At 44.0% G+C, this 121,896-nt stretch overlaps 5 protein-coding genes across 10 annotated transcripts in view; 4 read left to right on the top strand and 1 right to left on the bottom strand.

Annotated features, from left to right (window-relative positions):
• Window positions 1-15,916: 15,916 nt before the first annotated feature.
• ZNF613 (zinc finger protein 613) lies at window positions 15,917-25,600 on the top strand (the record flags this gene model as incomplete). Its single annotated transcript, XM_081216279.1, has 4 exons — window positions 15,917-16,051; window positions 18,515-18,641; window positions 18,912-19,007; window positions 23,751-25,600. 4 exons carry the CDS (start codon window positions 15,917-15,919, stop codon window positions 25,313-25,315), a joined length of 1,923 nt encoding a protein of 640 aa, XP_081072405.1. The 3' UTR covers window positions 25,316-25,600.
• Window positions 25,601-32,088: 6,488 nt separating this feature from the next.
• On the top strand, window positions 32,089-58,125 carry LOC308605921 (uncharacterized protein). Of its 5 annotated transcripts, none has more exons than XM_081216280.1 (5): window positions 32,148-32,352; window positions 35,475-35,744; window positions 38,689-38,815; window positions 39,555-39,650; window positions 55,407-58,125. In XM_081216280.1, exons 2-5 carry the CDS (start codon window positions 35,730-35,732, stop codon window positions 57,035-57,037), a joined length of 1,869 nt encoding a protein of 622 aa, XP_081072406.1. In that variant the 5' UTR covers window positions 32,148-32,352; window positions 35,475-35,729; the 3' UTR covers window positions 57,038-58,125. The 5 variants fall into 5 exon arrangements, with proteins under 5 accessions (XP_081072409.1, XP_081072406.1, XP_081072408.1 ...); XM_081216282.1 differs by lacking the exon at window positions 55,407-58,125 and adding an exon at window positions 44,999-49,782 and having other exon boundaries at window positions 32,157-32,352; XM_081216281.1 differs by lacking the exon at window positions 32,148-32,352 and adding an exon at window positions 33,567-33,643.
• Window positions 58,126-69,527: 11,402 nt separating this feature from the next.
• Window positions 69,528-81,282, top strand: LOC308605945 (zinc finger protein 248-like). The gene is made up of 5 exons (XM_081216333.1): window positions 69,528-69,605; window positions 73,097-73,268; window positions 74,658-74,784; window positions 75,077-75,178; window positions 79,200-81,282. The coding sequence occupies exons 2-5, from the start codon at window positions 73,185-73,187 to the stop codon at window positions 79,208-79,210; spliced, it is 324 nt and encodes a 107-aa protein (XP_081072459.1). The 5' UTR covers window positions 69,528-69,605; window positions 73,097-73,184; the 3' UTR covers window positions 79,211-81,282.
• A 17,120-nt stretch (window positions 81,283-98,402) lies between these two features.
• HAS1 (hyaluronan synthase 1) lies at window positions 98,403-108,217 on the top strand (the record flags this gene model as incomplete). Its single annotated transcript, XM_081216370.1, has 5 exons — window positions 98,403-98,458; window positions 101,888-102,592; window positions 104,403-104,628; window positions 105,239-105,371; window positions 107,542-108,217. Exons 1-5 carry the CDS (start codon window positions 98,450-98,452, stop codon window positions 108,215-108,217), a joined length of 1,749 nt encoding a protein of 582 aa, XP_081072496.1. The 5' UTR covers window positions 98,403-98,449.
• Window positions 108,218-112,375: 4,158 nt separating this feature from the next.
• SPACA6 (sperm acrosome associated 6) overlaps window positions 112,376-121,896 on the bottom strand; it is a 9,934-nt gene continuing 413 nt past the window's right edge. Inside the window, exons 1-9 of one of the 2 annotated variants that reach the window (XM_081217418.1) lie at window positions 121,883-121,896; window positions 121,295-121,372; window positions 115,089-115,157; window positions 114,344-114,367; window positions 113,896-113,973; window positions 113,656-113,765; window positions 113,060-113,216; window positions 112,764-112,968; window positions 112,376-112,462 (exon numbers count right to left, since the gene is read on the bottom strand). The exon at window positions 121,883-121,896 is cut by the window's right edge and continues 413 nt beyond it. In XM_081217418.1, the coding sequence (XP_081073544.1) occupies window positions 112,429-112,462; window positions 112,764-112,968; window positions 113,060-113,216; window positions 113,656-113,765; window positions 113,896-113,973; window positions 114,344-114,367; window positions 115,089-115,157; window positions 121,295-121,372; window positions 121,883-121,896 (769 nt within the window). In that variant the 3' untranslated portion in view covers window positions 112,376-112,428. Of the gene's footprint in view, window positions 112,463-112,763; window positions 112,975-113,059; window positions 113,217-113,655; window positions 113,766-113,895; window positions 113,974-114,343; window positions 114,368-115,088; window positions 115,158-121,294; window positions 121,373-121,882 lie in introns of both variants that reach the window. The other variant, XM_081217417.1, reaches the window with a different exon arrangement.

Genomic DNA, 121,896 nt, shown 5'->3' with positions numbered 1-121,896 from the left:
AGCCTGCGCTCTAGAGCCCACAAGCCACAACTACTGAGCCCATGTACCACAACTACTGAAGCCTGCGCGCCTAGAGACCATGCTCCGCAACAAGAGAAGCCACTGTAATGAGAAGCCTGCGCACCTCAACGAAGAGTAGCCCCCGCTCACCCCAACGAGAGAAAGCCTGCACGCAGCAACAAAGACCCAACTCAGCCAAAAATAAAAAGTAAAAAAATCTTAAACCTGAATATCTCACCACCTCTACCACGCCCCACTGTATGCTGGTATTAATAAGTGGGCCTGGAAATTTTTGAGTCTCTCTTGAGTGAAACTTTTTTCATCGATTCTAAGATGGAAAATTTTCCCCACGTATTAATAACTCTGAAGTTAAAATACAGCATACAGTTGAAGGCTTGACATATTTATTTATTTATTTATTTTGGAAGTTAACATTTTTAATTTTACTGCTGCTTTTTCCATTATAAACTACATCAAAGTGTGAATGGGGCTGAGGCCGCAACATTGATTTTTTTTTTTACAATTACATTATTTTATTTAGGTTTCTTTTTTTTGTTTGTTTTTTTTTTGTTTTTTTTTTTGCGGTACGCAGGCCTCTCACTGCTGTGGCCTCTCCCGTTGCAGAGCACAGGCTCCGGACGTGCAGGCTCAGCGGCCATGGCTCACGGGCCCAGCCGCTCCGCGGCATGTGGGATCCTCCCGGACCGGGGCATGAACCCCCATCCCCTGCATCGGCAGGCGGACTCTCAACCACTGCGCCACCAGGGAAGCCCTATTTAGGTTTCTTTAAGGAATTTTTGTATTAATATTTTACACATCTTAAATTTTATAGTATATATATAGGAACATATTTATAGAAATATATAGAAATAGAAAATATGTAACCTGGAGGGACAATTCTGAAACACCAGATCCTAAATGATACAAGGCCATTTGTGGACAAAAGTCTCACCTGCTATTTTTCTGGTTACCAATTCTGATGTGTTGCAGAGCGGGAGGGGGTTTCCCTATGCCACTAAGAAATTGTTAGACCCCAGCTGTCCTACAATTCAAATCAATTCTGACCTATCTCCCCAGAGATAGCATCAGATTCCATAGGTTAAGGGCTCAGTCTTATATGGCTGTCCTCCTCTCCACTTCAGAGGATAGCAAGTCCTGTGCTCCTCACCAACAGGTTACAAATTGGAGGTTTCGATGACTCCCTCCACAGATTCAATAATTTGCTAGAGAGGCTCACAGAACCCACAGAAACATTTCACTTACTGGATTATTGGTCTATTATAAAAGGGTATAACTCAGGAACAGCTAGATACAAGAGAGGCATAGGACAAAGTATGGGGAAAGGGTGCAGAGCTTCCATGCTCTGCCTAAAATGTGACGCTTCCTAAACCTCCACATGATCACCAACCCAGAAGCTCTCCAAATCCCATTCACTTGGAGGCTTTGTTACATAGGCATGACTGATTAAATCATTGGCCACTGGCTATTTTTTTTTTACAGTGTGATGTCAACATGTTTATCTGAAAAATAAATATACATATAATATATAAATTCATACAATCTGAGTAACTACTGCAGAATATTTTTGTCATTGCAGTTGAACCATCAGAAGATACTCCTATGAAAAACTTTAACTCCAAACCATATTTTTGACAGTGTAATGATCCAGTTTTGTACATTTTAGAGTTCACTATGTTTGATGGCAACTAAGCTGAAAAAATATGCTAATTTTTCCTTCTTATCACCATCATGTGCAAATTACACATATTCTTGATGAACGCAAATGTTACTAAATTCTGCATGTAAATGATATTTAAGTTTTGATGGTTTCACTGATTCTTTTGCCAGTATACCTCCACAAATTACATACTGCATACCCAGAACCCACAAAATAAAATTCAAAATTTCTAGAATCCAATCAAAGATTACCAAGCCTACAAAAAACAGGAAACTATGATCTAAACTGAGGAGAAAAATCTATCAGAGTTGACACAAATGTTAGCATTAATAGACAAGGACATTAAAAGAGTTACAACTGTAATCCATAAATTTAAAAAGTTAAGTAGAAACATAGAAGATATTTTTAAAAACCCAAACTGAATCTTTTTTTTTCTCCACAACTCACACACACACTGTATTTTATTTTTACAAGAGATAAATAAACTGACACCAAGCATTGCAAATGGATGACCACAACAAAAGCAACAATGATTGCAATTACCAAACACGAAACACACTCATACTATGTCATAATATTGACATTCAGTCCAGGAATCCTCCACTGTAACAGCTCCTTTACTTTGCAGTGAAAATTGATTTGTATATTTTTTGCCTCTGAGTCCTTGTGGGATTTTTTAAAAATTTTTATTCAAACAGAAAGTCACAAAAATTATAATCATCCTCATCAGTTCACTCAGTCCCATGAAATTAATTTTTTCTTCATCTTGATCTTTTGTTAGCACTTTTATGAATTCATCAGTTTTCCATTAGAGTTCTGAAAATGCTTATTCATTCAGTTCAGCAGTATAGTCAGTTACCAGAAACCTGTACTTGTCAGAGTCTTTTCCATGAATTCCTTGAAGATGAAACCCCTTTATAGGAACATTTTTGCAAAAGCATCAGAGTACACCCAGAACTGTCTGTAAATGACAAAAGACTTAAAAATGACCATGGTTAAAGATTTGATGAAAGTTCATAATAATGCAATTGACAAGGAAATTTAGTTATTTCTGAGATATACATTTTAAAGTAATAACTAGAATTATGACTTATAACATTATACCAGAACATATAAGATTTTTAGAAATTTCATGTAATGTCTGAAACATTTATATTAACATATTTCCATACAAATAACCCAAAGAAAGCTTAGTATTAGTTGTTTTTCTTTTTTGTTGTTTGTTTTTTTATACTGCAGGTTCTTATTAGTCAACATTTTTTTTTTTTTTTTTTTTTTTTTTGCGGTACACGGGCCTCTCACTGTTGTGGCCTCTCCCGTTGCGGAGCACAGGCTCCGGATGCGCAGGCTCAGCGGCCATGGCTCACGGGCCCAGCCGCTCTGCGGCATGTGGGATCTTCGCGGACCAGGGCACGAACCCGTGTCCCCTGAATCGGCAGGTGGACTCTCAACCACTGCGCCACCAGGGAAGCCCAGTCGTCAATTTTATACACATTAGTGTATACATGGGCTTGACATATTTAAATGGAGAACTTGGCACATAAAATAGTAGTGTATCATACAACCGAAGTTATCTTAGATTGGATGAAATACAGTAGAAGTCATCATCTTTATAATTTTCTTTCTTCTAAACCAGCCACATATTTAGGGTTTGAAGATGATGACTGTTCACAGGTTTTATACCCCCTTTGAGTTCTAAACAGTTTGAGAGAAAGTCCTCGGTATCAGAAGATAAAATTAAATATTAGCTTGAGTCCTGGTATTGCTCGATTGGATAATGTGTTTTGTTCCTATGGTCAAATAAAATGGTCTCCTACTTCCCCCATACTGCACAAGTGTACTTCCTTTTGAAAGAGCATAAGCCAAACTTTAGATATGTTTTTATTAATCCCTTTCTAGAATGTAACTGCAAAGTCTCAAATTCTTTTCTGAAATGGGGATTAAACTCAAGTTAAAACGAGCTTGATTTTAACTTTACAAGATTTGGTTTCCTTTTCAAGCATAACATTTTACATTAAAATAAAACACAGACATCAACAACAGTAAGAACAAGCTGCAGACTGGAAGCATATATCGCAACACTTAACTGAAAAAGACGAAAACTTAGACTGTAGAAAGAGCTCTTATGAATCTGGGGATGCAGAAAAATTAGGATCACTAAGACAAAGAGTCTCAACATCCAGTTTGACAAGGGTTAAGTTGTAATCCACTGCAGTTGCTGATCAATAGTGCACTCTGAGAGGAATTTAAATAGAAAACAGAATGAGGCACTCTGGGCTTAGAATGTACATGAATAGGCAAGCCCCATAGGTAGTTAGATGAATATCTCAGGAAGAATTTTAATGACACTGGATTCTCACATCTTCCCATACAGAGATAAGCCCTAAAAAGATTAACGTGAGACATTTTTTTCTTTATGATTAGCAGTAAATCTTTTACCAAGATGTATGCCTGACTGCATGTAGTTCCTAGCCAAAAATCATATATAAAAGGGCTTCTCCCCTACCTCTTCAGAGCGATTTCCTCAGAGCTAATGTCACCACAAAACTGGGTTCACCTCTTGGTGACTGTCGAGCCAACAGGCACAACCAAGCCAAAGATGGGGAGAAGGAAGGATTTATTACTTGCAGTAAGTAAGAAGAACACCAGGGATCTTTTCCAAAGCAGTGTCTCCCAGGAACAGCAAAACTGGGGAAGTTTTAAGCTAAGGGTACATGCATATTCAAGAAGGGGCTTGAGCAGAGGAGAATTCAGCATAAAACTGGGGCAAAAGTTGACAGTGTCCAAACTTTAGTTGACTGAAGTCAGGAGAGTCAAGATCATCATTCTCTCCTCTACCTAAGTGAGGGCCTTAGTTCCTGTGCAACTCAAAGATACATTATTATGTATATCCCTTGAGGAGGAACTAGGACTCTGCTTTATCCCTGCACTACTGTTTGACTGCCTTTTCTCTGTTCCTGCATTCCTTTGTTCCCTCAAGATCATTGATTACTGAGACCTGCTCAAGGGCAAGAATTATGGCTAGGCTTAGATGACAAAATGGCTTAGGCCAAAACGGGTCCTCTCATGTCAAGAAAGCCATTCCTGGTTCTCTGTCCCCAAGGACCCCCTAACCTATATGCTTATACTAACTGAGTGGCTGCCTCCCGGGCTATGATCCTCAGCAAGAACCTTAGAACTCACAACTCTTATGTTGTGTGTCTTTAGGTCAACAAATCAATAAGAAAATGACAACAGAGTAAAAATCAATAGGCAAATATCCATAGAAGAGGTGATTCTGATAGCCAATTAACATGAAAAGACACTAAACTTCACTTTTAATTGGAAGCAGGCCAATTTGTGAAGGGCTGGTTCTCAGATTTTATTTCTTTCAACTTAAAAAAAAATTATAGCAATTCTTTCCTGATAGGATAGTTTTAATAGCTTTTGGGGACATAGCTGTAAAGTTACCGTTGACCGACTTATATGTCTTAAAAGTTTGTAAGGAATAGTTGATTTGTCTCTGCCTTAGTGAAACAGGAAGGAAGCGGGTAGGGCACAGCCACTGAAAGAATGACACCGCCATTGAGGATACGATATAAACTGGTTAGAACTTGCTAGGCCCAAGGTTTGACTTCCCATAGACCTTGAGCCTCATTATACACTCACTGTAATACATTAACATGCTAAATGACACACCCACCGGTGCCATGACAGTTCCAAGCCTGACCAAGAAGAGCAAAAGATTCCTGGACACCGCCCTGTTATCTCACCACCAATCAGGAGAAAGTCACACATCCTGCAGCCCTCACCCCAAATTTTGCCTTTAAAAACCCTGCCCCCAAAACCATCAGGGAGCTCGGGTTTTTTGAGCACGAGCCACGCATTCTCCGTCCTTGGCCCTGCAATAAACCTCTCTCTGCTCCAAAGTCCAACATTTTGGTTTGCTGAGCACACGAACTTGTGTTCAACAACGATTTCTTCAAACAATGCGGGCACTGCACTGCTGATGCCCTGGCAGCACCACAGTAGCTTTCGTACCCACTTATCTCACAGACCACAAGGTCACATTTCAACGCTTGGTGTTCTCCGAACTGGCCTGAAGCAAAAGACAACCTCGACAAGGAATTCACACTTCGACCCGCACTCACCTGCTAAATCGAACCTCACAAGCTGAGATGCAGGGACTGGTCATGGGCCCTTCTATTACCCAAGCTTGGCGGGCCATCCCCCTGTTCACTCTGGGGGGAGAGGGGTCGTGTTCTCCGCTGTACGGACACCTGAAATTCCTCTGACATGGCCGCGCTCACTGGGCCGTTTCTTTCTTGACCGCTGAGGTGGACGGCGCCCGCGCCATGTTTGCCTTGTATAAGCTTGAGCCTCTGAAACTCTATGCAGCTTGTGCAGTGTCGTTCGCAACTCTTCCAGCCTCGCCGCACAGGGGATGAAGTATCAGGTGAGCGAACAGTTCAGGGGCCTTTTACTGGTCTCGAGCCTTCCGGATTCGTGGCGCAGAAACAGCCATCTCTGTTCTGCATGATAAATACTCAAAGATGGCTGCCCCCAGGGAGGCGAGGCGCAGAGGGCGCGGCGCAGAGGGCGCGGACACATTACCCTCTAAGGAGAAGCTGGAAGTCTAATTGTCCGTGCTGCGTAGAAAAGTTTCAGTCCCTCATCGGCCGCCGTAGTCTGGTGCCGAAGCTGGCTTTAGAGAACTTGAAATGAAAGGATTCACAAGTGTAGCCGCTAGGAGATCGGAGTGGGATCAAGAGGAAATCAGGTCAGTGTGTGACTCTCTCCGTGGGATAGGTTAAGGGGTGAGAGAGGATCTGTGGGCGTCCGTGTAGGTAGGAGCCGCAGAGTCCGCGGGGAGAGCTGGTGGTCTGGCACCCTGGGTCTGAAGTTGGGATGCCTTTGCTGTCGGGCATGGGGGAGCTCTCGTGGTCGTGCATTAAAGGTCCATCGAAATCAAAGACTCAGAGTCCTGAGGTCAGAGTTTGGGGTCTTTGCAGTTCACTTTGTTAGTAGGGCTCAGTAATTGGGAACGGGAGGGGGTTGGTATTTGTCAATGTAAGTGGTGTTTGAATTCATTTGGCGCTCAGTGACGGAGTAGCCAGGGGTGAGATAGACCAGATGAACGCTACAATTCCCTTCAGTCCTTGAAGCCCACTTTCCTCTCCAAGGACAGCTTTAGAAGTCTCCTTAGGGTCCTACATCACCTTCTCCTTTCGTCCCCACAGATACGAAATTTAGAGAGATCAAGCATTAAGCAAATCTAACGTGGTAAACTTCCTATTTAAGATGAGGTTTCTTTCCTCCTTACTGAGAGTTTACTTGGATATTTCTTTTCAGATTCTTTTTGACACCAGTAAAATAAACCTTCTGGTCCCTCAAATTCTGTTTCCCTACTCTTATTCAAATGTTAGTATATTTCAATTTTTGTCTTTTTTTCTCTTAATTTTCATAATTCAGATAAACTATGGAAACACAGATGTAATTTGCCTCTTTTAAAAAAGTTAATTTCATATTCTAAACATTTCCATAATACAAATTCTCTTAGTTATTACTTAGGATTACATTAGGATTTGGTATTTACCCGAGGGTTTGTTTCCGTGACCCACATCTCCTTCCTGTTTTTTTGCCTTTGTTGCAATTGAAACTAGGGTCTTTTTTTTTTCCTTCTAATTTTTATCTCCTTTCAATTTCTTTAACATAGTAAAATAATTTTAAAAAATATTACTACTTTTTTTTGGTTACTACACTGAAATTTTATGATTACTAATAGCTTTTTCCAACTCAACAGTTCATTATGAAATTAAGAACTCAACATCTTATTATGAAAAATTCCAAACATAGCAAAGTTGAATGAATTTTACAGTGCACATGTACTATACCCACCACTTAGATTGTACCATTAACATTTTACTATATTTGCTATGTCAGTTATCTATCCATCCCTCCATTCATTAATTCATCTTGTTTTCTTTCTATTTTTGGATTATTTTTATTTATTTATTTTTCTGGCCGCGCCGGGCGGCAGGCGGGATCTTAGTTCCCCGACCAGGGATGGAACCCGCGCCCCCTGCAGTGGAAGCTCGGAGTCTTACCCACTGAACCACCAGGGAAGTCCCTGTTTCTTTTTTTTAAAAAAATTTGGTGCATTTCAAAGTAAACTGCAGACATCAGTATACTTTCCCCTAAATACTTAAGCATTTCTATCAACTACAGTTCTACCAATAGCTTAATTCCTTTATATTTTCCAAGTGAATGATCTGAGCATTTCCAAATAATATTGTCCCAGTGACAAATGTATGGATTTGCGAATGAAATGAATCTGGCTTTTAAAAATCTGGATTCTTGCTCTTACTGATGACTTGGGTAAATAACTGTGATAGTGTGATTTTCAATAAGAAATATTTGGTCTTTGTCCCGTTTCTGGCACAGAGTTCCTAAAACCTTTGGACTTTTCAAAGTGATTAAGGTGTCTCTTATCTTAATGAAGTGACTTTTGGAATGCATCTAAGGATGGGGCTAGTTGTCTGTACTGCCAACCATGTGATTAGAGGGTTGGAACTTTCAGTCTCACTCCCTGACCTCTTGGGAGGAGAAAGGGCTGGAGATGGAATCAACCACCAATGGACAGCCAGTTACTCAATCATGCCTATATAATGAAGCCTTTGTAAAAACCTAAAAGGAAGGGATTCAGAGAGCTTCCGGTTAGTGAACTCGTGGGGGTACTGGGAGAGTGGCTCTCCTGGAGAGGGCATGGAAGCTCCACACCCTTTCCTCATGCCTTCCCCACTGCATCTCTTCCATCAGGTTGTTCCTGAGTTATATTCTTTTATAATAAACCGGTAATCTAGTATGTAAAATATTTGAGTTCTTGAGCCACTCTAGCAAATTAATTGAACCTGAGGAGAAGATCATGGGAACCTGTGATTTATAGCCAGTTGGTCAGAAGTACAGGCAATAATCTGGACTTGGGAATGGCATCTTATGTGATGGTGGGTGGGTGGCCGGGAGGTGGGAGGGCAGTCTTGTGGGACTGAACCCTTAACCTGTGGGATCTGATGCTGTCTCTGGGCAGACAGTGTCAGAAGTGAACTGAAGTAGGATACCCAGCTGGTGTCAGGAGAATTGCTTCGTGGTATGGGGGGGGACCCCCTTCCCTCCACCACAGTTTGGAATTGGGTCCAGAACACTTATTTAGTTACTGAACCTGAGTCTTGTTCTTCATTTGTGCAAATAAAAGTTTAGTCCCTCTCTCAAGTTTGCTGAGAATTAAGGGAATTAAAATATATAAAATTGTGATGGTTAGTGGCACATACATGGTAGAAATAAACAGCTGATATTTTTCTGTTTGTACTTTCATACTTTGTAAAATTTATCACTCATGTCATTTACTCATTTTTTTGTAATGAAAACTTAAAAGACCATAAACTTACAGTAATAATTAGGCAACAATAATTTTATATTCTATTACACATATTTTACATACTTGTGAAAAGATAATTAAGAAAATAAAATGACCTATCTAATAATATCTAGGTATAACCACCTTAACTTTTTGGTATCGGTATTTTTTGGTATGTCTGTATAAATATATGCATACAAAAATGTCACCTGCCATTCCAGTAAACAAGGAATGTTGCCCGCCATCAGCCACTGCATCAGCACGCCCCCACCCCAACCATGGTGCCCCCAGAGGAGAATTCAGGATGGGGAAAAACAGGATACTGGCCCTAGATTGTTAAGATGCATATCTAAGGAATAATTTCAACGAGCCCAGACTCTTGCATCTTCCCATACGTAGAAAACCACTAAAATCATTAACTTGAGATATGGTTTTTTTGTGATTAGCAGTTATCTTTTCACATTCAACTACATATTTCTTTTTCAGCAAAAACTTAGGTATATGTCCTGGGTCCTTCTTACCTTACCTCAGCAGTTCCTCAGCTACTGAGAGGTTGCTTCCCAGGCTGCAGTCCCCGTAAGGCCCTTGAATAACACATAAGTCTCAACTTTTAGGTTGTGCATTTTTCTTCAGACATATGTTTTACACATTTTGTATTATGGCAGAAAAACATTTATGCTACATATAACTTTGAGTTACATATTTTTTTCACTACATATAGAATGTTTTTAAATAGCTGCACAGTATTCCATTGAAAGTTTATACTAATCAGTTAATCCTCTATCACTGCATCTATATAATACTTTATGTATATGTATATTTATGTATACATACATAAATATAAATATATTATGTATACATTTATGTATATATATACACACATTTATAAGAATATGTATCTTTGCATGCTTATGCCATTATTTCCTTTGCAGAAATTTCTAGAAGTAAAATTTTTGGTTACCAGTGATAACTATTTTGAAATTTTCAGTGTACAGTGTTAAAATATTCCACTAAAATGTTCCGCCATGTAACAGACATTAATTTTCTTTTATATAATTCTATCAATTTCTTTTTGTGGTAAAACACACTTAACATAAGATTTATCATTTTAACCATTTTAAAGTATATAATTCAGTGACATTAAGTACAGTCACAACATTGTACAAACATCACCACTATCTAGTTGTAGAAGTGTTTTATCATCCCAGATGGAAACTATGCATCCATTAAGTACTCACTTCCCATTCCTGTCTCCCTCACCAGTCCCTGGCAACCACTAAATGCCTTTCTGTCTCTATGGATTTGCCTATTCTGGACATTTCATATTAATGGAATCATATAATATGTCGCCTGTTATTTCTGACTTCTTTCAGATAGCATACTGTTTTCAAGGTTCATGTTGTAGCATCTATGAGTACTTTATTCCTCTTTATGGCTAATATTTCACTTTATGGATTTTGTTTATTCATTCATCTGTTGATAGAATTTGGGTTGTTTCCACCTTTTGGCTATCATGAGTAGAGCAGCTCCGAAATTTGAGTACAAGTTTTAATACCTGCTTTCAGTTCTACTGGGCATATACCTAAGAGCAGAATTGCTAAGTCATGTAGTAATTCTGTATTTAACTTTTTGGGTAACTGCCAAACCGTACTCCACAGAGGCTGCACCATTTTACATTGCCTCCAGCAATGTATGAGGATTCTAATTCTCCACATCCTTGCTAACACTTATTATTTTATTTATTTATTTTTATGGCCATGCTGATGGGTATGAAGTGGTAAAGTGGTATCTCATTGTGATTCTGATTTGTTTCCCTAATGACAAATGACAAGGAACTTTTTTTTTTTTTTTTTTTTGCGCGGGCCTCTCACCCTTGTGCCCTCTCCCTCTGCGGAGCACAGGCTCCAGACGCGCAGGCTCAGCGGCCCTGGCTCACAGGCCCAGCCACTCCGCGGCATGTGGGATCTTCCCGAACTGGGGCACGAACCCGCATCCCCTGCATTGGCAGGCGGATTCCCAACCATTGCGCCACCAGGGAAGCCCGAGGAACATCTTTTTATGTGCCATCTTTATACGTTCTTTGGAGAAATGTCTATTCAAGTCTTTTTGTTCACTGTTTACATTGTCTTTCTGTTATTGAACTGTAATTGTTCTTTATATATTCTACTCACTAGACCCTTAATCAGTTATATTATTTGCAAATATTTTCTCCCATTCTGTGGGTTTCCTTTTGACTCTCTTGGTAGCGTCTTATACAGACTACTTTTAAATTTTGATGAAGGCTTCCCTGGTGGTGCAGTGGTTAAGAATCCGCCTGCCAATGCAGGGGACACAGGTTCCAGCCCTGGTCTGGGAAGATCCCACATGCCGCGGAGCAACTCAGCCCGTGCGCCACAACTACTGAGCCTGCGCTCTGAGGCCGCGAGCCACAACCACTGAAGCCCGTGCACCTAGAGCCCGTGCTCCCCAACAAGAGAAGCCACCGCAATGAGAAGCCAGTTCACCACAACAAAGAGTAGCCCCCACTCGCCACAACTAGAGAAAGCCCACATGCAGCAATGAAGACTCAATGCAGCCAAAAATAAATAAATAAAATAAATTTAAAAAATGTTTTCGACAAAGTCTTATTTTGTTTTGTTCTTTGTATTTTTTGGTGTCATATCTAACGCTCTGTTGTCAAATTTGAGGTCAGGTCGATTTATGCCTAGGTTTTCATCTAAGAGTTTAATAGTTTTACCTCCTACGTTTTTCTTTTGGCAGTTTGATTTAAGAAGGCACTGCCTTTTTCTTTTCTTTCTTTTCTTTTTATAAATTTATTTATTTATTTTTGGCTTTCTCTAGTTGGGGTGAGAGGGGGCTACTCTTCGTTGCAGTGTGTGGGCTTCTCATTGCAGTGGCTTCTCTTGTTGTGGAACACAGGCTCTAGGTGTGCGGGCTTCAGTAGTTGTGGCATGCAGGCTCAGTAGTTGTGGCACGTGGGCTCTGGAGGGCAGGCTCAGTAGTTGTGGTGCATGCACTTAGTTGCTCCACGGTATGTGGGATCTTCCCAGATCAGGGCTCAAACCTGTGTCCCCTGCATTGACAAGTGGATTCTTAACCACTTTACCACCAGGGAAGTCCCAGGAAGCCACTGCCTTCTGATCTCTGTGGTTTCTGATAGAAATCAGCTGTTCATCTTATTTCATATCCATTACATATGACAGTTGGTTCTTGCTGCTTTGAAGATTCTCTGTCTTTGGCTTTTGATAGTTTGAACTTTATGTGTCTCACTGTAGAACTCTTTGAGTTTAAAAAAGAAAAGAAAGTGATTTTAAGTTCTTTGCATATTGGCTCTGTTTGGGGCACTCCTTCAAACTTAGCCAGGCCATTTATAACAGTGCCTTAGGCTTCTTTTCCTGCTTCTGCTGAGCCTAAGTACCAGACAGAGGTGAAAGCTCGTGTTCTTCTCCGTGTGTCTACTGTATGCAGGCCTCTTGTGTCAGTCCTTTAGGGAACCCACAAATAGGTCAAAACAATTCCTTGGGGACAAGATTTACTTTGCTCCCTACAGGTCCAGGTATCCATCTACACCAGGAATACAGGCTGCCGCTCTGCCACAATGGCTGTGGGGGCAAGGCTAATTTATTATTATTTTTTATTTATTTTTTTTTTTGTGATACGCGGGCTTCTCACTTTTGTGGCCTCTCCCGTTGCGGAGCCCAGGCTCCGGACGCGCAGGCTCAGCGGCCATGGCTCACGGGCCCAGCCGCTCCGCGGCATGTGGGATCCTCCTGGACCGGGGCACGAACCCGCGTCCCCTGCATCGGCAGGCGGACTCTCAACCACTGCGCCACCAGGGAAGCCCCAAGGCTAATTTAGAATGCCATAAAAAGTCTCCTGTTTCAGTGGCCTTTCTCCTGGTCAGGTGTTCACTTTGTTTCTGTAAACCAGTGACTATCTTCCAGAGTTCCAGTAAGGTTGATTCTGACAGTTTTTGTCAGTTTTTTTAGTGCTCCTGAGGAATCCCTTGGAGGTCTCTACTCCACCATTTTTGCTAATGTCACTCAACGATGCTGTCAATATTTACATATAGATTGTATAACTGGTCAGTTAACTTAATACTCTTATTTTTGGTGTTCATTAAAATTGACCTCCATGGCCTCTCCCATTGGGGAGCACAGGCTCTGGACGTGCAGGCCCAGTGGCCATGGCTCACGGACCCAGCCACCCCGCGGCATGTGAGATCTTCCCGGACTAGGGCACGAAGCCATGTCCCCTGCATCGGCAGGTGGACCCTCAACCACTGCGCCACCAGGGAAGCCCGTAATTCTTTTTTTTAATGTTAGTAATTCTTACTTGATTCTTTTATCAGACTGCATTGGGAGTGTTTCCAGAACAGTGGTGAAAAATAATGGTATTGTTGCACTAGCACGTGCACACGTGTGCACACACGCACACACACACACACAGAAACCTACCCGTCCTCTTAGTGAGTGCTTTTATCTCTGGCTTTCAGCTGGACATATGTGGGATTTATTCAGTTTTGTTTTTTTATTATGGTTCTTTTTCTTTTCTTTTTCTTTTCTTCTTTTTTTTTTTTTTTTTTTTTTTCTTTTTGCGGTATGCGGGCCTCTCACTGTTGTGGCCTCTCCCGTTGCGGAGCACAGGCTCCAGATGCGCAGGCCCAGCGGCCATGGCTCACGGGCCCAGCCGCTCCGCGGCATATGGGATCCTCCCAGACCGGGGCACGAACCCGTATCCCCTGCATCGGCAGGCGGACTCTCAACCACTGCGCCACCAGGGAGGCCCTCTTTTTCTTTTCTTTTTTTTTTTTTTTGTGGTACGCGGGCCTCTCACTGTTGTGGCCTCTCCTGATGCAGAGCACAGGCTCCGGAAGCGCAGGCTCAGCGGCCATGGCTCACGGGCCCAGCCGCTCCGTGGCATGTGGGATCTTCCTGGACTGGGGCACGAACCCGTGTCCCCTGCATCGGCAGGTGGACTCTCAACCACTGTGCCACCAGGGAAGCCCCAGTTCTTTTTCTTTTTGAAAGATATACAGATACAACTTAAGTCACATCATCTTCTATTTCCCCCCTTCTCTTCCCGTGGATAACTGCTATCTTGTTATATATTATGCATATTTTCATACTTTTACTAGATGTGTATGTATCTACAAACAACACATACTCTTGTTTTGTGTTTTAGAAACAGATGAAGATGGTAGTATATGGTATGGGTTTTTTTTTTTTTTTGCGGTACGCAGGCCTCTCACTGTTGTGGCCTCTCCCGTTGCGGAGCACAGGCTCCAGACACGCAGGCTCAGTGGCCATGGCTCACAGGCCTAGCCGCTCCGCGGCATGTGGGATCCTCCTGGACCGGGCATGAACCCACGTCCCCTGCATCGGCAGGTGGACTCTCAACCACTGCGCCACCAGGGAAGCCCTGTATTTTTTTAAAAAACTATAGGTCGTGTTTTGTTTTTTCATGCTAAGGCAATAATGAATTCCTAACCCACCCAGGGCTCAAATTTGAAATAGATGTTGGATTTTTATGAAATATTTTTCTCAGCATTGATTTTGGCGGTCATGTGACTTTTCTAATGTATTAATATATTGTAGCAGACACTCTTGGTTCCTTGCTGTGCAAAGAGTTGACATAGCTGACCTGAGACTGTTCTCCTTGGAAAGGCCTGCTGATAAGATGCCATCCCTGGCATCTGGGAACTTAGATTTTGGGAGGGTTCCCACTCTTCCCTATCAGGAGTGGCTCACTGTGCCAAGACTCTTCTTTCAAACAATATGGTTTGTCTTGAACACCTGTCTTCCTCTGGGATTCTGGAATTTTGGTATGTACTAGGAATAGCCCCCCCATAAAAGCCATGAGCACCGAGTCTCTAATAAGCTAACACATTTCACATGAGTTATCACAACTTGTTGCTGGGGAAGTGAGCATATCCTCTGTGACTTCATGGAGACAGGACTCTTGGAAGCTTGTGCCTCGTTTTCCCCCAGACTTTGCCACACCTTTTCCCTTTGCTGATTTTGCCTTGTATACTTTCATGGTAATGAATCAGTTATGTGCTAAATCTTGGGAGTCCTAAGGAATCACTGAATCTGGGCGTCATCTTAGGGATCTCCAGCATACCTGCAAATGTCCATTCACTTCCTTCTCCTTTTCTGCCAGATTCTCCAGGCATTCCTTGGCTTGTGGCAGCATAACTGATGTCTGCCTCTGTCTTCACATGGTCTCATCTTCCCTGTGTGTTTCTTCTCAGTGTGTCTGGTATAAGGACACTCATTAGATTTTAGGGCCTACCTGGATAATCCTGGATGTTCTCATCTTGAGATCTGTATAATTACATTTGCAAAGACCCTTTTACCAAATCAGATCACATTCACATGTTCATGGGGTTAAGATGTGAACATATCTTTGGGGGGGGCACCATTCAACCCACTACAAAGGAGTATGTGGACACATGTGATTTTAAGGGAAAAAATGTCCAGAGCCTCACCTTCCCAAAACTGATCTGTGTGAGAAGTCTTCTGCCATTCTTCTGCCAGGCTTTGTGCTGTGCTGGTTTTCCTTTCCCATCTTCCCTCTCTCACTCATACTACTTGTACTTCACAGAAGAAAGGCGTACCTCCCCCCATTTAGATTGTTATGTTTTACTGCCTCAGGGGCATCAAATAAGGGGACAGTTAGAAGCACTGGCCTTGACTTAAGGTGGGTGACCAGCAGCAGTGACAGCATCTGGGCCCAGAGGGAATATATCACCCAAATGAACTTACTCTTCACTCCACAGGTCCTGGCTTCGAGGAGCAAGAGAAATCAAGTAAAGGACGAGGAAGAGGTTCCTGGAGTTGCATATGGTCATTTCGTGGGACATCCATTACCTGAGACTGAGATTTTGGAACAGAAATTTAGGGCAGATCCAGAAGAGACTAAAAACAACATCCCAGTTACTTGGCATTGCCCAAAACAAGAAAATGACAAAGGCTCAGGTGACTTTTGGTTTGTTTTATTCTTGATTCCCTCATGGATTTCCAGAAGCCTGAAATAAAAAAGCAGTCCAATTAAATGAAAAGTATAAATTGGGAAAAAATGGGCTCTGGGGAGAAATAAACTACTTTCAAAATCAAGATGAAGTAGAATCAGGTATATATTGTTCGTAGATTTCGTACTACGTGACCAATGTTGGTATATAATGTATGACTCTGCAGGTCCCTCCTGGTTACATAAACCATCAACTTGCATGTAATCTGTCAGCCACTGCAACCAGAGAATCATGGTAAGTTATCTGATATGCATTGAATCTGAGGAGAAGGCAGATCATTTCCTCAGATGTCACTATTTCATGGTACTTAAGTCTTGGGAAATTTCTTTGTTGGTTTCTTTCTAGAGGTGATAACGTTCATTGTGTTCATAGCATTCTTCTAATATTGATAGATATACAAGCAGGTTGTGTATGGCTGTTTCTTATATGATTATTCTGAGTCCTCTGCTGGACTAGACCAAGTAGAATTCAGTGCACACAGTTTTTCAAAAGACCACAGCTTGGTGACTTATATACCCACACTTGTTTTGGGCTGGTTTTATCCTTGAATAAAACCTAGAGTGCCCAGGAAAATGGAAGGTTTGCACAGTTATCAAAGGACATCTTTGAACAGGTTGTAGAACGGGTGCTTCAGTACAGATTTGGCCACAGGGAGTTATAAATTCTTGTTTGGTAATGGCTTGGGGTTTTGAGATCCACAGAGTTTGCTTTAGAACTTTACCTTATCTCAGAAAATACAGAGCCCTTCCCTGTGTTCAAAATCTAGTTATTACTGTACTTTTCATGCCCAAAGAAGTTAAATATTTTGTGTAGATAGGAAAGAGCTAGAAGTTGTTATATTTAATTGGAATAAAATTAGTGAACTATATTGAAAAGAAGAACATCTAAATATTGAAACTAGCAAAATAATCATCAAATTGATGTTTGATCAGTTTAAAGCAATTACATCTAATCCTGGTACTGCTACTGTGCCATTCAACGAGGTACCAGTATTTTTGTGCGTGATGACAGTTATGTATTGACACTAAATTTAAATCCCCAAGTTGATAAAGCTATTAAAAATGAAATAATTGATCAGTAAGGAAAATTTAACCAGAAAAAGTTCAATTGCTTATAAAATTTTGATAAATGAAAGAGAATACCCCCCCAAGAATCTAGTTGTTACCTCCCACCTCCTTATTGCCTTTATTTTTAAACAAGTGACTCGTTGTGGTATAATAATATATATATGTATGTGTGTGTGTGTGTGTATATATATATATATATATATATATATATATATAGTCTTTGTCTCTGGTTCCTGGCACAGAGTTCCTAAAACCTTTGGAATTTCCTGAGAGATAGGAGTGTCTTTTTTTATCCATAACAAGCCCCTTTGAGCCATATGTGAGTTTATGCTAATGAGGTGACTTAGGATGGGCCCCTAGAGAGCTTCAGGATGGGAGCTGATCCCCAGAAAGACCAAGCCTTGATTGGAACTTCTGGCTCTACCCTCTGATCTCAGTAGACAGGAGAGGGGCTGGAGATTGAGCTCTATCACTAGTAGGCAGTGGTTTAATCAGTCATGCCTATGTAATGGAATGTCTGTAAAAACCCCAACGGGGTTCAGAGAGCTTCCAAGTAGGCAAACAGTCCACTTGCTGGGAGGGTGACTCACCCCAACTCGACAGGGACAGAGGCCCTTGCACTCAGGACCCTTTTAGATTTGGCTCTATGAGCCTCTTCATGTGACCATTCATTTATGTCCTTTATAATAAACTGTAAGAGTAAGCATAATAATTTCCTGAGTTCTAGCAAATTATCAAACCGTAGCAGGGAAGTTATGGGGACCCCCAAATTTGTAGATAAGTTGGACACAAGTGCAGGGAACCTGGAATCTGGGACTTTGGACTGGTGGCTGAAGTGAAGGCAGTCTTGTGGGACTGAGCTCTTCAGCCTGTGGAGCCTGATGGTAACTCTGAGTTGTTAGTGTCAGATTAGGATTGAATTCAAAGACCAAATGTTAGAACAAAAGATGCTCCTAGGGCCTCCCTGGTGGCGCAGTGGTTGAGAGTCCGCCTGCCGATGCAGGGGATACGGGTTCGTGCCCCGGTCTGGGAGGATCCCATATGCCGCGGAGCGGCTGGGCCCGTGAGCCATGGCCGCTGGGCCTGCGCATCCGGAGCCTGTGCTCCGCAACGGGAGAGGCCACAAGAGTGAGAGGCCCGCATACCGCAAAAAGAAAAAAAAAAAAAAAAAAAAAAAAAAAAGATGCTCCTAGTGCTTTGATTATTTAGGAGACTACAAGGGTTTTAGGAGCGCTAAGCCGGCAACCAAGGAGAGAGAACATTATATATATTTTCTATTATTTCACACCTTCCATTTCAACAATGAGAGAAACACTCTTATCACATGGACTGTGTTGTTACAGGGATTGCTGACACTGAAGGATGTGGCCATGGACTTCACGTGGGAGGAGTGGCAGCTCCTGGACCCTGATCAGAAGGACCTGTACAGGGACGTGATGCTGGAGAACTATAGCAACCTGGTGTCCGTAGGTGAGGACGGTTCCCGTGTCCCTTGGATGGTGCCTTTTCTTTCTTCAGCTTCTGAAAGAGTTGTTGTGTCTGTGGTGCTCTGAAGTGGGAGATTTTCAGTCCTCCCCCTGGCCCCAGATGAGAAGGTATAATCTCTCCGCGTTTTAGAGACAAGCCTTTAATTTCCAAACATGCAGATCGTGCAGTCCCTAAAGTGTACCATTCTCATAGCATCACATATCCCTAGTGCCATTTGATGAGCCTAAGTCTTCTGTTATTTCCCACGAACAGGGTATCAAGTTAGCAAACCTGATATACTCTCCAAGTTGGAACAAGGAGAACCACCATGGACCTTAGAAGATGAAGTTCACAGTCACCCCCATCCAGGTAAGTGAGAGAGAACCAGCAAGAGGGGGAAGGCTGTGGAAATCACTTTCTAGTCCTTTAGAGAAGGCATCCCAGTGGTGAGGGTGTCTGAGGATACAGAAACAGCCTCCATGTATCCCTTTCCTCATATGAGAGCTCTTTTTCTATGCAAGAACTTGAGGAAAATATACCACTTTATCTCATCTTGGAAGGAATCCCTGTTTATTTCTTCTTAGATGTCAACCTTCCCCCTCCTAGGATTATTCTTGCTTGGTTTTTCGAATCCTCCCATTCTTTACTTGTTAGAGTATGATTTTATGTTCCTTTCACATTTCTTGGTACGAAATTCCTCCTTCCGTGTCTCTCTTCTAAGAGAAAACTTTGAATTCATCATTGTCTTCTGACTCATACACCTTCCTGCTCCATTGGGAAATATTTATTTCCCTTTATGACATCCAACTGCACCTCAGGTGCCTTACTCTTGTAGTAACGTGGTCTCTTAATGTGTATTCATCTGCTTGCTTTTCTTTTTACCCACTCTGAGATTCTTCAAAGGTTCTGTTGTCATCCCTCTGCTCTCACAGGCTATAAAACCTTACTTTATTCAAATGTGTTAAGCTCTTTGTGGAGACTTGCAATTGACATGTCCCTTAACACTGTCTAATATACCTGCTGGTACCATATATTTTAACCTGTCTTCATGGCAATTCCCAATGAGTTCACTCTTTGTGTGAGAAACTAGAACCATCTTCCCTCCCAGAAAATCCCTTTCCAACATCCTTTTTAAAATTGAGATTCTTTTGTACTTCTGTACATCTTAAATCCTGGTATTACCTTGAATCTCCTCTACCCTCTGGGCTCCTGTATTTAATGCCTCTGCTCTTCCTGTTCTTTGTGTAATTAGGAAAGACATTTCTAAAATTTCTCATTCTCATTTCCTAGCCTAAATGAAATCATAAAACCTCATGCCAACCTTACTGTAGTTCCTTTTTATATTTGTTAATTAATCATTCTCTTAGTTAAACTTTAGATTTTGTTGCTGGATTCTTTTCCCTAAAGCTATCCTTTTCCTCCTCATAGTCTGATGGCATTAAGTCCCAGTTGACCATATTGCTGTGACACAGAAATTTCTCTTCTATCAAACACCTAAATCCCCACTCTCGAAGAGGAGGCAGAAATTTAACAAAAATAGAGTTTCAGTTTTATAAGATGAAAAGAGTTAATGGAGAGAGATAGTGATGATGGTTATACACCATTGTGAATCCATTTTAATACACTTAACTGTGCACTCAGAAATGATTAAGATGGTAAATTTTGTGTTATGTGTAATTTATCACAATAAAAGTAAATGGGTAAAAATACACAGATACTATGTCTGGTGGTGAAAATGACTGTAAACACCAAACCATCAGCATGGAAAATGACTGGAGATGAGGTCAATGGGGTCATAACTGGGGGTTTGCAATAGGTCAGTTGGTCACATAGGGCCTTGTCATCCATTTCAAACACTTGATCTTCCTCCTAATGAGAAAACGTTTAGAAGGATTAGGGTATAGCAGTGACGTGATATAATTTATGTTTTAGAGGTATCCCCTTGGCTATCAGTAGAAAATAGACTACAATAGGCAGGTGCTGAAGCAGAAAATCAGATGTGAGACCTGGTTGTTGGTGAGTTCAACCCAGCTTGAAGATAGTGTGAGAAGATTCTGGAACAATAAAGACTGAATTTGCCACTTAAGTAGGTATGGGGTATGTTTTTTCCTAGGTAACAAATTACCACAAACTGGGTGACTTGAAACAACAGAAATGTATTCTCACAGTTTTAGATGCTAGAATTTGAAAATCAAGGTATTGGTAGAGACATGCTCCCTTTCAAACATCTAGGAATGAATCCTTTCTTGTCTATTCCTCGCTTCTGGTAGTGGCCAGAAATCTTTGATGTTCCTTAGATTGTAGACACGTCACTCCAGTCTTTGCCTCTGTTATTACATGACCTTCTTCCTGTATGTCTCTGTGTGTCTGTAGCCAAATCTCCCTCTCCTTAGAAGGACCGCAGTCATTGGACTAGGGTTCACTCTAATCCATTTTGACCTCGTCTTAACTTGATTACATATGCAAAGACCCTGATTCCAAATAGGGTCACATTCATAGCTACTAGGTGTTAGGGTTTAAACATATCTCTTTGGGGGACACATTCAACCCACAGTATGGAGTGTGAGAGGGGAAAAAAACAGATGGAAGATGATGCTAAGGATTTTTGATAGAAGAGACTAAATTTAGCGGGAAACAAAGAAATGTCTTTCAGAGCAAAGATTTTATGAGAAAAGCTAGGAGAAATCTTCATCTAATATTTACAAATTAAGCTTTTGAACGTGTGAAATGTTTCTGCTATCATTGAAGGCTGTACAAAATTCAAGTAAATAATAAATACAGAGACTATTTCAGAAATTCAGAAGAAAAGTAGCCTAAAGTGGTATAGAGAGAATGAAGAGTGATAGTATCATACAGTATCTTAGGTGAGAGAAATAGCTCAGTTTTGAATTAAGATGATAAGGAAACATGGCAAGAAACTGGAAGTGTGCAAGGCCATGTGGGGACTGTCAAAAGATTGGCCTGAAACCAGCCATGTGGAGACCAATATTTGAAGATATTTGTTGGGGAGCTAGTGGAGTGGAAACTTAGATAAACTGGGTACATCATGGTAATGTAAACTTTTATCACCAGACTTACTGTTGTGACTTTTATGTGTTAATAATAAAGGAGGCATGGTGGAGGTTAGGTTTTGTATATTCTAACTCTAGATAGTCTTATTTTTAACCTCAGTGGCAGCATTAGAGAAATAATAAGGTATAGCCAGATGTTCTAAGAAAAACTAAAGATAAAATTGTCACAAGTCTTGATTCAGGAGGAAGGTGGTCCTGTAAGACCCTTTAATTAATGCCAGCAGAGACATTACTATATGATTAAGGAAGAAGACGCTGTTGTTGGCAAGTTGAGAGATTAGTATATCAGGGACAATGAAATGGGAAAAATTCCACCATGACATCCATATAGGTACAGAATAGTTAAGAAGGTGAGCATTCCCATATCTGGTGCAGCAGATCTGCTTCTAAAAAAGACTGTGCCCCACTAGCCTGTTGTGAAAGTCCATCAGGATCATCATGTCCCTCTTTCTGTGGGAACGTATGAGAATGTGTCACAGCTCCATGCAAGGTTAGAATATGAGATTGGTGCTTTGGGAAAGTGAATTTGATGATGGTCTACCTAATGAAGAAGAATGGCATGTTTTAGCAACAGGATGAGCACCCAAGAGTCTGTTAGAATTTTCTTGAAATCATGACCTGTATGTCCAACATTCTGAGTTGCCTCTTTGATGTATATGTTCTAACACCCACGTCTGCTTCTATCTCTACCAGCGTGGTTATGTTAGGGTCTCTTCAGTGGGCTCTAGGAAACCCAAAACTCTATGTTGAATGACTAAAGCTTTCGTCTGTGCCTTCATCTTTTTTCAGTCTTCATGTTTGTCAGAAAATGATCTCATACAATACTCTGACCTTAAATAATATGTATTTTTATGTTTTGGGTTTTTTTTTTTTGGCTGCGCTGTGCAACTTGCGGGATCTTAGTTCCCCAACCAGGATTGAACCTGGGCCCATGGCAGTGAAAGTGCCGAGTCCTAACCACTGGACTGCCAGGGAAGTCCCCTTAAATAATATTTACATACTGATGTTTCCACATTGCTATTTTCAGTCAAGACCTTACTCAAGTCTTATCATCTGACTGGCTTTTCCGTGTCTGTGCTTGGATATTATCTCAAAGATGATATGTTTCAAAATGTACTTGGTTTCCCTCATATTCTGAACTTGGTTCCCCTCACATTCTGAAGTTCAGCGATATTCCTCATCTTGTTAAAAGGCACTACCCAGCTACCCAATGGGTCAAGCCAAATACTTAGGCATACACTTGATTCCCTCTTTTGTTACCTCTCCTCACGTCAACTCCATTAGTGAGTCTTGTTTATTCTTCCTTCCAAATAAATCCTGATATCTTCCACTTCTTATTTCCTTTGCTTCTTCAAACCACTGTCACGCTTGCAACTGCCTACTTTATTCCTTATCTTATTTTACTGTTTCCCTTTCCACCCACAGAATTTGGCTTCAGTGAAAGTAAAGAATTTTTACCCTGATGGCTGTTATCTTTTGGGTTGTTTGGTGTTTTGTATTACTTTGTCTTTAACCATTTCCAACAGACAGGAGTTAGTGTTTAATGGATACAGAGTTTTTCAGTTGGGGAAGATGAAACAGAACTAGAGATGAATGGTCATGATGGTTGTACAACAATATGATTATACTTAATGCCACATAAATATACACTTAAAAATGGTTAAAATGGTAAAATTTATCATATATATTTAACAACAATTGTGAAAATTTTTTTTAAAAAAAAGATAAGGTACTTTTATACTTGGAATTTCTTTTATATTTGATATCATAGGTTTTCCTTTAAAGAGCCAGCTCACCCCCAAGGTATTTTTTTTTAAGTCTTTATTGAATTTGTTACAATATTGCTTCTGTTTTATGTTTTGGTTTTATGGCCATGAGGCATGCGGGATCCCAGCTCCCCAGCAAGGCACCGAACCCGCACCCCCTGCATTGGAAGGCAAAGTCTTAACCACTGGCCCACCAGGGAAGTCCCCCAAGGTATTTCTGAAGTAGTTTTATTCCATATGATACTCATGGAAGGGTTCATTGTTCTCTTTCCTAGAAATTGAGAAAGTGGATGATCATATGCAGCCACACTGGCAAAACCAAAAGATACTGAAGAGGTTGGAACAGTGTTATGAACAGAATGCATTTGAGAATATTATTTATCAGAGCAAAAGTTGTTTTCCTTTAAGGCCAAATCATGATGTATTTGATTTACATGGGAAAACTTTGAAATCATATTTAGATATAATCAACCTGAGTATAAGCTGCAAAGAAATGGAGCCTGCTGAGTTTAATGGAGATGGGAGATCCTTTCTCCATGCTGATCGTGAGCAAACTCATACTGAAATTAAACATCGGGACATACACAAAATAGAGAACACCCACGAATGTACTGAATGTGGGAAAGCCTTCCTCAAGAAGTCTCGGCTCAATGAACATAAGAGAATTCATACAGGAAAGAAACCCCACGGATGTAGTGTGTGTGGGAAAACCTTCTCCAAGAAGTTCAAGCTCACTGAACATCAGCGAACTCACAAAGGAGAGAAACCCCATGAGTGCCGTGAATGTGGAAAAGCCTTCCTCAGGAAATTTCAGCTTACTGAACACCAGAAGACTCATACAGGAAATAAACCCCATGTATGCAGTGTATGTGGGAAAGCATTCTACAGAAAGTTCAAGCTAACTGAACACCAGAGAACTCATACAGGAGAGAAACCCTATGAATGTCCTGAATGTGGCAAAGCCTTCTTTAGGAAGGCAGAGCTCATTATACATCAGAGAAACAAAAGAGGAGAAAAACCCCATGTATGCAATGAGTGTGGGAAAGGTTTCTCCAGAAAATCACAGCTCATTCTGCACCAGAAAATTCATACAGGAGAGAAATCCTATATATGCAGTGAATGTGGAAAAGGTTTCATACAGAAAGGCAATCTTATTATACATCAACGAACTCACACTGGAGAGAAACCCTATGGATGCACTGAATGTGGTAAGGCCTTCAGCCAGAAGGCATGCCTCATAGCACATCAGCGATTTCATACAGGAAAGACTCCCTTTGTATGTACTGACTGTGGAAAATCTTGTTCACAGAAATCAGGACTCATTAAACATCAGAGAATTCACACAGGAGAGAAACCCTATGCATGCAGTGACTGTGGGAAAGCCTTCACTACAAAGACAATGCTCATTGTCCATCAAAGAACTCACACGGGAGAGAGGCCCTATGGATGCAATGAGTGTGGGAAAGCTTTCTCCCACATGTCATGCTTGGTTAAACATAAGAGGACACACACAAGAGAGAAACAAGTAGATTCAGTGAAGGTGGAATATCCTTCTACAGAGGGTCACAGCTTATTAGATACTAGTGAACTCATGCAGGGGGAAAACCCTGTTAATATGGTGACTGTACAGATGCCTTCTGCAACCCCTCAGACATCATTAAACATCAGTGGGCTCCTAGCAGATAGGAATGTAGCCCTTATGGAACAGCCAGATGCCAGAGGTGCACCCTCAGGAGATAACAGAGAGTTTGTGCAGGAGAGAAACTTCATGAATGCAATGAATGTGGTTATGCCTTCAGTGGTCAATTACATCTTATTTTATGTCACAAAAAACACATAGGAAAAAACTGGTACATTCTATTTGGAAAAGCCTTGAGCAATAATGTATAGCTGATTATATGGTTATGTATAAATAGCAAACCTATGAAGGCAGAGGTTAGGAAAGCTCTGTGTTTTGCAAAGTAGACCCTATTATCAGTGATTACCAAAGGTCATCAGCAAGCTTATAGTGTGTAAAAATATGAGAGTGGTAAAGTCCTTCCCTCAGTAGGTGTCATTACATACTGCAGAGAAACTTGGAAGGCAGTGAATGTGGCAGGGTTTTCTGCCCCATCCATTAGCTGATGAAATCATATACAAATAAAACACTGTGAACACACTAATTGTGGAATATCTTACTAAAGTTCTTGTGAAGCAAAGCCTGTGAAAATGAGAAATATTCGAGAGCTTTATGTACCAATTCCCACTTCATAATATATTACACAATATACCTGATGTGAATTTTTGGACAGGAAACCTTGAACCATATTCCTAGTTACTATGCTTATGATTCCATAATTTTAAGGAGAAAGAGAGTCTACCCCACATCACTGGTTAAGGTTATCACGTTATACTCATTTCTCCTAATTGTGGATTCTTTTTCTTTTTTTTAAAAAAAATTATCTTCAATGCCCACCCAATATATGATTAGCTGCCACATTTCTTAGGCTCTAAATTTATTTAAATATTATTTCAGACAACTGAATTCCCTCAACAGAAATGAATATTAAATTCATAAATGTAACTTAATGTCCTTGGATGAGCTTAAGATCAATTTATAAATAAGACTAAGCATTATACCATAAAGGTCACTATAAATGTGATTTTTAAAATTTTCTAGACTTGAAAAGGTAGTGAAATCAGGCTTGCAAAATGAACTGAAAGCCCAAGGACAATTAGTAATTTAAACCTATAAATTAACTAACGAAATACATTCCAACATAACTCTTGGTAATTTTTTTTCTGAAAACATGAAAATAAGATGGGCAATTTGAACACAAATTAAGATGACTCTTCTTGCTTCCATCCTAATTCTTCCCCTTCTCTGATTATCCAAATTATTCTCAGAATCCTGGGAATGTGAAAGTCTAAACTGGATAACTATTCAGCTGCATTCTTCCTTCTGGAGATAGCTCCCTGCCCAACCCTTCCCTTTGCCTCATTGATGGAATGGATATAGATGTCAGGAAGAATGTTGGGGTGGTTCCATTTCCGCTCAACTCAGGGACTCTTGAGTCTTACATGTTTGAGTGTAACATGAGGAAGAGAAAAGTAGATCTTCATAGAATCAACTTTGGCCTGGTATCTCATACTTCACAGAGCTGGATCGACTGAATCAGATTGGGAATAGGTCAAGGAGTTCTGGAAGTGTGGGCTGAATCTGGTTCTAGACTGGAATACTATAGGCCTTTAACCAATCTGGCAAATATTTTCAGAATCTCTATAATTACTGAGCTGTAGCCAGGAGTAATGTCAGTAGGGACTGGCATAAAACTGATGTAGCGTTAAGGTTCAGACCAAGTCTACTGCTGGAAAACTGGGATTTGAGGAAGGGCATGAGGTCAGGTCCCTTAGGGAGAAGCTAGGAGTGGAGGCATGTAAGTAGATGAGGTATCTTAATGGCATTGTAAATGATTTTTAAAAAACACATGATGTAAAAACTTAGAATCACTTGGAGAGAACATCTCAATTATTTTCTTAAGGATTTTAATGTGGAATATATGAGGATTTTAGGTCATGTATAAACATTACTATATCAGTTTCAATACAAAGCACAAATATAACAAATATCAAATAACAAGTATCATCTTCCTGAGTTTGTGCTCAAATATAAGGTCTTGAATGTAAGTTATAGTCTGTAAAATTTAGACTGTAAACTTCATGAAGAAGTAACAAGTACTTCTACTGTTTAGGGACCTTCTGTTAACCCCTATATACCAGATGTCTAGAATGCCTGACATAGAGTAGGCACTCACTGTTAATTGGCTGAGTCTCATCCAATAAGCAATCTGGTCTTGCTCAACTGAGATCTAAAGTAGGATCAGAAAGGACCAAGTAACTTTAATGTTTCCAAGTAACTTTAATGTATCTCAAAACAAACCTCAAGAATATTTATAGGAGTGCAAACACATTAACTAACAATGTTTGTCATCCAAACAAAAATTACCAAGCATGCATAAAAGCCAGAAAGTGTGACCAATATTGAGAAAAACCAATCAGAAGTGACCTGAAACTGACGATGCTAGACTGAGCAAACAAGGACAGTATGATAACTATATCAACAGTTATAACTGTTCCATTGGATCAAAAAGGTAGAGAAGTGATTAACATGTTAATTATAACAATGTGTAATGGGGTTTAAAAAATATTTTATACATTACATGTTCATATTTTATAAGCCCTCCCATAATATTGTTTCTTCATTCACTATCTTGAAAAGAGAGTAGATGGCAGTTTGAGAGATTACCACCTGGCATTCCTCACAATGATACCTCTTACCCCATTGGCTGAGAACTCAAGGCTTTTTTTTCTTTTTTTTTTTTTTTTGCGGTACACGGGCCTCTCACTGTTGTGGCCTCTCCCGTTGCGGAGCACAGGCTCCGGACACATAGGCTCAGCGGCCATGGCTCACGGGCCCAGCCGCTCCGCGGCATGTGGGATCTTCCCAGACCGGGGCACGAACCCATGTCCCCTGCATCGGCAGGCGGACTCTCAACCACTGCGCCACCAGGGAAGCCCCAAGGCTTTTCTCTTTATAATAAAAGCTTTTATTAGCTTTTGTTCTCTTTGTATGTGAGTTTCTTTTGCCTTGTCATCAACTTCACTGGTCTTTTCTTTTGCCTACGCAAATAGGTTAAAAAACTGCTCATGCTTTTTAAGACCCCCCAGCACAGCCCCGTGTATCATTTTGGATAGTTTCTATTGTAGTGTCTTAAAGTTAACTAATCTTTTCTTATGCAGTGTCTAATTGCCATTAATTCCATCAGTGTATGTTTTCTTTCAAATTGTAGTTTTTAATCTCTAGAAATTTGACTTGGGACTTTCTTTTTATATCTTTCATATCTCTATTTAACATGGTTTACTTTTGACCTGTCACTTAATATTTAAAGTGGTTTTCTAGAAGGCATCATATAGTTAGGCCTTGCTTTTTTATCGAGTTGACAATATGTCTTTATTGGGGTGTTTAGATCATTTATGTTAATGTGAGAATGTAGTTAGGTTGAGATTAAAAATGTACAATTTGCTATTCATCCAATCTATCCTTTTTTTTTTTAATTTATATTTTTGCCTTGTGCTGGGTCTTTGTTGCTGTGCGTGGGCTTTCTCTAGTTGCAGCAAGCGGGAGCTACTCTGTTGCGGTGAGTGGGCTTCTCATCGTGGTGGCCTCTCCTGTTGCAGAGCACAGGCTCCAGGCACACGGACCTCAGTAGTTGTGGCACGCAGACTCAGTAGCTGTGGCGCACAGGCTTAGTTGCCCCGCGGCATGTGGGATCTTCCCGGGCCAGGGCTCGAACCCATGTTCCCTGCATTGGCAGGCGGATTCTTAACCACTGCACTACCAGGGAAGCCCCCATCTAAGCTTTGCTCCCCTTTTCCTACCATCTTTTGGAATAACTGAGTATGTCTTATGATTATTTATCTTCTTTATTGGCTTATTAGCATTTATTCATTCATTCATTCATTCATTTATTTATGGCTGCGCCATGCACGGCTTGTGGGATCTTAGTTCCCTGACCAGAGATTGAAACCCCGGGCCCCCAGCAGTGGAAGCACGAAGTCTAACCACTAGACCACCAGGGAATTCCCCATAATTTTGTTATTTAAGTGGTTCCTTTAGTTTACCGCATGTATCATTAACTTGTCAGTATAAGTATTATTATATATACCTCTTTGTGTATAGTAACAGAATCTTATAATAGTATACTTCCATTTTCTGTAGCCAGATTAGCTTCACTGAAGAGACTGTCTTCTGGATACTCCTGGGATATGTATTTAGGGGATGGGTAAGCTGGTTTTACATGACAAATCTACATTAGCTTTCCTAACTCCATATACTTTTGGATACTTTACAGAATGTGGAACAAGGAATTTCTGGCATTTAAACTTTAATATAGTTCACCTTTGAGTCAAGTTTCAGTCAACCAACCAAGCAAACTGTTAGAGCCATTCTCACTGAGCTCACACATCAAAGCCAGAATCAATCCATAGTAAGCCCATATTAAATTTGCTTGATCCAAAAGCATATTCCTTCCACCATGACCCCACAAATGTTTCCCAGGTTTCTACTGAACACATTAAGCAACATTTTAAAAAGATAAATACTTCATGACTACACTGGGTTTATCCAAAGAATGCAAAGTCGGTTAAAAGTTGTCTAATTTTATAAACCACATAATTCACCACTGTATTAGACTGCTCTCCTTGCCATAACAAAATACCAGAGTAGGTGGCTTAAACAACAGAAATTAATTTTCTCATAGTTCCAGAGGCTAGAAGTCCAAGATCTAGGTTCCAGCAGATATAGTTTCTGGTGAGACACTGCTTTCTGGTTTCTCTTCTTATAAATAAGGACACTAAACTTCCTGGAGCCCCACCCTTACAACCTCATTTAACCTTAATTACTTACCTTAGGAGCCCCATCTCTGAATAGAGCCACACTGGGTCTTAGGGCTTCAAAATGTGAATCTGAGGAGACACAAACATTCAGTCCATAATATTCCTACACTGGCCCTGTCCCCTCCATTTCATGTCCCTCTTGCATGCAAAATACATACATTCCATCCCAACAGCCCCAAAAGTCTTAACTCATTCCAACATTAACTCTAAAATCTATATCCAGGCATTCTCTGGTGGTGCAGTGGTTGAAATCCGCCTGCCAGGGCAAGGGACATGGGTTCGATCCCTGGGACGGGAAGATCCCACATGCCGTGGAGCAACTAAGCCCATCAGCGCAACTACTGAAGCCGTGTGCCTAGAGCCCATGCTCCGCAACAAGAGAAGCCACAGCAATGAGAAGCCCACGCACTGCAACAAAGAGTAGCCCCTGCTCACCGCAACTAGAGAAAGCCCACACAGCAACGAAAACCCAGTGCAGCCAAAATAAAATAAAATACAATGTTAAAAAAAAAAAATAAAGTCTATATCCAAAGTCTCATCTAAGTCAGATGGGTAAGACTTGAGGTACAATTCACCCTGAGGCAAAACTCCTCTCCAGCTTTGGACCCCTGAAAACAGGTAAGTTATGTGCTTCCAAAATACAATGGTGGGACAGAGGTGGGATAGATATTCCCATTCTAAGAGAGATAAATCGTAAGGAAAAAGGGGTGACAGGTCCCACGCAAATCCAAAACCTAGAGAAGCAAATTCCATTATATCTTAAGGCTTCAGACTAAAGTCTTTTGTTCAATGCTCTACCCTCCAGGCATTTTAGGCCATAGTTGTAGGTGGGAATCATAACACTCGCTGTAATGAGGAAATAAAACCAAGTAACTTCACTTTTCCATTCTGCACACCAGTAGTGAGACAGGCTGGGATCTGGGACACTTTGCTGCCGTGCTTGCACCTGGACAAAAGTCTCCTCCAGCAACAGAATACAATGAAACTATAATAGAAGGGACTAAAAATAACTGCTGTGCATGCACAGTTGGGGCTAATTATGAACAAGATACAAGAAGACAAAAACCCATCTGCCACTTCTGAGGTACTGAGAGCAAAAGCAGGGTCCTGTGCTTAATCCCTGCACACAGCCCTACAGGGGATGGGCAGACTACCTAAGCCACCCTCCTGCCCCACCCCTGGACCTGCGCCCTACCCTCACCCCATTTAAGGGACCAGCTCCCCACACCCCTACCCCCAGCAATAAAGGGAACCTGTTACTTGTTTCTCTCCCTCCTGCTGCAGCACCAGTCACAATAAAGCCTTGCCCGAGTTTCTTATCTGGCCTGTTACCAATTTCTATTGATTAAAGAGGCCAAGAACCCTGGTCTGTAACAGTACAATGTACAGCTCCACGAAAAAAAAGTGTTATTTTTGTCTGCGTTTATACCTTTCATATTTCCAGCACCCAGACCTGTGTTTGCCACAGAGTACGCATTTTATAAACATCTGCTGGGTCAATAAATGAATGATTAACCCTTCGAAGTTTCTCTGAGCCAGGTTGTACAGTTATTGGGAGTGGGGCTTAATCAGTTGGGCCGCAATACTTAACAGAATCACTTCCCTTTCTCAGAGCTTTTTTAAAAAAAATAAATTTATTTATTTTATTTTTGGTTGCATTGGGTCTTCGTTGCTGTGCGCAGCCCCTGATGGACCGTGTTCCCCGTTTCCCTCCGTACCAGTCAGAACAAGAGCTGTATAATCCTGCGTTTTGCCCAGTCTCAGACCAATACCCTCCTCAGAGGTTCTCAGCCTCAAATGCAGCTTCCTCCAACACCCCCTCCAGCCAGCATTCCACTAGCCAGTTCTCCTTCAATTGTTGCTAGGCTTGGTTTGGGTCCCTTCCCCCCGCCCCCAAATTTCTTTGAGATGGTTGCGCTTGTTAGCTTCTCTTTATCCTTTAAATCAAAGTGCCTTCATGTCCGCGACCATCTCTGCGCTTCCTGCAGAGAGATCCGGGCAGGCTTGACTTTCTGAGAAGCTAAGCTTTTGTGCAGCGCCCCTGGCGAATGTTGCAAAGTCGGGGCCCAACGGGTCAAGTGACCTGGAAAGGGGGTGAAATAGGTCGTTTTCAACAGCTTCTCACCGTTTTTGACCTTTCCGCGGAAGGCAGGAAAAGGAAGCCCTCCCCCGACGTTCGGCAGTACGTGGGAAAATGGCGGCTCCCGGTAAAGAGCCTCGAACCCGGCGCGGAAATATTGCGTCATAGAAGGACCGCGAGGAGCCGGATTCCGGGTCTCTGGAACCGCGGTTTGTGGACCTCGTCGGCCACCATCCTTTCAGCTTCTACGCCTCGTGTCCGCCGCGGGAGTTGGTTGCCGGTTTACAGACATTGAGGTAAAGTGCTTAGAACAGCGGTATCGTGATTTGCCTCCAACGGTGAAGACGGAGTTCATCCATCAGGTCAGTGTCCGGTTCTGGGCGTGTCTCGGGGCCTGGGAGGGCGCGTTGGGGTGTTTTACTGTTTTTGTTCCAAACGACGTAGAGGTCGTTTTTGGGGGGAGGCGAGTGGTGATCCTCGCTGGGGTGTTGTGTGTTAGCGGATCAGTCGGGGAATCCGTGTTGAGAGTTCCCCATGGAAAGGGAGGTCACGGGGTTCCGTGTTGGGACGAGAACTTAGGAGGTTTTTTGGAGAGTAGCGTTTGGGTGGCTGAGGTTGGGGGGAATTGGGAGTCATATCCGCGTTGGGGACAGCGTTTGGGGAGCTTATCGCATTTTTTTTTTTTTTTTTTTTTTTTTTTTTGCGGTACACGGGCCTCTCACTGCCGCGACCTCTCCCGTTGCGGAGCACAGGCTCCGGACGCGCAGGCCTAGCGGCCATGGCTCACGGGCCCAGCCGCTCCGCGGCATGTGGGATCCTCCCGGACCGGGGCACGAACCCGCGACCCCTGCATCGGCAGGCGGACTCTCAACCACTGCGCCACCAGGGAAGCCCATGTCGCATATTTAATTTAGAAATGGTGTTTCTGGTCCTCTTGCGTCCATGTTTACTGTGTATTCTATTGAGAATAGGTTTTCCGGTTCATCCCGACCTAAGTAATGACATTCTCATCCTCCTAAATACGCCTCCAGAAAACAACTCTTGTTTAAATTTAGTATATCTCATTTTTAGCGTTGGGATCAAGTGTGTAGGTATTGGTATGATTTTATATATATTTATCTAACTTCCTGTCATAACCGTTTCCATATTACAAACTCTTTGGAAGTTTTCTTCTTTCTTTTCTTTTTAAAAAAACTGTTCCAGTTATGTTCCATCAAGTGGGTGTTTTGATTGAGGTAGAACTGATGTAGATCTAGGTACTACACTTTCAGGAACACGTGATGGATTTCCTCTAACTCAAGTTTTTTTTTGTTTCTTTGACCAGCTGTGATTTTTTGTGTATGTGTCTTGGACATGTTTTATTATGTTTATTTGTAAATAGTTTACGCTTTTGTTGTAACTGTAAATGATGTCATTTTTTTCCCCATATGACCCCGCTCCCTCTTTTTTGTTTCTTTTATGTAATGCACAAGTGCAAAAATTAAAAAGATATGCTGATTTTGTCACCTCATTCCACTCATGTTATTACTGATAGCTTCAAATTGATTACTTCATCTTTTCTAGCTGAGCATTTTTGTCATCTGCAAATAATGTTGGCCAGGTAGCAAGTGATGGGACTGGAATAAGAAGAACCTGCTTCTGCCTCTGACCTGGGTGGGTTAATCACTGAGTTAAGCTTCATCAGTTGTGAAGAAAGCTGTCATGATTCCCACTTCGTAGCTGTTAGAAAGATTAAATGAGCAAAAGTTCTTTAAGTACAAAGTGTAGTGCCTGGCACATTGTATAGTCTGGATAAATGGTACCTGCACTTTATCAAGTTATTATTCTTTCTCCAGGGCTTCCCCACCCCCAGCTTTATTGAGATGTAATTGACATAAAACATTATGTAAGTTTAAAGGTGTACAACATGTTGATTTGATACACTTATATATTGCAAAACAAACCACCATAAGTTAGCTAACATCTGTATCATGTCACATAATTAGCGTTTCTTTTTTGTGGTGAGAACATTGAAGATCTACTTTTTTTTAACAACTTTCAAGTATATAATACAGTATTATTAACTGTAATCACTATGCTGTATATTAGATTCCCCTCAAAGGCTTTTTAATTTTATTTTCATTCATAATTTCTTTCTCTTTAAAATTTCCTTGGTTTATGTTGCTAGGTTTCCCAATATCTTACATTCGTAGAAGAAACCATACTTGTTCATAATGATTTGTTCTTTTAACATGGGGCTGGATTCTATTTGTTAATATTTTATTTAATATTTTTGCATCTCGAAGTAAAAAGATGTTTTGGATTTGCTTCAAAAATAATCTGCGGGGGGGAAATAATAATCCAGTGGTGGTGGGGAAGTGAGTGGTGGTGTAGATAAAATAAAATTAGATTTGAGTTGATAATTATTGAAGTCATATGATGGATGCATGGAGTTTGATTATACTGTTCTTTGTTGGGTTTTTTTTTGTACAAGACATTTAATTATACTGTTCCATCTTTTGCTTGAAATTTTAAAAAATTTTTGTGAAAATTTATAGGTGAGGGCTTCCCTGGTGGCGCAGTGGTTGAGAGTCCGCCTGCCGATGCAGGGGATACCGGTTCGTGCCCTAGTCCAGGAAGATCCCACATGCCGCGGAGCGGCTGGGCCCATGAGCCATGGCCGCTGAGCCTGCGCGTCCGCAGCCTGTGCTCCACAGCAGGAGAGGCCACAACAGTGAGAGGCCTGCATACCACAAAAAAAAAAAAAGAAAGAAAATTTATAGGTGAAACTGATCTGTACTTTTCTTTAAAAGTTTTTTTCAAGTATAACACTAAAAATTAAAGAATAGAATATTGCAGCACCCTAGAAGCCCCCACCTCATCCTAATCTCCTCCCTTGTGATCTGTTAAGTACCTTGATCTTTAAACTGGGATAATTGCCTCAGTATGGTAAACAGAAAATTTAGATGTATGTGGGCTCAGGTGGTTTTAAGTCAGTTTCCAGAGCCACCTTTTGTTTTTTTTAATTTTTTTTTGAAGTACAGTTGTTTTACAATATTGTGTTAATTTCGGCTGTACAGCAAAGTGATCCAGCCATACATATATATATACATTCCAGCTTTTTTGTATTCTTTTCCAGTATGGTTTATCGTAGGATATTGAATATAGTTCCCTGTGCTATACAGTATAGGACCTTGTTGTTTATAGAGCCACCATTTTTGTACTTTATCTTTTCTGAAATGGATCTATGTGACAAGACCATGAGCTGGTTTTTGTTTCCCATCTCCTCTTCCACATTCACTCTCTTCCAACTTTACCAAAATAAAAGGCATTCCTCTTGCCCATTCCATATCTTCCTGTGAGGCACAGCCCCATGATGTAAAAGCTTTCAGAGGGTTAAAGAGACATGAAATATTGGGGCCTTCTCATAGTGTGAGTCCACATGGCAAGGGAGAGAGAGCTGTGGTCCCAGGCTCAATCATTGAATTTGCTCTTGAATTCACAGGTTCTAGTAATAGAAGAAGAAGAAGGAACATTTCAGTAATAGAAGAAGAAGAAGGTTCCAGGCTTGGGAGATCATCATTTCTGGCAGCAGCCTGACCTGAGATCTCTGACAACAACTTCCGAGCCACTCGGCTTGTGGGATCTTAGTTCCCCGACCAGGGATTGAAGTCACACCCTCGGCAGTGAAAGCACGAGAGTCCTAACCACTGGACTGCCAGGGAATTCCCGACACACCCTTTCTTAAGAACTGGAGAAGATGATCAAGGTCCAGGTGAGGTTTGTTTTATCGATTTTATCCTTTGTTTCCCGGCAGACTTGTGGATGCTTCTAAAAAAGTCTGGTGAAATGAGAACAGTATATGTTGATAAAAATCAGGATCTGTTGGAAAATAAATTTAGCCTGTAATCTTAAAATCAAGGCAAGTTCAGAAGCAAGATATGAGGGCCCTAGGGTTCATACAAAGTTCTTAATGTTGGAGCGTAAGTAGGTGACTGTGTAAGACCCTCGGGTTGCCTTAGTTTCGAACTTGAGTCTACTTTTCTTGGCAGCCATTATAATAGGAAAAATGTGAAACGTTACATGATTTGCATTGTCTGTGAGGAGAAGGCACACCAGTTCTTCAGGGGAAGTACACATTTCACCGCTCTTCAAGCTTTTTTTTTTTTTTAATAAATAAATAAAGTCATTTATTTATTTTTGGCTGCATTGGGTCTTCGTTGCTACGCACGGGGTTTCTCTAGTTGCAGCGAGCGAGGTCTACTCTTCATTGTGGTGCGCGGGCTTCACATTGTGGTGGCTTCTCTTGTTGCAGAGCACGGGCTCTAGGTGCGTGGGTTTCAGTAGTTGTGGCATGCGGGCTCAGTAGTTGGGACTCACGGGCTATAGAGCGCAGGCTCAGTAGTTGTGGTGCACAGGCTTAGTTGCTCCGTGGCATGTGGGATCTTCCCGGACCAGGGATCAAAGATCAAACCCGTGTCCCCTGCATTGGCAGACGGATTCTTAACCACTGCACCACCAGAGAAGTCCGCTCTTCAATCTTAAAAAATTTCTTTTGCTAGCTCTTCAGAGACGTTTTGTGATAGACAGAATTCTCATGATCAGTTTTGTAATACAGGCCTAAGATGTTTCCTCTGGCTTTTTCTTATCGTGTTCCTTGGACTAGGCATGCCAGAGCAGAACTGAACTGGACAAAATTCTTCTAAAGCAATGTGCCTTGACAATAGTCTGACTTTACCCAGGAATAAAGGCCTGAATTATCCAATAGAATGAATGGGCTGCTTGACCTTTGAGTTGTCCTCCATGAAGAAGAATTCTCTCAACCAGATTTTTGTTATTGATTTGGCAGGAGACAGCTGACAGTCCCATTCTTCGCGAGCAGCTTGGTGTAACAGATATTGACGAAAATTCTCCCTTTATATCTTCTTAATCCTAGGTTCAAAAAATGAAGTCAGAGTCAATTATTCTTGGTTTGGTCTTTGTATTTTAATTATTCAAATGATACATAGCTACATCTGCATGCAAGAGATTCAAGCACACAGAGGTATCTGCACCAAAAGAGAATATACCGTTTTACCTTTTTTTGCCAAACTCCCAACCCAAAGGTTAACAAATGTTAATAGTTCGGGTCTCCCACCAGTGTCTTTCTATAATTGATGTGTGGTAAAATATATCTATATTTACATTTACATCAATAGAAGAAGAAGAAGGAACATTTCAGTAATAGAAGAAGAAGAAGGTTCCAGGCTTGGGAGATCATCATTTCTGGCAGCACCCTGAAATGTGTCCTTATACATATATAGCTGAGTATATTATTAAGATTTTTCACATGTCTGGGATCATACTGTATATACTATTTGGGGGCTTGATTTTTTTCATTGAAGGTCATTGATACCAGTATATTTAAAACTACCTCATTGAGGACTTATCTGGTGGCACAGTGGTTAAGACTCCACCCGCCAGTGCAGGGGAGACAGGTTCGATCCCTGGTCCGGGAAGATCCCACATGCTGCAGAGCAGCTAAGCCCGTGTGCCACAACTACTGAGCCCACGTGCCACAACTACTGAAGCCTGCACGCCTAGAGCTCGTGCTCCACAACAAGAGAAGCAACTGCAATGTGAAGCACGTGCACCACAACGAAGAGTAGCCCCCACTCGCCACAACTAGAGAAAGCCCACGTGCAGTAACGAAGGCGCAAACAGCCAAAAATGAATAAATTGAATAAATAAATTAAAAAATAAAAATAAAAAATAAGTCTACCTCATTGCTTTTAATGTTTGCATAGTATTTCATAGCATGGAGGTATAGCATACCCTGTCTGCCTCTAATGGATATCTAAATTATTGATAGATTTTTCATACTTATAAACAAAGACATTCTTACTGCACAGTGTTTTTTATTTCTATGCAAATATTATTTTAGTACTTTTTTACGCTGGGAAGGACTAATTTGTAGAATTCCATGGGGCAGTGGTTTGAATGTTTGTGTTCCCCCCAAAATCGTATGTTGAAATCTTAAACCCCCAAAGATGATGGTATTAGGAGGTGGCACCTTTGGGAGGTGTGTAGGTTATGAGGGTGAGGCCTTCACGAATGGGATTAGTGTCCTTATAAGAGAGAATGCACAGAGATCCCTCGCCCTTCCATGTGAGAACACAGTGAGAAGGTGCCCACTACAAACCAGGAAGCAGGCCCTCACCAGAATGCAGCCATGCATTCACCTTGATCTAGAACTTCCCAGCCTCCATAACTGTGAGAAATAATTTTTTTTAATATTTATTTATTATTTATTTGGCTGAGCCGGGTTTTAGTTGCGGCATGTGGGATCCTCGTTGCCATGTGCAGGATCTTCAGTGCGGCGTGCAGGAGCTGTAGTTGCAGCATGCGGGATCTTTAGGTGCAGCATGCAGGCTCTTAGTTGAGGCATGCAGGGTCTAGTTCCCTGACCAGGGTTCAAACCCAGGCCCCCTGCATTGGGAGCGTGGAGTCTTAACCGCTGGACTACCAGGGAAGTCCCAATAAATTTGTTTTTATAAGCTACCCAGTCTGTGGTATTTTGTTATAGCAACCCAGGTGGACTAAGGCACATGGTCTATGGTATGTGAAATAGTCACAGTGCACATAATTTATCATGGGGAAGATGAGCAGAACGTGCTCCTGTCCCTATTTTCCACATCGTATTATTCCACCTAGGATTGCACTGGAATTTGTTATTACAGGCATCTTTGTCATTTGAGGACGTGGCTGTGGGTTTCACCTGGGAGGAGTGGCAGTTACTGGACCCATCTCAGAAGGACCTGTACAGGAATGTCATGTTGGAAAACTACTACAACCTAGTGTCAGTAGGTAAGGGCAGTGTATGGTCAGGCCGCCCAGGATGGCTGTTCTCTTACTCTCTGTCCATCCCCTGCTTTACCAGTACCTGCTTCGCCTGAACCCTACTCACGTGACTGACCTTCATGCATCCTTGCTCCAGGCCCCAGCTACTGATCGCTCTAGCTTTAGATCAGAACATCTCTACTCTGATAGGCTATCATAGGGGTGGTGAGGAACCTGCCCTTCTGCTGGTTTCCCTGGTAACCAATGAGCCAACCTGACATCAATTTCCCCTATAACTGGTAACACCCCCCCCACCTCCCACCCCCAGCGAAGTCTGCCGCCATGTCTTGTCCGCCATCTACTGCACATGGTGCGGTGTCACTCCAGGACCTTTCTTCAGACACATAAGCTCCCCCATCCATGAAACCATTGATGTCTCTGTCGCTGACTCCAGGCTCTTTCTTCAGTTTTGAAGCTGGGCAAGTACGGCCTTGTAGGCCTGCAGGGTGCAGCCCAACAGGCAGCCTCACAGTCAGTTGCCTTTTCTTTCTCATTTAGTGAAATCTGTAGGGTTCCTGGAATATTTCATGGTTTGGACTAAAGCATCATAGGTTCTAGAATATATTCTGTCCCTTTCCGAGTTAAAGGTTTTTACTTTACCAAAGTATGAAGGGTGTGGTCCTTGAAATAGAACTTTCTCCAGTTTTCGTAGTTTCCCCAGGCTCAAATCCTTGGTGCCAAGCGTTCCGTGATTTCCCATTTACAGGATATCAGACTCCCAAACCAGATTCACTCTTCCAGTTGGAACAAGGAGAACCCCCATGGACGGTAGAGGGAGCAGGCCAGAGTCAAACCTGTCCAGGTGAGTGAGTGACAACCAAGAAGATGGGGAGAAAAGACATGGAAATTCCAGTTGGTCAGTGAAGAGTTGATGCTTCTGAAATGCTGTCTAGAGAACTTTCCTTACACCAGTTGGTGGCCCGTAAGCCTAACACCTTTCTGCATGTTCTTTTTTTATTTGGCCATGCTGCGCAGCATGTGGGATCTTAGTTCCCCTCCCAGGGTTCGAACCCGTGCCCCCTGCAGTGGAAGTGCAGAGTCCCAACCACTGGACCGCCAGGGAAGTCCTGCATGTTCTGTATTAGGGCTGTTCTTCTTTGCCTGCCACTAAAGGATGATGTCTTCCTTTTTTTTCAGTTTTCTGGATCTGACCGCAGTTTGTCTCATCCAGGACCTTGAGGTCTTAACCTGGTTCCATTCCTCCCAGCATGCTCCCTCATGCCTTCTCCTTTTCTTTGTCTGCAGGGGCCTTACTTCCTGTTCTTCACCTTACCTGCTATGAGATACATCTCACTACCTGTTCACATTGCTTTGCACTTAGCGCTGCTCCCTACCTCTGCAATATCCCCATCCCTTTTGAAAGGGCTGATTAATATCCTTCCATGACAATCCACCTCAGCTTCATTCATCTGAAAACCACACACCCCTCGTCTCCCAGGGCACCTCTGTCTACTAACTCACCCTCTGCTTCCCCAGCTTTCAGATTCTGTTGTTTTTTTGTTTTTTTTAATCTTCTGTTAAAAGTTTAATTCATTCTTAAGGCCTAAGCTTTCTGTTCTCTGCTGGAGAGTCCCACATTGACTCCTGCTAATGTATGACCTGCACTCTAATCATCTGTGTGTTGCCAGGCACCAGGGCCTCTGCCCTATGATGTTCTACTTCCTGTATGTGAAACCAGAACCCTCCTTTCTCCCAGATAATGTCTTCACCATCAGAATGTGTATTCGTATATACGGAAGATTTAACCTCTCTGCACCCTAACAGGTATTCCCACCTCTCTTTCTATAGTCTGATCTGCCCTCATTCTATATTTTGCCTGCACCCAAGATATCCGTCCTGTGAAATCCTTTTTCCTTCACCTTCAGGAATGAGATCATTTTTCCTCCTGGTGAATCCTTTTCCTCCATGTGCATTTTATTTAGGTTCTCCTGTACTGCTCTACACCCTGGTGCCCGGTCACCTTTGAGTTGCCTTGAGTCTTTCCTATTTACTCTGTTCTATATTTCTGAAGGTCTCTGCTGTTCCTATTGAATTTTGTTTTCAAAAGGCCTTTTGGAAATTCCACCCTCTCAGGTCCCCTGATGGCCATGATGATATGGACTTGCTTTGTTCCAATTCCTACATATATAGGTTGATTTCAGTTTTTCTTTTAGCTCCTTTTGAAGTTCTGGTTGTATTCCTCTGTGGATAGGGGGCATGAAAGCAGTGGGACTTGATGAGAAAACATGAAGAGTGAGAGCTGGTTGAGAAAACAAGAGGTCCACATTTATTTTTTGAAGTTGAGAAGAACCCAGCCAAATAAAAAGAAAAGCATTGGGCTGTGGTAGAAACAGGGTCAGAAGATGTCCTGGAAACAAGTGACAAAATTACTCCAAAGAGGAGGAAGTGATCTATTTTACTGAATGCCACAGATTATGTCAAAAAACCCAAAGACTGGCATCTATGCCTTTGATCATATTGCATTTTTACATCCAGATGCCGCCTTCTTTCACTCTGAGTTCTCTTTTTCTGTCCATGAAGTTCAAGTGCACACTTGAAACGCCCTCTTTCCTGACTTCCTATCTGTTTTCGTATCTACACCGCACTAACTCAGTCCTGATCGTATATTTTATTGTATTGTTTTACTGGTTGGTATGAGGCTTTTTCCATATAGAGGAAAGGGTCTGTACCTTATTCTTCCTTACTTAGCGTAACCACAGAGTAATTCACTGACAGTATCACTTGCATCCATTTATCACATCTTTCATGAAAGCAGGTTTGGTGGTCCCCCACCCCACCCCTGGGTGCATGGCTTGCCGATCTTAGGTCCCCAACCAAGGATTGAACCTGCCCCCTGGGCAGTGAAAGTGTGGAGTCCTAACCACTGGACCACCAGGGAATCCCCAAAACTGGTTTGGTTTGGTTGCATTTTGGTTTTAATTTTGTTTTTCATCAGGGATGTGTGTGAACTATGTGGGAGCCTTTTCCAACTATAGGCTCTGTCTCTTGAGATTGGGCTTCTGGTTTGCTAGGTGTAGGGGGTGACCGGAGCCTATGAGGTATTTGAAAGGCTTGCCAGGCAATTGTGCTTTGAGCCCTGTCATTGAAGAACCACCACTCTAATGTGCTCTGAGGGAGATGCAGATGAAATAAAAGACAAGTGTAACAATCTCTGTTGGAAAGGGTTGACGTAAGAGCATAAAATTTTAAAATTTTTAGCATTTGATTATGAGGTATAGACAAGGATTGATTTACAAAATCAGAGAAAACTGAGCTTTGATAAAGTGTTACTGAGAGGATAAAGTGTGCTTCTTTTTGAAAGCATAATAAAATAATTTCTGCAGGAAAGAGAGCTGGGTTTTAAGTAAAAGTGTTGACAGAAGGCCTTGTGGGTCAGTAATAATGTAAAAAGAAGACTTTGGAGATGGAAATGAGGAAAACAGTGTGGGAGATTCTTAATAGATTGGCCTATAGGAGACTGCAAGGAAATGGCTGATTACTCTGGGTTTTATGTTAATAATTGGCTTAGAAAGTGTGATTTTGGTTTTGTCTTGTCTTTTTTGGCTAGTTCTAGAGAGTCTTTCTTGATAGCTGGGTGGTAACATTGTAACAATGGGAAAATATAGCTTGGAGTTCTAGGATGAATGGAAGGTAAGGACGATGAATGTTTTCTTCGTCCTGGATGGGAATGATTCTTCAGAATCTCTTCATTGGTGGGTGACAGAGATGATTTAAGAACAGAGATCAAGGAAGAATCTGGCATTAGTGGAAAGTAGAAAATTTGGAGATGAGTATATTAAATATATTATAATGGGAAATACAGGATATGATGGTCTATACCTGTGCTGTCCAGTGTGTTGGGCACTGGCCACATGTGGGCTACTTAAATTGAAATTTAACATTTAATTAAATTTAAATTTAATTAACATTCAGTAAATTTATTACAAATTACAAATTTATTTACAAATTTATTTCTGCAGTCAACTCTAGCCACATTCAAGTGCTCAACAGCCATACGTGGCTAGTGGCTACCATATTGGAAAACACAGATATAGAATATTTCCATCACTGCAGAAATTTTTATGGGGCAGCTCTGTATACAGTTACAATATGATCGAAGAAGGTGGTATTTCCACCAGTCAGTACATGGGATGTGGGTAGACGGCCCAAGGACTTAGTTTTAAATTTCAGATGGTTTTATGTGTGTCTGGATATATTAGATCATGTGAGGTTGTATCATACCTAATAGAAAGTTGGAGTATTAACTACAATATTACTATTAAATAAGTGAGTGGTGTCTTAGAAAAGTTTCATTTTGGTGTGTAGTCAGAATGAGAGGGGAACGACTTAGTAACAAGGCGATTATTGAAAATTTTACCTCAATACTCTTGGAATCACACTCTGTAGATCCTACATTCTGATTTTCCGGTTGTAACCCTTTGTTACTAAAACCCATGTTGCTTATTTGTTTGATCAGCATAGATATCGTTTGATGTCTCTGAATGGACTTTTCATGTTCTCTGCGTATTCCTCTCCCCAAACTCTAAAACTTGGAATGCCCTTGTCCTGGGCCCTCCCCTTTCTCTACTCGTTCTTCTTAAATTATCTCACCTAGTTTCATGCAGTCCAGATATTTAAATAATATTTGTATACTCATGACTTAAAATTATTATCTTACGTCTAAAACTTTCTCCACACTCATATATCCAGCCAGGTACATCATATTTTCTCTTGAGTGTGTATTAGTCATCTCAAACCTGATGTGTACCTCAAAATGGAGCACTTGATATCCCACAGAGGCCAAACCTATGTCTTTATTCTTCCTCGTCTTATTAAATGGCACCAGCTCCTAAACAGATGCTTCAGCTGCATCTTGAGGCCCTGTCCTTGAATCTTCCCTTTTCTACCTCCAGAGTTCATTGTGATGGTGAGTCTTAGCTTTCCTTCCTCTATACTTATCTTTTCCTCTTCCATCATGCATACTTTGTTTTTGTACATTTTTTCATCTCCTTGGTAGTCATCCATGCTGAGGCTACCATTATCTCTTGCTGGAACTCTACCGTAGCCTCCTGTGTGTTTTCTCAACAATTTTATTTCTCCCATTCATTCTTCCTATGAGTCATGTGACCTTTTGGAAATATCAATTCAAAACCTGTTGTACTTCTGTCCGAAATTTTTTGGTGGCTTCCTGCTGTTGTTCTTAGCATAAAATCCAATTTTTAACAGTTTACAAGATCTATACACCCTCAATTCTACAGACCTTTCCAAACTTACCTATTTCTACTTCCCTCAAGCTCAGGATAGGCCAAGTATGTCAGCCTCCCTTATGTTTCTCTATCATGCCTAAGTTTTTTTTGCCTTTGGATTTTTGCATTGCCTGTTCTCCTCTTGGAATAGTCTTCATGTAGTTATTTGCATAACGTTGCTCATTCTAGTCCTGTGATGTCAGCTTCACTTTTTTTTCTCTCGAAGGTGACCACTTTGTCTAAGACTCTGACCGTCCACTAGCCTGTCACCTCCGTCAAGCCATTTTTCGTGTTCTGTAATTTTCCTACTACTTTGATTACCTCTTGATTCTTGCTCTCTTTCTCTCTTCTTATTAGAATGACAGCTCCATGGAGACAGAATATATTAGTCAAACTGTAGTAACATGCTAATTCTAATATTCTAATATATTATTCTAATGTTCTAGTATATTCCCAAACACCGACCCATTCAGTGTTTGTTGGATGGATAGATCCATCCCCTCCATCTTCTTTTTTTGTATTCCAATCAGTGTGGCCCTATTTCTACTTCTGTCCCCATTTTGCGAGGCTCTCTTTGGAAAGCAGCCCACATTATATTTATTCATTGTAGACTGCCCATCATTGTTTCTAAAATAGCTATTGTTCCTTTTACTGTTTTATAATATTGTCTCTTTTTAAAAAATATTTATTTATGTATTTATTTGGTTGCGCCAGGTCTTAGATGCAACAGGCGGGCTCCTTAGTTGCAGCTCACCAGCTCCTTAGTTGCAGCATGCAATATTGTCATTTTTCACAGAGCATAGGATACATTTCCATAGTGGACATTTCTCTTAGACTGGGATCTTAAAAGAGCTAGCCCAAACCATGGCATTTTTGTACCCTTTTTTACCCCCTAAAATTATCATGGATGTTTTCTTTTTCCTAGAAGAAATATGGGAGATTGATCCTATGCAGTGGCACCCAGAAAACCAAAACGGGATTAAAACTTTGGAAAGATGTCAGCAAAATTATGCACTTGGAAATAATTTCGATTTATGCAAAAGTCTTGTTCCTTTAACACAAAGATACAATAATTTTGGCCCACATTGTAAAAGTTTGAAATCACATTTAGGTTTTGTTATTGGGAATAGAAGATATGCAGGAAAGGATTCTGATGAGTTCAGTGGATATGGGAAATCATCTCTCTACCTCCAGCATAATAGAACTCTTACCAGAATTAAATACCATGGCTCTGTGAAACCCAATAGCACTAAATCACAGCTCAATGACCATCAAAAAATTTATCCAGGAAAGAAACCATACACATGCGGTGAGTGCGGGAAAGCCTTCTCCAGGAAGGCACAGCTCATTAGACATCAGAGAACTGAAAGAGGAGAGAAACCCCATGGATGCAATGAATGTGGGAAAACATTCATGAGGAAGATTCAGCTCACTGAACATCAGAGAACTCATACAGGAGAGAAACCCCATGAATGTAATGAATGTGGGAAAGCCTTTTCCAGGAAGTCACAGCTCATGGTCCATCAGCGAACTCATACAGGAGAGAAACCCTACGGATGCAGTGAATGTGGAAAAGCCTTCAGCCGGAAGTGCCGGCTCAACAGACATCAGCGCTCTCATACTGGAGAGAAATCATATGGTTGCAGTGTGTGTGGGAAAGCCTTTTCCCAGAAGGCATATGTCATTGCACATCAGAGACTTCACACAGGAGAGAAGCCTTACGAATGCAGTGAATGTGGAAGAACGTTCTTTTTTAAGTCAGACCTTACCAAGCATCAGAGAATTCATACAGGAGAGAAACCATATGAATGCAGTGATTGTGGAAAAGCCTTCAGAAGCAAGTCAGAGCTCATTCAGCACCAGCGGACTCACACCGGAGAGAGACCATATGCTTGCAGTGAATGTGGCAAAGCCTTTGCCCACATGTCAGTCCTCATCAAACATAAGAAAACTCATACAAGAGAGAAAGCTGTGGATTCCCCAAAGCTGGAGAAACCTTCCTCAGTGAGTCATAGCTCTTTATTCATGAGTGAACTCGTACAGGAACAAAACCCTATGAACACAGTGCCTGTGGAAATGTCTTTTTCGGGAACCCAGCCCTTATTAAACATCAGCGAGTTCCTAGGGGGCAGAAATGTAGTGATTGTGGACCAGCCTTTTCCAAGAACTCAAGCCTCAGTAGAAAATCGGGAATTTACACAGGGACTAAGCCTTGCAAATGCAGTGAATGCGACAACCCCTTCAGTAATCAATTATGTCTTATATGTTACAGATATTGTGTAGGAAAAAAATCCTCAGATACCTGAGATGGGAAAAAGCCTTGAGCAAGAATCCTCCCCACATTCATTATGTGTCAGAGCTTGCTTAGGAGAGAAATGCTGTGGATGGGGTGGTTGTGGAGAACACTTCTGTGAGAAGTTAGGCTTAGTATATATCAGCGAGATCACATTGGGCAGAAATGCAGCTCTTGTGGGGAAGCCTTTTCCTAGAGGTGATATTGCAGTTGATATCAAAGAATTCCCACAGGACCAAAACCTTAGAGTGTGATGGTTTTTAATGATAAATTGTATCTTATCACTTGTCAGAAGAGCATAGAGAGACAACTCTAGAGGCACTGAAGGTGGAAGACATGTTTAGTAAAATGTGGAAGCACTCATAGAGAAGAAAAATCCCCCAAAGGCAATAAAAAATGGAAATTCTATCACCAAACTAAGTCATGTATCACAGTTTTTACCTTGGAAAGTGGGAAGGACTTTTGTAAATAAAGGAAATCTTCTTGGACACCAGGAATTGCATTGTGCAGTGAAAACCTAAGAATATAATGAATGTTGAAGGACAGCTATATTAGTTTCTTATGGCTGCTGTAACCAGTTATCACAAACTCGGCATCTCATAACAGCACAATTTATTATCCTGGATCTCTGAAGTCCAAAATGCATCTCTGGGCCAAAAGCAAGGTTGTTTGCAGGGTTGCATTTCTTCTTGGAGGCTCTAGAGGAGAATCTGTTTCTTTGCTTTTCCAGCTTCTAGAAGCTGCCCAAATTCCATGGCTTGTGGCCCCTTTCCTTCCTCAGAGCCAGCAATGGTTGGTCAACTCTTTGATCCCTCCAACACTCATTTTTCTGTCTCCTCCTTCCACGTTTAAGGACCCTTGTGATTACATTGGGCCCACCCAGATAATCCAGGATAATCTCCTATCTTAAAGTCAGCTAATTAGCAGCTTTAACTCCATCTACTACCTTGTGTCCCCTTTGCCTTATAATATAGCATGTTCACAGGTCCTAGACATAAGGATGTAGACATCTTTGGGAGGCCATCATTCTGCCTACCAGAGGCCACCCTTTGGCACCCAGTGATTTGTGCCTATCCCGCATGCAAATGGATTCATCCTATCCCAGCATCTCCAGATGTCTCAGCCCATTACAGGACCAACTCAGAGTCCAAAACCTAACCTAAAACTGATCAGCTCAGGAGTGCCAAATCTCATCTTCTAAATCTAGTGTTGATAGGCTCTGGGTACAATCCATTCTGAGGTTTCTCTCTGTGAACCTTTAAAACTCTAGAAACAATTTATATGGTCCTAAAATAACTTAATTCCATCTTCTACCTTAATTCCCCTTTACCATGCAAAGTAACATATTTACAGATTCTAGGAATTAGGACATGAACACCTTTGGGATTTGCCATTATTTTGCCTACCACAAAAACATTAGATTTCAGAGAATTTACACTTTGATAAATTCCTACCTAGCCCTTAAGTAAATTTGGAAAAGCATGTTTCCAGAGAAATAATTATCTAAAGTAATTATAATCTAAGTATATTAACATTTTTTCTTTAATCAGAGAATCTTACACTGATTGTTAGATGTGAACACTGTGGAGTGCTCTTGAAATGTATAAATCAAATTCTCAGCACTGGAAAAGAACTCTTAAATGTCCTAAAGGAATATGAGATTTATGCTGCTAGAAATACTACCAAACATACGTTTGTATCTATTTCTGAAGTTGCACAAATTAATATATCCACATATATCATAATGAACCTAAATCCTGACCAGTATTTTTCACAGCCAACTCCAACAACTTCAACAGTATGATGTATATATCGTCCCACCTTAAATAACAACAAGAAAAGACAAAATACGTGAATGGACTTCTTCAGATGTTGGATAATAGGGAGCTCAGAACAGCTATCTCTGAGAGAAGGAAAACAAATGAAGTAAGCCTTATGATTGCCCCCAGCCTACTGCCTGGAGAGAGTTTCCATTCTGCAGCATAGGGAGGAGGAGCCCCAAAAGATCTGTCTCCTTGAATTGAGACAGAGTTTAGAGTTAGTAGAATTCAGTGTGGCTGAAATCAATCCATGGGGCAGATGACAGGAGAGGAGAGAGCTGTGCCCAGAGAGTGGAAGAGTTTCAGAGTTCTAGCAGTCCTGCAAGAGATGCTGTGAAAGCTATAATAATATTTATATATACTAAAGGCACTTGGTAATTATGAATTTAGTCATAATCTAATGAGTCGAAATAATTTGTTTTAAACTAAATACCATATTCAGTTCACTCTAGTCCTTTTTGAGCTCATTCATAGGCCAGGCTAATTGCCAATAATGAGATTAGAAGCACGGGCTGCGGTGAGTATTGTTTTTAGATGATTTGTTTGAGTAGCTCAGGGGAGGGGCAGTAGGAGGGCAATTTCTAGGTCAGAGTTCTAGAGTTCCTCCACAAGTTTTTAAGTTGTAATCAGCACATATACGTGAGGAAACTCCCTAGGCTGGAGAAAGAACCACTGGAAATGAACAGGCCGAACCATCCTTGGAGCTTGCACAAAGTTGGGAATAATTTGTGTTTCCACCAACTGGAATGGAAACACCTCCTTAACATTTGGAGACTCACTGTGGAACTTCAGAAGAGCATTGTCTCAGTAGGTGGCTCAAATTGGATCTAAAGGCTTCTCTGAACTCTCCTACCAAAAAAGCATAATGCAAACCACTAAAAAAATAAACTGTTTCTAAGTAATTTACTGCTTCTCAGGACAAAGCCCAATAGTATTCAAAAGGAATAGGAAGCAGTCCATCAATCAGTAATGTAAAATTCACAAAGTCTGAAATCTGATTAGAGCCTACCCCAGTATGCCAAGAAACAGGAAATAGCACCCATAAACCTGAAGGAAAGTCGATAGAAAGAGACCCAGAAAAAAAAAGGAAAAAAATTTAAAGAAAAAAACCCCAAATTTTAAAACCAATAATAAATGAAAAAATAAAAAATTTAAAAAGAGGAAAAAAGTATAAATAAGAAACAAATAAATGAGACCCAGAAATGACACGGGCGATAGAATTAGCAGGAAATGATGTTAAAACAGCTATTATAAATACTTCATATGCTCAACAAGGTTGCGTCAAGTGGATTATAGAAATTATAATTTACTGTGGGATTCTGCAGGTCTTTTGGTAGTGAATTCTCTCAGATTTTGTTTATTTTAAAATGTCTTTATTTCACAGTCATTTTTAGATAATATTTTCCCTGGAGATAGAATTCTAAATTGACAATGCTTCTCCTCTATCATTTAAAAAGTGTGAATCTAGTATCTTCTGGCCTCCCAGAATTGTTTCTGGTTAGAAGTCAACAATCATTCATATTACTCTTTCCTTGTATCTAATGTGTCTTTTTTTTCCCCTGGCTGTTTTCAAGATTTACTTTTTGTCTTTGGTTTTCAGCAATTTCACTATGATGTGTGTAAATATGCTTTGTCATTAAAAAATAGAAACCAAGTTGTCCTTGTAATGCCTTTAGGAATTGTAGTGTTGATTAGTTTTTCATCACTTTGTTTTAATTTGTCTTCTCTCTTTTTTCTTAATCAGTCTTGCTATGGATGTACCAAATTTAGTAACCTTATATAGCAGTTTAAGTTTTTTTTTCTACTTAAGGTTCAAGTTGTTTTTTTCCCCCTAGCCTTGTAAAGTGAGAATTAGATTCTTGATTTTACACCTTTCTCTTTTTTCTAATACGAGCAATTAAAGTGATAAACTTTGCCTACAGCCAGTGGTAGGCTACATTTATGTTACATAAGATCTTACCAGTATAACTGACAAGCACACACAGAATGATGTTTTTAAAGTGGACCATGGTTGTGAGAATTGGTAAAGATCTGTCTTGCCCGCTAATAACCCAATATTGTCAATATTTCCCTTCCTAGTTAGTGATTTTTGCATCTTGTTTATGAAATCTTTGCATCTCTCGTGATAGTCGTGTGAATTTTCCCCTAGAAATTTAAATATTTTACTATTTATATTTAGATCTGTGATCCATTTTGAATTTATTTTTCCCTGTGTGTGAGGCATGGGATGAAAGTTCCTTCTTTTTCTCTCCATATTGTTATCCAGTTGAACTAGTACAGTTTATTGAAAAGACTGTTCTTTTTCCCCACTGAATTATGTTGGCATTGTGTCATAAAGTGGATGGTAGTGTATACTGAATCTTTTTCCAGGATCTTTGTATTTTGTTCCATTGTTGTATTTACTATCCTTGTACTAATAATACTACACTGTCTAATTACAGTAGGTTTTTGCTGAAATCTGGTAGGGTTATGCCCTCCAGTTTTTTTCTTCTTCAAGGTTGCCCTGGCTATTCAAGTCTTTTGTACATCCATTTAAATTTTAGAACTCACCTCCATTATTTCTTACCCTCTCTTTCATATACTTTATCTCTTTGCATTCTTTATTCGAGTATACTAATTCTTCAGCCGTATCTATATGGCTATTAGTTTGTCAATTGGTCTCTAATTTTAGTTACGGTATCCAGTTGATTCTTGTTATTCACTGTACTTCTATAAAATCACTGTGAACACTGAATTAGCAAATATTGAACATTGCTCATAGGCGGATTATGGACTAGGTTTCTGCGAGCCGCTGGTTACATTTCTGTCAGTCAGTCAGTGGATAACCTTGTTTTATGTGTGTTTCTGCTTAAAGACACCTTATTTAATATGTATCATTCATTTATTAACATTAAACTCACTATAACTCTTGCCTGAACAAAGCTTATCTAACACATATATTTGCTCGATAAGGTACATCACTACCTTCTTGCACTTAAAAACACTAGACAATACTTGAGCACTGTGCTTGGGGGCCATTTTAAACAACAAAATTACCAAAAAAAAAGTTTAAAAATGTGAAAAACGTGACACTAAGTAGACCACGAAAAGGACACTTGTTTTCAATAGCAGAGCTGAAATAAGAAGGCAGAACATCATTTTGCTCAGACTTAGCTGGGAACATACACATTGGGCAACTCAAATGATTCATTGCTCAAACTATTCTATGCATGTCAGCAAATGTTCATGAAAGTGCTGTGATTATTGATTTTGAGTCAGAAAGAAATTTTAGCAGGTAGGTGAATTCACAATAAATCCACGAATAATGAGGATCGACTGTACTTTATTTTTAAATTTTTCTGCTGGTTTATATACATCTAAATGGTCATTTTAATAATATCTTATTCCTTCCCCATATTTTAGATATCTTATTTCTCAATATATTAAAGCTTTACATTAAACATTCATAATATTCTAAGCTGATAATTCCTGCATGTGTAGTCATTTCATATCTGATTCTATTGTTTGTTCTATCTGTTGAAAAGTGTTCAGGATAAAAGCTCCTTGAGGACAGATTTTTGCTGTGTTATATGAGCATTTAGTTCTTTTCCACCTTTTAAATATATGTTAAAAATATTTTACAGAGATTACTGTTTTAGGGGTATTTTACCTGCAGGATATAGTGAATATACCTTTCAAAAACTTCTGATTTACTGGATTAGTTGATACTTAAGTGTTCAGTTGCAAGATAGATAAAATGGCATTTTACTTCTTTCCATAATGACTAGTGAGAACTATGACACAGAGATATAGCCTTTGTAACTTATGGTGAAAACAGCCATAACATATACCGGTAGGTCTTTTTCTCATCAGTAATGGTCACCACACATTGGAAGAAGAATGTGTGATAATTACAGGAATTAGTATCATTTGAGTATATTTCTGTGGACTTTACCTGGGAGGAGTGATAGCCACTAGGTTCTGCTCAGAAGAACCTGTACCAGGATGTGTTGTTGGAGAATTCTAGTAACCTGTGACACTAGTTAAAGATGATTGCCCTATCATTTGGAGCACACAGCCAATAATAGCCTTTCCTTTTTCAGTTGCCCTAGCTTCCAAAGGGCCTCAAGATACTGAATTTGAGTTTATAGACAATAGATTCTCAGACCCTCTTCTGTTCCCAGGTGGAAATTAACATGCTTTCACCTTCATTTGATCTTTAATATGCCAAGGTGAAAGTGTGTCCATTCCTGAAACATTCTGTACTCTTCCTAGACATCCCCCACCAAGTCCAATTGTAAGTGTCCAAGTCTTTGTCATTGCCCATGAACAGGCTATCAGGCTACCAAAGCAGATATAATCCTTAATTTCAAACCTGGAAAAGAGCCATGGAGAGTAGAAGATGAAATGCAGTGTCAGTACTTTTCAAGTGAGTAAACAACTGAGAAGCAGCAAGATGGGAGACCTTGAAAGTAAAGTAGTTAGCCATGAAGTGTTGACCCTTCCATATGTGTTTAACAAGGCTGAAACTCTGAAGGTCATTACAAATACCTAAATCATTGGCAAGGCTCTCTTGCTTGCTGTTTCAAGGAAGATGTGCCTCTTTTTCTCTCTTTTGGTTTGATTCAGTGTTCAGTAGAACATCATTTTCTTTGCAGCATCCAGACTTCCTCCTTTTCTTCTGCTTCCTCTTTGGCAATGTCAGTTCCTGTTTTCTCCACATCTCTTGTTTTCACTTCTTTTACCTGGTCAAATGTAACAATTCTTCCAGTTAATACAGCAGCACCTTTTGTCCTGGGGTAAGGAGATTTGGTCCACTGTGCAGGTGGCTTTCTGTGGGCCATGTGAGAATGTATCAGAGCAAGCTAGAAGGTGGGAATGTTGACCACAGTGGTGGTCTCTAAGTATGATATTGAAGCTTTGGTAAGGTTCATTGGCTATTGCTTTCAGAATTAATTAGAGAAGAAAGAATCAGTAGGATAGGATAACTACACTTAAGGTGAGAAGCTGAGGGTCCTTTATTTATTTATTTATTTACTTTTCTGCGGTACGTGGGCCTCTCACTGTTGTGGCCTCTCCCGTTGCAGAGCACAGGCTCCGGACGTGCAGGCTCAGTGGCCATGGCTCACGGGCCCAGCCGCTCCGTGGCATGTGGGATCTTTCCAAACCGGGGCACCAACCCGCGTCCCCGGCATCGGCAGGCAGACTCTCAACCACTGCACCACCAGGGAAGCCCTGAGGGTTCTTTATTTTAACCTGCTTCCCCCAGATATTTTTTCAAGACTTTAGTTGGCATCTTTCCTTTGTAATCATTGGTTGTGTCTGATGGATGGACTTTCTCCATGCTCTGGGCATCTTCTAAAGTCTTCAGAGTTGGATAGCATAAAGCCTCATCTTTGTCTATTTCTATCATTTGTTAGCAGTGTAAATGCATTCAATTTCATGGCCTTAATACTATTTATATGCTGATGACCCCCAAATTTCTGTCTACAGGCCAAACCTTCCCTTATCCTCATATAGTCACCTGGATACTTCCTTTTTGCACTTGGAGATCTAATACCTATCTCAAATTCACGTCACTTTTCATTCCTCTTTTCACTCACACCACAAAGTTAATCCATTACCAAGTCTGGTCTTCCTGTCTCCTTATTATATCCCGAGGGCCTCCACTCTTTTCTGTAACTATTGTTTTCACTCAAGCCTCAATATCCAGTATTTTTTGCCAAAATTTTTTTAGTTTACTTGAAGATACTCTCACTTCTTTAATCTTATTTCTCTCTATTCTCCACATAATAACCAGATGATTTTTTAAATTTTACTATTGTTATTTATTTATAAATAGTAAGTAAGGAAAGTCAGTGTTTCAAGCTACTCTCCCCCAAAGGTCATGAACATAAACTTCAGAAGCATCTGGATTTTTAAAGACATAAGGTTTTGACAGTTACTTGGAAAGAAAAAAAGGGATATGGGAATATAAACCATCATACAGAAAGAAGAGTCTTCAAGTGGAAGGGTAGAGAGAAAGATCTAAAGTAAAATCTAAGAAAAATGCTATATGACATAGCAGATCATTACCAATTTTCACAACCACAGTCCACAAACCTAAAAAAGTATTTATGTCACAAGATTTAAAACCTTGTGATACAGATACGCAAAGGATGACATTTTTTTAAAAAGGTGAATTTTAATTTTATTTATTTATTTTGGCTGCATTGGGTCTTCGTTGTTGTGTGTGGGCTTCTCATTGTGGTGGCTTCTCTTGTTGTGGAGCACGAGCTCTAGGTGTGCAGGCTTCAGTAGTTGTGGCTCACGGGCTTAGTTGCTCGCCACATGTGGGATCTTCCTGGAGCAGGGATCAAACCTGTGTCCCCTGCATTGGCAGGTAGATTCTTAACCACTGCACCACCAAGGAAGTCCAGGATGACATTTTTAAAGTGAAAACTAGTACATCTGTCTCCTATTATTACCTTGAATGGCATCCTGTTACTATTAGTATAATATCAAAATTCCTTCCAGGGTCCTCCTACACGTGAGCATTTCCTGACTACTGACTACATTTCTGTTTACTTTGTATAAAAATGTTTGAAGTATAACACAGTTAATTTTTACAATCAGCACACTGTATAATGAGCATTTAGATCAAGAATACCAGAGTACTGTGCCGGATGCCATTGTGTGAATATAAAACAATTTATTCATTCTGCATTCAGGCCTTTATGAGTAATCATCCTATATAGTTTTATGTAAGTGTCTTCCTTTATTTTATTTTATTTTTTTGGAAAATATTTATTTCTAAATGGTTTAGACTTAATGTGAAATCCCAAGATTATACACAAATTTTATGCACATTGTTTTTGCAGATTTCCTTAAGTGGTAATTTTACCACATTTGCTTTATCATAGTCTATCTATCTGTCATTACACACACACACACACACACAGAGGTACATATTGTTTTCCTGAACTCTTTACCCCTAAATACTTAAGTGTGTATTTCCTAGAAACAAGGTCATTTTAAAAACATAAACAGAATACAGTTATCAAAATCAGAATATTAATATTGTTACAGAACTATTATCCAATCTACAGAGTTTATTCAGATTCTACTGATTGTCTCACTAATATTTTTTATAGTAAATGAAAAAAAAAAACCCTTCTTTTGCTGTCTTGCTCATTCTTCCGTGGGTACTCTGGCTTTAATCTAGACGTCAGAGCTTGCTAATTATGACTCAACTTCTTTAGGCAAGAAACTATATGGATGCAACAAAAGTGCAGTGAATACTTGTAAACCACTCATGACCATGCCTTGGAGAACTCATGCAGGAAAGAAACCCCATGAATGCTGTGATTGTAAGAGAGCCTTTCCCAGTAAGTTAAAGCTAATCACTCATCAGGAAACTCACACAGGAGAGAAACCATATGGATGTAATCAACATCAGAAAGTCTTCATTACAAAGTCAGTGCTCACCTATCATCAGAAGACCCGTCACAGAGAAGGGAAGTCCTATGGATGCAGCAAATGTGGGAAAACTTTCCCTTGGAAGTCAAAACAGCTCGCTTTACATCAGAGGACTCATTCGGGAGAGAGACCTTTCAGATGCAGAGTATGTGATAAAGCCTTCATGGTTAGGACACATCTCACTGTACATCAGAGAACTCACACAGGAGAGAAACCATATGAATGCTCAGATTGTGAGAAAGCCTTCTCAAAAAAGGCTCAGCTCCTGATTCATCAGCGAATTCACACAGGAGAGAGACCATTTGGATGTAGTCAATGTCAGAAATCCTTCATTACAAAGTCAGCACTAATCTATCATCAGAAAACCCGTCACAGAGAAGGAAAATCCTATGGATGCAACAAATGTGGGAAAGCTTTTCCTTGGAGGTCAAAACTCATTTTACATCAGAGGACTCATTCAGGAGAGAGACCTTTCAGATGCACAGTATGTGATAAAGCCTTCATGGTTAAGACACATCTCACTGTACATCAGAGAACTCACACAGGAGAGAAACCATACGAATGCTCAGATTGTGAGAAAGCCTTTTCAAAAAAGGCTCAGCTCCTGCTTCATCAGCGAATTCACACAGGAGAGAGACCATATGGATGCAGTGAATGTCCACAAGCCTTCATCCAGAAGTCAGATCTCAGTAATCATAAGAAAACTCATCATACAGTAGGGATATCCCATGAATGCAGTGAATGTGGGAAGGCTTTGTCCTCTAAGTCAGCTCTCATTATACATCGGAGAACCCATACAGGTGAGAAACCATTCAAATGTAGTGCATGTGATAAAGCCTTCACAACAAAGGCACATCTCATTGTACATGAGAGAATTCATACAGGAGAGAGACCATATGAATGCTTAAATTGTGAGAAAGCCTTCTCCACTAAGGCACAGCTCATGATTCATCAGCGAATTCACACAGGAGAGAGGACTTATGGATGTAATGAATGTCAACAAGCTTTCATCCAGAAGTCAGGTCTCACTAACCATCTACAAAATTGTCATGCTGGGGCAAAATTGTATGGATGCAGTGAATGTGGGAAGGTTCTGTCCTGTAAGTCAACTCTCATTATACATCAGAGAACCCATACAGGTGAGAAACCATTCAAATGTACTGTATGTGACAAAGCTTTCGCAGCTAAATCCTATCTTACTGTACATCAGAGAATTCATACAGGAGAGAGACCATATGAATGCTGCAATTGTAAGAAAGCGTTTGCTACTTTGTCAACTCTCATTGGTCACCGGAGAACTCACACAGGAGAGAGACCCTACGGGTGCAATGAATGTCAGAAAGCCTTCTTTCGGAAATCAGCTCTTGCTAATCATCAGCAAACTCAGCATAGAGGAAAATCCTCTATGCAATGACTGTAGGAATGTGAGAAATCTCTTTTGATTAATCTTATCTACTCAGAGAACTCATACAGAATAGAAATGCCTATGAAGGCTTTGATTATATAGACCCTTTTGGAACTCTTGTAGGAAAACCTTATATATGGAATGAAAGTTGTACATCTTCCAACTGAAGACATCTCCTCATTATACCTTAGGGAATCTCACCAAAAAAGAAACATTATAAAGGCAGCAATTGTCAAAAGACTTTATTTGAAAGTCACAGCCTATGCATTTAGGAGGTAAAAACCTATGGATGCAGGGAAAGTGGGAAATTATTCTTTTTCAAGTCATATTTGTTAAACATAATGGTATTCATTCAGGAGAGGGACCCTACAGTTGCAGTGAATGCAGCCAAGCTAAGAAAAATTACATCTCATTGTACATAAAAATAGAAATTTCAGGAACGTTGTGATAATGACAGTATTCCCTAGAAACTCAAAACTCTTTGAACATCTTGTACAGGAGAGAGATCCTGTAGGTGCAGTGAATGTGGTAGTCTTAATGCATATCTTCCGATAATGCATATCTTCCTTACATCAACAAACCCAGATAGGAGGAAAGCCTTGTTAATGTAGTACATCCTTCATATAGATGTCAAAGCTCACTAATCATCGACAGATTCATATAATAGATAAATCTTTTTGAAACAAGGAATGTGGAAAGCTTTTGAAAGTGACATATTAAACACCAGTTACTTAATTCAGGAGAGAGTCCAGTAGATATAGTTAAAGTCTGCCTTTGGCCACAAAAGGGTACGAATTGCAGTGATTGTCAAAATGCTTTATTTACAATTCAGAGCTCCTTAATTGCCCGCTAACTCATATAGCAGAAAGACCCCATTCTCAGGGGGATAATTTCTAGATTCAATGAAGTTATAAAATCCTTAAGGAATGATATTTCTGTTCTACTCCAGTAAACTCATACATTACAGAAAAACTGTGATTATAGTCACTGAAAATGCTTCCTATGGAGGATTGGCTATCATTAAGCACCATGAGCTCTTGAAAATAGAAACAATTTGCTCCACACAGAGACTTTATGAATGAATGTGGCAAAAGTATCAGTGATAAATTATATATATATATATATATTTTGTGTGTGTGTGTGGTACGTGGGCCTCTCACTGTTGTGGCCTCTCCCATTGCAGAGCACAGGCTCCAGACGTGCAGGCCCAGTGGCCATGGCTCAAGGGCCCAGCCGCTCCGCGGCATGTGGGATCTTCCCAGACCGGGGCACGAACCCGTGTCCCCTGCATCGGCAGGTGGACTCTCAACCACTGCGCCACCAGGGAAGCCAGATAAATTATATTTTATTTTTGCATTTCATGGTTTTATTTCTTCACATCTGACTGTATCTTAAACTGTGATGCATGTTACAGTTGATGGAATGTCATCATTTCATTGTTAGGGCTTTTCTACATTTGGTGGCATTCTAGATTTGAGTAATTAAGTAAAACCTGGAAACTATAGAATAAAATAATTTTCTAAGGGTTTAATATAATTGTTTTAGAAAGGATTCCAGAGAATATTCTACTACAAATATTAGGTATTTTCACTGCAAATACAATGCTGTTTGAATATAGAAAAAAATCAGAACATAAGGATCAGTTGGATTTCGACCAAGGTTTGTAAGGGTTATGTTGTAGACTATATACTACGTAAAATGGACTTTATGTATTTAATTTTATTTTTATTTTTGGAATTACATGAAGAATGTAATTTTTAGGGTTTAATAAATTTCCAGCATAGGCATAGAATGTTGAGTAATATAATCTAATATAAATAGAAGTGTTCTATTTCCTTATAAATCAAAATTTAATATGTAATTTGACTCATTAATAAGTCTAAAGAATTACACCACAAAAGTTTGTTGTCCTTATTTTTACTGTCTTTTGTAGTAGTTCTGCCAACTGTGATGATACATCACTTCTTGAAGCCTACATTTTTCTAGAGCCTTATTTTTGAAATATCCAAAGATGATAAAAGATGTACATAAAATACTAAAAAACAAGCAGCACATAAGACTGAAGGAGGGAAGAAGACAGGGTTATGTGTGGTGAGTTCAAGTGCATGTATTTCCACTGCTGTGTCAAACAGGAAGTTTGGAATCATTATTATAACATGTCCTTGGGCACTACAAACATTTCCTTTCCTCTTAGCATTTCCTAAAATGCCTGGTATTTTTCTAATATTAAGAATAACATTGCAGAAATTGGAACTCTTGCACATTGCTGGCATATAAAATGGTTCCATTGCTATGTAGAAAAAAGTTGGTGGTCCCTCTAAAAAGTTAAATATAGAATTACTATATGACCCAGGAATTCCACTTTTGGGTATATGCCCAATGAAATTGAAAACAGGTACTTAAATACTTGCATAACGTTATTCATAGCAGCACTATTCACAATAGCCAGAAGGTGGAAACAACCCAGATGCCCAGCAGTGGGTTACTGGAAAACCAAAATGTGGTATGTGTATATACATGTACCTATACACACACATATAAGTGTAATGGAATATTAATCACCTATACAAGTGAAGCATCGATATACATTATAACATGAATAAGCCTCAAAAACAGTACACTGAGTGAAAGAAGCCAGACACAAGAGATCACATATTGTATTCCTATTTATATGAAATGTGAAGAATAGGTAAATCTATAGAGACATAAAGCAAATTGGTGGTTACCAGGACCTGGGGGGAAGGGGAACTTGAATGATTAATGGATATGTAGTTTTCTTTTAGAATGATGAAAATGTTTTGGAACTAGATAGAGGTGGTGGTTGCATAACATTGTCGATAGAGTAAGTGGTCACTGAATTGTATACTTTGAAATGGTTAATTTTATATTTTGTGAATTTTTACATCAATAAAAGTATATTTCAAAAGAATAACATTGCAGGAACCTTGGCACTCAAAATGCAGATAAAAATCAAGTTGCTTACAGAAAAAAAAAACCTCAGCAAAACCGGTGTAAATATATCTTCTTTAACTTAATAGATACTAGCTACCAGAACTTTATAGCTAACATCATATTTAATGATGAACCTTTGAAGCTGTTGCCTAGTTGTTCACCACTGAGGTACAAGTCTGCTGCCTCGATTCCTGCTGAACACTCTGCTGGAGGTCTTAAGCAGCACAGCATGACAGTAATAACTAAAGGGTTTAAAAATTGGGAACAAAATTGTCATTATTTGCAGATGATGTGATTGCCTATGTGGAAAGAGGAGAACCCACAGACAACCACGTAAAATAATGAGAGTCCACCATATAGCACAGGCAACTATATTCAATATCCTGTGATAAACCATAATGGAAAAGAACATAAAAAAAGAATGTGTGTGTATATGTGTGTGTGTGTGTGTGTGTGTGTGTGTATACATGCATATATATATATATATATATAACTGAATCACTGTGCTGTACAGCAGAAATTAACATTGTAAATCAACTATACTTCAAGAAAAAAGAAAAAAAAGGAATCTAGTAGCATTCTCTAGATGCTTGGTCAATATGCAACTTCAGTGGAGTGCTAGGCACTAGCGATAATCAGAACACTTTTGAAAAGTTCTCTATTCACAATAAAAATTACGAGAGAATTTGAAAGATTTATATCACTTTATTGAAAGACCTTTAAGATGACCAAAATAAAGGAAGTAGATTGTCTATTAAATGAGAAGGCTCAGTATAACAAAGGTAATGGTTCGCCTCCAATAAATAAGTCTTTTAAGTACCGAGATGCAAATAAACATTGTTGAACATCCAAGACTATGCATGAACTTCTTAAAAAAATTACTAAAACATGAATTGTATCTGTAAGAGACAAACATAAGCAATGGCAAAAGAACTGCGAATAAGCAACGAATCCATTTAACCATAGATATAAGCCTTTAGTAGATTATGGGAATTTATTTACAGAGCCTAATGTAAGTGCTAAAAACAATGACTATAGAAAATATAAAACTGAATACTAGGGCTTCCCTGGTGGCGCAGTGGTTGAGAGTCCGCCTGCCGATGCAGGGGACACGGGTTCGTGCCCCGGTCCGGGAAGATCCCACATGCCGCAGAGCGGCTGGGCCCGTGAGCCATGGCCACTGAGCCTGCGTGTCTGGAGCCTGTGCTCCACAACGGGAAAGGCCACAACAGTGAGAGGCCCGCGTACCGCAAAAAAAAAAAAAAAAAAAAAAAAAAAACTGAATACTACTCAGCCATTAAAAAAAAATGCCATTTGCAGCAACATGGATGGACCTAGAGATTATCATACTAACTGAAGTAAGTCAGAAAGACAAATACCATATGATATCACTTATATGTGGAATCTAAAATATGACACAAATGAACCTACCTACGAAACAGGAACAGAGTCACAGAGAACAGACTTGTGGTTGCCAAGGGGGAAGGATGGAGTGGGAGGTTGGGGTTAGCAGACGCAAACTATTATATATAGGATGGATAAACTATAAGGTCCTACTGTATAACTCAGGGAAATATATTCAATATCCTGTGATAAAACCATAATGGAAAAGAATATAAAAAATAACGTATATGTATAACTGAATCACTTTGCCGTACATCAGAAATTAACATTGTAAATCAACTATACTTCAATTTAAAAAAAATTATAAAAGTAAAAAAATTGGGAGAGAAATGGGAAAAGAAGGTAAACGGTAATATAGGAACATTGATCTCATCATTTTAGTCTAGGGAGGGAGGTAGATATAATCTAAACTGACTTATAAAGAAATAGAAGACTAAGTACATGTCAACGAAAAATTAGTTGATCTAAGAAAGAAATGGAAGATCTAGGAGTTGTCTTGTTGATGCTCGGAGGATGTTGCTCTTTATGGTTGAGCAGGTATTTCTGCTGATGGGGCAGGTTTGGTCAATGCCTAATGCAGATACACAATGCACAGTGCGGGGAGAGGGGAGGCCACAGGGCAGAGAACATTTTTATATGTTTAAATTTTCTTGGGCATTCCCTGGCAGTCCTGTGGTTAGGACTCTGCACTCTCACTGCCGAGGGCCCAGATTTGATCCCTGGTTGGGGAACTAAAGTCCCATGGGCCGCGTGGCATGGCCAAAAAATAAAAATATAAAATAAATAAATAAAATTTTCTTGTCGTGCCATAAAGTGTGGATTTTATTTCACATACATGTAAAGTATAAAAAGAAACATCAAGTCTGTGGTTAACTCTGGGCAGTGGAAGGAAAAAAAGAGGAGGTGGAGCTCTGTGAATTGTATCATTACCCATAGTAGGGACTCAAGAATTAGGGTAGGGGCTTCCCTGGTGGCGCAGTGGTTGAGAGTCCGCCTGCCGATGCAGGGGACGTGGGTTCGTGCCCCGGTCCGGGAAGATCCCACATGCTGTGGAGCGGCTGGGCCCGTGAGCCATGGCCGCTGAGCCTGCGCGTCCGGAGCCTGTGCTCCACAACGGGAGAGGCCACAACAGTGAGAGGCCCGTGTACAGCAAAAAAAAAAAAAAAAATCCTGCAATGTCTAGTGCTGCAAAATTCACAATTATCATGACTTTGCCAGATGTTGTGTTCATGAGACTCATGAATGGGTCCAGTGTTTACATGGGCCTTCTCCTACATAGACACCACCAGCGAGTGAACCATATTCACACTCTCAGAAACTCTCATAGATTCTAGCCTGAGGCAAAAGCCACTCAAACTGTCCTGCTTCTAGCAATCACCTTCATTCTGTTTTACTTCACCCATTCTATCCTTACAATCTGTAATGGTTTTTTTTCCAAATCTCACCTCTGGGTGCAACACACTGCTACCTTTCTGGCAGCATGTTATCCCACCCTCAGCCCCCTGATATTGTTCCTTCAGGATCTCCAAGCGCCAAGATTCTGCTCTTAAATGGTGAAAAAAAAAATCCCACGTGACTAATGGCCCATTCACAACACTTTCTCTTTTCTTCAAATCTTCTGGTTAATCACTTATTCAAGCAAGGATATATGGATGTCCAGCACATGACAGACATACACCCAAGATACTGATGATGGAAAGATTTGGACAACACTGACTAAGCCGTGTGGAGGCTTCCAGCTTCACTCAGAAGGCAGACAAACAATCAAATAAATACAATAGTGCATAAGTGTTAGTGTTATCTTGATGCTTTGTGATTGTTTTTCCTTTGAAGTCATTGATGGAAGGATGGAAGTGAAGTTGGACAGAAATAATTTTGGGATATATCATAAGTTTAATGGTTTATTAGGGCAATTATTAAATCAGATGCAATATTGTATATTGATAAGCAGTGCTGGCTTTGTGTGCCAACAATAATTATAACTCACGGGAAGCAGCTTATTATAAGACTTAGGGTATTTACCTATAAAATTAATAAATTGTATCCTATTAGATTATTGTGCAGAACTAAATGGTGAGGAGGCAGGACTTCCAAAATAGCAGAGGACCTGTGTAAACCCACTGTTTTATGAAAGCAACATAAATACTGGAAAAATGCAGCTCTATTTACAGTAGCCAGGACATGGAAGCAACCTAAGTGTCCATCGACAGATGAATGGATAAAGAAATGTGGCACATATATACAATGGAATATTACTCAGCCATAAAAAGAAACGAAATTGAGTTATTTGTAGTGAGGTGGATGGACCTAGAGTCTGTCATACAGAGTGAAGTAAGTCAGAAAGAGAAAAACAAATACCGTATGCTAACGCATATATATGAAATCTAAAAAATACGGTACTGATGAACCTAGTGGCAGGGCAGGAATAAAAACACAGACATAGAGAATGGACTCGTGGACACAGAGGGGGAAGGGGAAGCTGGGATGAAGTGAGAAAGTATCATGGACGTATATACACTACCAAATGTAAAATGGATGGCTAGTGGGAAGCAGCTGCATAGCACAGGGAGATGAAGATCAGCTCGATGCTTTGTGACCCAGAGGGGTGGGAGGGATAGGGAGGGTGGGAGGGAGACGCAAGAGGGAGGGGATATGGGGATGTATGTATATGTATAGCTGATTCACTTTGTTGCACAGCAGAAACTAACACAACACTGTAAAGCAATTATACTCCAATAAAGATATTTTAAATTTTTTTTAAATATTGGAAAAATGATTAAAGTCAACTCTTTTACGACTCTAGAAATGAACCAAAGGCGTACAAACAACCTGAAGAGCATTTTTAGTCAAGAAAAAATTTTGAACCTCAGTAAAAACAGTAGGGTTTGTGGAGTTCTAACTTTGTTTACTCCCATCCCCCCTCCCCAGTTCTGCACTAGCTTTAGAAAAACAGCAACCTCACTGCTACAGTAGCCATGAAAACCATTTGTCGAAAACCAGTCTCAATTGTTTAACACTGTGGTAGCTTAAGGCCGCAAAACCAGCTGGGGAAAACATTAGCTCAGCCAAAATTTTAAAAAGGAATGTCTGAAGAATAAGATATTCATAAGGAGCTGTTAAACACTCTGACACATTCCTGAGGCTCTTAAGAGGCCACACACCTACACAGCGATATGTACATGCCCAGAAAAGACCTGACGGTTACTGATAATTCACCTCTGGCTGACCTTGAAATCCTGCAGCAGGAAGAGAAGGCTAGGACAGACTTGTAAACTGCCTAAGCATCGAAGTAGTAGTAGAGGGAGGGGTTGGGGAATACATTAGGAGTATGGGACGAACAGATATACCTGACCACATAGAAAGTAGATAAACACAAGGATTTACTGTAGAGCACAGGGAACTATATTCCACATCTTGTAATAACATAATGGAAAATAATCTGAAGCTGTACACCTGACACTAACACAATATTGTAAATCAACTATAGTTAAATCTTTAAAAATAATAAAAAAGGGCTTCCCTGGTGGCACAGTGGTTGGGAGTCCGCCTGCCGATGCAGGGGACGCGGGTTCGTGCCCCGGTCCGGGAGGATCCCACATGCCGTGGAGCGGCTGGGCCTGTGAGCCATGGCCGCTGAGCCTGCGCATCCGGAGCCTGTGCTCCGCAACGGGAGAGGCCACGACATTGAGAGGCCCGCGTACCGCTAAATAAATAAATAAATAAATAAATTAAAATAATAATAAAAAAGAAAAAATAAGTAGTGGAGCATTAAGGCACAAACTACCCTTGGCAAAAGGTGAAGGCCTCACTGACTCAGGACAACTAAGGAAGCTAACCAGGCAGAGACTTCAGAGACTGCACCCTGCAAGGGAAACAGACCAGGAATGTCACTGAACAAACTGCAACAACAGTAACAGCAATAGCAACGAATTCTGAGGAGAAGGGGCATCTGATACCGAAAGTAACAACATTGTATTTTCTAAAACGTCTCGCTTTGGCAAAAAAGTGATACACAAAGAACAGGAAAGTATGGCCTTCACACAGGAAGAAAAAGGAATCCATAGACGCTATCGGAGGGGTCTCACATGTCATTACTACAGGAAGACGTTAAATCAGCTATTATAAATATGTTTGAGGAACTAAAAAAAACCATCTCTGAAGAACTGAAGGAAGTATGACAATGATGTTTCAGAATCCCCCGATGCCAGAGGCATCCTTGGAGTCCTCCCTGCCAGAGGCTCTTTTCATTGCCCAGGGAATATGTTCTTTGCTGTACAGACCTCAGAACTCCAAAACAGTCAGAACTTCCTTGTGTCCTCAAAAGGGCAATGAGGCTAAGTGAAGACATCAGCAGCAGCTTAGGTCTGGCTAAGGGTGACGTGCAGATAAATGCCGGAGCTTCTGTTGCTGTGGAGATGGAGGGCACCACCCTCCTGGCACTTGGATGTGTTGTTCAGCTACCCAGAAGCTCTTTGTGGTTTATGGATTTTTTTAATGGAGGCTTAATCACATAGGCATGACTAAATTTGATAAAGGGAATTTATAAAAATCTTTGGTGAACATCATACTTAAAGGAGAAACTTTGAAATCAGGAAGAAGGCTAGAATGCTGCATCATCACTTCTTTCAACATTGGACAGAAGTTCTCACCAGTGCAATTGGTAGAAAAATAAAGATTTTAAAATGTGAAATGATGGGGAAAACTCACTATTTAAGGATAATATGACTTTTTTGGGGTTTTTTTGTTGTTGTTGTTTTGTGGTACACGGGCCTCTCACTGTTGTGGCCTCTCCCGTTGCAGAGCACAGGCTCCGGACGCACAGGCTCAGCGGCCATGGCTCACGGGCCCAGCCGCTCCGCGGCATGTGGGATCCTCCCGGACCGGGGCATGAACCCGTGTCCCCTGCATCGGCAGGCGGACTCTCAACCACTGCGCCACGAGGGAAGCCCAAGGATGATATGACTGTTTACATAAAAATCTAGAATAATTGTTTTGTGTTCTTTTAGGTAATGGTCAGTCGGGTGAGACCACAAGAAGGGACTCAGAATAGGTACAGGGAAAAAAAGTTTGTTGGGGCTTCCCTCGTGGCGCAGTGGTTGAGAATCTGCCTACCAATGCAGGGGACACGGGTTCGGGCCCTGGTCTGGGAAGATCCAACATGCCACGGAGCAAATGGGCCCATGAGCCACAACTGCTGAGCCTGCGCGTCTGGAGCCTGTGCTCCGCAGCAGGAGGGGCCACGATGGTGAGAGGCCTGCGCACCGCGGTGAGGAGTGGCCCCCGCTTGCCACAGCTAAAGAAAGCCCTCGCACGGAAATGAAGACCCAACACAGCTAAAAATAAATAAATAAGTAAATTAAAAAAAAAAAAAAAAGTTTGTTATACTCACAGGTCATGAGAGACAAGAGTCACTGCATGCTGAAAGGTCACATCAGAGAGAGCACCAAGGGATCAGGCTCAACCAAGTAGGGGGGTGGGAGCATCCATGGGGAAGAATCCACGGGGAAGTGCTCTTATTGGCGGATCAGGGTGGAGTACACAAGAAAAGACTGGAGGAGATTTCGTTGGTGCATTTGAATGACGCTAGGTCACAGGCACGGGAGGGTAGGAAGAGGAACTTGAGGCAGGGACCAACCTTATTACACTAGTGTACATGGTTGCGTGGTCAGTGTAGTCAGAGCTTGTTTGTGGGGATGTGGAGGCAGAGGGAAAATACAAAGTTTTAAAAATTTAAATACAACGATCTACACAAAAGCTATTAGAACTAGTAAGACAGTTTATCAAGTTTGCTTGGTATAATATCAATATACAAGTTAATTGTATTTCTGTATATGACCAACAAAGGTTAATGAAATTATAAAATACCATTTACAAGAGCATTAAAAATTTCAAGTAGCATGAAATGAATCTAAAAAATGACTTCTATAAGAAACATCAACTTTATTCAGAGACATTAAAGAATAAGTGGAATGATACATGGTGTTCATGAATTTTAAGCGTTCATACTAGAAATATGTCATTACTCAAAAGATTTATAGACTCAGTGCAGCCCCAGTACAAATCCCAGACTTTTTGTGTGTGTGTGTGTGTGGAAGTTGACAAGTTGAGGTAAAATTTTATGTGAAAATATAAAGGGCCAAGAGAACAAAGACACTCTTGCAGAAAAAGAATACAGTAGGCGGCCTTGCTTTATCAGACCTAAGACTTAGAAATGATCCCATAGCTAAAACAGAGTAGTATTGGCCCAGGAATAAACGAGAGAGCAATGGAACAGAACAACGTCCTAAATCAGAGCCATACAGACATGGACGCTTGATTTATGATAGAGGTGGCACTGCCCAACAGTGCAGAAGAGCCTCACTTTAAATAAAGCTGCTGGGACAACTATCTATACAGAGGAAAAAAGAAAGTTGATCCCTGTATCACAGTATTCACAAAAACAAATGACTGGGCGGGTTGTGACTATTCAAGATACACAGAATCCTTCTTGAATGTATTTGTTACTGAGCGCAAGTCCACGTACCCGATGCACAGTGAGGCCAAACAATACCAAAACGTTGGAGTTTGGAGCAGAGAAAGGTTTATTGCAGGGCCATGTAAAGAGACCGGTGGTTCGTGCCATAAAAACCCCGAACTCCCTGAAAGCTTTCAGCAAAGCCCTTTTACAGGAAAGGTGAGGGAGGGGTGTGGTTAGTTGTTGCACACTTCTTGCTATCAGAACCCTTGCTCTTGAGGTCAGGTCACGACGTTCCTGGAAACCTCCACCAAAACAAATGTTATTCTCTGTTCTGACAAGAAAGGGCAAGGTCCCAAGGCTCCCAAGGCTCAGCTTTCAGAAGTCCAAGCCCTGGCTAAGAGGAGGGGCTCCCTGCGCAGGCCGGTTACCTTGCCCAGGAGCGTAGGTCCAGCACCCAGACTAGATGCTCCCACCAGTGCCCAGGCCTGGCTGAAGACGTGGATCTCAGTTGGCGGTGCCCTCAGGGCCAGGTCTCCAGATCCTGCCCAGCTGTCATCACTGAGGGAGCCGGGTGCCCAGGCCCCAGTCAGACTTCAGGCTCCTTTGGCAGCGCAAACAGGGGCAGGGTCCTGCAGACTTCGACCCATGGAGACCGCAGCCGCCATTAGGTCCCAGAGGCAGGGATGGGGGAGAGGTTCCCGTCTACTTCAAGGCCCGGGCCCAGCCAGTGGCGGCAGTGGCGAGGGCTCTCCAGCTTTGCAGGACACAGTCCTCAGACTGTCCCCAGGCCCCCCACCTCACCCGCCAGGCGCAAGGCCAGGGGTCCTCGAGGGCCCCTCGGAGGAGGTCCCCATCTGCCTCTCACGCACTCTCTTCCGGGTGGTCCACTGAGAGAGAGCGGGACCTCTAACCCCTGGAGCTAAGGGCTGCGCGCCCGCTCCGCCTCTATTACAGAGTAACCTTGTACCGTGAGACAGAAGTGATACTCTTTTGGCGGGGATTGTGGTTGCCAGTGTCTGCTCCACAAAACGTATCCGCCCCGGTCCTCACCCCCTCACGGTCTCGCCTCACGAGGTACGTCCAGAGTGCTCTCCTCGTAACACCTCTGCTCCTTCAGCTACAGCTCTAGCCTCCTAATCCCCATTCTCTCCAACGTTTAACCGGCATCCTGTCTGCAAACGCTCCCCATTTCTCTGTCCCGAAGCCCCAACCTTCCCAACACGGCCACGTCTTTTCTGCGGCATAAAAAGGGATCCGAAAGAGAGTGGGCGCGGCCATTCTGCTTAGGCCTGGCCTGTGACTGGTTTAGCTCCCGGGTCAGGTCGGAAGACTGTAGGCGAGAGTGATGAAACGCTACTGAACATGTACCTGAGCAGCTGCAGAGATGGAACAGCCCAGGGTGAAAAATCTTGGAGACAACCGGTTGAATTTCCGCCTCTCCGTACTGGTCGGCAGGACGGTCCAAAATGGCGGCGCACGATCCAATATGGCCGCTCCCACATAATGTAACGCCATGGGCGCGGCCATATTGCACGGCACTAATTCCTCCAGGCATCAGAACCCATCGCTCACTTCCAAAGTGGCCTTGAATGTGAGTGATAACAGGGGCCCGCTACTTACGTCAGCGGAAACGGAAGTAGCGTCCAAAGCTTGGCTTCCCCGAGCGTACTGTCACAGAATTGGCATTTGAGGCTACGTGAGATTTCTGCGAGTGGATTTAAGAATCCCGCGTGGTGGGAATTCTGACTTGAGATGTGGTTTGTGGTGGGTACTTGTAGAGGATTGTTGTTGAAGGCGGCCTCGGAGTTTTGGGGGCGTTGTGGGTGGCTTGGGCCAGCATCAGTGTTGAGGAGTGGGTTGAGGAAGTAACGAGAGACCATTGCTGTTGACAATGACAGGTCGGCGCCGGATCGCCGCCCCCGCCCCCCGCCCCCGCCCCAGGCGGTGGAAAGAGGAGGTGGAAGAGCCAATGGTCAAAGGGGTCCATCTAGATAGGTTGGTGAAGATAGGGCTTGGGGGTTAGTCACCTGGGATTCCTGTGGTTGGAATTTGAGCTTCGGAGGGGCCAATGAGTGAAAAATAGATGTCTGGGGAGCTGTGAATGGGTGCGACAGCGAAGTGCAGGTTGGGGAGCTCTGTGGGTATCCTTAGGAGAGGTTGAGGGGGTTTGGGACATAAAGAGGCCTCAGGTGGACAGACATTTGGGTGTGTGCTGAGCACTGGGGTATTATATTTCCCAACGTTTTATACTGGAGAATTTCAAGCATACAGAAAAGTCGAAAGAATAGCCAAATGTTCTGCTGTGTACCTGCCATCTAGATCCATGAATTGTTAAAATCGTGCCCATGAATACTTAAGAGCTTACGTGTGCTTGTACGCGCTTGAAATCAAGTTAATCCTAGCTTTTTATGTCAATTCTGCCACTTGTTTCTGTGACTTTGGATAAAGTACCAAGTTCTATAAGTCTGTTTTCCCATTCAAACAAATTGATTTCCACCTCACCGGTTCTCATGAAGGCCCTGTCTTCATGACCTCATCTAACGCTAATTACCTCCCAAAGACCCCATTCACAAATACCATCACATTGAAGCTTCAGCGTATGAATTTGAGGGACACAAATATTAAGTCTATATAACAAGTAGGTATTTGACAGAAGGTAGCTATTATTATTCAAATGTATACCTTTCTAATGGGATTTCTTTCTACTCAAAACAATACTTTCAACTTATTTTTATTGTTAGAATAATTAAAAAATCCTCCTCCTATGTGACTTTATATATGATATTAAATGGAGCTCTCTGAGTTTTTTTAATCAGAATATCATTGTATGTTTATTATCAGTAAAAAACAGGAAATAAAAATCACCCTTGGAGAATTCCCTGGCCCTGGGTTTGATCCCTGGTCAGGGAAATAAGATCCCACAAGCCCCAGAGAGTGGTAAAAAAAAAAAAAAATTAACCCCTAATTTACTATCTGTAAACTACCTGTAATGTTTTGAAATGTATTTTTAAACTGAATTATATATTATGGATATTTTTCTGTTTTTAATTTATAAAAGTAGGTCAAATTAAACGCATATTTCAGAGGCTTCTGATTTAGTTTTACCAAATTTCCCTAATAACTTTCTATTCCATAATGCTTCTACACACAGTGTGCCAGATTTTTCTACATCTTTAGCAACAATGGGCATATCATCCTTCTTTTCTCATATGATAGCCCAATTTAGAAATTTGATTACCTTGGCTTTTCTTTATAATTTTGTTTAATGAATGTCATGTTTGATCATTGGAAAATGGGAAAGTCCTCCATCCTTGTTCCCACCTAACTATCCCAAGCTTTGGAATCACTATTCACAAATTAGAATGTGTTATTCCCTTGACTTTTTTTTTTTTTTTTTTTTTTTTTTTTTTTTGCGGTACGCGGGCCTCTCACTGTTGTGGCCTCTCCCATTGCAGAGCACAGGCTCGGGACGCGCAGGCTCAGCGGCCGTGGCTCACGGGCCCAGCTGCTCCGCGGCATGTGGGATCTTCCCGGACCGGGGCATGAACCCGTGTCCCCTGCATCGGCAGGCGGACTCTCAACCACTGTGCCACCAGGGAAGCCCAAAGCAACTTTTCATATGCTTATTTGCCATCTCTCTTTTTTTTTTTTTTTTTTTGTGATGAAGTGTCTGTTTGAAACTTCTGTTCCTTTTTATTGGATTGTCTCTTCTTTTATTAAGTTGGAAAAGTTCTTCATATTTTTAAAATAGAAGTCTTTTAGTCAGGTATATGCTTTGTTAATATTTTCCTCTAGCCTGTGGCTTGATCCTTCTTCATTTTTTAGCAGTGTCTTTTGAATATCACAAATTTTTAGTAGTGAAGAAGTCCAATTTATCAACTTTTTCTTTTATCATGCATTTTGTGCCCTGATTAAGAAATCTTTGCCTCACTTAAAATTTTTCTATGCTTTCTTCCAGAAGTTTTATAGTTTTAACCCTTACATTTATAATCCATTTTGAGTTAATTTTGGTTTGAGGCAAACATGAATATCCTATTTGTTTCAACTGCACTTGTTAAATAATTTATTATTATTTTTCTCATCATGCTCATGCTTTTCTCTTGTGGAATATGTGGAATATATACATATTCCATATTATATATGTGTGTGTGTGTGTGTGTTTGTGTGTGTGTGTATAATTTTAAAGAAATGTACTAGTCCGCCCATTCTATCCCTTTTGTCATTTTGGTCTGTCTCTCTAGCTTGAATTTTCCCTTGGCTTTGGGTCTTATTTTTTTTGCTTCTTTGCATGTCTGGTAATTTTCGATTGGATGTCAGATATTGTCAGTTTGATGTTGTTTACAGGATTTTCTTTTATTCCTTTAACTACTTTTGAGGTTTGCTCTGGCATGTAGTCACGTTACTTTGAAAAGGTTTGATTCTTCCGAGGCTTTCTTTTCAACTTTCTTAGGTGGAGCCAAAGCAGTCTTTTGTCTGTGATTACTCTGTACCTATTACTGAGGCAGTACTCTTCTGAGGCCTCTGTTTGAAGTCCTGGTGGAAGGTCTTTCTACCCTGGCTAGTGGGAATGCTGAGTATTCCTGATCTTGTTTGAGCTCCAGGAATTGTTCCACCTCCTCCTTTCCAGGGGCCTTGGTAATTTCCTCAGTTCACCAGTCCTTAGCCAGAGACTCAGAGGAACCCTCTGCATATCTACAGAGTGACTTTTTTCTCTTTTTTCTGAGGTACTACCTGGCAAACTCTAGCCACCTTTGCTTCTCAGACTTGAAATTCTGTATCATTAACTCAGCAAGACTGCTGGACGGTTTTGGGGTTCCTTCTCCCTGTGCTCTGGACTGGAAAGTCTCTCCAGGCAGTGAGCTGCAGCACAGAGTTCTCACCTTGTTTGTTTTCCTTTTTCTCTGACTTCTGGGTCTTTAAGTAGTTGTTCTAGATATTTTTCCTACTTTTTGTGTTGGTTGGCTAAGATGAAAGGATAATTCTGCTAGTTCTCCTTAGACTCAGGGGATTTATTGATTCTGGGGGTTTGTGTTTTAGTCCTTTCTCTGCCAGTTACTAGCTGTTGGGTTTTAGCTAGGTGCTTAACCTTTCCTCTGTTAGTTTTCTCTAAAATGGAATAATTATCATCTGTACATTATAGGGTTGTCATGAGGGTTAAGTGAGAAAAGAACATACCTGAAACAGTTCCTTGCATGTATTGGAACTTGCTTTTATCATTACTTCCATACTAAACAAATCTTTTCTTGAATCCATAGATGCCAGCTTCCTAGAATAAGGCCACTCCTATAAAGGAAAAAAGTAGGTCTCAAGCCCGGAAATTCATCCTTGCTAAGGATACCCTTGATGAGACAACATTACCAGGATTTCAGGACAGATCCTAAATGTGGTGGCCACTTCCTAAAGATGTTAAAAATGACCAAGTCCCAGGTGAGCTGTTTGGTTTTTTTCCCAGTTTGTTTTGCATTTTGATCTTTGGAGTTTTATTAAAATGTATCCAATTAAAGAGAACAATATATATAGATACATTGTGGCTAGGAGGGACGTGCTTAGATTGGGAGATAGAATAAATGATCCAGAACAGCTAATCAGGAAGGGAAACTCATCTGCATGTCATAGGGTCCTGCAAGGTGCTGATAATTAGAACATTGCCACATAAGCAGCAGGATCCAGAAGTGGGTTGCCTACATTTCTCTGTTAATACTGGAAACCATCACAAAAGATAAAAATGTGTTGCAAGATTTACTTTGTATTTAAGAAGGAAGCACATGAATTCAGTAAAGATTTCCTGGACATTTAAGTGTGAAGATGGGTCTTCCTGTTACTTTTTTTTCTCATCCAGACAGTGGACCCAGTGAAAAGTCATCTTCCTAAGGAAATGTGGGAGGTATAACAGGCACAGATACAAAATTTTAAAAATCCCTTACCTATTAAAAAAAAGATAATAGTAGTGCTTACATAAAGGTTACTGTGTAGATCATTGTGTTACTGTGCGTAAGATGCTTAGAACGATACATAACACACAGTGACAGCTTTGTGTTTGCTTTTTTTTGAGTATTGTGATTTAATACGTAGTCCAATTTCTAATAGGCAGTTCTGAGCATAGCATACTTTTGTATATGAAAAACACTGCAGTGGCTACCAAGTGTCTGCAGGACATGTGCATTCTTGCTCCAAGACGTGTTCCTGCCTGTCACCTGGGCATCTGTCCCTTTCAGCCTCTTCTCCTGTCCCTTTGAACTATATGCAGTTCTTTGGACTCAAATAGATCAGAAGGCATTTGACGGCAGGACCATGCTCTATTTCCTTTTTTAATGCAAAATATATATATAGTAAGTAACATTAAATGCTTGTAAGGTGGGTTGCAGATTGTCTTTAAGTAGTTTAAAGTTTCAGTGACATTTTACATTGGGTAAGTGAATGAGTGAAGAAGTGAATGAAGAATGCACAAAGAAAGGAGAGCTTTAATGAATTTAGCCCACAGAATGTCAATCAAAACTAGGTACAGGACTTCCCTGGTGGTGCAGTGGCTGAGAGTCCGCCTGCCGATGCAGGGGACATGGGTCCGTGCCCTGGTCCGGGAAGATCCCACATACCACGGAGCGGCTGGGCCTGTGAGCCATGTGCAACGGGAGAGGCCACAACAGTGAGAGGCCCCCGTACTGCAAAAAAACAAACAAACAAACAAACAAAAAAACTAGGTACAGAATGATATATGTTTATAAAATTTCATAGTAAAAATAGAATAATATCCTATAGATCGTTACTATTTTATTCCATTATATTAACTCCAGATTAAAAAGGATTATGTTACAACAGGGCTTATTGTCATTCAATGATGTGGCTGTGGATTTCACCTGGGAAGAGTGGCAGCTGCTAGACATTGTTCAGAAAAACCTCTACCGGGATGTGATGTTGGAAAATTATAGCAACCTAATGTCATTGGGTAAAGACAACTTTCCTAAATATCTCAGCGTAAGCCCATTTATTGCCTGTCTTTTTTCCATTGCTACAATTTATGCATACTCTGATATCGTCAATGATTTTGGACTTGGACTAGTATAGGTAGGTAACAGAGCTTATTTTATTTAGTATCATACAGTGACTGTACTTAATTTCATTTTCCAAGTGAAAAGTTTCAATTTTGCTGAGATTTAAACTATACATTCCCTGAAACAGAACTTTTCCTCACAGGGCCCAATACTGCTCAGATTCTCTGTGATTACCCCCCTTGTCAGGTTATCAAGTTACCAAGCCAGAACCAGTGATGCACTTGGAGAAAGGAAAAGAAAAAGAAAAAGCAGTAGTAGAGAGGGAATTCCCAAGTCACTGTGGTCCAGGTGAGTGAAACCAATGCAGTGGGAGTTCGTGGAAGCAAAGTAACAGTTGGTCATTGTTGGGTTGGGAACTTTGTTATTTTAATATATTTTTTAATTGAAGTATATTTAATTTACAATGTTATGTTAGTTTCAGATGTACAGCAGAGTGATTCAGTTATACGTATATATATATATATATATATATATATATATATATATATATGTTCTTTTTCAGATTCTTTTCCATTATAGGTTATTACAAGATATTGAATATAGATCCCTGTGCTATATAGTAGGTCCTTGTTGTTTGTGTATTTTATATATAGTAGTGTGTATCTGTTAATCCCAAACTCCTAATTTATCCCTCCCCCCATTTTAATATTTTTTTCTCATAGTCTCTGAACCTTTAGAGGTGACTTTGAATGAAAAGAAGTCTTCAGTATGAATGTTGCCTGCTTCTCTTACTACCCTTCCATATATGACTCTCTTTTGCTAGCCACCTAGGAGGAGACTTACCTCTTTGTATCTACCCTGGGTCAGATCTTTGCCTAGTTCATTTGGTCTTTTCTTTTTTGCTTAGTTGTTCTTTTACCGTAGTTCATTAGACACAACCAACCTCTTTTACCTTTTATCCATATTCATATACCTCTTCTATTTTTCTTTCAAATATTCATAGATTTGTTCCAATGTTTGATGACACCCATGTCCTTCAGTTCATTACTTATTACTGTTTCTTTTATTGGGTGCCTCAGGCTTACATTGTGCACCTGCTGTATCGCTTTCTCCATCTCTTTGGATATTGACTTGAGATTTCATCCCTCTCCATTTCATGATAATGGTAGTATTCATTGATTTGTTTTTTCTAGAAGTAATGTGGCAAGTTCATGATTGGCATCGGGAAGATAACGGGAAGGGTGGACCTGTGGAGAGAGATCATGAAAACAATGCATTGGGAAAAATATTTCCTTTGAGCAAAAACTTTGTTTCATTTACAGAAAGACCCCATAAATATGTCTCAAGAGGAATAAGTTTGAAACAGTATTCAGACCCAAGTTTTCAGAGTAAAAGCTATGCAGAAATGAACTCTGATGAGTTAAATGGTTATGAGAAGTCATTTTTCCATACTCTACCTGAAACCTCCCATCCTCGAGCCCTGTACTATGAACATAATTTATGTGTGAGGTCTTTCAGTCCAGTAACAAATCTTAAAAGACATCACAGAATTCACACAGAAGGGAAACCTTACGAATGCAGTGAATGTCCCAGATCCTTCAGGTATAAGTCAAAGCTCATAATACATCAGAGAACCCATACAGGAGAGAAACCATACAGATGCAGTGAATGTCAGAAAGGTTTCAGTACAAAATATCATCTCACTCTGCACCAGAGAACTCATACAGGAGAGAAACCGTATGAATGTATCGAGTGTCAGAAATCCTTTAGAACAAAATATCATCTCATTCTACACCATAGGACTCATACAGGAGAGAAACCCTATGAATGCAAAGAATGTGGAAAAGCTTACAGGGAAAAGACGAAGCTCAGATTACATTACAGAACACATACAGGAGAGAAACCTTTTGAGTGTAGTGATTGTGGGAAAGGTTTTATGCAAAAGTCAAACCTGATTATCCATCAAAGAATCCATACAGGAGAGAAACCCCATGGATGTAAAGAATGTGGAAAGGCCTTCTGTAGTAAGTCTGAGCTTGTTGTTCACCAGCGAAATCATACAGGAGAAAAATCCTATGACTGCAGGGAATGTGGGAAAGCCTTCAATAAAAACTTGCACCTCATAACACATCAGAAAATTCATATCAGAGAGAAACCTTGTGAATGCAGTGATTGTGGAAAAGCTTTTGTACACATATCACAGCTCATTCTACATCAGAGAAATCATACAGCAAGGACACCTTATGAATGCGAGGGATGCGGGAAAGCCTTTAATAAAAAGTCACACTTCATAACCCATCAGAGAATTCATACGGGAGAGAAACCTTATGAATGCAGTGAATGTGGGAAGGCTTTTATAGACAAGTCACAGCTTATTGTTCATAGAAGAACTCATACGGGAGAGAAACCTTATGAATGCAAGGAATGTGGGAAAGCCTTTAATAAAAAGTCATCCCTCATAACACATCAGAGAATTCATACGGGAGAGAAACCTTATGAATGCAGTGAATGTGGAAAAGCTTTTATAGACAAGTCCCATCTCATTGTCCATCAGAGAACTCATACAGGAGAGAGACCCTATGAATGCAGTGAATGTGGAAAAGCTTTCATACGAAAGGCAATGCTCATTGTCCATCAGAGGACACATACAGGAGAGAAACCCTTCGTATGCCTTGAATGCCAGAAAGCCTTTAGCAGTATGGCAATGCTCAGTAGACATCAGTTGATTCATACAGGAGAGAAACCCCATGGATGCAGTGAATGTGGGAAGGCTTTCCGCCAAAAAAGCCATCTTATTATCCATCAACGATGCCATACTGGAGAGAAACCCTATGGATGCATTCCATGCGGTCAAATCTTCAACCAGAAGTCACAGCTCATTAGACATCAGAGACATCACACAGGAGAGAAACCATATCAGTGCACTCAATGTGGGAAAGACTTTTTTGAGAAATCATACCTCAGTGTCCATCAGAGAAATCATGCAGGGCAGAAACCTTATCAGTGTGGTGAGTGTGGGAAAACTTACTCTGTCAAGTTCTTTCTCACTTCACATGAGGAAATTCATACATGAAAACAATCCCAGGAACACAGCACTGGGAAGACTTTAGTGAGACGCCACATCTCCCTGAATATAAGAAAATTCACACGAGAGTCACCCTATGAATGCAGGGAAAGTTAGGGTACTTTTCCATTAATTTTGGCCTTTGTAAGTTTCAAAACTTACCCAGAAGAGAAATCTTTTAAATGCAGTGAATATAGGAAAATTATCTACTACCAATGTAGCCTCATATTTCATGAGAAAAAAGGCAGTATGAATGAAAAGTTGAAATCTCTTGAGAAGAGATCCCATTATACATCGCACAAAATGAAACCTTTGGGTACAACAAATGTTTTTGATAGTCTATCATAAAGTAGTCAGTTTTCACTGTGGAAAAATATCTCACAAATATTGTGAATTCTTGAGTAGCTTCCAAACAAATGAGTTTTCATACCAAGGAATACAGATGGCTGAAGACTTGTGATAAGGGATGCCTCTGGCATAAAGTCCAAACTTATCATGCATCAGATAATATTTTTTAAGGAGAATTAGTAGAGTGTAATGGTGGGAAAGTTTATTTACATATAAACAACTTTATAATAAAAATTTTGATCATCACATTACCATGTATTTATAGAAAATGTAACACAAAGTAGTCAGTTAGGAAGAGCAGATAACTTTAGCATGCCAAAGGACACTTTGTTTCATGTTTGAATATATTGTATAGTCAAAGAAGTAAATTAAGAAAGGTCCCAGATGTATGTATTTGCTTTGTGTCTGAGTATTTTTGTAGAACATGTATATGATGATTTTCAAATTTCACAAGGTAATGAAAGTCGTGTGCCACGAAATTCTTGTTCCAGTTTGTATGTCTAATATCTACCAAAAATGCCAACATAGTGAAATAAATAAATCACAAGGAAAGTATTTCAGCTTAACATTAAACAATACTATAACACCATTTACACCTTTTTGGTTTTTGTTTTACTGTTACTGGTATTGTAAATGAACCTGGTACTTTTCAGCCCTTAGGAATGATAAATTTTTTAAAACAAATTATCTTCTGGTTGTCACTCAGAAAACAAAAAACAAAACCTCAAAAAAGCCCCATTACAAATATTGAGGTTTAAGAGTGATAAGTAATCACAACTCTTCTGTCCCCAGATGAGTTCTGAAAAACTGGAAGCAGCTGCTGTTTTCAAAGAAATGAAGATTAAAATGTCACTTGTCTTGGTGGTTGTGCTGAAATGGGGAATGAATATGGCTTAGACTTATAGCCAGATGTGCTTGCCACGGCTTTCCTCCATGAAAACCTAGTTTGTTTCCTAGAGCTGCTGTAACAAAGTATACTATTAACTGAACGGGTTAAAACAGCAGAAATGTACCACTGTCTCAGTTCTGGAGGCCAGAAGTCCAACGTCAAGGTGTCATCAGGGCCATGCTCCCTCTGAAACCTGTTGAAGATTCCTTCCTTGCCTCTTCCTAGCTCCTGGAGATTTATGGGCAACTATTGGCTTTCCTTAGTCTGCAGCTGTATAACTCCAACCTCTGTCTTTGTCATCACATGGCATGCTCCCTGTGTGCCTCTGTGTCTCCACATGGCCAACTTCTAAGAACACCAGTTATTGGATTTGGAGCCTACCCTACTCCAGGATGAGCTCATCTCAACTAAACTCCATCTATAACAACTCAATTTTCTGAGGTACTGGAGGTTAGGACTTCATACTTCTTTTCGGTTAGGGGGAGTGGATACACGATTCATCCGAAACTCCTAGTACAAGTGACCCTTGAACATTGCAGGGGTTAGGGGCGCTGTCCCCCTATGCAGTTGGGAATCGTTATATAACTTTTGACTCCCCCAAGACTTAACTACTAATAGCTTTCTATTGATTGGAAGCCTTACCAATAACAAACAGTCGATTAACACATATTTTATATGTTATATGTATTATATACTGTATTCTTACAATGAAGCTAGAGAAACGAAAATGTTATTAAGAAAGTCATATAAGGGGGAATTCCCTGGCGGTCCAGTGGTTAGGACTTGGTGCTTTCATTGCCGTGGGCCCAGGTTCAGTCCCTGGTCAGGGAACTAAGATCCTGCAAGCCACACGGCGCGGCCAGAAAGAAAAGTCATAGGGAAGAGAACATATGTTTAAAGTACTGCACTGTATTTATCAATACCATAAGTTTACATCATCTGTTTACAAGCTGAATCATCTGTCAGTATCTACATCAATATTATATGATACAAAACACTGTAGATGTTATATGTATTACTAACACTAAGCATCAAAAATGAAAAAGTAATTGAAAAAATTCATTTATTTTTCAGGTATAACAACTCATACATTGATAATGAAGAAGCAGCAATAATATTTTATCGTCTTGGGCACACTCTGTTGTTCAACTGTGTTTTTCCCTCACCTGTTATTTATCCTAGTGTTCATAGGCACACTTTTTTTTTTCTTTTTTATTTTTGGTGGGGCATATATCTAGGAGTGGATTTGTTGGGCCATAGAGTGATTTTTAAGACTTTAAAGTGGAAAATGTAAAAATATGCAAGGTAGAAAGCTTCAAAAATTTTAAACATTTTGTTGATTTCACTGATTGCCTTTCCCCCCGCCCCGGGAATATTTTTAATCAAATGTCATATAGTATAATTTCCTCCTTAAATACTTTAATATGTATCTGTAACAGATAAGGATTTTAAAAAGACTATAGTCACCATTATACTCAACAAAATAGACAGTATTTCTTGAATATATTCGGGTTCTCCAGTAGTGTGTGTGTGTGTGATTTATTATAAGGTATTGGCTCACATGATTATGGAAGCTGAGAATTTGGAGGTGGAAAGGGTGGGGAAGACTTCTTTCTGAGAGATTAGTAATTCTGTTAACTGTTCCTGAGAAACTCACCTCATCAAAAGAACAAAATATTGACAGCTTAACTTGCCCACATCTGCCAATTCAAGACCAGAGTAGCCCCAGAGGGCCTTGAACAAGATATTGGGGACAACAGCCTTTCTGTCAAAGTTTATTTTGCTTGAAGAAGACCATTTGTTCTTGGATGTGGGCTATAAAGATGTTTCTGTGTTTGCGAGATCTACCATTAATTCTTATTCTATTGTAAAGAGAACATTTATTCAACTGCTAATAATCGGAGGAATCTTGTTGCATATTACGATTACCAGGGAGTTTTGTGAATAAATACAGGTTCCTGGGACTTCCTTGGTGGCGCAGTGGTTAAGAATCCGCCTGCCAATGCAGGGGACACAGGTTCGAGCCCTGGTCTGGGAAGATCCCACATGCTGCGGAGCAACTAAGCCCGTGAGCCACAACTACTGAGCCTGTGCTCTAGAGCCCACGAGCCACAACTACTGAGCCCGTGTGCAACAACTACTGAAGCCCGCACGCCAAGAGCTCGTGCTCCACAACAAGAGAAGCCACCGCAATGAGAAGCCCGTGCACCACAACGAAGAGTAGCCCCTGCTCACCACAACTAGAGAAAGCCCGCCTACAGCAATGAAGATCCAACACAGCCAAAAATAAAATAAATTTAAAAGAAAAATACAGGACTTCCCTGGTGGCGCAGTGGTTAAAAATCCTCCTGCCAATGCAGGGGACACAGGTTCAAGACCTGGTCTGGGAAGATCCCACATGCCGTGGAGCATCTAAGCCTGTGTGCCACAACTACTGGGCCTGCACTCTAAAGCCCGCAAGGCACAACTATTGAAGCCTGTGCACCTAGAGCCCGTGCTCCACAACAAGAGAAGCCACCGCAATGAGCCTGCTCACCGCAGCGAAGAGTAACCCCCGCTCGCCTCAACTAGAGAAAAAGCCCTCGCGCAGCAACGAAGACCCAACGCAGCCAAAAATAAATAAATTTATTTTAAAAAAAAAGGTGCCTGCATGAAGCACCAGACTTTATTAATCAGATGCCTTGATGCTGCAGTGACCTAACCCATATTTTATTTTATTTTTAGTTGTTTAATTTTTTTTATTGGAGGATAGTTGATTTACAATATTGTGGTCTAATCCATATTTTAAAAAAATACCTCCCCAAGCGATTCTGTTGGAACAGTATCAGTTGTAGATCCAACATTTGGGAAACAGTTATCTAGATGGTATTTGGAGCTGGGAGAGGCATGAGATGGGAATGTGAGGGGAAAAACACAGTTGAGCAATCCACAGCGTCCCAAGATTATGAAACATTTACACAGATTTTCTTTTATCTTGTAGCAGTGGTAACTCTTAGGGTGGGGTGAAATACAGGAGAGATCTCCAGTCTCTGGAATGTACGTTGTGTAATGAAGGGGACTTCCTGGATTCAAAACAAAACAAAAAACAAAAAGGTTCCTTGGATAAAAACACCAAGGTCCTACTGGGACACACAGGGAACTGTATTCAATATCCTGTGACTAAACCATAAAGGAAAAGAAAAAAAAGTTCCTCATTCAGATGGTCTTAGAAAGTCGCTCTAGAAGCTCCCAGGGAAAATCCTCTAACTCTCCCAAAAGTCCTCTCCCAAGGAAGGTCAGAGAGCTGAGGATGAGGCGACTCCCATTTCCTTTCTGTTTTAGGCAGCCGCGAGGTGGAGCTCGATTTCATTAGTTCTTCATGAGCAGTTGGGACAAACTGAACGTTACCAAAGCCAGTCATGCCAGGATTGTTTACTGCTGCTGTTTTTTGACCCGTCAGCTCGGTCCTAAGTATGTACTGATGCGATACAACCAGTTGCCTCTCATTGCTTAGAATTTACTCGCATCTAGCTGGAAGGATGGCTGCCAAAAGCATTGTTTTAGGCGGATGAATTTCCACTCACTTCTGGCCATGAAGGAGAGGGGTGGATATCGAGTAGGAAGCTGGCAGTTTCTACCACATCCTACTCATCTGTCTACACAACATCCCTGTATACTCTTCTCCCCAAACAGAAGCAGCCCCATCCTTCCCAAGGGAGACAGCTCCAAAGTTTTATTTTGGAGTTTTAGACTCAATCACGTCTAGAAATATTTGTGGTGAGCAGTCCATAAACTTTAAAAGCATCCTCAGAGACCCAGTATACAATAGTGCAATGAGAAAGAGCATCCACAATGAAAACTCCCAGTGAAGAACAGAAAACTGGGGAGGGTGTAGCAGGCACTATTCTATTGCAACCAAGGCCAATGGGCAGGAATAGTAAGAGTTCCCTGTCCTGGCGGTCAATTTGGAAGCCCTCGTTCTCCCATCTAGAGGATGTACACCATCCTTCATGACTCCTGGCTTTGCCCTCTTGTCTTTATTAGTTGTCCCTTATTTTCTATGGTCACATCTTAGTTGGGCATTGAAGAGTATACATTTCTTGGGAATTAAAAAGCATTTCTAGGAGTCAAGAATGCAAATGAGATGGGTAAAGTTCTTTGCATTAAAAATGCAAAAACTTTAGGGGTGACATGAGGGGAAGGGAGAAAAAAGGATGACTGAGTAAAAACAGTGGAGTGGGTGAAGGACTTTTGATAACAAGACTAGCTGATATTCATTTTGAGTTCTTTCTTTTGCCAACTCATCAGGAGTGTGTTATATGATGAAGGGCAATTTGTGAGTGATTATTTGCAGAAAGCAAGGGAAAGGCTGAGTGCTATTGTAAACTGATTTATTTCAAAACAAAGTCATCAGGCAACAAGGGTACTGTACTTGAAGCCGAGGTTTAAAACCAGAGGTGTTCATAAAAAGGTAAAGCACGTGGAAATTTGTATTTTGCTTTTTAAAACCTTTTTATTTTATTATATTTTTATTTTTGGCCGCACCACACAGCATGTGAGATCTTAGTTCCTGGGCCAGGGACCAGACCTGCAATGGAAGTGCAGAGTCTTAACCACTGGATTGCCAGGGAGGTCCCTGAGAATTTGTTAAAATTGGTTGCCAAGGGGAGGGGTTTGGGGCGGGGGAGGGAAGGTTTGGGAGCTTGGGGTTAGCAGATGCAAACTAGTATATATAGAATGGATAAGCAACAAGGTCCTACTGTATAGCACAGGGAACTATATTCAATATCCTGTGATAAACCAGAATGGAAAAGAATATGAAAAAGAATGTATATGTATAACTGAGTCACTTTTGTGTACGGCAGAAATCAACACAACATTGTAAATCAACTATACTTTAATAAAAAAATAAAATAAATATGGTTTTGATGATATTATTCAGACATTATTTAGACTAACCTAGTACTAACCTAACCCATCTCCAAAATGCTTGTCAAGTAAACCATAAATGCTGTCTTGGTTTAAGCCATTGTTAGGTGTAATTGTAAATTGCAAATGACTGATAATTGAAAGCATCCTAATTGATACAAGACCTTGGGAGTAATGCTTCCACGTGCCACCATGGCGAGCCCCAAACTCCACGGGTACTGTTAAAAAGGAAACAGCTGGGGCTTCCCTGGTGGCACAGTGGTTAAGAATCCGCCTGCCAATGCAGGGGACACGGGTTCGAGCCCTGGTCAGGGAAGATCCCACATGCCGCAGAGCAACTAAGCCCGTGCGCCACAACTACTGAGTCCGCGTGCCACAACTACTGAAGCCCATGAGCCTAGAGCCTGTGCTCCACAACAAGAGAAGCCACCGCAATGAGAAGCCCACGCACCCCAACGAAGAGTAGCCCCTGCTCGCCGCAAGTAGAGAAGGCCCGTGCACAGCAACGAAGACCCAACACAGCCAAAATAAATAAATAAAATAAATAAATTTAGTAAAGAAAAACAAAAGGAGACAGCTAGCCCCAAATGGAGTCACTTGTGCCAGCAAACCAAGACTTAATACCTAACCTAACTGCAGTTTCAACCCTCCCCCAACCCCACCTTCCCCTCTCCCACCCCCCTTCCCCGCAGAAATGTGACCTTTAGCCAGCCAACCTGGAATTTCCTGCCTAGTACCAGGAGGTAATCCACTGATAGACCCCTTTCTTTCCCCTTATGGGGGCTGACCTTGCCTGAAACAATGCATTCGCTGTTAATAATCCCCACCTTCCACCCCTACCTCTACCTTTACAAACCTTTCCTTTTCTTCGGCTCAGTGAAGTTTCTTCCCATTTGCTCGGTAGGATGCTGCCTGGTTCATGAAGTGTTCAATAAAGCCAATTTGATCTTTAAATTACTCAGTTGAATTTTTGTTGTTTAACAGGACAGAATATCCTTTGTTCAGGACCTCGCCCTATGTGTCTCTGGCTGTTGATTCATAGCCTTTAATATCCTTTGTAATAACCCAGTAATGCAGTGAGTAAATGGGTTTCCTGAGTTCTGTGAGCCACTCTAGCAAATTAATCACACCCAAAAAGGGGATGTCACAGGAACCTCTGATTTATAGTTGGTCAGTCAGAAGCCCAGATGACAACCTGAACTTGTGATTGGCATCTGAGTTGGAGAGACCAGTCTTGTGGGACTGACCCTTAACCTGTGGCATCTGATGTGATCTCTGGGTAGAGTGTCAGAATTGAATTGCAGTGATGCCCAAAACTTGGCCTCTGTGCACGGGTGCCGAATTGAATCTTGGAGACAAAGTTTTGGGTGAAGTAGAAAAGGATAGCTTGGGACTTCCTTGGTGGTGCAGTGGTTAAGACTCCACACTTCCAGTGCAGGGGGCACAGGTCTGATCCTTGGTCGGGGAAGTTCTGCATGCCACGGGGTGTGGCCAAAAAAAAAAACTATTAAAAAAAAAAAAAAAGAACAGGGGCTTCCCTGGTGGCGCAGTGGTTGAGAGTCCGCCTGCCATTGCAGGGGACAGGGGTTCGTGCCCCAGTCCGGGGGGATCCCACATGCTGAGGAGCGCCTGGGCCCGGGAGCCATGGCCGCTGAGCCTGCACGTCCAGAGCCTGTGCTCCACAACGGGAGAGGCCGCAGGAGTGAGAGGCCCGCGTACCGCAAAAAAAAAAAAAAAAAGAACAGCTTTATTGCTTTGCCAGGCAAAGGGGGACACAGTGGGCTTGTGCCCTGAAAAACTGTGGGACCCAACCTGGGGGTATTTGGGGAGGAGTTTTATAGCCATGGTTCAAGGGCAGGGTTGCTGATAAGGATCAGGCCTGCACTCCTTTAATCTGGCCTCAGGAACACAGGGAAGGTCACGGAGGCTGGAATCTATTCCCTACAAACAAGAAACGGGGTACACAGAAAGGCTTCCATGTCCAGGAGCCCCACAAGGTCCTGCTTGGCTTCACTAGGACACCCAGCTGGTGTTGGAGAATTGCTTGCTTTGGGAAGAAATCCATATATTGGAATTAGGGTCAGAATCAGACCATCACACCTCCCAAAAGCCCCTTCCCACTTTCTTCCTCGTTGACCAAACTCTTTTTCATGGCAGCCATGCATCCCTCCCAGAGTCTAAATCTCCAGTGGAGGAACTAGATTATACATTTAATTTAATCCATTTACATCTAATAGCTGCATGTAGCTAGTGGCCACAGGCTTGGCCAGTGTGACTGAGGGCTGCCCGCTCTCCTCTCCCATCACATCTGAGCTGATTAAGGCTGCTCTGGGTCCAGTTTGCCTGTGTGTTCTGGCCAGAGAGCTGGCTCACAGGCCCCAGGGAACATGAAGGGATAAGCATCCTCACACTCTCCTGTTTGTCTTCGTATTCCCAGTTTTCTCTCTGCTTTCAACAACTGTTTGTGATATAGCCATTAACATTTCCTGGTCACCTTTAAAACCTCCAAGAGGGACATCCCTGGTGGTCCAGTGGTTAGGACTCCTAGCTTCCACTGCAGGGGGTGCAGGTTTGATCCCTGGTCGGGGAAGTAAGGTCCCGCATTCTGTGTGGTGTGGCCAAAAAAAAAAAACAACCAGGGGTCAGCAATTAAAAAAAAAAAAAAACCTCCACGAGACCTGTATGTCCTCAGCCCAGATGTGCAGAGGGTCACAGGACATCAGGAGCATGGAGGTCAGTGAATTGGATATTTAGATTCCAAGGAGGTTCCAGCGCACCCCCAAAAGGCACTAACACAGGCATTGCGGCAGCATATCCTTGGCTGTTTGGAAACCAGGGGTGATCCCCCCAGTTCCTGTTACTCAGGCAGCCCCAGATCTACCTCCCCTTCTGGTCCCACAGCTGTGCCCCTTGGGAAGTCGCTAAAGCTTGGGAAACGTTGCCCAGGTCAGAAAATAATCCATGAGGGGTAAAGAACTGAGAACTTCAGCTCTCAGGTGACTAAGAGGGAGTCCGGGGGACCCAGACTCCCAGCACTGAGGGCTTCCTCTCTTTGAGCCTCTGTCTTCTCACTTGTAAGTTGGGTCTATTAACAGTACTTCCTGTGCAAGATTGTCCGCACAACGAAAAGAGACACTGTGTATTCGCACCACGAAATGCTCCTCTATGGGAATGAGAAGGAGCAAATCCTAACATGCACAGCTGTGGCTGAATCTCACAGACATAACATAGAGGGAAGGAAGCCGGGCACAAAAGACGATGCACTGTCCGATTCCATTTACGTGATGTAGAGTGAGGACGCTGTTTATCCCCGAGTGTGTGTGTAGGATGTCTGGAAGGGGGCATGGGGACATTCTGCTTCTTGATCTGGGTACCTGTTATTCAGGTGTCTTAACATTGTGCATATTGATTGATGGGACATTTATGATATGTGCAATGGTTTGGGTGTATATTACATTCCAGTGAAAATTTTACTGAGAGAGAAAAAGGAGGGAGGGATAGAGAGAGGTGAGCGATGGAGAGACAAGAGAAGGAGGGAGGGAGAGGAGATGGAGGGAAGGAGAAAGGAAGAGAGAGGAAAAAAGGGAGGGAAAGATCAGAGGGATGGAGAAACAAGGAAGGCAGGGAGGAGCACTTCCCTGGAACAGCAAAGGTAAAGAAAGGGCGAGTCTTAGAATCTTCTGCAGCTGAACGGATGACGTGGGGTGAGTTGATACAGGGTTCAGTAGAGTCAGTGGAAATCATTTCTTATCCTTCTCCTCCACCCCCATCCACACATCTGGAGGCTGCGAGAAACACCAGCACCACAGACAGAAATAGCCGGGTTCCAAGCACAGTCCTCAGTGACCTGAAGCAGCTGGACAGTGCCTGAGCCAGAGAGGCCGCCATTGACAAGTGCCCTCTGTTGTCAATACTATTTCCATGGGCTGGAGCTGGCCTCGGTCTCCCAAGCCTCAGAGTAACCAGGGCCCATGATTCCTGGGACCCTGACATGATGGAGGCCCCACGTCTGTCCCACGCACCCCCAACCCGTATATCAGAGGGTGTTGAGACAGCTCGTGCTAACTCACAGACACTTGTTAACATTGCAGGATTTTTTTGTTTATTGAAGGATAGTTGATTTACTATCCTTCAATAAAAAGTGTGTTAATATCTGCCGTACAGCAAAGTGAGTCAGTTATACACATATATACATAACTGTTTATTTTTTATTTTTTTTAGTTGCAGCTTGGGGGTTTCTTCGTTGTGGCATGCCTGTGGGATCTAGTTCCCTGACCAGAGATTGAACCCGGGCCCCCTGCATTGGGAGCACAGATTCTTACCCACTGGACCACCAGGGAAGTTCCTATACATACTTTTAAAAAATATTCTTTTCCACTATGGTTTATCACAGGATACTGCACATAGTTCTCTCTGCTACAGAGTAGGACCCTGTTGTTTATCCATACTGTATATAAAAGCTTACATCTGGGCCTCCCTGGTGGCGCAGTGGTTGAGAGTCCGCCTGCTGATGCAGGGGATACGGGTTCGTGCCCCGGTCTGGGAGGATCCCATATGCCGCGGAGCGGCTGGGCCCATGAGCCATGGCCGCTGGGCCTGCGCATCCGGAGCCTGTGCTCCGCAACGGGAGAGGCCACAACAGTGAGAGGCCCACATACCGCAAAAAGAAAAAAAAAAAAAAAAAAAAAAAAAAGCTTACATCTGCTCACCCCAACCTCCTACTGCATCCCTCCCCTAATCCCCTCCCCCTTGGCAACCACCAGTCTGTTCTCTATGTCTGTAGGTCTGTTTCTGTTTCATAGATAAGTTCATTCATGTCATATTTCACATTCCACATATAAGTGATATCATATGGTATTTGCCTTTCTTTCTGACTTACTTCACTTAGTATGGTAATCTCTAAGTTCATACATGTTGCTGCAAATGGCATTATTTCATTCTTTTTTATGGCTGAGTAGTATCCCATTGTGTGTGTGTGTGTGTGTGTGTATACACACACACACACATACATAGCACATCTTCTTTATACATTCATCTGTCGATAGACATTTAGGTTTTTTCCATGTATTGGCTATTGTGAATAGTGCTGCTATGAACATAGGGGTGCATATATCTTTTTGAATTATAGTTTTTTCTGGCTATATGCCTAGGAGTGGGATTGCTGGATCATATGGTAATTTTATTTTTAGTTTTCTGAGGAACCTCCATACTGTTCTCCACAGTAGGTACATCAACTTATGTTCCCACCAACAGTGTAGGAGGGTTCCCTTTTCTCCACACCCTCTCCAGCATTTGTTATTTGTAGACCTTTTAATGATGGCCATTCTGACCGGTGTGAGGTGATGCCTCATTATAGTTTTGATTTGCATTTCTCTAGTAATTAGTGATCTTGAGCATCTTTTCATGTGCCTATTGGCCATCTGTATTTCTTCTTTGGAGAAATGTCTATTTAGGTCTTATGCCCATTTTTCAGTTAGGTTATGTTTTTTTTTGTTTGTTTGTTAACATTTCAGGAATTTTATGAGCCATTATTAGAAATCAGTCATATAAAATTACAATGAAATAAGTGATATTCAAAACAAAGGTAACAAATTCTCAAATTCAGCCCTTCCTAATTACTTTGGTGCATTTTGATGAACCAATGAAGTTCCAACATCCGTCTTCCCTCTTTTATGTTTGTCTCTCATTAACATAAACAAAAATATCAGGTGACACTCATGTAGGAACCACGGTTGTTGCATCCATAACAGGAGCTACTTCTTTGCTGGACTGGAGAGTAATCAGATATTTATTGGTAGTCTGATTTTGTGACATTCCTGTTCGAGACAGAATGATGAAAACTGGTACTGGATTTTGTAAGAAATAGCAAGTCGCCCTGAAACTATAGTGGTATGAAATTTACAACTAAGAGTATCGCGTATTATGATTTGTAAACTGCTACATATCATTTATAATCAGTAAAATTTATCATAAACATATGTATTTATACACAGATGTACTTTTTTTTCCCCTCTAGAGCTGGCGGTTAAATGTTTACCAGCATACCACAGTGCTGAAAATACCTGTGCTTGGGATTCTGTAAGAACCGTGTTCAAATCCCGGCTCTGTCACTACTTGTGTGACCTTAGAGACATCATTCCCCTTTTTTGAACTTCAGTTTTCTCTTCTTTAATACAGAAGCTATAATAACTGAGGGTGATCTTTTGGCTGGAGCTAATAAGTATGAAGTGGGTAGCTCAAGGCTTGGTATATATCACAGCCACCATTAACATTATGGCTATTTCCACTTGCTGGAGACAAGCCTGCTCTCCCTCTGCTTTCTCTGTCCTCTGAGATCCAGACCACAGTGATGTGGCCCTTCCCTTTCATCCTCACAATCCTCCTTCCTCATGGGACCTCCCTTTCCCAATCAACACATTGGGAAATCCTTCAGCAGACTTTCCTGTGAATCCTTGGACCTGGGGAGAGATGGGAGGGGACACATTCTGGTCCCATGTACCTTAGAAGAAGAAGGTCCCTGTGAGCTTCTCCAGGGCAAAAACCAGTTCCTGGTTTATTGTATGCCAGGCACTGTGCTGATGCATTAATTTGTTAGGGCTGCTATAACTCATTACCACAAACTAGGTGGCTTAAAACCACAGAAATGTATTCTCTCACAGTTCTGGAGCCTAGAAGTCTGAAATCAAGGTGTCAGGAGGGCTGGTTCCTTCTGAAGGTTGTTAGGGAGATCGGTTTTATGCTTCCTCCTGCTTTCTGGTGGTTGCCAGCAGTCCTTGGTGTGATGGATTAAACTGTAACCTCCCGCCTTTTCCCAAATTGAAGTCCTAACCCTCCAGTACCTCTAAATGTGACTTTATTTGGATACTAGGTTGTTGCATATGTCGTTACTTAAGTTAAGATGAGGTCATACTGAAGTAGGGTGGGCCCCAACCTAATAGGACTGGGTGTCCGTATGAAGAGGGGAAATTGGGACACAGACATGCATGCAGGGCGAACGTCATGTGAAGATGAGATGGGGGTGATGCTTCTACAAAAGAAGGGACGCCGAAGATTGTCAGCAAACCACTAGAAGCTAGAGAAGAAGGCTAAGACAGATTCAGAGCCTTCAGGTTCACAGCCCTGTCAAAACCTTGACCTCAGGCTTCCAGCCTGAAGATCTGTGGGACAATACATTTCTGTTGTTTAAGCCACAAAGCTTGTGATACTCTGTACAGAAGTCCTATAAAACGAATACACTTGGCTTACAGATGCAGCCCTCCAGTTTCTGCTTCTGTCTTCATATCACCTTGTCCTCTGTGACTGCTGTTGACTGATCTCCCTCTGCCTCACTCTTATAAGGGCTCTGTCATTGGGTTTAGGTAGGGGTGATCTCATCTCAAAATCCTTAACTTCATCACATCTGCAAAGACCCTCTTCCCAAATAAGGTCACATTCACAGGTACAAGGGGTCAGGACTTGGGCCTATCTTGGGGGCCACCAGTCAACCCACTATATCTGGGGATTCATATAACGTACATCCTCTCATGAAATCTTCACTCCAAAAGAGAGTCAGAGGAGGGAAACCGAGGCTATGAGGGAAAAGTCACTTTTCCAAAGTCACACTGTTAGGTCAGAGGTGGGATTATAATACAGGGCCCTCCAACCTGCTGCTATTTCAAGCTCTGTCCCAGAGGAGGCCTCAGTAACAGTGTTTGATGAATGAATGCATGAATGAGTGAATGAATGAAGCAACTCAGAAACGGGCATGGAAAGCAATCTTGTGCAAATATTTCCTAGAAATAGCAAATTATCAGCAAGTTTGGGAGTTCACTTATTTTTCTTTCTTTCTTTCTTTCTTGGCCGCACTGCGTGGCTTGTGGGATCTTAATTCCCCGACCAGGGATCGAACCCAGGCCCTTCACAGTGAGAGTGTGGAGTCCTAACCACTGGACAGCCAGGGAATTCCCTGGGAGTTCATTTAAACCAGGTTCCATGCCTGGTATTTCCAGCTCTCTGCATGACATTGAATATATCAAGACCTTAGTTTCTTTATCTGTAAAATGGGGATTATAATACTTGCCTCAAATGGTTTTCAAGGCAGTTAAATAAGAGTAGGCATAAAATAGGAGCCTGGGAGGGAAAATGTCACTTCAGAACCATTGGGGGCTTTTTTTTTTGGCCATGCCATATGGGGCTTGTGGGATCTCAGTTCCCTAACCAGGCATTGAACCCAGGCCAAGGCAGTGAAAGCTGGAATCCTAACCATTAGGTCACCAGGGAACTCCGTGGGGCATATGTTTATGTCATTTGTGGGGTCCTGAGCTCACTGAGTCAGAATATATGGGAGTGGGACCCAGAAATCTCTATTTTTAGCAAATGCACACAACTGATTCGGATGCTCTGGTGCCCTCAGACCCTTTTGTAGGAGGCTTGGATAGGTGATAAGAGCAGATGGTGGGGGAGGTTTCTGGCTGTGTGCCCTTGGGCACCTTCCCTCAACTGGTCTGGTCCCCAGGTCAGAGCTGAGGTCGCCGGGGAAGGTAAAGGATGCCCCTGTTGCCATCTGAGTCAGTCATGCAGACCCTCAGCTGCTGCTGGTTCAGGAACAGCTAAAACTCACCTCAAATTCCAGTGTGCTGGGCAGACCCTCTCACTTAACCTGAAGGGCTACCCTGTGAGGGACAACTTGAGATGTTCCCATTTTACAGATGAGGAAACAGAGGCTCAGGGGAATCAATAACATGCAAGTAACTGGTTCCTACCTGGGGGTCCCAGCCCATCCCTCCGGCCCCCCATCATCCTCTCCTCCATCTTCTGACTCAGACCGTTGCATTTCTCCCACGAGAGGCTATTCAGGCCCTGATCTGTGGTGGAGGCAGACCCAGGACGCAACGTGGACAATGGGAACTTTGGGAAGGGAGCCGGGGTGGGTACAGAGCAAAAGCCATATATGCAAGAGTAACATGGGCCTCGAAAAGTTTTCTGTCAGAGCTCTGAAGGTGATGGACCCGAGGGTCCAGGACCCAGGCATCTTCTACAACACACAGGGGTACAGGTGCCCAGCCCCTCCCCCCTCAGACCCAGGGGTCCAGCCCCCAGCCCCTCCCCCTTCAGACCCAGGGGTCCAGCCTCCAGCCTCCTCTTCCTCCAGTGACCTACTTACCTGGCTCTGCTGACTCCATGCTGTATCACTCTGGCCAGGAAACAGCTCTTCCCAGGCCTCAGTTTCCCTCTTTGGAAAATGAGACTCCTCTCTTGCTTCCCTGGGAGAGGATAGAGCTGCTGAAAAGGAAGTCCTTCTCTGGCTCTTTCTGTCTCTGTTCCCCTCTGGGGAGAAGGGTAGGAGCAGAGAGGAAGCGGGGTGGTGGTGTCTTCAGCTGAAGGGATGGGGTCACAGCCAGACAGGGCTGTCCTTCTCCTCCTGGCCTCGAAGGTCCCCCAGCTTCTTCCCAGAGGCAGGTGGATGTACAGTCATCACCTCCCTCCCTCCCACCCAGGATTTCCACAGAATTTGGAGACCTAGGTGTTTCCCAGAACATGGGTGTTTGGGAGGAATGGCCCTGTGTAACCAGCTGCAGTCTGTCCAGGGCTCTGCCAAGAGTGCTGGCACACAAGCCCTGGAATTCCTGGAAGTCCAGAGGCAAACTGCTTCCAGATTTGGGAGCTTTGCCGTTCCTGGGAAGCCTTACCTAGGGTCCCACGTCCCTGGGAACTCCTCATCCTATCCCTCTCAGCTGCTGGGTAGTCGGTGGGGGAGGGGGGTAGGCTCCCAGCTCTGGTCTTTCTCCCTCCCCTCTCTTCCCCATCTTCCCCTCTCTCTCCCGCCCCCTTCCTCCTCGCCTCCCATCCCCCCTTTGTCCTCCTCTCCTTCCTCTTTCCTGTCTCCATTGACCATTCTGACTCTCCATCCCAATCTCACTCATTCACTCACCACGTATTTATCTACTGAGCACCTACTGTGTACCAGGCACGGGTCCAGACCCCAAGGAAACAGAGTCACCAGCAGCACAGGCAAAGGCTGCTGCCTGTGTGGAGCTTGCATTCTAACAAGGGAGACACATATTATACAAAGAGAATCAACGGGCAAGTTATACTTTATGTAGGAAGGTGACAAATGCTGTGGGGAAAAAAAAATTAGAGGGTAGAGAGGGTCAGGAGTCCCAGGGTGGGGCAGGTTTCCATGTTAAGCAGGGTGGTCAGGTGAGCCAGCCTCCCCCTTCCCTCTCACCCTCCCTCCCATCTTCCCTCCTCCCCTTCCCCCCTCCCTCCTCCCTCCTCCCCCCTCCCTTCCTCCCCCTCCCTCCCCTCCTCCCTCCCTTCCCCCTTCCCTCATCCTCCTCCCTCCCTTCCCCCTTCCCTCATCCTCCTCCCTCCCTTCCCCCTTCCCTCATCCTCCTCCCTCCCTTCCCCCTTCCCTCATCCTCCTCCCTCCCTTCCCCCTTCCCTCATCCTCCTCCCTCCCCTCCTCCCTCCCTTCCCCCTTCCCTCATCCTCCTCCCTCTTTCCTCCCACCCTCCCTCCCATCTTCCCTCCTCCCCTTCCCCCCTCCCTCCTCCCCCCTCCCTTCCCCCTCCCCCTTCTCACTCCTCCCTCCCCCTCCCCCCTCCCTTCTCCCAACCCCCTCCCCCTCTTCCTTTCTCCTCTGACTCTCAGTGTCTAGATTCTCCCAAAGCACTTCCCTCCCCCTCAGGACACCTTGCAGAGAAATCATACCCCTGCACTCAAGCATTTAACAGAACACAGACTTCTTCAAGTTGCTTCCCTAGGATCCTCACCCTCCCTAGCTCCAAAAGGAGGCAAAGGTAGTCAGAAGTAGCTCAGACGAAAGGCTCAGTGGGTCTGCCCCCCACATCCGCTGCCCACCTCCCTGTCTCCTCCATCCTCAGGGTTTCCTCTCCGGCCTTTGTTCTCCCTCACTCTGCGGGTCCCACCACTGCTCCCTGCATCCAAGCTCACACTCTGCTCTCTTTCTCCCAGAGAAGACCCTGGTATGAACCCGACACCCACACACCCAGGCCAAAAGCTCCTAGTCTCTCCACTCTGTGTGTCCCTCACAGGCACCCAGAGCTGACCCTGTCTCTCCCCTGCTCCCAGCCCTCCCATGGCTCTCCAGCACCCAGGACAAAGTCCCAGCCTCTGAATCTGGCATTCAAAACCCTCCCTGGGGTGGACCCTGCTATGCACCCACCCCTGTGCGTCACCCTTTCAGCCTTTACAACATCAACTCCCAGGTACTTTCCGGACTGTCTAGGACTTTCCTTGTCTTGGATGCCGTTCATGTTCCACCTTTCAACCCCCAGCCCCACCCCCGCCGTCCTTACCCTGACTAACTTCTCAACATTCAGGGCTCACCTCCTCCAGGATATCACCTTCTGCAGGAAGCCCTCCCTGACTCTCCTGCTGGGTTCATGCGTCCTTGTCCTCGCACTGGTCTGTGATCCTCTGTTTACACAGCTGTCTCCTCCACCAGACTGGCATCTCCTCAAGGGCAGGGTCCGGGTCTGAGTCATTTCTGTGTGCCCAGCATCGCCCAGCTGAGAGCTTGGCCCACGAGGGGCACAGGAGATGTCCCTACAGGGAACAAATGTTCCTTCCCTTGCCTTTTCTCCATTTCGGCCTTATTATCTCCCCACTTTTGCTCTTTGGTCCTGTGTTCTGTAAACCACAGCCTGAGGTTTTGCGATGTTGATGGAAGTCTTGGGACGGCCACTGTGGACCCAGGGTAGGGACCTGAGATCATCCACCATTGTAGTGGAGGATTCTGGGAGAGATGGCTATTAGTGAGGGGAGCAGGAGGTGGTCCCGCCGCTCTCAGACCCTGCCTCCTGCGGGAGTGCCCACTTGGTCTGTCCTTGTCTTTCAGCTCTTGTCCTGGCTGCTCTCAGCCTTGGTCATCTCTCCCTGCAAGGAATTCTGGGAGACTGGACTTCTGGGTCTGAGGGAGGAGAGGTTAGGGTTTTGAACTCCTGGTCTGAGGGGGCAGGGGTTGGGTGTCTGGACTCCTGGGTCTGAGGGGGGAGGGGCTGGGGGCCTGGACCCCTGGGTCTGAGTGGGGAGGAACTGGGGGTCTGGACTCCTAGGTCTGAGGGAGGAGGGGTTGGGGGCCGGGACTCCTAGGTCTGAGGAAGGAGGGGCTGGGTGTCTGGACCCCTGGGTCTGAGGGAGGAGGGGCTGGGGGCTTGGACTCCTGGATCCTGGTGGAAGAAACCATTGGGGTTTAAAGTCCTGGTTTCTCCTCCCTCATCCACACTCCGGTTTTGGAAACATTTGGTTTTATACAGCTGCTCCACCCGGGCAGGGTGGGGTGGGGGGCTGGGCAGCCAACTGCCCGGCTTCTGAGTGGAGCTCGGGCTGCCCCCACCCCCATCCTGGGGTAGAGGAATCACCCTCCCCTCCTACTCTGGGCTGGGCTCCCACTGGAGGACCCATCATCCTGACATAGCCAGACACCAGGCGGTGGCCTAGGCTCCCGGCAACGGCGTCAGAGACTCAGAAACGGCTGGCCCTGCCCTGGTGAGGTGGGTGGGGTGCCCCTGACTGGGACCCTGAACTAGCCTTCTTCTCCCTGACAGCCAGGTTCAGGCAGAGACCCAACCTAGTGTGGGTGCAGCACACCCTGCCTGTCCGGGGAAACCCAGGGAGTGAGGACTTGGCATCTTGCAGGGGAAAGCTCCAGAACAGGCTGGAAGAGATGGAGCAGGAGGGAGACATGAGGACTTAGAGACAGAAAAACAGAGAGAAACAGTATGAGAGGGAGACCGAGAGAGTCAGAGAGAGAGAAACACACACAGAGATAGAGCATCAGAGATACACCGAGATGCAGAGAGACCGAGGGAGGAGAGAGGTTGAGAGAGAGAGACAGACAGACAGACAGATGCAGAGAAAGGAGAATCAGGCAGCCACTGAGAGATCAGGGAGAAACAGAGAAACAGAAACTGGGAGACAGGGGAAAATAAAAAGCTAAGGATACAGATAGAAACAGAAAGAAGGAGATAGAAGTATACAAAGAGAGACACAGGCAGAGAAACACAGAGGAAGGAAGAGAGAAAAGAGAGAAAAAGGATGAAAAAGTCGGGCACAGAAAGAAAGAGAGACACAGAACAAGAAAGTCAGGAGATGGAGAGTCAGAAATTTAAGAGACAGACACAAACCCAGAAGGAAGCAGGTAGAAATGGAAGCCAAGGAGAGAGCCTGGAACACAGAGAGAAAGAACCAGACAGGGAGATGGACAGAGAAACGAAGCCAGGGAGACAGAGACAAAATTATAGACTCAGAGAAAGACAGAGACAAAGAGAGAGGAGATGGTCAGGTACAGAAATACATAATCAGAGTCACAGACACAGGGAGAGAGACAGACATTTATCAGTTCATACTAAGAGGAGCAGAGAGAAAGAACTAGATACAGAGATTTCTTTTTCTTTAAATCATGAAAAGAAGGGCATGGAAACAATGACACTTATCACTGAGTCTTCTAGTCCTGAGGAGCTGGGGACTCAGACACCCCAGCACCCCTGTCTCTGGTCTCTGAGCGAGGCCACTTCCACTTTTGCTCCGACTCAGTTTCCCAGGCTCCCTGGGGGCAGCTGACCAACAACTCTGAGTTTACCCTGGAGGCTCTGAGGAGACAAATCCCAATGTCCCAGCCCCCTCCCCAGACCCTGGCACCTATGCACGCGCTCGTGCCACGTGCGCGCGCGCACACACACACACACACACACAAGCACACGCACGTGGACCCGAATCAATTAGGCACTGAACGTTCAGACGTTCACTCACAGCTCCAGTTCCAGACAGAAGGCCTCCCAGGCCAGCGCACACACAGTCACACCCACACGCACTCACGTGTGTGCATTTGATTGCATCTGCCAGTGGCCGCGACCAGTCCCCGGGGAACCCAATCCCAGACGGATTCTGAGGATCCGAGGGGAGGGGCAGTGTGTGGGGAGACTGAGGTGGAGGAGAAGCGGGGAGGCGAGGAGGTCTGGGAGAGGGGGAAAGAGAGAGCCACGCGGGAGAGAGAAGGAAAGGGAGGTCGTGAGAGAAAGAGGGAGGTGGGGAGAAAGAAAGTGATGGAGAGAAATCCAGAAGTGGAGGGAGAGACGGGAGCAGAGAGAGAGGAGAAGAAATCGAGGGGAGAGACGGGGAAAGGAGGGGGTGCGATGGGGGTGCTCAGCGGGAGAGAGAAGGGCGGCGAGGATGGGGGCGCTGGGAAGGGAGGCCTGGCGTGGCGCGGGTGGTAGCGGGAAGCGGGTGGAGCTGCCTGACTCTCCGCCGTGACCTCAGGGCCCCTGGCCCAGCTCAGCCCCTGACGTCAGCCCCTCCTCCCGCCCCCGCCCGCGCTTCTCTTCAAATCACCCCCAAGCTCTCGGGCAGCAGAGAGACTCAGGGAGCAGCCAGCAGGAGAGGAGAGAGGCCCGCCGGACCCACAGCGATGAGACAGGTGTGTGTGTGAGTGCGTGTGTGTGTGTGTGTGTGACCACGTGTGTGCGGGGAACCGCCAGCGCTGGGGAGCTGGCGTGTGTTCCTGTGCCGGACAGCGACCCTGTGAGTGTGTGCCATTCCGCCTGTACGCATGTCAGATGTGGCCTGACCGTTTTGACCTGGCTATAAATCCGTGTACGTCTGTGTGCCCAGGAAGGGGAGAGGAGAGCTGTCTTTGCTCGACACGGGGCTCTGGATTTTACTTTCAGGTGTTCAGTAAATATTTAGTTGAGCCAAATGAAATCGCCAATCTCCGGTCTCTTTTGACTGGTGAAAATGGCCATTTCATATGGTTCAGTCTCAGCTGTTACTATTTTTTTCTGAAACTTGCATCTGCCCCATTGCTCCAGACCCACGGGTGGGTGTCTGTGTGTTGGTGGCCTCCTGGGCATCTCTTCCTGGTGTTTTTCCTTCCTGCTGAAGGGCATGTGTCCTGGAGTTCACCTGTGTGGCTGTCAGTGGCGGTGGAGGGGGGCTGATGTCAGTTTCAGGATCACTAAATTCTAAGGGCAGGTGTCTGGAGTCATCTTTCAGAACATGAGTGTTTTCCTATGGGGGCACGCTCCGTGTGTCTCTCATCATGTGTGAGGATACGTGTGGAGCTGTGCGTCCATAGCCGACACGTGTTATCATGACCGTTGCTGGGTTTAGAACCCTCCAGATACCCAGCTATCTCGCTGACCCCCAGCGTGAGTTGGGCCACCCCCAGAAACTCAGGCAGAGACAGAGAAGGAGGATTCCAGAAGAAATAATACTTGCTAATACTGACTGATTACTAGAACCAGGCTAAAAGCTCTACCTTAGCTCTGCCCTAGAGAAACATAAGCCATATACATAATTTAAAATTTTCTAGTAACCACACTAAAAAGAGAAAAAGAAACAGGTGCAATTAATTTTAATAATAACATTTTCTTTAACCCAAGGTATCAGGAGTTGGCAAACTTTTTCAGTACCAGGCCAGACAGTCAATATTTGGGGTTTTGAGGGCCATACAGTTGAGTATTGTAACTACCCAAATTTGGCATAGTGAGAAATCAAGCTGTGTACAATACGTAATCAGATGAGCATGATGTGCCAATAATACGATGTAAGGACGCTGACATTTGAATTTCATATAATTCTCTTTATTTCTTTATTTTTATTGAAGTATAGTTGATTGACAATGTCCTCTTAGTTTCAGGTGTACAGCAATGTAATTCAGTTATATATATGTATATTTTTTTACAGATTCTTTTCCCATATAGGTTATTACAAAATATTGAGTATACTTCTCTGTGCTATACAGTAGGCCCTTGTTGTTTATTTTACACATAATAGTGTGTATATTCATAAAATCTTCATGTACCACAAAGTATTTTTCTTCTTTTCACTTTTTTCAACCTTCTAAAAACAGAAAAACTAATCTTAGCTTGCGGGGCCATAGTGAAAAACGAGGCCATAGTATGACGACCCCCGCTATATATCAAAAATATGATCATTTCAGTATGTAATCAATGCAAAGGTATGAATGAGATATTTTACTTTCTTTTTTTTTCCACATTCAGGCTTCACAATCCAGATGTGTGGCACATCTCACGCAGATGCTGTATTTTCACTGGAGATACTTGATCTGTATTTTTATTTATTATTTATTTTATTTTATTTTTATTTTTTTTCCTGTACGCGGGCCTCTCACTGCTGTGGCCTCTCCCGTTGCGGAGCACAGGCTCCGGACACACAGGCTCCGCGGCCATGGCTCGCGGGCCCAGCTGCTCCACGGCATGTGGGATCTTCCGGGATAGGGGCACGAACCCGTGTCCCCTGCATCGGCAGGCGAACTCTCAACCACTGCGCCACCAGGGAAGCCCGATCTGTATTTTTAGATTTTGTAAAATTTAGTTGAAAAAGAAGCTTCACAGACCCTACTTGTTCCACACAGGCATAAAAGCTTTCCAATAACTGAATTAAGGATCATTATCTAAATTTAAACAATTAAATTGAATAAAATTAAAAATTCAGTTCCTTAGTGGTACTGGTTACATTTCAAGTGTCCTGTAGCCACGTGTGGCTGGTGGGTCCCCTATTGGACAGTGCAGCTCTACAGCTTAGTGATTCATTTAACACGTCATAAGCCCAAGAGATGGGAACTGGTGACAGAGGAGGCGGTTTAGCGTAGAGGACGGTGGAGCCTAGTGACCTTGGACGAGAGAATACACCTCCTGGGGCCTCAGTTTCCTTACTTGTAACAGGAGGGGGTAACAGTACCTACCTCCCATGGAGCAGTGCTTGGCACATGGAAGGGGCTAAACCCCCATTTTACAGATGAGAAAACAGAGGCACCTCCTCCCCTTTGACTCTGAGCTGTTCCAGCCACATGTACTGGACACCTGGCCCTGCCAGCCACTCCTCCTGGCTAATCAGTCCTCAGTTTTGCCATCTCTATGGTGGCAACAGGAAACACTATTTGTGCTCCAGGGTGCTCCTGAGGAGTAAAGCCAGTAGATAAGTTTGTGGTTTAGTGACTGGATTCTTAGGGTTCAAATCTCGGCTTCTCTGACAGACTTGTGGTTGCCAAGGGGGAGGAGGGAAGGATTGGGAGTTTGGGATTAGCAGATGCAAACTATTCTATATAGAATGGATAAAACAACAAGGTCCTCCTGTATAGCACAGGGAACTATATTCAATATCCTGTGATAAATTATAATGGAAAAGCATATGAAAAAGAATATATACGTTTAACTGAGTCACTGCTGTACAGCAGAAATTAACACAACACTGTAAGTCAACTATACTTCAATAACAATTTTTTTAAATGCAACAAACAAAAAACTTGGCTTCTCTGCTTTCCAGGCAGACCTTGGGCAGGTTGCTGCACCTCTGTGTGACTCAGTTTCCTCATCTGTAAAATGGGGATGGTAATAGTAGTACCTACCTTATAGGGCTGTTGCGAGGATTCAAATAAGTTCCTATAAAAGGTTTAGAGCACTGCCTGGCGCATATCACATTGCATTCTTCTTTTAGATGTATATTAGTATTACTAGTATTATCTTAACACTAAGAAACCTTTATGAGATGAATCATTATTTCCTGTGCCACTAAGAAGGAGGCGGGAAACCTTTGTTAATTAAACTGTGACACTCCACTGAGTGTAATCCTCATGGATTTAAAAGCTGTTAAAAATGTGAAAAAAAAATATTAGAATCACTATAAGCAGGCATTCAGCCTTGATAACTGTTTGCCACATTTATTTTCGTTAATGAAAATAACTTTGCAGTACCCAGGGGATTTTCTTTACGAAAAGGGTATGTTATCACTGGCCTGGAAACAAAACCCAGGAGGGCTTCCCTTCCCCGGGGAGGCATTTCAGGACCCTCTTCCCTTTCTATCCCCTCTCTCCACTCCCTGGCAGGACGTGCCCAAGTCCAGCCCCACAGCCCGCCACTGCTCCGGTCTGGCCCGGAGGGTGCTGACCATCGCCTTCGCGTTGCTCATCCTGGGCCTCATGACCTGGGCTTACGCCGCCGGCGTGCCGCTGGCCTCGGATCGCTACGGCCTCCTGGCCTTCGGCCTCTACGGGGCCTTCCTCTCGGTGCACCTGGTGGCGCAGAGCCTCTTCGCGTACCTGGAGCACCGGCGGGTGGCGGCGGCGGCGCGGCGGGCGGCGGCGCGGGGCCCTCCGGACGCGGCCACGGCGCGCAGCGTGGCGCTGACCATCTCCGCATACCAGGAGGACCCCGCGTACCTGCGCCAGTGCCTGGTGTCCGCGCGCGCCCTCGTGTACCCGCGCGCGCGGCTGCACATCCTCATGGTGGTGGACGGCAACCGCGCCGAGGACCTCTACATGGTCGACATGTTCCGCGAGGTCTTCGCCGACGAGGACCCCGCCACCTACGTGTGGGACAGCAACTACCACCAGCCGTGGGAACCTGCGGCGGCGGGCGCGGCGGGCGAGGGCGCCTACCGGGAGGTGGAGGCCGAGGATCCCGGGCGGCTGGCGGTGGAGGCGCTGGTGAGGACGCGCAGGTGCGTGTGCGTGGCGCAGCGCTGGGGCGGCAAGCGCGAGGTCATGTACACCGCCTTCAAGGCGCTCGGCGACTCGGTGGACTACGTGCAGGTGAGCGGAAGGCGCCCGCACCGCACCCGTGGCCCTAACACCCCGAATGCCACTTCCCTCGGATCCTTCACTGCGTCTAGAGATTAGAATGAACCTCTTCTTTCCCTCCTTTATTCATTCACCCATTCAGTGGAGAGATTCCTTCCTTCGCTCAATCATTCATACGTCCATTTAGCCACCTATCCAATAGGGAGATCACTCAGTCATTTTATTCATTCATTTATCCATTCAACGAAGAGATTTCTTCCTTCTTTCTCTCGTTTCTTCATTCATTCATCCATTTGATGCAGAGACTTTCCTTAACTCACTCATTCACTCATCCATCCATTTATCCATCCATTCAACATAAAGATTCACTCATCCATTCAATATAGAATGTCTCCCTCCCTCTTTCCCTTCCTTCTTTCATTGTAGTCCTTTCTTTTCTTCACTCATTCATTTATCTAATCAGACAATATAGAGATCATTCATTCCTTCATTCATTCAATGGAGAGATTCCATCTTTTCTTCATATAATGTAGAAATTCTTTCTTTCACTCATTCATTCATGCATTCATCTGTCCATCCAATATGGAGATCATTCATTCATTTACATTCACTTATCCATTAAATGTAGAGATTGGTTCATTCTGTTTCTTCCCTTCTTCATTCATTCAGTGTTGAGATTCTCTTGTTCATTTACCCATCCATTTACCTATCTATTCAATATAGAGATTTATTTGTTCATTTTGTCATTCATTCATCCATTCAATGTAGTGATTCATTCATTAATGCACTGCATTATTTTTTTTAATTGCTGCATAACAAATTTCCACACATTTGGCAGCTTGAAACAAAACACATTTATTATCTCAGAGTTTCCATGGGTTAGGGATCTGGGCAAAGCTTAACTGGATCCTCTCTTCATGGTATCATCAGGCTGCAGTCATGATGTCAGCTGGAGCTGGGTTTTATCTAGTGCTCAGGGACCTCTTCCAAGCTCATGTGTTTGTTGGCAGAATTTGTTTCTTTGCCGTGATAGAACTCATGGCAGCTTGCCTCATCAAGACCAGGAAGAGAGGGACTTCCCTGGTGGTGTAGTGGTTAAGAATCCGCCTGACAATGGAGGGGACACGGGTTTGAGCCCTGGTCGGGGAAGATCCCAGATGCCGCGGAGCAACTAAGCCCGAGCGCCACAACTACTGAGCCTGCACTCTAGAGCCCATGCTCCACAACAAGAGAAGCCACCACAATGAGAAGCCCGTGCACCGCAACAAAGAGTAGCTCCTCCTTGCTGCAACTAGAGAAAGCCCGCATGCAGCGACAAAGACCCAACACAGCCAAAAATTAATTAATTAATCAATTAATTAATTAATTTTTTAAAAGACCAGCAAGGGAAAGTCTCTGACTTCTAGACCGTCTTTTAAAGGGCTCACCTAATTAGGTCAGGCCCACCCAGGATACTCTCCCTTTGATTAACTTACAGCCAACAGATTAGGGACCTTAATTACATTGCAAAACTCCTTCACCATTTCCATACAAGGTAATACAATCATGAGAGTTATATGTCATCACTTTGGCCATATTCTATTGGTTAGAAGCAAGTTACAGATCTTGCCCACACACTAGAAGATGGTATTATACAAGAGCATGGGTGTTGGGGCAGAGGTCATGTTAAAATGTGATTAGATACTGAAAGTGACTAAAAAATTCAAAGTTGTGTTCAGATTGGCTGCAGTGTCCCAGCTGCTCCCCATCCCTTGGTGCCCTCCCCTCAATTACCAACCCCATGCAGGGATCTCAGCTGACTCTGGTCCCTTCCACCTGACAGGTCTGTGACTCAGACACGAGGCTGGACCCTGTGGCACTGCTGGAGCTGGTGCAGGTGCTAGACGAGGACCCCCGGGTAGGGGCTGTTGGGGGTGACGTGCGGATCCTTAACCCTCTGGACTCCTGGGTCAGCTTCCTAAGCAGCCTGCGGTACTGGGTGGCCTTCAATGTGGAGCGGGCTTGTCAGAGCTACTTCCACTGTGTGTCCTGCATCAGTGGTCCCCTAGGTGAGCAGGGGTAGGGCTTGGGAGGGCCATGGATGGGGCAGAGAGGGAAGGGAGAAGGGGAGCCAGAATGGATTGAAGACGTGATTGCGACTGGGGACAAAGATGGGGCTGGGGCAGGAACTGGGGATAGGGATAAGATTGGAAGTTGGAGGTGGGGGTGGTTTTTGGTGTTGGGAATGGGTTGGAGAAAGGGTGTGGAAAGGGGATTGGGATTGGGGCAGGGGGAGGATTTGGGGAAGGGGAAGGGAAAGAGATGGGTTTGGAGTCAAGGAGAGTGTTGGTGCTAGGTTTAGGGTTAGAGATGGGTTTTTGGATGAGGATGGGTAGGGGATGGGGCTGAGAATGGATGCGAGATTGGGGATGGGTTTGCAGTCAAAGTGGGTGTGGGTCAGGAACAGGACTGGGGCAAGTTTGGGATGGGTGTGGGGGTGAGGAAGGATGTGAGGTTGAGAACAGGACTGGGGCTGGAGTTGTCACTGGAGACAGGTTGAGAATGGGATTAAGATGGTTAAGAATGGGGTTGGGATTGGAGCCGAGTTGGTTTGGAGCTAGGGCTGGGGATGGTGTTGGCAACAGCAGAGGCTGATGCTCCTGATGCTTCCCCACCTAGGCCTATACAGGAACAACCTCCTGCAGCAGTTCCTTGAGGCCTGGTACAACCAGAAGTTCCTGGGCACCCACTGCACCTTTGGGGATGACCGTCACCTCACCAACCGCATGCTCAGCATGGGCTATGCCACCAAGTAAGCTGAGGGGACAGGGTGTTTGAGTGTGTGCGGAGGCCAATGAGTATCCAGCACATGTGTGTGCGTGTGCGTGTGCTGGAAACTCTCCAAACCTAAAGTAAATTTCAAGTGAGCTTTTAGGGGAGAGGAAAAGAAGCCACATGGAGCAGAAGTGGCATTTGTGTTGAATCAGGGAGCAGCACCCAGTGAGACATTAGGGGATAGTGGAAGATACCATAGGGGCATTTGCATTGAACCATGTGACCCAGTGGACTTTTCTAAGTAGGGCAAGGTGAGGGTGGGAATTCCACCTAGAAGGTACAACCTCAGATGGAGCAAGATGGCTCTACCACGGAGAACACAGATTACCCCAATCTGTGGGGAGAGAAAGAGATCAATAGAGTGGGATCTCACTAGTGAGACAGTGAGTGAGAAGATTCAAGTGGGAGAGGAGGGGAGTGCCTAAACTCTAGTAAGTGCTTCAGGAAGAAGAAATGTGATTCAATAAGGCTCAGAGGGTGTATGGGCTAGATCAGTGAAGTTCAGGGGAAAGGGATTTCTATGAAGTTAGACTCAGTGACAGCACCAGAGACAACTCAGGGTATACCAAGGGAACCCAGGCATCCATTCACGTGACAAATACTCTTTAAGTGCTGCCAATGTTTTCAGCTCTGGGGATACAGCAGCAAACAAAAGAGATGCAAATTCATGCTTACATTGATTGGGGAGACAGACAATAAATAAAATATGTAAGTAGAACATAGAGTGTATCAGATAACGATACACGCGAAGGTGACACATAAAGCCAGGAAGGGGAATAGGAAGTTTGCAGGTAGGGAGTGAAATGTTAAATTAGGGTAAGATAAGGATGGGCGGGAAATAGCGCAGCAAGGGAGAGAGTGTCAGGAGAGGAGAGAGTTCACGGGGTGGGGTTGGAGGTGTCCACGCATGAAAGGCTTGTGCGCCACAGCAAGAACTGTGAACTAAGATGAGGGAGCCACGAGGAGGGGTTTGAGCAGAGGGGTGGCCTGTTGTTCTAACAGGATCCCTCGAGCTGTTCTGAGTACAGACTACAGGGAGGAAGAGGATTAGCAGGGAGGCCACCGAGGATGCCAAGTGACACAGGGGAAGGAGACTGGACACTGACAAACAGTGCCCGCGGGGATAGACTAGTTTGACCCCTCCTCCTAACAAACTGACTGCTGGAGGCCAGCTAAGGTGATGCTCCGTGCAAGCGATTCTAGCTTCGCGTGGGCTGGGCTGGAAACCGGCGAGGGATCGATTAGTAATGTCTGCCAGAGCCACAGGAAGGGAGCTTAATGGTTCCATTGAGAAGCTCTAACGCACGGGCTACCCTAGGTAGGAACCATGCCTGGCTTGTTCCTCACCATGGTGCCTGCCAAGAATAGTATTCGTAATAGATTAGTGAAAGCATTAGTAATACCGCAGTGATATTAGTAATGCCAGGAGTTACATTAGTCGTAATAAAAATAGTAGTAGTCGTTATCATCTATTGAGCAAGTACTATATACTGGTCCTAAGCACTTAGCGTTTAATCCTCATCTATTAGGTAGGAACCGTTATTGACCCCATTTTACATAGGAGAATGGGACAGGCTGGGACCTGGGACCTGGGGCCCTTTACTGCAGTGCTTGCGCCTAAACAAACATCTCCTCCAGCAACAAAATACAAAGAAACTATAAGAGACTAAAAATAACTGCACACATATGCAGTTGGGGCAAATTATGAACAACAAGATACAAAAAGGCCAAAACTCCACCGCCACTTCTGAGGTGTGGGGAGCAAAAGCAGGGTCCTGCGCATGCGCAAGATCCCTGCCCACGGCAGCACCAAGGCGCTGGGCAGACCACCTAAGCTACCCCCTCCAGCCCACCCACAGATCCGCCCCGACCCTCACCCCATGTAAGGGACCAGCTCGTCCCCGTGTCCCCTCCCCCTTCCACCAGCGAGCAAGGGAACCTGTTACTTGCAGCAGGAGTCCCAATAAAGCCTTACTGGAATTTCTCCTCTGGCCTTTTATCAATTTCTATTGATTAAAGAGTCCAAGGCCGCAGGTGGGCATCAAGAACCCCGAGGCCCACAGAGGTCGAGAAAACGTGCCCCGCTCTCTGTCCGGGGGCCCCAGGGAGAGCCGCGCTGACGGCCCTGCCTCCCCCCACCCGTCCAGGTACACCGCGCGGTCCCGCTGCTACTCGGAGACGCCCTCGTCCTTCCTGCGCTGGCTGAGCCAGCAGACGCGCTGGTCCAAGTCGTACTTCCGCGAATGGCTGTACAACGCGCTCTGGTGGCACCGGCACCACGCGTGGATGACCTACGAGGCGGTGGTCTCGGGCCTCTTCCCCTTCTTCGTGGCGGCCACGGTGCTCCGGCTCTTCTACGCGGGCCGCCCGTGGGCGCTGCTCTGGGTGCTGCTGTGCGTGCAGGGCGTGGCGCTGGCCAAGGCGGCCTTCGCGGCCTGGCTGCGGGGCTGCCTGCGGATGCTGCTGCTCTCGCTCTACGCGCCCCTCTACATGGGCGGCCTCCTGCCCGCCAAGTTCCTGGCGCTGGCGACCATGAACCAGAGCGGCTGGGGCACGTCAGGCCGCCGCCAGCTGGCCGCCAACTACGTCCCGGTGCTGCCGCTGGCCCTCTGGGCGCTGCTGCTGCTCGGGGGGCTGGTGCGCAGCGTGGTCCACGAGGCCCGGGCCGACTGGAGCGGCCCCTCCCGCGCGGCCGAGGCCCGCCACCTGGCCGCGGGGGCCGGCGCCTACGTGGGCTACTGGGCCATCATGCTGACCTTCTACTGGGTGCGGGTGCGGAGGCTCTGCCGGAGGCGAGCGGGGGGCTACCGCGTCCAGGTGTGAGTTCAGGTGCGCGGGGCGCCCGCTCAGGGGGGTCCGGGGGCGGCCAGAGGAGACCTACCAGGGTCCCCGGCACCACGAACTTGCCGGGTTACCCTCTGGGCCTCAGTTGCCCTCCTCTGTGAAGTGAGGGGCTCGACCCAAGACTCTTCAGCCTGGACTCATTAGGGGACTGGGACTTCTGGGTCTCTTGGGAGGGGTATTTATTGAACAGGGTGTGGATTTTTAGGGGCGGGGGGAAAGGGGTCCCCACATGCTGTCCTGGGGCCTCCGATTTCTCCCTGTTCTTATTTAACCTCCATTTGTACTGTGTGATTAGGATAATAATTTTATTTATTTTCTTCCGAGCCTACCTCCTCCGTTCGTTTTCTTTATTATTTTTTTTTTTGAGAATTAAGGGGGCTGAATGGTTGAGAACTGGGAACTCGTGGCTCCGTCTGGGGTGCCAGCTGTTTGAAACTAGACAGGATACCCTCCTTCCTCAGAGCCTGGACTCCCTCTTTGGAACATAAGGATAGCAGTCCCATGGATCAGGGTTGTTTTGAGGGTGGAATTTCTCAACTCTTCATTCAGATACTCACAGGGCACCTACTATGTACCCGACACTATCATTTCATTTCATTCATTCTTTGATTCAATCGGCCACAAAAACATTTATCAATTTCCTATTGAATTCCACACACTTCGCCAGGTTTGCAAATACAGAAGCAATTAAGAGGCAGAATTTGCCTTCCAGGAGCTCCTTAGTCAATTAAGCAAAGAGGCTGTGATCCCTAGTTAAGGATACCCAGACACATGCCTCTATGACTTCTGTTGTCACAGACGTGGGACGATTTAAATTATGAAAACCATTAAAGATTAGAAATTCAGTTCCTCAGTTGCACTGGCCACAATTCTGGTGCTTCATGGCCACATGTGGCTGGTGGCTGCCATACCGGACAGGGCAGGTCTAGAACGTTTCCATCAAGGCACAGTGTTCTACTGGACATTGCTGCTGTCCTGACCATTGATCCTGACCCTTGTCTTTTCTTTCGTATCCAACATTCTGATCCGTCAGCAAATCCCACTGGTTCTACCTACATGACAGATCTAGGACCACTGCTCCTCACCTTCACCGTCACTGCTTTGTCCCCGAGCTGCATCTCTTCCCTGGATTAAAGTTGCTATCTCATGCCTGGATTACCACCTAACAGTGACCTCTGCTTCCATCCTTGCCCCCTACAGTCCGTTATCCATGCAGGAGCTATGTAAATCAAATCAAATAATGACATTCCTTGGCTCAAAAACCACCATGATCTCATACGGAGGAAAATCAAGACCTTAGGGTGGCCAAGGTCCTGCAGGAACTGGTCCCCCGTGTTCTCTCTGACCTCCCTGCATACTCATTTCCTAAAGCCCCACTCCCAGTGGATTGAACTGCTGGCTATTCTTCCACACACCAGGCACACCCCTGCCTCAGGGCTTTTGCTCCTGCTGTTTCTTTTGCCTGGGGTACTTTTTTTTTTCCCCCCCCCCCCCGGTACGCGGGCCTCTCACTGTTGTGGCCTCTCCTGTTGTGGAGCACAGGCTCCGGACGCGCAGGCTTAGCAGCCATGGCTCACGGGCCCAGTCGCTCCGCGGCATGTGGGATCCTCCTGGACCGGGGCACGAACCCGTGTCTCCTGAATTGGCAGGCAGATTCTTAACCACTGCGCCACCAGGGAAGCCCTGCCTGGAGCACTCTTAACACATATATCCACATGGCTCATACCTCATCCCCTTCAAGTCTTTATTCTAGGGGCACCTTCTTGGGTGGGGCCTTCCCCAAAGATCCTATTGCTACCCTCCTCCCCCTAACATCCCCTGTTTCCCTGCTTTATTTCCTCCATCACATATATTATCATATGCCTTGGTGCACATTTTTACATAATTTTCTTGTTTATTTTTTGACCATCGATGAGAATCTAAACCCCATGAGGGTGCAGATTTTTTTAAATTAAAGTACAGCTGATGTACAATATTATATAAGTTTCAGGCATACAACAGATTCAATAATTTATAGATTATACTCCATTTAAAGTTATTATAAAATATTGGCTATATTCCCTGTGTCGTACATTATATCCTTGTAGCATATTTATTTTATACATAATAGTTTGTATCTCTTAATCCCCTCCACCTATCTTGAGGGTGCAGATTTTTGTCTGTTCTGATTTCTTCATTGCTGTGTCTACAGTGCCTTGAAAATGCCTGGCACATAGTAAACGCTCATTAAATATTTGCTGATTGAATGAATCAGTGAAGGGGAACACATTGGTGAATAAGAATATGAAGGAGCTTACCTTTTAAGTGGGGAAGACACAAAACCAAATTAAAAAATAAGTTTACGGGCCTCCCTGGTGGCGCAGTGGTTGAGAGTCCGCCTGCCGATGCAGGGGATACGGGTTCGTGCCCCGGTCCGGGAGGATCCCATATGCCGCGGAGCAGCTGGGCCCGTGAGCCATGGCCGCTGAGCCTGTGCATCCGGAGCCTGTGCTCCGCAACGGGAGAGGCCACAACAGTGAGAGGCCCACGTACCGCAAAAAAAAAAAAAAAAAAAAAAAGTTTACATTAGGTCTGAACACATATAATGCACAAGCTAAAATAGGGGGATGTTGGGAACTCCCTGGTGATCCAGTGGTTAGGACTCAGTGCTTTCATTGTTGAGGGCCCGGGTTCGATCCCTGGTCAGGAACCAAGATCCCCCAAGCCTCATGGCACAGCCAAAAAAAAACTAAAATAATAAAAAATAAAATAAAATAGGGGGATGTCTTGTGGGAGGAGGGGAGTCGTCAGAGGTGACATTTGAGCTGGGACCTGTGCAATGAGAGGGAGGTGGCTTTGTGAGGTTCAGAGTAAAGTCATTTCAAGTAGGAAGAACAGCATGTGCAAAGGCCCAGGGACAGGGCTGAACTTTGCATGTTCAAGGGACAAGAAAAAGAAGGCCAGTGGGGCTAGAGAGTAAACAGGGGGAGGAGAGGGAGGTGGAGTCAGGCACATAAACACAGTGTCCGCCCACACAGCCTTGTCCTGGAGATTAAATGGTTTAATGCATGTAAAGGCCATTCAGGGGAAATCATAACTGAGTTAACTAGACAAAAAAGGGAACATTATTCTAGGCAGAAAATAGTATGTACCCAGGTCCTGGAGAGAATGAGAAGAATCATGATGAATACAACGAATGAGCAAAGGCCAGAGGAACTGCAATATAGAAAGATCAAGGGGGAAGAGTGGGGTGGGACAAAGTTAACCAGAACCTTGGGGGCCTTTGGAGGCCTTGACAAGGAACTGGATTTTGTTCCAATGGCAATGGGGAGCCAATGAAGGGTTCTGAGCAGAGGAGTGACCTGATCTGACAAACTTCAAAATATCACTCTAGAGATTGGGACTGACATATACACACTACTATATATAAAATAGATAACTGATAAGGACCTACTGTATAGCACAGGGAACTCTAGTCAATACTCTGTTAATGACCTGTATGGGAAAAGAATCTAAAAAGGAGTAGATATATGTATATATATAACTGATTCACTTTGCTGTACAGTAGGAACACAGTATTGTAAATCAACTACACTCTAATAAAAATTAAAAAAATAAAACCTTAGCCAAAGTAGCAAAAAAAATAAAATATCACTCTGGCTGCTTTGTGGAGAATGCACTGCACTGGAACAAGGCTGAGCAGAGCCAGGGAGGCCAGTGGGGACTGGCTGCTGCAGTGATCCACGCAAGAGACGGTGGCGGACCACAGAGAGAGAGGAACTGAAAAGGCTGAGATTTGGAACTAGATCGGAAGTGGAGGAGGAATTAAACGCAACTTCGGTTTCTGGTTGAGCAGCTGGGTGGATGATGGTGGCCTTTATGACAGCAAGAAAGTCTTGGGGGAGGAACAGGCTTTCAGGGCGATATCAAGGACTCTTTAAGGGTGACTGCTGCAGGCGGAAATGTCCAGGATGCTGCCAGAAATCCGGGGAGGGGTCTGGGCTTGCACCTAAAGCCTAAGTATAGGACCCTGCACTGCGACAGCTGCGCCTATTACCGTCGTTATGGGGGCATGGGCACCTGGGCATCTTTGGGGTGTGCCGCTCTTCCTCCTAAGTTGGTAGTGACCACCTTCGAAGATGAAAGAATCTAGAGAGCTGAAATAGATTCTTTATTTTAGGGATGGAAATAGGATAAAAAAGATACCTTTGTTAGTCGCCACTGCAGTACCATCGAAAGAATATCCTGGGGAAAAAATGAGATGTTCGTGTGTGTGTGTGGGAGAGGCTGGGGACCAGAAATCTGGGTCCTGGAGCCTAGGTCCCAAAGGTGGGTGATAGGGCTTGGACTCTTAGATCTGAGAAAATAGGGGTTGGGGGTTATGACTCCTGGTCTGAGGAAGGAGGAGGTGGGGGCCTGGACTCCTGAGTAAGAGGGTCTGGCGACTCGGACTTCTGGATCTGAGGGAGGAGGGGCTGGGGACCCAGACTCTTGGGTCTGGGAAAGGAGAGCCAGATGCTGGGATTCTGGGGTCCCAGGGACTCACCACGCCAGCACGGTCGCACTGGCTGAGGCTAAGGCCACAGCGGCCGCGAGCAGGCACTGATTGCCCGGCGTCAGAGCCTCGGGCCTGGCCAGCAGTTCGCCCAGGCTGGGCGTCCAGGGTTCGATCATCTCCCCTTCCCGTGGCTTCCAGCGCAACACTTCCCGAAAAGAGACCTGGAGCTCAGTCTCCCCGCGCGGTGGCGGACCTGTCACTGCGGGGACGCGCACGTCAGCCGGGCTTGAGCCCTACCCCTCACGTAGCCCCGCCCCTGCCGCGCAGCTCCGCCCCGCCCGCACCGTTCAGAAAGAAGTAGAGCCGCGCCAGGGGGCGCTGGTCGTGTGTGATCACGCAAGAGAAGGTTCCGCGGTGCGTGGGCTGCACCGGCCGGATCCGTGCCAGGTATCGTCGGGCCCGCGGAATATCTCGGAAGTAGGACAGGTCCTGAGTCCGGAGCTGCGGGACGCTCGGGATGGAGCGGCAAGAGGTGGGGGGCCCCCAGCCCCGAGCCCAGAAGAGATTCTCTCCGCCCCGACTCGCCAAACCACAACGTAAAGCCCCGCCCCCGAGCTAGACCACGCCTTCCTGAGCCCTGGCCCCACCCTCAGCTCTTATTCGCCGATCTTTCACTCATAGTCCCGCCTCCTAAGTCTTGACTCCGCCTCTTGGGCCTAGTATTTGCTCTCCCGCCGAAAACCTTTACGAATAACCCACCACTGAGCTCTGGTTCTGCATTGTGAGCTTGCCCCTTGCCCCTTGCCCCTTAAATGCAGAGACCCTCCCCTTGCACGAAGCCTGAATCTAGACCGAGTCCCACCCTCTTCATCCTGACTCCCCATCCTCTAGTAAAGCATAACCCGCCTCCTATCTTCATGCTGGATCCTCCCCGACTCACACCTCCTCCTGCGAACTTCCAGGAATAGGTGATCTCTTCCTTAGGCAGCTGGAAGTTCACAGTGCAAAAGAACATAGCCTGATGACCCCGAGTCACCGTCAAGTCCTGAACTGAAGACAAGTCCGCATCACCGCCTCGGCCCGCCCACGTCCGGCCCCGCCCCCAGACCACGCCTCCTCCGCACTCAGCTCCCTCTTCCAGTTTTTCAGGTTTCTTGCCCTTCAAGGCCACGCCCCTCACCTGGGCAGTCTAGCGGGAGGTCGCAGACCGTGGAGTAGCACCCTCGGCAGCGGAAACTCCGGGCGACCTCCTGGAGTCCTATGGGACGGGAACGCTGGGTCTGGGCTCCATCCGCCTCCCCTAGTCCGGGTCCCTTCGGCCACCTTAAGGTCTATTTAACCTCCTTGGATTCTACCTGCCAGACAGAATCTGGGCCCCGCCTTCCCTGTGCTCATTGGCCAGCTCTCACCACTCTCCAGCCTCTAGGATCCCTATTGGTTTGCTTTGGTTTTCGGACCCACCTTTTGTGAGGTTTGTGAACAATACCTGGTTTACTTACTTTTCCCCATGGCTCGTATTGGCCCCCTTCGGATCAGAGGCCCACCCATCCTCTCCCATTTGTCCCAGGTTTCGACCCCTACACCACCTCTCTTCCCCCGCAATTCTGAGCTTTGAATGATGTGCTTACCGCAGGGAGGGATGCAGGCCTGGACTGCGGAGAGAAAGCAAGCGTTACTACCCTGTAAGTCGCGGCAGGTGCCCACCTGAAGTTCCCCTAGAGGAAACGTTTCTGGGCCGGATGCATTCCTCCAAGAGGGCAGAGCCAGGCCTGCTGCGGTCCACCTAGCGGGCGGGGCCAAGCCTGCAGCATTCCACCTGTAGGCGGGGCCAGGCCTGCAGCATTCCACTAAGAGGTCAGGCACAGGCCTGCTGCTAGCATCTAAGATGGGGTGGGGGGGAAAGGGCGGCAGGCCTGCTGCTCTCACCAAGGAAGCAGGGCCAGTTCCGGTGAATTCCGTCAAGCGGGGCGGGCTTAGATCCTGGGCGATGCTCGGAGGGGACAGAGTCTAACTAGGGGGCCCAGTAAGAGGTGTGGTCAGGCTGGAAGTAGCCCCTAAGGCGGCCCGGTTGGAAAGGAAACCTTTCAGAGAGTGCACAGGGCCAGACACAGAGATCCAGTAAGAGGCCCGGGCTAATCTGGGACAGGACCGTCCTAAGAAGCGGTGCCAGCTAGAGATAACCTTCCGTCGGAGGGGCGGGGCCGGACCCAGAGTGGTCCAAGCAGAGGAAGAGGCTGTGTCCCGAGTGACCCACCAAGGGAAGCTCGGCTCAGAGATCGGGCCAAGGGTTTGTGCTGAAGGGAGCAGATGGGGGTCTCGGGAGTGGGGTTTTCTAATTGTCTGTGCCTGGGGGAAGGAGATAGTCTATTTTACCTTCTTTAAGCTGTAATATAATCTTCTGCATTTTCTCCGCGGCAAGAGGAAAGGCAACCCGAAAGGACCCTGGAGGGTAGAGGGAGTCCTTGTAGTAAAGACCCTTCCCCAAGGCTGGCCGAGCTTGACAGGACTCGCTGTCATCGTGCCTGTGCCCCTCCCCCACTTCTCCACCCCCATGTCTCTGGTAGGTATATGCCACATCCTCCTACCCTGTCTACCCCAAAGGCTGACAAATCCCCAAATCTCCTTCCTTCTGCTGACTCTGGACTAACCTCTCTGATGGAACCCCTCAGCATCATCTGTGTTATCTTGTTGAGGGGAAAGGGGAGGATAAAGGTCACATTTCTTCCAAGGCCTACGAGGCTCTATATGGTCTGGCTTACTCTCCCTCTCTATTCCATCCCTAATACCCACCTTTCATTTCCCCTAATATGAAAAGAACCATATTCTCTAGCGCCTCAGGGCCTTTGCACATGCCACCTTCAGTTTCCAGCACATCTCTACCCCTACTCCTACTAATCCTTCATGTCACACCTTGTGCCACCTCCTTAGAGGTTTTCCCTGACCACAAGTATAATCTAATCCAGTCCCCTATTTTTGTCTCTAATAGTGCCCCATTCATTCCATTATAGCTCTCACCAGTTCGCAAATACTTTTTTTTTTTTTCCCCGGTACGCGGGCCTCTCACTGCTGTGGCCTCTCCCGTTGCGGAGCACAAGCTCCGGACACACAGGCCCAGCGGCCATGGCCCACGGGCCTAGCCGCTCTGCAGCATGTGGGATCTTCCCGGACCGGGGCACGAACCCATGTCCCCTGCATCGGCAGGCGGACGTTCAACCACTGCGCCACCAGGGAAGCCCACAAATACGTATTTTATATATACATAGTGATCATTTAAGTCTGTCTCTTAGTGCTGTGTCCTCAGAACCCAGGAGAGGGCCCTGAGTCTTACAAGTAAGTACGTGTAGAATGAATTCCAGGATCCAACTGGAATGGAGACCACAGCTGGAGGCAGTGACCCCAATCCATCCTTTGGATGTGTTATATTTGGCCTGGAAAGTATTTTTAAAAATGAACCAGTTGCCATCATATAAAATTTGGGAAAAGTCACATAAAATGTTTGGCATCCCTTTAAGAAACTTGGAAGAGCTGTAAGAGAGACGGTATTTCCATGAGGCAGCAATTAGCTGGAGCTTAGTAGCAGCCTCCCCCTTCAGACAGGGCACACACCCACTGTTACAGAGCTCCCAGCCTCTTCATTTCCATCCCTCTTTCACTCCTTGTTTTCCCCTTTTTTTTTTTTTTTTTTGGCCATGCTACATGGCACCATGTGGGATCTTAGTTCCCCGACCAGGTATCGAACCTGTGCCCCCTGCAGTGGAAGCGTGGAGTCCTAACCACCAGGGAAGTCCCTCTCTCTTTTTATGTTCTCTGTCCTTATGGATGTTTGAGTTTTGACCACTGAAATGGCCTCCAAGCTATAATGTTTTGGGGCTTTTGCAAAGTGGATAGGTGGAATGATTTATAGATGGAGGTGGTTTTGGAAATCAAGAAACATGGCAGGGTCCTATGGGCTGAACTGTGTCCCTCCCAAATTCATATGCTGAAGTCCTAACCCCTAGTCCTTCAGAATGTAACTGTACTTGGAGACAGAGTCTTAAGGAGGTAATTAGGTTAAAATGAGGTCTTTAGGGTGGGCCTTAATCCGATATGACTGATGTCCTTAGAGGAATAGGAAATTTGGACACAGACACAGAGGGAAGCCAGTCATCTACAAGCCAAGGAGAGAGGCCTCAGAAGAAACCAACCCTGCAGACACTGACTCCTTAATCTTAGGCTTCTAGCCTCCAAAATTGTGAACAAATAAATTTCTGTTATTTAAGCCACCCGGTCTGTGGTATTTTGTTACAGCAGCCCTAGCAAACAAATACACAAGGATTGCCAGTTGCCTCAAAATATCTATTTTCTCTTTAGTAACATAATACTGCATTTAGGCTGAGAAAGCACCCTTCCCAGCTTCAGCTAAAAGACTGCATTTCCCAACCTCCCTTGCAGCTAGTTGTGGTCATGTGACTTAGCTGTGATCATATGACCAACTTCTGCTCCTTGAGATTAAGTGCAAATGTCATGTGTGAGTTACAGAAAGTAGCCTTAAGAGAGAAATGGTGCCATATTATTGACCCCTTCCCCTTCCTCCATCCTGTTGCCTAAAACTTAGATTTGATGGCTGGTGCTCTAGCAGTTATAAAGGACCATGAGGATAAGGGGGTATACCCTAAGATGGTAAGCTGGAAGGGCCTTGGGTTCCCAGGAAAATGGAGCTGCCATACTAGCCTTAAGTGCCTACCTCAAGACTTATTTTTTATGGGAGAAATAAACTTCTAGCTTACTTAAGCCATTGCAGGTTTCTCTGCAATTTAAAACCATACAAAACAGGAGGGAATTGAGAATACTGGCAAGAGACTGGCTGAAGTGATGATCATTGGGTAGAAGCTGGAGGGGGCACTGAAGCCAGGAAGCAGGTTCAAAATGAGGGGTCAAGGACTTAGTGGTCTCTCCTTGGCCACAAGGCAGGCATGTGGTCTGGAGATGGCAGGATGGTCAGGAGGATGTGGTCCGAGTCGGGTGCTCAAATGAGAGGCCAGGATGTTGGAGGAGGCATCTAAGGAATATCTGTGGACCAAACCAAATGACTCATGGGGAAGGGATACACCAAGTCAGCCATGGGGCAGGGGAGAAGCATGGGAGTAAAGTAGGGATGGAGTGAAATATCCAGAGAGGCCGAGGGGCAGGGGCTATATCAACTGAACCACAAGGGGGCGCGGGTGGATGTTATAAAGTCTCCCCCAAAAGAGGTGCTTCATTAGGAACTTCAACTGTTTCTGATCATCTGGGTTTGAGTCCTGTCTCTTCCAATTATAAGCACACCTGTCTCACACCTGAGCTAGCCATCACACATCCTCCTCCCTATGTGACCTTGGCCAAGTAGTTAACCTTCCTGATCCTCAGTCTCCTCGTTCATAAAACGGGGACAATATTGGTGTCTACCTCACAGGGTTGGCGGGGAGGATTTAATGTCATACAACATAAAAGCATTCCCCTTCCAAACTATGTGCCAGGTACCATTTAATGACCATGTGGGATAATGTCTCTAAGTGCTTGGAATGGTGCCTGGCACGCCGTGTCATAGAAGGGTCAACTACTGGTATTACCATCCCCAAGTTTGAGATGGGGAAACCAAGGCACAGAGAGGTTAGGAAGGCGGCCCAAGGTCACACAGCTAGACTTGAAGCCAGGTGGTCCAACTCCAGAGCCTCCACATGCGACCACTACCTGTGGTACACGCACTGCCCTCCTTGACACCATATTATCCATTCCATGGTTTATATACACTAACAGTGTCACCTGCCACCACCGGGAGCCACTCTGAGTCAGCACGTCCATCTCTCAGGTCCTCCATTTGGGAGAAACCTGGGAGTCATCCTCGATTTTTCCCATACCCCTCACCCCATATGTCTGGTCTAGACATCTCCTGGGTCCATCCTCCCTGTCCAGCTGAGCCCCAACTTGCCCATCTGGAAAATGGGGCTATAAAACTCCACCTCATAGGGCTGATACAGGGATATCCTTTAGGAAGATAATTAACAAGTAACTCTGCCAGGACTTCCCTGGTGGTCCAGTGGTTTAGACTCTGAGCTTCCACTTCAGGGGGCACGGGTTCGATCCCTTGTCAGGGAACTAAGATCCCGCATGCCACACCGCGTGGCCAGCAAAAAAATATATAAACAAAACACAGCATCTTCCATGTAAGGGGCAGGTTGGTCTGGGCCCACCTGAACCACCGCATCTGGTCCGAGCCACCACTGACCTCACTGGTCTCTCTGCTTCTGCCCTTGACCCACGTGGCCTTAGTCAGACCCCCTCCTTCCTTAAAATCTTCCAATGGCTTCCCCATATCAAGATCAAAAGCTGAAGAGACTGGCTAAAGTGATGGTCATTGGGTATAAGCTGGAAAGAGGAGCCACCTTGGCTAAAGCCAGACCAAGGGCCCACCATAGTGGTTCTCAAAGTGTGTCCCTAGAACAGCAGCAGCAGCCGCTCCTGGGAACTTGTTAGAAATGTCCATTTCTGGGCCCCACCTCAGACCTACTGCTCAGAAGGTGGGGCCCAGGAGTCTGCACTTTAATAAGCTCCCGGGAGATTCTGACATACACTGTGGGGCTAGAGAACCACTGGCCCCAGGGCCTTTGCACTGGCTCTTCCCTCTGCCTGGAAGCTCTCTCCCTAGGTTATCTGCATGGCTCTCACTGTCCCCTCGTTCCAGTCTTTGCTCAATCGGACCTTCTCATTTGCACCTCTCCTGATCACCCCAATGGCCACCCCATTCCGTTCCTCTTCTGTTTTCCTCCACAGCACAGATCACCAACTGACATCAATGGCATTTCACTTATTACGTTTAATAATCAACATAAGCAACCTGAGGGCAGGTGGCTTGCAGTTTTGGTCACAGCTGTGTCCCTGGTGGTGTTCCTGGCACATTCAATAAATACCTGTGGAGTACCAGCTTCTCCCAGCCTCCAATCTCCCTCCAGTCCGTCCTCCATATGGCCCCAGAGGATCTTTCTACACCCAGAGCTGACCCCGCCCTTCCCCGGCTCACAGCCCTGCTCCTTCAGGACCGAGTGTCAAGTCTCCCTGACTCCCAGCTGAACCCTGGATGTCCCCCAGGCCCCTCACAGTCATTACATCCTCGCCCAGCTGGCCATCTGCCCCCACCCCTGCTCTTCCTCCCAGGCTCCCCGTCTCAGGGATGACCCACTGCCCCCTCAGGCATGGAGGCAGACCCCGGACACGGCCCCTGACCCTCCTCTTCCCCTTTTCCTGAACAGCTCATCAGATCCAAGCCCCATCCCTCGTGCCCTTGACTCTCTCTACCGGATCCCCTCTTCTCCACCTTCACAATCCCCGCCCCAGCTCTGGCCTCCTTCACAGCAGCCTCCACCCAGGCCTCCCAGGCCTCCACTCTCTCCCCTGCTCCAGTCGGTCCCACACACAGCCCTCGCCAGGGTCTTCTACACTCAGAGCTGGACTTGTTTCTGCTCTTTTCAAAACCTTCTTTTGAAAAGGTTGTCACAAAACCTTGTTTTGTGACAAGTTGGCCTACACAGGGGAGAACAGGCATCTCCTGGAATCCTCCTCCCTCCTCCCCAGTCAGCTCTGAGTTCCTCAGCTCTCCCTTTGGGGGCGGGGGATCCGCAGCTGAAGTCTTCTCCATGCTGGACCCTGGGGGCACCCCTGGGTAGATGGCAACCTCCTCATGTTTAGGGATCTTTGTCAAAAAGCTCCGAGGCAAGAGCAGGAAGCAAAAGAAGTAACAGCTAAGATGTAGAAAGAAGTGCGGAGCCCCCAGACCACTGACGTGGCCAGTTTATGCTGCAAAGCAGTGAGCGCTCCCACCCCCAGTCTCCAGCACACTGTGGGCATGGGGGTGGGGGTGGGGGATCCTGTGTCACGTGACCACGGTGGCCTGCTGTGATCACTGCAAGGGTCGCCCCAGCCCTGAGGTCCCTCCCCACCGGCACACGCATGTGTTTCTCTAGAGTGTGTGTCTCACCCACCCCAAGGCTGTCACGTGTGCCTGTCTCCCTTCACAGCTGTCACCTGAATCATCCTCTCTCTCCCTGTTCCTACCTGTCTTCCGGCCCCCTAATAGCCTCACATGTCAAAAATGTGGAATTACTTTGTTAACTGTGGGCAATATGTGTGTTTTATCCTAGAGGAAGATCTCCTCCCTGAAGTCTGTCTCACTGTGGGGGGGGCCCTCCCTCTCACTGAGCTCTGAGGCCACCCTGGGAGGCAAGGAGATTGTCCCATCTCTCAGATGGGTAAGTTGAGGCCCGGGGGGGCGGGGGGGCCATGATGCATCCAGAATCTCAGAGCCAGGAAGAGGGCAAGCCACACAGTGAGGTGAGAACGCACATCTCCCTGATCCCAGCTGGCTTGAGACTCTAAGTTCCTTCTGCACTGTCCCCGCCAGCCCCTGCCCATCTCCTCTCTCTGACAAGGCTGCCCAGCCCCCTCGGCTTCCAAGCATCTCCTCCTCCGAGATCACTGTCAAGTTCTGGGCTTTCCCCGCACAAACATCCATCTCCTGGGGGTTCCAAGCCCACATCTCCCACCGTTGCCGGCCCCGCCCCACTCACCCTGGGCAGCGGCCACCTCCTGCAGGGAGTGGGTCATCTGGGTGAAGGCGTCGTGCAGATGGCTCCTTTCATCGTAGTCTGGGGGTCGGGGGCAGGAGCTGGGGCGAAGCGTTTTCCCCAACACCACATCCCCAAAGTGGACCTTCCTCTGCCTCTCTCTGAGCCTCTGGCCCCCGCAAAGCCTCTGTCCTCCCGTCTCTGAGCCTCTGTCCTCCCGTCTCTGAGCCTCTGTCCTCCCGTTTCTGAGCCTCTGTCCTCCCGTCTCTGAGCCTCTGTCCTCCCGTCTCTGGCCCCCGCAAAGCCTCTGTCCTCCCGTCTCTGAGCCTCTGTCCTCCCGTCTCTGAGCCTCTGTCCTCCCGTCTCTGGCCCCCGCAAAGCCTCTGTCCTCCCGTCTCTGAGCCTCTGTCCTCCCGTCTCTGGCCCCCGCAAAGCCTCTGTCCTCCCGTCTCTGAGTCTCTGCCCCCCCCCAAGTCTCCATCATCCTGTCTCTGAGCCTTTGTCCCCCTCAGTCTCTCCAGGCCTCTCTGGTCCCTCCCTCCCTCCACATGCCCCCCTCGGGGCCCTGGAGGATGCGGGGTGTCTCCTCACTGATTTCAGTGTCC

Source organism: Mesoplodon bidens, assembly GCF_964165515.1.
Source record: "Mesoplodon bidens genome assembly, chromosome: 18".
NCBI lineage: Eukaryota > Metazoa > Chordata > Mammalia > Artiodactyla > Ziphiidae > Mesoplodon > Mesoplodon bidens.
This window is presented reverse-complemented; position numbering and strand designations above follow the sequence as displayed.

Bases quoted from the DNA above. Each gene is read 5' to 3' on its own strand.
- LOC308605921 (XM_081216280.1), top strand. The intron at 38,816-39,554 runs GTAAGGGCAGTG...TCCCATTTACAG, and splicing joins CTACAACCTAGTGTCAGTAG to GATATCAGACTCCCAAACCA. The intron at 39,651-55,406 runs GTGAGTGAGTGA...CAACTTCTTTAG, and splicing joins CCAGAGTCAAACCTGTCCAG to GCAAGAAACTATATGGATGC.
- LOC308605945 (XM_081216333.1), top strand. From the start codon at position 73,185: ATGAGACAACATTACCAGGATTTCAGGACAGATCCTAAATGTGGTGGC. The intron at 73,269-74,657 runs GTGAGCTGTTTG...ATGTTACAACAG, and splicing joins TAAAAATGACCAAGTCCCAG to GGCTTATTGTCATTCAATGA. The intron at 74,785-75,076 runs GTAAAGACAACT...CCCCCTTGTCAG, and splicing joins TAGCAACCTAATGTCATTGG to GTTATCAAGTTACCAAGCCA.